Here is a 144,179-nt window from a genome sequence, read left to right on the forward strand (position 1 = left end):
CTAGAAGAGGTAGAGATGAGGTAGAGAAAGAGAAAAAGCATGTTGCACCTTGGACAGCCCGCACGATTCTGAATAGAAAACGTGGAAACTTTTATAGAAAAGCGTTGAAAGTGAAAGTAAAAGCCAAATCGTCTTGGCTGGAAAATTTTCACTTGGTTGCCGACTGGGAAAAAATTTTCAGAGCTCAGAAAAAAATTCTGAGATGAAAAAAAAATTTGTTAATTTTTATCATGTCTTCTAGACATGATAAAAATTAACCCTACCCCCCTTTTGTCTGGGAATGTTGTCTCACTGTTTCTAAAAATAGACCATGACTCATTCTAGGAATTCTATGTTTTAGAAAGGATGAGTCATGGTCTTTGGGTTTCTCTTCCAAAGTAAACAAAGTGAAGACATCAATTTAATAGAAAAAAAGGAAGAGTTTTTTTTTCCTAGTTCAGAACTTTTTCTGAGCTCTGGAAATTTTTTTCCCATTCGACAGCCAAGAAATATTTCCAGCCAATACGATTTCATTTTTACTTTCACTTTCAGTTCATTTCTTACATCTATAAAAACATTCCACATTTCTGTTCAGATCAGTGTGGGTTGTTGACGATGCAACATCTCTACCTCATCCCACAACCAGGAAGAAAAGTTGTTTCATGAGGAATTCTTTTGGCTTTCGAAAACCACGATGGCGTGATGATTGTAATATATTTCTGTTCTAATCCGTGGGGGTTGTGGAAAATACATTCTCGGTACGCAAGCCCACACCCAGGAAGAACAGAAAATGTTTTAAAAGGAATACTTTGGCCTGACTTTTGAAAAAAACAATGATCACAGGGCTGTTGGGATGAGATGACAACCCATGATGATGTGCGATGGGGCTAATCTTTTTTTCTTAAACGGATCTTCTTCTAAACATCCAAGGTATGATTGTTTCCCTAGATGAAAGAAAACAATGCCTGTTTTCTTTTTTACAAGAAAAGTATCCTCAATAATGTTTTTGAAAACATTAAAGCGATCCACAGGATGAAATCCATCTTCCTCCCTCGCGATTGACTAAAAGAATTCCTCTTCTTGAGAAAGAACATCCTGGGTCTAGAGGAGGTAGAGAGAGAGAGAGAAAAAGCATGTTGCACCTTGGACAGCCCGCACGGTTCTTAACAGAAAACGTCGAATACTTATATAGAAAAGAGTTGAAAGTGAAAGTAAATCGCGTTGGCTGGAAACATTTCTGTTGGCTGCCGACACGGAAAAAATTCTCAGAGCTCAGAAAAAAATTCTGAGTCGTGGAGAAAAAAAAAGAAAAAAAATATATATATTATATAATATATATTATAAATACTTTTTGTTAATTTTTATCATGTCTTCTAGACATGATAAAAATTAACTCTACCCCCTTTGGTCTGGGAATGGTGTCTCACCCTTTCTAAAAATAGACCATGTATACTAATATACTACAAACTGACATTAACGCCTGTTTTCAGTATGTAGCTATACAAATTGGAAGGTTAAAAAAATAAAAAAAGACATCTTTTTGCTGGGAAGGCAGTGAATTTGTATAGGAATATACTACAAACTGACTTTAATGCCAGTTTTCAGTATATAGCTATACAAATTGGAAGGTAAAATAAAATAAAAAAGACATCTTTTTGCTGGGAAATTAAGTGAATTTGTATAGGAATATACTACAAAGTGACTGTTTTCAGTATATAGCTATAGAAATTGGAAGGTAAAAAAATAAAAAAGATATCTTTTTGGGGGAAAAGGAGTGAATTTGTATAGGAATATACTACAAGAACATCAAGAAAAGAAAATCATGGGTCCAAGAATTGAAACTGAAAGTCCAAAAACGAAATGTTAACGACTGGGAAAAATTTTCAAAGCTCAGAAAAAATTTTGAATTGAAAAAAAAAATCCTTCCTTTTTCTTTCTTAATTTGATGTCTTCATTCTTTTGACCTTGTAGAAAGTAAAAAAGTGAAGACATCAAATTAAGAAAGAAAAAGGAAGGATTTTTTTTTTTTTTCGATGTGAAAATTTTTCTAGAGCTCTGAGAATTTTTCCCAGTCGGTTTCTAGAAGCAACTCGTTAATGTATTTAAACCACTCGCGTTTCAGCTTCAGATCAGTCTGTGCTGTGCACTCAATGTGGATATACGCTTCTCACTCTCCTGGGAAGAGCTTCTGTGAAGGTACGTGAACATTTTTTTCTTACTCTTTTGTATTTCATAGACTAGAAATAATTATTGAGTCATCCATTTTATAGAAATGTATTCTTATTTCCTTTCAATACTTTGACGTAGGGTAATATTTTTCACCCCTGCTACTGTTTTTGCTTTTCAAGGCTAGAAATGCCTAAACTCAATAGCCGTTTTTAGACAAAAAACATGCTATTATTTCGTATACTGATATATTTTGTGAAATTTTAACAAATGACTTTCAACAAGGCAAGATCATGTGATCCACAATTGACTCCATCAGTCAGGATCAACGGATCACGATTGTTCCATCGTGTACTGATATATTTTGTGAAACTTTAACAAATCCTTTTCAACAAGGCAAGATCATGTGATCCACAGCTGGCTAGACCCGTCAGCGTAATCGGATCATGATTGTTCCATCATATACTGATATATTTTGTGAAACTTTAACAAATTCCTTTCAAGAAGCCAAGATCTCGTGATCCACAGCTGGCTAGACCCGTCAGTATAATCGGATCACGATTGTTCCATCATATACTGATATATTTTGTGAAACTTTAACAAATTCCTTTCAAGAAGCCAAGATCTCGTGATCCACAGCTGACTCCATTAGTCAGGAAAATCGGATCACGATTTTATCAATCGTATACTGATATATTTTGTGAAACTTTAACAAATCCTTTTCAACAAGGCAAGATCTCGTGATCCACAGCTGGCTAGAGCAGTCAGTAGAATCGGATCACGACTGTTCCCTCGTATACTGATATATTTTGTGAAATTTTAACAAATGACTTTCAAGAAGGCAATATCTCATGATCCACAGCTGACTCAATCAGTCAGTATTAACGGATCACGATTGTTCCATTGTATACTGATATATTTTGTAAAACTTCTTTAACAAATGACTTTCAAGAAGGCAAGATCTCGTGATCCACAGCTGACTAGACTTGTCAGGATTAACAGATCACGATAGTTCCATTGTATACTGATATATTTTGTGGAACTTTAACAAATCGTTTTCAACAAGGCAAGATCTTGTGATCCACAGCTGACTCCATCAGACAGAATAACGGATCATGATGGATCCATCGTATACTGATATATATTTTGTGAAACGTTAACGAATGACTTTCAAGAAGGCAAAATCATGTTATTCAATAGAAATCGTATACTGGTATATTCTGATAAAACAACAGAATGATCCAATTTTGAATACGATCCCAATATGATTTTATAAAATCCATTTCATATTTTGTAAAACGTGAACGAATGACTTTCAAGCTGGCTGCATGGGTGTTTTTTTCGTGGTTTTTCCGCATGTGTAACGTGAATACGAGCCAGTTTCCCTTCCAAAGTCCTCCACGAAGGCATTTCTCAAGGCCTTTCTCCAACTTCCACGGTGTCATTTGAAATCCATTGAACCAACCCATCAAGACCAGTATGAAACGAAACACACACAAAAATCTGTGGCCACTTTTCCGAATAACGAAACGTGGGGAGTCCACAGCCCAGACTGAACCGAAGCGAAACAAGAAATGCTTCCAAAGAAAGTTCAGTCTGAAAAAAATAGAAGGGTGTCTCATCGATCGAGTCGGCTGTTGAAAAAAAATGTCTGACAGCTGAAAACAATCTCCACACACCTTCACAAAACCTCTTTCCAGGAGGAAGAAGCGTGTATTCAGCTCCAGTGCACAGCACAGACTGATTTAAAGCCGAAACTCGAGTGGTTTAAATAGGTGAGAACCCTCTATAGAAATAATTTGAATATATCTGGTTTTGTGAATCAAGCCGACTGGGAAAAAATTCTAAGAGCTCAGAAAAAAATTCTGAGTTGTGAAAAAAAAAACTTTTGGTAATTTTTATCATGTCTTCTAGACATGATAAAAACTAACTCCCTTCCCTTTTTGTCTGGGAATGTTGTCTCACTCTTTCTAAAAATAGACCATGATTCATTCTTGTGGAATTCTGTTGGGCTTTTACTTTCGATTGGCTTTTGACTTTGTTTCAATTCCCCAGTTATCTATAAAAGCATTCCGCGTTTCACTTCAGATCCGTGTGGGCTGTGGAAGAGGCAACACGTCTCTCTCTTTACCCAATCCCATGATATTCTTTAAGAATTTCTTAGCCATTTGTCAAAGAAGGGGGATTCCAATTGAAGAATTTATGAATTAGGAACATTTCACCCATGGCAAATCTAAAATCTTGGAAGTGGATACTGGAAAGCCCCGCTCTGATTATCACTCGAGATTCGAGATCTAGCATGGGACCGCTCTGATTCTGAGATCTAGCATGGGACATTTTTTAGATCAATAAGCTAAACTATTTTTCTAGTCTCATATTCTCTCGTGACTAGGGTTCCAGATTTGGGTAGAGAGACATGTTGCCTCATCAACAGCCCGCACTGTTCTGAACAGAAACGTGGAATGCTTTTATAGAAAAGTGAAGAGTTGAAAGTGAAAATCGAAAAACGAAATGGGATCGGCTGGGAAAAATTTCTCAGGTTGGAGGCGCGCAACTCTACAGTCTAATAAAAACAAAACACGAGTAGCGATCCAACACGGGTTCACCAATTTTTCCTAAAGTCGAACACCGGGTCTCCATTGTGCTGAGTGGGCGACCCATTTTTCAACCGTAGACCAACACGGATGCTGTAAACTTTCTCCCATAAATCGTTACAACTATGAAATGAAACGTCAAAACACTAGACGCTTTCCAGATTAAGGACAATTTGTTCAGCGTCTACAGTCAACGGACTCAGTAGAAACGAAACGGGAATGACTTTCATAGATCACAGAGAGTTTATTCTTAAAAATAGGGTTAAGTCTCGTCGATCGAGTCAGTTGGAAAAAAAATGTCTAAGAGCTGTGAGAAAAGGTTGACCTACCTTCACAGAACCTCTTTCTAGGAGGGAAAAGTATGTCAAGTCGAATCTCGAGTGATTTCAATACACAAGTATGAATTTGTTGTAGTAACTCTTTAAATAAGTCTCATTTGACTCATCGAATCGAGGGGAGAAAAATTCTCAGAGCTCAGGATAAATTTCTATGTTAAAGAGAGAGACGTGTTACCTTTTCAACAGCACACACTGTTCTGAACAAAAACGTGGGAAAACTTTCATAGAAAACAGAAGAATTGAAAGTGAAAGTGAAAAAACAAAATCGGATCGGCTGGGAAAATTTCTGAGCCGAGAAAAAATTCTGAGTCAGAAAAAAAAATAAAATAAAAATAAAAATAAAAATAATAATAATAATAATAATAATAATAATAATAATAATAATAATAATAACCCTTCCTGTTTTTTAATTTGATGTCTTCACTTTTTGACTTTCTACAAGGTCAAAACAGTGAAGACATCAAATTAATAAAGAAAAAGGAAGAGTTTTTTTTTTTTTTTTTTTTTTTTTAATCTGAGAATTTTTCCTGAGCTCTGAAACTTTTTTCCCAGCCGATCCCATTTCGTTTTTTGACTTTCACTTTCAACTCTTCTCTTTTCTATAAAAGAATTCCACGTTTCTGTTCAGAACAGTGTGGGCTGTTGAAAAGGTAACATGTCTCCCTCTCTCTCTACCCAAATCTGGAACCCATGATGATCTTAAGAAGAATTCTTTAAGAATCTCTTACGATTCCTGAACTTTAGACAAGTTGGATGTTTCTTTTCGTATTTCGAAGCTATGGATGGATCAAAGAAGGCGATTCCAATGGAATGACTTGCGTATTTGGAACATGTTACCTGTTGAAAACATTTGGGGGGGGAAGTATATCCTTTGAGGCTATACTAAAACGCCCCGAGTACCGACATCCTCCTAGGATAAGAATGTTTTTTCGAAATCACTTCCCGCTTTCGTCTACACAGAAATGCTTTTCACGAAAGGTGGGTCCTCATTTAAATTCCCTTTTTAAATATTTTTTCAAAGTATTGTTTTTAAACCCTTTCGAGTTTTTCAGGGCGGGTCGTCCAAAGTTTTCTGTTGGGTGTGTTCGAATTAAGCATTTTATGATTTTGTGTTTGTCATGAATCTTTAACCCATTAACGGTTTGGCCCGGATTTTCTCGTTCTTTTATGCAGGTCTCTTAACGGTTCGTTACGGATTATTGTTAATTTAAATGTACCCTCGAAAACAGACAGTCCCGTGTTTTTGTATTATCGAAAAAACACGCTAAAAAGGACTAGCCCGTATTTTTGTATGCCTTCCAACCCCCAATGCCTAAGGGGACAAGGGTCCACGCAATTCTGACGACAATGGGTAATGGCTGTCATTAGCGTGGGGAGAAATCTTCTTGATGGTTTGGGATAAAGGCCTTACACTGACTCTAAAGAAACAAATTTATTACCAGTTACAAAGTGGATGCATATATAAAGGGATTTAAGAATTTCCGTTTTAGAGCAGTTATTGAATAAAAAATAGAATTTTTTACAAAATGAACGTTTACCTATAAGAGCATTAATGAATTAAAACGAGAAAAATAAAAGTAATAAATGCAAACATAAAAATCTGAAAATGCAAATCTTTCAGATTTTACATTAGGCCCAAAGGGCGTTTCTTTAACGGTTTTTGGGTTACCTTTGTTTTTAAATATCATGTTCTTCGCACTTAAACCATAAAACTTCAGTTAAACAGCAATACCGCAAAATAAATTTTAAATGAGCATATCTTTAGAATTTCCGATACACAGTCTCGCCCGTTGAAGACAATTTTTTATATTATTATTTTCATACAGTGTTGCCTTTGCTCGCTTTAAAATCGTTGAGTTTCTTAATTAAAAATTCATTGAAGTTTTACGAAATATGAAACATATAATAAAACAAATTCCAAATCTCGGCTTCGAGATGCCCATATTCGGGTGGAAATGTACGTTATTCAAAATTGGATGGGTCTAGGTACCGTTGTTTTATCACAATGCGAGAAACATACATATATTTATGCAGATTATTCATTATTTAATTTCAAGGCAGATAGCCTCGAGTGCTTTGCCGTAATCTAAGATACCAAAACCATTATTTAATTTCTTTAAATATAACACAGGGCTGTAATATGTAGTAGCAACAGTTTAAAAAGTGAACTGACATAGTTTTCAACGGAAAATGCAAAAATGGAGTTAATAGACATTCTCGGCTAACGCCCTATGTTTTAAAAATAATGTATCGTGTAATTTAATGGGAATACGAGATTAAATAATTCTCTTTAAGAAATTTATCTACAAATTTATATCACGAATAACAAAAACATGAGGCTGTCTTGATGAATTTATAAATATTATGCATCTGACAATGCGATTCAATTATTTGATTTCGTAATTTAAGAACCTATGATTCTTCTTATAAAACTGTACAGGAATTTAGCAAAGAAGCTATTAAGTAATCTCTTATTACCATTAATCTATGCGATAAATTATAATTATTATTATTACTATTGGTTCAGTCTTTTACTTCCAAGTATCCTTTTACCTCAAATAATCGAAAAGATATATAAATTTAAAACAAAATTCGCCCCAAAATCAGAAATTAGGTTAAGAATTTCATGCAAATTTTATTTCAAAAACTATTTTACGCTCTGTAAAATGATGCAGACTTAAAAATTTTGAGATTTTTAGTTTATTCTTAAATGGAAATATGCGCAAAAAATTTCTTCGACATTAAATTTTAAAAACTCTAAATCAAATTATTATCATCCGTAAACGGTGTGTGTACAAAATTTGAATTCAATAGCTTATCGATAAGTAGTTCAAAAATCGACGACGAGCTTTTGATTAAACACCGTGAACGAACTGAATACAATTTTTGGAACAGCTCTACTTTTAAGCACTTTGGAAAGATCGGTAAGTTGTTGATATAGCATTACCGTTATTTTTATAACATTCTTGGCATTATGAAACGTCTAAGTGACATTCATAAGCGATTCCCGACAGTTCTGTTCATTTGTCAAAGTGGCTGCTTTTGAAAATATTGTGAAGCTCACTCGATGTGCTCCACTATCTATGATACTCATTAAAGATATTTAATTATGTTTTACTTCCATACAGAAATACTGGTAAAATTAAGAGGTCAAATATTTAATTATTTGAGCTATATAACTACTTATACTGTCTCAAGAAATTTTGAGTAATTTTGTAAAAATAATCTTTTCTTTAAAATTCCTTTTCCCCCCTACCCCCTATGCTTCATAACTTTATTACTATTCTGATGAATGGAAGGTTTGTAGAGAGATTACATTTTTTTTAACAGCAAGAGACATGAAAAATGAGCAATGCCTTACCCGGGACGCGAACCACGGACGTCTCGAATGCGCGCCGGGCGTACTGAAACCACGAAGGCATGCTAAAAGGGCGGGAGAAAATACCGTATATACTCCCCCTTTTAAAGGGCGACTGGGGATCAGGGGACCGAATCGCCAAATCCTTGCGGCGGAGAATCATCATCCACCACCTTTTTTGGTTTGGGTGCCACTATAAAAACATTAGGTTATTTCGAAGCAGGACATGTGAAATAGGAGCAATGCCTTCGCCGGGACTCGAACCACCAACCTCTCGAATACACGCCGTGCGTGCTGACCATTACACCACGAAGGTCTGCTAAGAAGGCGTGAGAAAATACCTTATATGTTATGAAAACCAAAAGTTGAGTAGGTAGTCACAAATCTAACTAATAAATGCTCTACAAACACAACTTTTAATATTTTAGCAGAATTTTTTGGAAACGTATTTATATAGATTGTTGTAGAAATCGACACAGTTTGATGCCAGTTTAGAGGAGGGGTTGTTTATGAGCGTATTAAAAATGCTTTTCCCACTCAAAATGTTAACTACTTTAAAATAATAATTCATAATAGCACTGAATCTGATGTTTACAATTATTTCCCCTGTAATTTCTATAAAAGGGGAAAAAAAAAAGGTGTTTAATGCAGAAAATTTAATGGAATTGGCATCTGCGCAAGAGGACGAAAACTATCAGAGAGGACTTTCTAAGGAAAACTAGATTTCCTTCACATTGAACGCAGAAAACCTTCACCGTACAAGCGTGTTCACCAGGATTTGAACTTATGTAGGATTACCAGTACTCAGCGGTTTTAGCGCTTGGCCACTGGGGCCCGCAGACCGATTAAAAATCTTGTTTAGAAACCTTTTATCTTGATTTAGTGTGACAGGTGTCCTAGTTTGAAGGTTAGGATTACTTGAATACAGCAAAACACACGAGGACTATCTGCTTTTAAGGAAAGAGATGCCTTCGTAGAGGACTTTTTAACGAGAAAAATCTCATATTCATATTATACATAGGAAAAAACATGGGAAAATACCATTCAGCCATCGTATTCGTTCGTCAGGGTGTAAATCTAAGTCGAACTACCAGTATTTACCGGCCACTAATATGGCCGTATTTTAATAGGGGAAATAACTGTTGGATTGTAAGGCATCTAAATTAAGAAATAAAAAAAATTCACTTCTGAGGTAATCTTAAACCCAAATTAAGTTTTTTATTATAATTATGAAAGAGTTCAACTCATTTGTTAATTTTCAGATCGTTAAAATTAGTGTGGCTGTAATGAATCATTATTTAGACATGTTACAGGAAACAAATACATCAAAAGTGTCCTTTAAAATATCAGGAATTATTGAAAAATCTTCTGTAATTTATAAACGAGAAAACGTATTTAACCAGATTTTACATGTATGAAAAAATAATGAATTTTGATCTCCCCTAGTAGAGACATTTGTAATTATATTTCTAATTCCAAATTCAAAGGGAAAAATCTAGGTGCCTGAAGCCAGAGAACACTATCGATTCTTCTTAGCTTCTATTTTCAGCGACGAAATATATCAACTGCATGGAATTTTTATGATTTTTCTCAACATGTAAACTAAATGCTTGTAAGTGTTTCTTAGAAAGCTCGTCGGAAGTAGAATATCTCTATCTTGGTAGATAGATATCGTGTGCTTTAGTAAATTTAGCAAATCTAAACACAGAGCCGACAGTACTATGTTTGAGGCCTTTATCTAACATAGTCGAATAGTGTATCGAATAGTCGAACAGTGAAATCACTCTACATCGCCCTCTTTTACTTACTTTTATACTTTTATCTCAATATTATATATTGCATCCACAAAAATTTCTCTAAATTAATGTTATTTGGATTCGAAAACCATTTTATGCTTAAATACATCTTTCCAGATGTTTGTCTTTTACTCACTGAGAGTCAATGCTTCTTGAAGATGTCAATTCATGAATGAAAAATTATTTCTTGCTTTTCCGGTTTCCCCTAAACGTTCCCACAAAAGCCGAACATTTGGGCAAAAACAGCCCTCCTATGATGTTAATTCCTTAGTAAAAGAGAAAGCACTGAACGGGGTAAAGTAGTAGAAATCGTGACTTTCCTTTTCACTCAAAATTCAAGCATTCCCAAAATCTACTATAAAAGATATACTCCCTAAGGTATAAAATTTTTGTGTAATGAAATTATAAAATGAAATATATATATATATATATGCATTCTAATATATACATATGCTAAAATATGAATGCATATATATATCATTGATTATATATATATATATCATTGATGACATATATATATATCAATTAAACCATTAGACACACTCACACACATACCTATACAGATATAGAATCACATAGTATTAGTAGGTGAAAGAGGAAAATAAATCCTACTGGTGAAAGATTGCTGAAGAAATTCAAAGCATAATGAAAGTTTCTTTTATCTTGGAATCAAAGAACTTTTTTATCGCTTTAGTTTTTGGGAGAATATTAGATTAAAATGTAATAAATAAATAAGTATATGGAAGAAAAATAAATCTTTAAAGGAAGAAAAAGGAAAAATAGAACCAAACAATCAAATCATTTTCAGCATTAAAACCAATTTTAAATGCGACAGTATATTTTTCTGCCGACACGAAAACTTAAGAAAATAAACAGAAATCTGCATTGTTTCACCTATCAATATACGACAAATGGAAAAACGACACAAGAAAAAGTAAATTTGAAAAATTTGCGAAAGCGGAATAATTTCGAATGCTGCACAAACAGAAAGATACCATGCAGATACATTGGATTTTTTTCGAAGCAAGAAATGCGAAAATTCAGCAGTGCCCTCATTGTGCTTCTAATAAGGAGGTCTTCCAAATTCTAGCTGGAAGGACTTCCATTTATAACAAGATAGTGAGAATGACGTAATTCCTTTATTATTTGTTTCATTTCAAGGGCGAGAGAGAAGAAGCACGAGGCACTGTCGGAATAATTCATGTGTTAACGAATTATCGTCTGACATGTTTTCGTTGGGGTGCCATTGAAGAGACATAGCGTTTTTACGAGAAAAAAAAATACGAAACATCCGTTATCCTATCAGCGGAATACGCACCACAGGCATTCCGACTGATAGTCCGATCTACTATCACTTACACCTCGAGTTCAAATTCTAGCTGGAAGAAGCTCCATTGAGCAATTTCCAGCTCAAAGAAGAATGAGATAATTTCTCATAATCAATACGGATATATAACTGATGATTCTAAAATTTTATTATCGTTAAGACTGGAAAAAATACACGATTTAATTCATTTTCATACATTTTAAAAGAAGTTAAATTTTTCAGAGAGTTACTATAAAATATTTATTAGAATGTCAAATTTAAGCATTTCAATTATTTATATAATAAAGGATAAATTTTATATTTATATAACAAAGAAAAATCGTTGATAATATCACTCTGATTTTAGAGGAGATATTTCAAGAAGTAAATAAGTGAAACCTGGAGGAAGAAAAACTATTTCAAGTTATATGTTTATCTTAAAAGTAACGAGAGAAAATCTATGTTAAAAGAAAAGGCACGCATATCGAAATTGTTTCCTGTACTGCTGACAAATTGTTATATGGCATGCATACTATAATGTTCATGAATAATTGATTGCTACTAGATTAATACAGGCATAGCATATTTTTAGGGACTGATTTGCTGCAATTTCCAATTTGATTTTTACATACTTTTATATTTAGGACACTAATTGCATCACACTGAAGATTACTCAATGCAATAATTCCATTGCAGTTTTATAGAAAATTATAAAATTTTCAGTTTCAATAAACAAATATATAATATTTCAATGACCCAGCAGGTAACATAATTTATTATCTTTCAAGTTTTTTTCGAAAACACCTCGGCATATATAGAATCAGCCGCAGACTGTACTAACTTTAACAAGCAGTATCTGAGTGTTCACATCTCTGTTTATAACTGCAATAAGAACAAGTATAAGTTTACCAATGGCTATGTGGATAAAAGAGATGATCATAAGTATTTTGACCTGGTTTTGGTTTCTGGTCAATACGTTGGCTGTAAGGAAGATTTCGTGATTTTTTCTATGTGAACTAGTTTTCTTTATAAATTCCTCTAAGTCTTTCGTTAAGTACATACAAAGTTGCTACATTAAACATTAGTAAGTGTTTACATAGGTAAACATTTTAAAAGCGACTAGCGTAAAGAAAGATTATTTAAATTATGTTTTTAAAATGCAAATTCAGAACACTGAAAACCAAACAGTAAACATTATAAGACTAATTTAATAATCTTTGGTTTGGTTTACTTGAAATCTTTACTTAAAAAAACGTTGAAATTTACAATGTTTACAACAAACTATTTTTCTGCCATATTCATCGATTGCGTTAATCAAAATCTAAAATTATTTAACGTAAAATGTAATTATCCGAAAATTATGTAAAATGAGAATTTTTTCCCACTATATCTGTAGCTTACAATGGCTAGAAAAAAAGATAGCTCTAGATAATGAGTATTTCTACAATAAAAAACTCTATTGACTAATGCTTCCAAGTCGTTTTCTTTTCCCAGGAGGCAGAGGTAGAAAGGATTCTTCCCGATTATTATTACTTTTAGCAAAGACGTTTACAATTATCTATTCAATCCTTGCTAATCAGACGAATTTGGGAAGAAAGGGAAAGTTGTAGATAAATTTTGCTTCTTCCAGTGCCAGTTACAAATCGTGCAGTTGTTCAATAACATTTGAACTATATCATTAACGTTGCATATTACTAAAATGTACTTGTTCTTTAAAGTCCTTGATCTGTTCTAAAAATAATACCGCAGAAGTTTCAGAAGTGAAGTACAATTTAAAGCTACTTAACATTTGTATGCATATGAAAAAGTAAAACTGTTTAAAATGCATATAGTTTAACACTTCCTGTTTTATTTGGAATAATATTTCAAAAATAAAACTCGTGTTGGTTACTACCCAAGCAATACTTAACGGGATAAAGAGCCATACTTTGATAATGCATTCAGTTTTCGTCGTTTTAATAAAATCCATTATGATACTTATCCTGGTAATTATAAACTGCATTTACGGATACAGAAGTATCATTAATACACTAATATCACAGAATATACGCTTTTTATGCTCTGACAAGTTTTGTCAAGATACCAATTTTTAGTTCATATACAAGTCGTAAATTCCCTAGCCAGATTCCTTTTTTATATAAATAGATGCATAGAGGACAAAATGGAACAGTTAATTATATTTTTTATTCTTTTACAAAATTTAATTCTTTTAGATATAATTTTTAACGGTAAACGATATTCTGCTAAGTTATAATACAAAAATTATTACTAATAATAATTTATATCCTAATATTTATATCCTAATTTAATAATATTTATATCCTCATTTATATCACTCAAAGCAGAATTGGAAAACTCATTCAAATCATATTTAATCAAAACATTTTACGAAGTTTTGGAAAAAGGAATTTTGGGGTTTGTTTGATTTTTAACAGTGAATTCAATCATTAAAACATTTTTACCGTGTTTCATTGTTCATATAACATTAGCAAAATAATTTACTAAATAATTCTTAGATGTAATAGTATTCTTGTTTATCTTTTGTTATATGACTAAAAATAAATAAAAAAGCGGCTGGTATTCAATATTTATTTTTATTTAATTACAAATACTTGGCTATTGGTACTTAAGACATAGTCTTTCCATATTATCACTTTTCTATTCGGTCTTGAAATTATGTTAACGACCTAATAGAATTCGGAAATTCCTATGATTGCATAAAACTGTGGGAGGTGCTAATAAATGACAAATTTTAAATGAAAATAGAAATTTATTTAAATAAATTTATTTAAATTCTATTTGTGCGTGTCTGCTTTATGCATTTAATCTATCAAATGCAGAAAAGTGAGAAAAATCCATCCAACACAGAGAAATAATTCTTCTAGTCTGTGCTAAGATTGTATCAAATTCATTTAAACTTCCGTTTAAATTCGAAATGCGGTCTCTCAAATCAACGAAGGAATACATTTTTGGCTTTAAATTCCACATTAGTAGCAACTGTATAATAGCTAAACGTACCCAAAATATTTGTAGAAAACCGCCAAAATTCTAGAAATCGCTATAAAATCCCGAAAAATATTAGAAAGATTATTGCTTGCCATTTCCATGCTGAAAAGATCAAGCGTTTACGAGGATGAGCTCGACTGTTAACGAACAACTTGTGGAAAAAATTCAACGCTAAAATATAAATACGTAGGCCAAATTTTCCAAATATTCCTGATAAATATTGTACTCTCATCGTAAATATATATGGACTTATAATGTGATGAAAACAGTCGGTAAAAGAATGGATTAAAATTTAATTTCCAAAAATAAATTGCCCTACTAAAACTAAATAAAATAGATTAGTAAATAGTAAAAAATTGTGTAACAAAATAAATAATTATCTTTCTTAAAATACTTCCCAATAAAACATGTCGAATAATTGAAAATTTACAAGCTTGAAAGCTAAAATTCTAAAAAGATTTCGGAAAATTCGGCCGTCACATGTTAAAAGAAACGAGTCTACAGGCTACTAGTACGAAGAAAGAGGAGGGAGACGAAACGAAACGCAAGCCATTCAATACCGGGGAGGCAATTTTATGGCTTATCCATCACACTAAGGGGAAGCAAACATACTGCCTTAGGCTGGGCCATCTTAGAGAGATTTCAGAAAACGAAAGTGATTTTTTTCATGGAGGTAGGAAAGGGAGGAGGGGCTATTCCGCGCTAGAAGTGAAGCACTGCTTTGAAGCTTGGGTCACCAGACGGGGTGTTCTTTGTTTACATTCAGAAGCTCGCTTGACAAGATTCTGATAGCATTTCGACACACGACAGTTCCATATAAATCGAAAAAGAGACACTTTCGCATGAAAGAAACATTCATAGTGTGATGTATTTGCATAGTTTAGTGACATTTACGCAAAAATCACATCTTGGTTATTTTTCGATAACTAACAACAGCGATTTTGATTATGAATTTGTTTTATAAAATTCTAAGCTGTTGCACTACAAAAATATAGATTTTAAGAAAATTGCTAAAACAGATCTGCCAAAATTTATTTTCTAGAAGATTAGAAAAGGTTAAAACTTGATGGCTAAATGTAAATATAAAATTATGTATGTTAAAATATTTGTAATTAGGCACATAGGTCAGATTAAGTTTTTATTAAATAGAGTAACGCATGCAAGGGCTATCTGCCTAAAGAGAGAGATGCCATCGTGGAGGAATTTTGAAGAAAAACTGACCTTTGAGTGGGTATTAAAAATAATACTTATAATTTTCATTCAAATTATATTCATATATATTTTTATGTAAAACTTTCGGGTGTGTGCTAAATTAGTGTAAATTACTTTACACGAAAAATATAGTGAATGCACAGAAATTAAAGATTTGCACATGCCAGAAATGATAAATAGGAAATATGTATGGGTATTTATGCATGTGCTTGTAAAAAGCATGTATCTGCCTTTGAAAAAATACTTAAATATTCATTAAATTATTTATAAATGTATTTGAAATGAAGAATTTATTCACTTATAAACAACTGTGAAAGTACTGTGAAGAAATCTAATGATTAAATGTATCTAATTTATAATGATTATAAATGTTATCTAAATATATAATAACCTTAATATTGAATTGTAAACATAAATTGAAATCCTGTTGACAAATACGTTATAAAACTATTTAAGCAAGAATTGTTCGTATTGGAAAGCAATCTGTTAAAAGGTATTGTAAAGCAAATGCTATGAGATGCGCACTTAAGAACGTAATAAAGAGTTTTGGAATATGTATTGTTGAAATGAAGGGTAAAAAAAAATCTGATAAGTATAATTAAAAGAATTATTCCCTTTACATTTTATAATAACTCAGTTACAAGTTTTAAATAATACTTAAAAAAAAAAAACTTATTTTATTCCCTTTCAGAAATGTTCAGAGAAAATCAAATACTATTTAATACCTATTTAATTATTAGGAATTAGCGAAATACTGATTTAAAGTATTTCGCTAATTCCTAATAATTCTCTAATTTAAAATGAACCGAATAGAGCATTAATTATAAATTGACTTACATTTTTCGATTTAAAAGAAGCCAAAAAATCATGTCATATTTAAGAAAGTATTTTAGGAAGAAGCTCTATAAATAGAAAAGAAATAATGCATAATTTTAATATTAATAATACAATAAACTTTGATCTTAATTTTTGTACCTTAACCGAATAAAATCGAATTACCTTAATATTTTTTCCTAATGTAATTAACGAAAACTTGTGAAAATATTTCATTCAAATTAAACTATTCTGAGAAAACTGTCCTGTGAAAAGTATAGCATTTAATTCCGTTCAGAATGAAATGTTGTTTAAAAATATGTTGTTTTCACATACTTAGGACTCTGAAGTGTTGTAGAAAAAGAAAATATATACATTTATATGTATATTTGCGACGTAATTACAAAATATTTACACTCGAACGCGTCAAATCCCATAGAACTCAATGGTAAATGACCCAATGTTTTGGTCACCACGTAGGGATCGCCGGTGCTTCAGAGCAGGGTACGGAGAAACTTGTTTAGGGCGACTCCATCTTACTTCCTACCTCCATGATTTTTTGGAGGGGTTTGTTGTCTGACAACGCGGCCGTTTTCAAAGCATTTCGTTCCGAGAGGCGGGCTCGTTGATGGGTTAAAAAATATTATTTCCTTGTAGGATAGCTCTACCTGACATGATTCATCTGTTTTTTTCCTATACATTTTAAATAAGACCCCCTTCTTAAACATGAGTTTTCTGTAGAGAATTGAAATACGTTTCCCAAAAGGCAGGATGATTTTTTTTAAAAACAAAAAATGGGCATGTGTGGGATGGTCAGCTTTCTCTCTTACAAGAGAGTCTTCCTCTATTCTTTTTCTCCACGTGATGTTTTATGGATATCTTCTCCAACATCTCGTGGTTACTGAAATGGGTCTCTAGCGAAAGGGTTTGATTTTGTCTCAAGGGATTTTTGTACTGCTGATCCAGTTAATTTTTAAATTAACTACCCCCTTTTGTCTGGAAATGTTGTCTCACTGTTTCTAAAAATAGACCATGACTCCTCCTTTCTAAAGAATAGAATTCCAAGAAAAGAATGGGTTCTGGTCTATTTTTAGAAATGGTGAGACAACATTTCCAGACAAAAGGGGGTAGTTAATTTTTATCATGTCTAGAAGACATGATAAAAATTAACAAAAAGTATTTATAAGATATATATTATATAATATATATATTATATATTTTTTCTTTTTTTTCGGACTCAGAAATTTTTTGTCGGCTCTCAGAAATTTTTCCCAGCCGATACGATTTTGCTTTTTGACTTTCACTTTCAATTCTTCTCTTTTCTATAAAAGTATTCCACGTTTTCGTTCAGAACAGTGTGGGCTGTTCAAAAGGCAACATGTCTCCCTCTCTTTATCCAAATCTGGAACCCATGATGATCTTAAGAAGATTTCTTTAAGAATCTCTTTCGATTTCTGAATCTTAGACAATCTGGATGTTTCTTTTTCGTATTTCGAAGCTATTGATGGGTCAAAGAAGAAGATTTCAATGGAATGACTTCATCGTTCTAGGATAGAATATTTTTCGAAATCTCTTCCTACTTTCGTCTACACAGAAATGCTTTTCACGAAAGTTAGGTCCTCTTTTACATTTCCTTTTTAAATAGTTGTTCAAAGGGACTTTCGTCCTGCTGATTCAGGTTTCCCGCGCTTCATGCTACCCATCCTCACCCATTCCTAAAGGATTTCAGAGAAAATTGAAAGGGAGATCGCGAAAAAGAAATACCCTCCAGTGAACACAACTCCAACGACAGTGGATAGATTTTTTTCTGTCCTTCCAGAGATATCCCCGGTGACCGATAGGTTGTTCAGCCACACGGGTGTCGCGAAAAGGCACACCATGCCTGTTTCCCTCCCTAAAATGTTTCTTCGGAAAAGGGAAAGTTTTTTTTTCCCAACCTTTGGAGATTCCTTTTCCGAATCGATACCCAAACCCATCGGCCAGAAAAATAAATTTTTTAAGAACCTTTCTACTCTTGAAACACAATATAAGATACGCATTCATTGTAATATTTTTAATAAATTATGCATACATGTATTTTACGAGGTTATTTATTGTTTCTTACAATGCTTCGTGAATCTTACGTAAAGTAGCTTGGAAGAACCGTATTATTATTTCTTTCTTCTAACCTCTTACAACTATATTGTTTAAAGTTTCTAAGGAATTTCTAATACATTGTGTATTTAGCTAAAGCCTGTAACAAGATCAGTTTAAAAGATACAAACTTCCGGGTAACAAATTGCGAATACTTAACAAAGCTTTCTCTCTAACATTACAGCAAGAAGAGCAGGAGCTAAGTCAATACAAGAGCCTCAATGATCTGAACACTTATACCGAGCGGCTGCTTGACACTCTACGGAGCATTTGCGATCAGCACCTGCCCACCAGAGCAGCAAAACGTTTGCAAGGAATTTCCTGGTGGACAAAGGAACTGCGACAGCAACGGCAAAAGTGCAGGGCTTTACGACGTCTCCTTCGCACCAACATTAACGAAGCCACCAAGAATGCAATATTAGCAACCTTTAGGGAGGAAAGAGCGCATTATAAAAATAATATCCTTAAAGCCAAAATAACCAGCTGGCGTAGGTTTTGCACAGAAAATAACAACTCATATGGAATTCTACACAAGCTTGCCACCAACAAGGTCTTTAAGCCGGATCAACTCTGTGCCCAAATTGCCAACCAACCCATTACCACCAACATAGCAGAATCCACGGCAGCCACAACCTTAAACACAGTCTTCCCAGCAGATGACCCGGACGATGACACGCCAGAACAAAGGCACACAAGGGGAAACACCACTATCCCAGAGACTTCAGACGACGAACCATTTGAAATGGAAGAGATCAAGCAAATCTTTCGACAGCTTCCAGTCAAAAAGGCACCAGGTCCTGGCGGCCTGGATTATGCAATAATCAAGGTCGCCTTCAACGCTCGACCCACTTACTTTAAAGCTCTGTTTAACAAGCTTCTACGATGTCAAATCTTCCCTACTGCATTCAAAAAAAGACAGGTCGTCCTGTTTTTAAAAAAGCATAAATCCCCGGAAGATTCAAGATCCTTTAGACCCATATGTCTGTTATCTGCATTGGGTAAGATCTACGAAAAACTGCTAGTCAACAGGCTGAAGCACCATCTATACCGACAAAACTTTCTTAGCCCACATCAATATGGATTCAGGACAGGCACATCTACCATCCATGCTCTAGAACACATTCGAAAACATATAAATGACAACAGAATCAACAATCTACATACTGCATTTATCTCTTTAGATCTTCAAAGTGCCTTTGATACTCTCTGGTGGCCTGCAATAAAGCAGGCCTTCAGGGAGGCAAAGTTTCCAAGGAACCTTTTTAATACCTTCACTGACTATCTCCACTCTAGAAGTCTAATTATAGTCAATAATAACGGTGTCGTCACTAAACAGCAGGAAAGAGGATGCCCACAGGGCTCATGTGCCGGGCCTCTACTGTGGATAATCACGTTTAATTCCTTATTACAAATCAAATGGCCTACCCATACCAGAGTGATAGCATATGCAGATGATGCGGCATTGCTAGTCTCTGGCCGCACAAGAGAAGAACTCGAACGAAATGGTACGGAAACCTGTTCCATATTTTCAGATAAATGCAGTAGACTTAAATTGATCATTTCCGCACAGAAGTAAACGGCAGTAGTCATCCCACGACCGAGAACTAATCCAACGCGACGGCCGTGTATAAAATTCATGGGACGAAATCTAAAGATCTCAAAAACCATAAAGTATCTCGGAGTTACATGGGATCAGGGTCTCACATGGCTGCCCCACCTTCAAGACATCAGAGTCAAGACAGCAAATATAGCTAAGAAAGCCAGACAATTCCAGGGAAGCAACTGGAGGCAAAACCCTCACATCCAGAAACTGCTATATCTAACGGTAGCGGAGAGAATTGTTCTTTACGCATCGGCTATATGGGAGCAACCAATGAGCAGTCGCAAGCTCAAACTCCTGACAACAATACAACGGCCATTTGCTCTAAACATAAGTACGGCATATAGGACAACGGCATCAAGTGCAATAACGGTCCTTGCGGGACTAACACCCCTGCACATAAAGGCCAGCATAGAAGCTGCATATGAGCGCCTAATTAGGCTAAAACAAGATGCCAACTTTGCTGGCACCGCCTTCCATACAACACAGTATGAATTACCAGGGAGTGTGCAGTATGTGCACCCGGCACACAAAAGTAAAGGCATCCATGTTGTGACAGCACAACACCCAACGCCTCTCAGAGAAACTCCACATGTGAACTCACGATTCTACACCGACGGATCAAAGCATGACAATGGAGTGGGATGCGCCTTCGTTCACTTCAAAAATGACCGAGTGGAAAGCAAATGGAAAGGCCATCTCGCTACCCACAACAGCATTTTCCAAGCAGAAGCTGTGGCAATAGCAGCTGCAATTCAGTATGCTCAGGATATTAATCTAGCAGCAACCGAAATTCACACAGACAGCATGTCAGTGCTACAGGCAATCATGAATCCCCACCATACCTCACCCACAATTATAGCAATCCAACAGCTCCTGCGTAACAATATGCAAACACACATCAAACTAATCTGGGTGAAAGGAAATGTTGGCATAGAGGGTAACGAGATGGCAGACCAGTTAGCAAACGAGGCGGCACTCAACAACGACGCGCAAGAGGTGACAACTCCAATCCCGACTTCGTATTTAAAGCGAATGCTAAGAGAACTAAGTAAAGAACAGTGGCAACAGGAGTGGGATAACTGTGATACAGGAAGAAGGACACATGGATTCTACCCAATAGTAGATAACGAACGTCTCCAGGCCATTGCACCCTTGACAAACTATATCACGGTGCACGGCCCATTTCCATCCTATTTTCAGAGACATGCAATTTCTATGACAGATATATGCGTCTGCGGGGCAACTGGCTCCCCCGACCACTACATATTTGAATGCAGCCTTACATCCAACTTACACCTACCACTCCCAGCCACAAATATAGAATCATATAAACGATTCATTATTAAGCACCCACCAGCGGTCAAAAAGATCTGCCAAATAATTTGGCAGGTCAACGCCCTAGGGCAAGATATCTGCCAACCAAACTAGCGTCAATTAAGGCGTCTCATAAAGCAACCACAGTCAGCTTTCACTACCAAATCATCAACAGAATTCTGACAGTCTCTTATACTGACAATCAGCTGAATGCAACTTAACAATATGTTTAAATTATGTGCTGCGCTTATAACATAATTGCACTGTAACATAACTGCTGACATAGCTGCTTACTGCTTACAGTACTCACTTACGGCGTATAGAGCAAACTACTGAGTATGAACAGACTGCTACCTGCATTGCATCTTCTGTAGTAGTTACAACGACTGAAATATCTATAGAAGTATTTCCTGGAATAACCACAGTTATTACAACAACTGCAAGTTATATATCAGTGTATAAGGTACTGTGCGAAGAGTAATTGGAACGCCCTGACAAATCGTGTACAGAACTTATCAACAGTGTACAGAGCTCAACACTGACTAATCACAGGCTACTACTTGCATGTCCGTGCTAGTCCATGCTTAACTGAACAGTGTAAAACAAATGTGTATCCGACTTTGCATTGTGTAACCATTCTGTAAACATTGTGTATACAACAAGCATCATGTATCTATTACAATACTAATATGCACTGTGTATTCTACAACATAGTGTTTCTCCTACAGTCATTGCCAGTACTGTATTACACAAACGCGTTATACAAACTATCTGCAATAAATATGCACCTCATTCTGCACTGAATTTGTCAAATTCTGCACAGTATCTACTGTATATAAAGCATATAATTACTATGCAACTATCTACATTGCGTGTGCATTACCTGCAATACCTTACAACCTGTTGTGTATCTGACTTTGCACTGTGCATTTGTTCTGTGAGCAATGTGTATATAAAAAGTACTGTGTACCTACTTTAATCCAATAAACACTGTGCATCTAATATAATATAAAATAAGCTCAGCGCATTCTATAACATAGTGTCTCCACTACAGTTATTGCCTGCAATCATATCTGTATTACTCAAACTATCTGTATTATATCTGCACTGTATCTGACATATGCATAATGTATAATTCATCTATATCTATCAATTGTATCTGCATTACCTGTATAATCTCAAAGCTTCGCCTAGAAATATATAGCTTGGCAACATAGCATGCATGGTGCTGCGTACTGTAATTGTGTGTATACAATAGTATAGTTTTTTTAATCTGTAAGTATAATTGTGTTTATATAATTGTGCACAATTGTGTTATATACCGTAGTATAGTGTTTTATTCTGTGTTTCAATACGTTAGTATAATTGTGTTTGCATAATTGTACACCATAACTGTGTTGTATATAGTAGTATAGTGTCTTATTTCGTTTGTACAATTTTGCGCAGTATAAATTCTAATATCTAATGCTTTACAAGCATAGTGTATCTGTTTTTACATTGTGTATCAATTCTGTAAGCATTATGTATATAAAAAGCACTGCATATCTATTCAAATTAAATAAGTATTGTGTACCTGATATAATGTATACTCCAGAGTAAAGTTTCATCTGTAATTACTATATCATCTAATAACAAAATTTAATATTCTACAGTGTGCCTGCATGCTTTATGTATGTTTATATGCGCATTTTACATGTGATATGTGATCTAAATGTGTTTTTAGTGTAAGTGTATACTATATATTAGCTTAAATATGTTTCATTATAAGTATGTGTTTTACTTGTATAAGTGTGTGCAAACTAGTACCTAATTTCTATTTTTATATAATGTGCTTACATGTTTGATATGTGTTATATATGTGCTTTTATATGTATTTTACAAGTGTTTTGTATGTATCTTTATATGTGCAAGTGTATGTACTTGTATGTGTATGTATATGCTGTAATTAGTGTCTAACAGTTTCTAACAAACCAAGATGTAACAAATCATCCGCCTATCGATCAAAACTAATGTATTCCTAAGACGCCTCTGTATGGCCATGTACAATTACGTAAAATTCTTCAATAAACTCCCGAGGTGGCCTCATGAGGTTCCTGGGAGTTGCTGCCGCTAGATAGGGGAGGGCACGGGACATATGCCTGTTTACCTCTGTTAAACATCAGGCGTCCCCGTCCTCCGTCACCTGTCACCTGTGCTACCGTTGCACCACGAATACACGCAGAAAGGAGGGAAGAAATGCCTTATAATATACAGTCAAAAGTCGTTAATTCGGACACCCATAATCCGGACCTCAAAGCTAAAAACTTTCTGCGCATGCGCCGCGTTGGCACATGCGCACAAGCGTTTTAAGCGTTCGCATAAGACCTTGACTACTGCGCATATGCGTGTGCGCAAGTGCAGAATACGTTTTCGCCTGCGCGTTTAATGTATAACGGACGGTGTAAGCTCTAATTATATATTTCAGTTAATGTTAATGATTAGGCATTGGGGGATGGAAGACATACAAATATACGGGCTAGTCCTTTTTAGCGTGTTTTTTCGATAATACAAAAACACGGGACTGTCCGTTTTCGAGGGTACATTTAAACTAACAATAATCCGTAACGAACCGTTAAGAGACATGCATAAAAGAGCGAGAAAATCCGGGCCAAACCGTTAATGGGTTAAAATATTAAAGTGAAAATTTTTCCAACTCAAAAAAGCGAACTGTTTCTTTTGAGCAATAACGTAAACTGCAGTGAACATTTTTCGCCTTAAAAAAACAAACATATTCAGATATTATCATCAATGTATTCTACTCAGATAAATTTTTCTGCTTTTCATGCCATTACATTTCCAAAGAAATTTGATTCATCGCCAGATAGTTAAATGTTTGTTATTTTTTTTTTCGCATCCGAATGCATTTCGTGTCTCACATATGCTCATTACAACCAAGTTAGAAGTTAAGTGAATACTAACTGAAATACTGCAGATTTCTTTCCGGAAAGTATCTTGATTTTGCATCCTCTAATGTTTTTTTTTCCTGCATTCCAAGTGAATTTTTTGCATAAAGTTTTCAGTTTCGATGGAAGTTATTTGCGGATGACTATGATGTTATCGTGTTTCCATAAACCTTTTGAAAACTTTAAGCATTACCAATAATTAACATTACGGCCACTGCAAATTTCCGATGCTGGAACTTCCAAAGGATCTACAAAACGAAAGTATGTTTCGATGTCCAACAAACAAAAAATGGATAAAGACATGAAGAATGTGACAGAGAGGTTAGTGAAAACGAAAAAATTTCGATTGACAAGTTAGTCGGTATTCTCGGCACAGCAATTAACGGGACTTGAACAGCGGAACTTTGTAACTGAACAAGAAATTATGTATGTTTATAGAATTAAAGAGAAAGTATTATCACATAAAACGAAGCAACTTAAGCAACTTACATTGAAAGAAATGTTTAATAAAGTAAACAAATAAATATTAAGCTTTTTTTTTGTAAAATTTGATACTTTTTAGATCATAATTGTTCTTTATTTCATAAATTACGGTTTCATATTTTTAATTTTATAATTTCTGCATGCCATCTTATGAGATTTAAACTGATGATCTATAAACCTGGAAAAATCGATAATCCGGAATCGCCGAAGTCCCGACGAGTCCGGATTAACGACTTTTGACTGTATAAAAGTTATAATTACACAGTTTTGGCTTTTTAGAACCACACTTTATTGATTTATTTAGTGTCCTCAGGTATTGGAGCAAAATAGCTTCCCATTTAATGGAGTAAAAATAATTCAAGACTTAATACTTCTTCAAAAGATGGTTAATTGTGTTTAATCATTTTGAAATTTGAAGTAATATCTGTAATTCAAGTTTTCATTATTTTGTTAAACGATAAAGATACCTTCGTGAAATATTAAAGCATTTAAGGCAAAATAAATTTTTCTTAATAGTAAGAAAAGTAGGTAGTGTAAGGGATAATATTCATATAATGTGACAGCACGATACTTTGGTAAATTATTTACTAAACTGTCCTAAGATTATACAAAATTATTAATTAAAATAATAACAAAACTACCATCATTAAAGAGTAAATCATATTCATTGATTATTTATGAAAATATTTCTGTATTAAAGAAATTTTTTCGAAATATTTTTCTACTGTATGTGATGATAACCGTTGATGTATTGTAGCTTAAGCAACAAGTTGTAATAGACACTTAATATTGTAGGAAGCTTTGTTCTATCCAGAAATATGATGAATGTGAATTTACTGGCTATGAGCTTGAAATGACGAATCCAATTTACGGAAAACACGAATATTTAATAGAAACACGAATAGCTGCTACAATCTATAAGGTGATTACATATGTGGGAGGAAATAAATGAGGTTATTTACAGATGAAATAGAGAATAACGTCCTTTATATATACACGTCTTTAAATGCCGTCATCGTCGTCATGCTCTTACTAACGTCCTTCTGCGAATGATTGCGCAGTTCACTCTGTCGTAGCACTCGGGATCCAAAGGTCCTTTCTGTACGGCCTTGGGGCTACATCTACTGGATGACGCATTCCCATAACTGCTCTTTCCATCCTGATAGGATGAGGCATCGCATTCTCGTAGGACCACCATCCACATCCAAGGAGCTGAAAAATAAAATTAAAAAAAAAAAAAAAAAGATTTTAGTTAGTTTTGAGGAAAAAGTCATCTTAAATGGTTTATTTCAGCCATCTTCCCTCATCATCCTAACATCTTCAGAAATAACGGCTTTAGCTCCTCTTCAATGCTCTTTCAGTGTTCATTCATCTTGAACAGTCTATCTGAATACATGTATTTCACAAGCACGTCTTCTTTGATGTTGTCTGGAACAATTCGTCTGGATTTATCTTCGTATACACGTCTTTTTAAACATCATCTGGATAAGTCTTCTGAATGCGTCTTCTTAGATACCATCTTCTTTAAGCCGTCTTTCTTCATACAATTCATTCTTAGACATTTTTATTCTTTTTAAAATAGTTCACGTCTTTAAAACAATAGTCCATTAGTCAAATCGGGAGAAATTTGTCAATTTGGGAAAAAAGTCTAAATCAGGAATCATCAAAATCGGTATTTCATTATCAAAGCCTTTTGGTTTTCTTCCTGGATCTTCTGAATTTGCTTTTCCCCCTCTTTTTATCACCTTCTTTAGTTTCTTTTGCTCCGTCTTTGCTTTCTGTATCAGCGTCGTTGTCATCAGGTTTTCTCATCGACTTCTGCTCTTCAATCTTCTCCTGTTCTTCGATGGTCTCAATAGTTTCTTCGTCTCCAGTAGCATCTTTTGATTCTCTGTTGTAAGGTATTTTACTGAAATTGTTCTAGTGGAATTCGCATTTGATTCGTCACCTTTAGCAACTGATTCTTCTTCGGGAAAATGCTTCTCTTCAGAATCTCCTTCTGCAGTGGCATTTCTCCTCATTGGCTTCGAATCTGAGTGTATTGTGTCTTCTTGAGCTTCTTCTTCCACTAATTCATGGTTCACAGCGTCACTTTCATTCACCACTCTGTAAAGCAAGTCATTTTGTAAACAATAATCTCCACATGGCCTAGACTTCAAAACTTCTTTTATAATTTTTATGTTTTCATCAGTTTCTTGAGCTCGAATCATCTTAAATGTTATACCATCTTGAATTACCATACATACAGGATTTCGACTAAGAGTATCCACATGTCTCATACGGGTGCCAGATCTGTGTTCGATTGTGTAATCATAATCTTGTAACATTAATGCCCATCTAGATATTTTAGTACGAATGTCTTTCTTGCTCACACTTTGTTTGAATGCATTACAATCTGTCACGATTTGAAACGGTATGCCTAATATGTACACCCTGAATTTTTTAAGAGCTTCTACGATTGATTTAACCTCTAATTCGTAGCTCGAATATTTACGTTCAATGTCTGTCGTCTTCTTACTCATATAATAAACCAGATGCATCTGATTATCAATTAAGGATTTCTGTAACAGAACCGCACCATAACCGTCAGTGTGTATTTCGGTTTCTGCTTTCGGATTATAAATACACAAAACAGGTTCAGATGTCAAGATGTGTTTCAATTCGCTAAAAGTATAAAGTTCTTTATTTTCGAATTTAAATTTAGAATCTTTCTTCAGTAAATCACTAAGCGGTTTTGCAATTAATGAATAATTAGGTATAAATTTTCTGAAGTAAAACCAGTAGTAACCAGTTAACCGACATCAGTTAGCCGACAAGACATTTAGCCGACAGGGACACTTAGCCGATAAGGATACTTAGCCGACAGGACATTTAGCCGACAGGGATACTTAGCCAACAGGACATTTAGCCGACAGGACATTTAACCGACATGGACACTTAGCCGACACGGACACTTAACCGACAGGACATTTAGCTGACACGGACACTTAACCGACAGGTCATTTAGCCGACGTGGACAGTTAGCCGACAAGACACTTAGCCGACAAGACACAATGTTATATTAATGTTTTCTAATAATATATCAGTTTTCGCAATATCTATTAAAAATGTATAAATTTTCATTTCATTTTTTATTAATTTTATTTATTTATTTATTTATTTCTCTTTCATTCCTTCTGTTTCTCGTTTTTGGCTTAGCTGTACGGATATTTTTTAAAGATCATATTAAAATGTAATTAACTGACCGCCGTACTTAGCTAAAAAAATTCTTTTTTCCTTTCGAACTTTAATTCATATTCTCTGACGAGAAATTTCAGCTCTTTTCCAATTTGGCCAATATACACCAAACAGAATGATACATATCAAACAATGCTAAATTAACACAATAATTAATAGCACATATGAGATCTTTAAGAATCGAAAAAAAAATTAATTTTACTGATAGGTGAAAAAAATGACTTAAATATTGAACTTATGGAGTAGTCGAGAAATTTTGTAATTGATAGTTTAAGTAATTTTTGGGTACGTGTCAGTTAAACGTCACTGTCGGCTTAGTAACCTGTTGACTAAATGTCTTGGCAGTTAAGTGTCCTGACGGCTAACTCTCTGTGTCGGCCAAATGGCCTGTCGGCTAACTGTCCGTCTCGGCTAAATGTCCTGCCGGCTAAGTGTCCTTGACGGCTAAATGTCTTGTCGACTAACTGTCCATGTCGGCTAAATGACCTGTCGGCTAAATGTCCGTGTCGGCTAAATGTCCTGTCGGCTAAGTGTCCGTGTCGGCTAAAAGTCCTGTTGGCTAACCTAATGTCAGTACAATAAAACTTTAAGATGAGAAGTAGCGAGCTGAACACATATACACACACATATTAAGCTTTTTCATGTAGAAAAGCTGAGGGGGGGAACATTTCAAAAGAATTTTAAAGCTTTAAAATTGTACGTGATGATAGTTTTTGTTTAAGAAATTTTGTGTTATGCATAGGATTTCCATCAGTTATATGTTGCGAATAATTATTTAAATACAACCCTAAAATTTTATTAAAAGGAAGAAAACTTTGCAGTATGGCATGCAACACTATACCGTCCTGTATTACTATTAGCAAATAGCGATACTTTTTTTAATAAAATACACTTTTTGTTATTAATAAGCTATGTTACAGATGGTGAATGTATAGCAAAAGTATAGAGGGTCACGAGCGCCACCTACTGATATATTTCGCAAAACCTATTGAAAACTGGGAACCGCAGTTTCGTCCAGTCTTGAGTTGCAGTTAGCCTTGCTTCTGTTAACAGAAATTACAGACACAAATGAGAACATATACATATATCCTTCGGATGGACACTCCTGCCATCCGCACCTGAAAATACTCTCAGCCTAAACTCATTAGAATAGTGCAACCAGACCCTCCCCCCCCCAAAAAAAAGAGAGGGGCTAACTTTCTACTTTTTTTTTAAAGTTTTGTACATAATAGATAAAAGAAATGTAAATGGCAACCATCGTACTTAGCCATATTTGGCGTCGTTTATCAACAAATCAATTGTTTATCAGCTGCGTTCCTTGTCGGCTAAATCTCTTGTCGACTAACTGTCCGTGTCGGCTAAATGACCTGTCGGCTAAATGTCCGTGTCGGCTAAAAGTCCTGTCGGCTAAGTGTCCCGTCGGCTAAGTATCACGGACCCGTATGGGGAAAACCGGTTAGGGCGTCTCCCTTCATATTTCCTACCTCCATGAGAGAGAGGGGAGCTAGCTTTCTACTTTGTTTTTTTAAGTTTTGTACATAATTGATAAAAAATGTAAATGGCAACCATCTTACTTAGCCAAATTTGGTTTCGTTTAAATCAGTTGTTTATCAGCTGCGTTCAGTGTTCCTGGGCGTAAGTTGGGTCTTCGAAAGCGTCGTATTTTGTGAATCTATTTGATTCCAATTTTTATACTTTTTACAGAAATATTGTCTGATAAAAAATTCAATAAAACTCAAAATCATATTGACATGATTATCTGTTCCAATATCTTTTGCTTTATATTCATTAAATGTACCCAGTTTTGTACTCGTTTGATTTATAAATTTTTTTAACATAATGGTAATTATTGATATCTTTAAATTCATCTTCTTCATAACTGTGAGTAATTTATTCAGTAAAAATTCGCTGAGTTACTCGAATCTTTCCTTTTCTTGGCGAAACATTTAGCTGTGTTTCTTTACTCACTGTATCCTCGCGATTGTGTACTTGTTTAGCTGACTTGTATGTAAAAATTAATGTATTGTATGTTAAAATATAGTTGATATTTCATTGGTTTTTACCTTTTTTCTATCATTTGTATCTCGTTTCGATTTCTTTTTTTGTGTTTATGAAATACCCGATCATAATTTTTAATTTTTTAACACCCTCTAATTTCTATTGATGTAATAAGTTAACTAACGAGTGAAAATTTATACTAAATATTATATCTTCTTCCAACCTCTTAATAGACACTTCAGCAACCCCTTAATTTTGCACTACTCTCTTCATTGTCTCAGCTTGCTCATGAAAAAGTTAAATGAGTTATTTTTATTGCTGTTTTATGATCTGTCATCTCATTCTGAAATTTTCTTCCGTGGCATTTGATTTGTATTTTCATTCACGGAAATAGCAGCTTTCTTTTGATTGTTTTAAAAAGCCAGCTGGGATGTCCTTTAGAACAGGATTTAAATTTTTTAAATTATGTTCCTAGGGCAGACTTGCTAGTTCTCGTGATTTTACATCATTTGATAATTGAGCTGTGTAAGGAAATATACAATTGTATGCTATATAATAGTGGTGGCGAAACTTTTTGGAGCCGCGTGCCCCAAACCTCGTTAATTAAATCCCCATCGAAGAGCGGTTTACCACGATTTGCCAAGCACAGTGAAATTGGAAAGCTGGCCGTTGTTAGAGGGATTTTTTTTAGAAAAATAATTGCAAAAACCAACTTTCTGGTAATTATAATTCCTCAATTTGCCTTCAATAAACACGTTCTCACATAGCAGAAAAACATCCTCGGGATATCCCGAGGATGTTGCTCGCGGGATATGCGCACATCTTCAGGACATCCCGCAAACCTCCTAAACACCTACTCCCGAGTGCTTAATGTCACATCCCAGTACATCCAAACTAAGTCCCATCGACAGCACACGGGATGTTATTAGGATATGAACTCCTACTTACTACATTCTTAGGACATCCCACCTACCTCCTAAACACATTCCATTATATCCTAAAAACATCCTATCTATGTCCCATCGACAGCGTATGGGATGTTATTAGGATTTAAAATCCTACTTACTACAGCCTCAGGACATCCCGTAATATCCCAGTTTCCTCCTAAACTCTTCCTCCTGAGTGCTTAATGTCACATCCCAGTATATCCTTAGGACATCCTATCTAGGTTCCACCGACAGCGTATGGGATGTTATCAGGATTTGAAATTTTTACTAGTTACAATATCACTTTAACCTCTTAAATACATACTCTCAACTGCTTAATACCCAGTACATTTTCTGTAGCTGTCAGGGCTTAGTTTCTAAAGTCCGAAGCGCCTACGGAAGGCCGTCAGGAAAACGGAAAAAAATAAAATAAAAAATAAATAAAGAACTAAAATAAATATTACATAAGCCGAAATTATTAATTAGTAATTAAAATAATACAAATTAATTAGTAATTAAAATAATAAAAAATTACTTATTAAAAACTCAATAATTAAAATAATAAAACATAGTGATTAAAATAATAAATAATTAAAGTAAAAATGTAAAGACAAATAAAAATGAAAATAATTCTTAAATTTAGGATGAATAGTTAAATTATAAAGTAAAATACCAGTCCTTGTCTTATTGGCTTGGTACCTTTTCGTCCTTTCTCATTTCATCCCAGGTCGAAAAAGTGGCATTTCGTTCGCTGCCTTCCCCCACGAATTCCCTCTTTCCCGTTTCATCCGCTGTTTGAAAAATAGGTGTTTACTTTACGATAAGGCGAAAGTTTGTTTACTTCAATTAAAATGGTTTAGAAGAGATGACTGTTTCTACTGGCTCTCGAAGCGGCTTTCGGGTCGCGTCGGTGCGACGGAAAGATGACCAAACTTGATCATTTAGAGGAAGTAAAAGTCGTAAGAAGGTTCACGTAGGTGAACCTGCGGAAGGATCATTACCGATGGTCAGATTAGTCTGGCAAAAAACATTGGTTAAACTCGGGGAGGAGGGTTCGCCTTAATTCCCTATGCGCATTGGTTAACACGGGGAGTTGGTAGAAAATGTTACTTTCAAGCTATGTGGTGCTGTGGCGCCGGTTATGCGTGGCGCTCACAGGGGGGAAGGAATTGAGTACGTCCTCAACTAAGAACGTGCAACATCCTGTTCGTGACGTCATCACGCATCATCACCTCGAATTATCTTGTTAGTGCTACGTCAGCCATATGTTTCATCCCGTTTGTGTTGTAATCCGGTTTCACGTCCGCACTTATCCATTGACGTAGAACTCCCCGCTGCTATGATGTCATACTAAATCCGCAACCTGATTGCAGATACACGTTAGAATTTCTAGAACATTCTATTTAGTTCAGCAACGTCCGCTAGAGGGCAATAGTATTATCCACGGCACTTCCTGGCCAAGGTATTAACCATTATTTTTAATTGATTATACTATTTGACTTAATGTAGTAGTATTTAGTGAAAAACATTCATGTATTTGCACGAGTTTTAAAAATAACCCCACGGCTAGGACTTAAACCTTACATCTATGGCATAGCAAACGCGGACGATAACACAAAGCCATGCTTTAACTTGATCAGACCTTTGTACATACTCGATAATGAATGAATTCATAACTTTAAATTTATTTTGTTTCTATTTTTAGGTTAAGATACTTTAAATTTCTCTTTTCTTTATCTTACAAACATAATTTACGTAATTTTCTTTTCTTCTCGTCCTTAAATTAAATTCACTGATTTTCACACCATATTTTTTATATACAATCATAAGATTCTTTTCTTTCCACATTTTTAAGTTTTACATTCTTTTCCCCTACGTTTAACTTGCAAAAGTAATAGATTTTACAAAAGTAATACGTTTTCAAAATTTAAATTTTTTCTCTCTTCATTTTACAAAAGTTTTTTTCCCCCTTCAGTTTAATCTTTCCTTTCCGTGTTTTACATTTTTCACTTTATTTGTTTTACTAAAGTTGTACGGATTTTCAAACGATTTTTTCTTTCTTTTTTTACGAAATCAGTCTTTTTTCCTATATATTTTACTTCAAGAAGTAATTTTTAATTTTTCTTTTAGATAAAAGTATTTTTTAATTCTTTGAAGAATTTTCTTCTTTCATTTCTTTTTTCTTTTTTTTTTTTTTTATTCTTCTCTTAAGGTTTTTCTTTTAATGCTTAAAATACTTGATGTTTCTTAATGTTGATGTTACACCTCCATTTATCGCAGCGAAAAGTTACATATATATTTATTTCTCTGTCTATGAAATTTAAGCTGGAACTTACACGCATATAATTTCTCTCTAGAGGCTTTCATGCATAATATTTTCTATAAATTTAAAACAATAAGTACGATGTTCCTTCCATATAGCTTACTTAGCATATTATATTTCTTATTATTTTTTACGCTACTAATACTTAAGATATACAAAACGTTCTCTTCTAATGTATTATACTAACTTTTTGAAACATTATACAAAACGTCGCGGATTCTCTTTTACACATCTCATTTTTGTTCAAAGGTTTCACGAAATGTGTCAAACAAATGTAAATTTTTTACTTTCTATTTTCCATTTAGACATTTTGCCTTACATTTAACCTTTACCATGTTTTTAAAACATATCCCTGTTAATATTTCCGATTCTTTTTTTTTCCTAAAAATAAATACAGATTTATATGGATTTTTTAAAGATCTACTGACTTTGAATTAAACTTTCTAATTCAGAAATAATAAATTTTCACAACATAAAATTGAACTAATATATGGACATCTCTAGCCAGTTTAGTTCAAATACATACGAAACAATATGAAATTTCTTATTATTGTCTACCCCTGTCTAATACGCACCAACAGCATTTCATTTCCTATTATTTTACACTACAGACATTAACATGAATATATTCAGAACACTCCTTTTTATTGAGCATGAGGTTTCAGATATATTACTAACACAGATTGACTCTTTGAAATATTTTACAAAAATATCTTGGATTTTCTTGTACACATTGTATTTAATTCACCGAAATTTTGATTTCTATCATGTGAAAACTTCACCCGGATTCTTAATGTGATCCCACCATTTACCGCAGACCTTCATAAACACTGCGATATTTGAATTTAACACAGACATAATTTTTTAACTACAGAGAAGAATAACCACATTGTAATATAATATTTTAAATTAACTATAGAGCCATATTTGTGTAAGACATCTAAAAAGAAAAGATGTCTGGACATGGAATTAATATTCAGTCACGGAAGGGAAACTTTGCCATCTTTTTCCCAACTTAGAATATAAAAATTTCTCAGCTAGGAATAATTTTTTTTCCAAATAGTATGATCATTATTTTTACAAGTCTCAAAGCTTTTTAATGTATTCCTTCTAAATTAAGATATTCATTTAAAATTGATAAACACTGAACTCTTACAGCTTTTTGAGAATGATTTTTAAGTTGTGATACATAGCAAATAAACTCCTACATAACAGAGAATATTGACATGAATTTTCAAATAATAATACAACTAAACTTCAATATAATCAATTTAACTGAAGATACGCATTTCAAACTGACATTACTTTACTTAGAGTTCTTACAGCTCTTTGAGTACATCTGATATTTAATTTTTCACAGCTATGAGAAACATTTTTGCATAAATACCATACAAAACATATAACATTGACATGAACTCCATATCATGGTCCAACATTGGTAACTTAAATGAACCTTTAATACATTTTAGTATGAATTAATTTTAAAAAGAAAAAATCAAATGCAAGTATTCAAACAGAAATGCTTCACAAATTTACATATTAAGAAAACATTCAAGAGAATACCTATATATCTAGAGATATTATTTACACTAGTTGGTAATGTAATTTATTAGAACAGCCTCAGATGTATAGGAGAGGTATGCAATATCCATGAAAAACCTTCCTACCAAGCCATAGAGCAATAGTGAAATACAGCATATAAGAAGGGAAAACAATGTATGAGTATGGAAAACAGTAACAAGGAATGAATACTTTTTCTGAAAATGTCCCGAATGGGATAAGTCAAGGGTAAGAACCTTAACCAGTTTCAGGAATAGAGCCTGAGAAATAAAAGTATTATTAATCTTATTTTTGTCTATAATGCATTTATTTATACTAAAATATTCTGTTTGAAGACTATATTCTACACTTAGAAGGAATTTGATAAATCAGAATGATTTCGTTTTCTGAAGATTCGAGTTCAGAAATATTACAACTCAAAAGAAAAAAGGTTAGGGAGAGAATGAAGTATACCGTAAACAATAAAAAATGTTTTTCCTCCTAAAAAAATTAAAGTGAAACTTTTTCCATCCCCCCCCAAAATCTTAATGATTTTTTTTTTTTTTTTTTTTTTTTTTTTTTTTGACTTTTCAAAATCAAAGTGAAGATTTTTCTCCGTAAAAAAATTAAAGTGAAATTTTTTCGACCTAAAAAAATCTAAATGAATTTATTTCGACTTTTCAAAATCAAAGTGTAAATTTTTCCCTTTACATTTTGAATTTAACATGGGTTTTCCCATAGACAAAATAAAAGTGGAGATTTTTCTCCCTAAACAAATTAAAGTGAATTTTTTTCGACATTTTTAAAATCAAACTGTAACTTTTGGAACAGCTTTAGTATTGGTCCTTTTGGCGATTTTTTGATTTGGCGACAAACTTCGCTCGCCAATGTATACCCAGCTTTGAAGATCGGAAAAAAATGGCGGTTTGTCAACAAAACCCGATCGAGACTAAATAATAATCCTAAAAAATAAGCTCTTAATCAGAATAAACAGTCTTTCTCTAATTTTCAACATATCTAGTACTGCTATGATAAATTCTTGAAACACTACCGTAAATGAATTTATGGCAGTGATTATGTTATGAGTAATGAAATTTACAAAAGGTTACTATTTTAAATTACAAAATATAATATTAATGTATTAAACATTAATATTTTAAGTAGTTAGTTCAGATTTGCTTTAGTATTGGTCCTTTTGGCGATTTTTTTATTTGGCGACAAACTTCGGTCGCCAAGGTAGACCCGGTTTTGAAGATCGGAAAAAAATGGCGGATTGTCAACAAAACCCGATCTAGACTAAATAACAATCCTAAAAAAATAAGCTCTTAATCAGAATAAACAGTCTTTCTCTAATTTTCAATATTTCTAGTACTGCTATGATAAATTCTTGAAACACTACTGTAAATGAATTTATGACAATTATTATGTTATGAGCAATGAAATTTACAAAATGTTAATATTTTTAATTACAAAATAGAATGTATTAAACATTAATATTTTAACCTTGCATTATAATTGCATTATAATTTTAACCTTGCATTATAATTGCTGATAGTTAATATTTTAAGTAGTTAGTTCATATTTATGTTTTATTATATTAGTACTTAGCTAATATTTTAAATTTACAAAAGGTTAATTTTTATGTTTATGAATAATGAAATTTACAAAAGGTTAATAAATGCATTTCAAACTAGTATATGTTACTTTAGTTTCTTAGATTCTGTTATTAAAAGAAAATAAAAAAATATTTGAAAGTGAAGGAAATCAAATTCAATTATAATGGGCAAGTTTTGTACCAGTGTTAGAAATATTTTTTATGATTAAATATTGTAAATGGTAAAAATATTAAGAAATGTGTATTTTTTAATCCCTCAATTTATTACAAGTAATTTATGATTATAATTTAAAAGCTAAAATTAAATTATCATAATGAGTAAATTTTGTACCAATGGTAATAATACAACAATCATCGTAAATGATGATTTCTGTAAAAAATTCGAACAGTCATTGGAATCCACTAGTGGTGGAGTGATAGCCACTGAACAGTGGTAGTTCAGGCTGGCTATATGGGAGTTTTAGTAGTTTTCCGTAGATGTAATGTGAATCTGAGCCAGTTTCTCTTAAAAAGTACTTTATGAAGGCATCCTTCTTCTGCTAGCCAGCATATGTATTTATTTTCTATTCATAATTCTCTCTTATTTTCTTATTTCTTAATTCTAAATCTTACTTCTGAAGAGAAGTGTTGCATCTATAGGTCAAAAAATATGGTCAATATGTTTGCAAAATCCTGTCAGTTTTGGAAAGCATTTAAATAAACTAAATAATTTGTATGTGATGCAAACAAAAATGCATTACACAATTTCATGTACTGAATAATTAATCAGGGAACAAAGTATATTGTAACGTTCCTTTATTTTGTAACCAGAGTTATTTTATTCCTGGGATCTTTACTGTCAATTTCCTCCATCCGTTTTCTCACCAGAATCCAAATGAAGCTTTTATTTTGTAAAACAAACCGTGTTTTGCCTTTTGAGGCCACATTAATAGGTTGCTAGATAAGAAAAGATTTGTAGTCTTCAGCCTTGCATTATAATTGCTGATAGTTGAATTCCATGCCAGTTAAGTTTTTAACCAACTTTGCATTAAATTGATTTGTGCAGCCTTTGGACTACAAATTTATTTGAATTTAAATTTTACATTTGAACTTAATTGTTATCATAAGTTATCTTGCCACAAGTGGTTGACCGAGTCGTAAGTACAAAGTGTGCCTTCTGTTCTGTACATCTAAACTTTATAATAGAATAAAAGTATATCTTAACTTAATAAAAATATATCTAAACTTTATGATAATAACATTTAAAGACATTGAAATCAGTATCTAAGTGCTTGCCATGTAGTCAAATTTTTATATATAAATTGTACTCTTACTTTTATTATAGAGTTTTTATTACAAAAAATTCAGATTTCTGTTAGATAAAATGTTTAAGTAATGTAGAAAATTTGCATAAAATTTAAAATAAAAAGTCGACTGTTATGTCAACATACTATTAATAAAAGTAATAATACTTAGTGAAGGTTATTCATATACAGCTGTTAGGTTGTAAGATTTACAAAATTTGAGAACTCTAAATTATAAGCAATATATTCTATAATCTAAGCAACATTATATTTTTTATAGTCAGACAAATTATGAAAATGTTATAAAAGCAATAATGAAACCTGATTTGAACCTATGAATTCATGCAATTACACATCCCTATAGTTCTAATATGAGGTATACAAGTATTTTTAGACCATGGTAATTTTGATCTCCTTAGCAAAGGAAACACCAAGAGTTTACCTCATGCTACTGAAAATGTGTTTTTTTTTTCCTTGGGGAGGGGGGTGGCGTTTATAATAATATGCAGAGTTGACATATGAAAAATGTCGACTCATGTGATGTAATATTAAAAGCACCAGTTTTAACTATCAAAAATTTGGCTTTTTAAAAAATATTTTAAATGTTGTGCTTTCCTAACACAAAAGTAACTTTAAGAAAAACACACAATTTATCCCTCCTGCCATCAAAGCTCTGATACCTATCAAATTCGTTAAAGTTACGTGGACAGAAATGGCGGCATGTTTGAAGCTCAGTATTTAGGGTTACCAAGGTTATCATAATTTTTCATTTATCGCTCCAAAATGTCGCCAAACAAATTTCTCGCCAAAAAGGACTAATACTAAAGCTGTGCCTAACTTTTTTTCATAGCATTTTGAAATCAACATGGGTTTTCAAATAGACAAAATAAAAGTGGAGGTTTTTCTTCCTAAAAAATTTAAAGTGAAACGTTTTGGACCTAAAAAATCTAAGCGAATATTTTTTTTTCAGGTTTTTAAACTAAAAGTGTAATTTTCTAACTACATTTTGAAATTAACATGGGTTTTCCCATAGACAAAATAACAGTGGAGATTTTTCGTTTTAAAATATTAAAGTGAAAATTTTTCCAACTCAAAAAAAGCGAACTGATTCTTTTGAGCAATAACGGAAACTGCAGTGAACATTTTTCGCCTTAAAACAACAAACATATTCAGATATTATCATCAATGTATTCTACTCAGATAAATTTTTCTGCTTTTCATGCCATTACATTTCCAAAGAAATTTGATTCATCGCCAGATAGTTAAATGTTTGTTATTTTTTTTTCGCATGCGAATGCATTTCGTGTCTCACATATGCTCATTACAACCAAGTTAGAAGTTAAGTGAATACTTTCTGAAATACTGTACATTTCTTTCCGGAAAGTATCTTCATTTTGCATCCTCTAATGTTTTTTTTCCCTGCATTCCAAGTAAATTTTGTGCATAAAGTTTTCAGTTTCGATGGAAATTATTTGACAAGCGCCTGGCCCCAGCCACCACCCCTGTTCTTATTGGTTGCCGTTTATGACGTCAGGCTGAAAAGATTCCATTATCTGTTTCGTTTGAGTTATGTCAAGGGGAACTTGTAACTACTTTGGATTTGATTCTTTCCTGTGTTAATGTGAATTTGTGCAATGTAACAGAATATTTGCAATTAAAACGAACCTAACAGTATAAGGAAATATATCGGCACTTTTTATATAAATTGTTTAATCATGTTAATGGAATAGATAAAACTTTATAATGCGTAAATAGTGTTTGGCTAAGCAATCTGTATTCAATGCAATTCATAGCGCTATACTGATATTTAAGAAATGTATTTTATAATTTCATATAAAAGGAGACCATTAACAAGATTTGCTTCGTCAGCAATGTCAAGAAATAGCACTTAACTCTTACTGTGTAAATAATGTCTGCCGCAGTTTTCATGAATTAGCGGTTTATTTTACAGAAAAGTGTTTTTAAAAGTGATATAAATGTAAAATTTATTTCTTTCTTTATAAAAATGAACTGTTTGATAATTAAATAACCTTCCTTTCATTTATTGCTTGTTATACAGAGATTGTTTGATATCAAAATTGTTCGTTAGTCAGATTAATTTTTTACTTTCTAATCCTAGGCATTAATTTCTCCTCATTTATGGTTAAAAATAAGATAAAGTGATAAGATACTTTTAAATCGAAAAATACTTATAATATCGTTTATTTGACTTTATCAATTGGAGTTGTCATTATGTTTTTTTATGTATTATTGTTTTGTTTCTTAACTTTTATATCTTATAAAAAATGTTTATTGTCAAATGACTTCGATATTCGTCTAATGACCAAAATACTGCTAAACGGTTATCGACTGCACATCGAATTGCACCTTTTTTCTAATATTATGTATATTAACAATATATTTCTGAAGCTGCTTATTATTTTTGCAATTTTTTCGCAAATATGGCAAATTATTCCATTGCTTCGCCTGTTTCAGCGCTAAAATGATCTCGAGCTCAAGCTTTTGGCGCACAAAAATGCTGCAGAGAATGAGATACATTCCGCAAGAGAAGAAGAGGAAGAATAACCTTGCTGTTTACGTTAGCTATACATAAGTCATGTGATCTCTGAGGTCATCTGCATTGTTTGTTTACATTAGCTACGCATAAGTCACATGATCTCTGATGTCATCGGAATGTATCTCATTCTTTTCGTCACTGTATGACATCAGAAGTCGTGTCCAATAAGAGCTTGGGGTGGTGGCTGGGGCCAGGCGCTTCTAGTTATTTGCGGATGACTATGATGTTATCGTGTTTCCATAAACCTTTTGAAAACTTTGAGCATTACCAATTTTTAACGTTACGGCCACTGCAAATCATTGAATTTTCAAATATTTTCTTGTTTATCTTTTACATTGCCTTGTAAAGATTTGGGAATAAATTTTTATTAAATAGTTAATTGTTTGATTTAATAAAGTTTTCCACGTTTGGATGATTTAACTTCAATAACACTACCACGCTGAATCAGAAAATTAAGAAAAGAAATGGAACTTTTTATCTTAGTATACTATGGGAATAGGGACTGTTAACCCAGCTCACATAGAATATTTTCTCGAAGTTACCAAGAATCACTGACTTGCACTATCACAGATTTTTCTCATGAAGTCTATTTCTTTCTTAAAAGAAGTTTATATACTAATTTCATTACAAAGGTGTCTAAGAAAATATCTGACATTCATGAGAAACATCAGCATCTTGATTTAAATTACTAGGAAACTAAAAATCATTGTTTTGTAAAAATGTTTCTCTTTGACTCAAAAGTTTCTTTTTTAGCATATTCTAAATGAACAACTAACCGTACATAAGTAACATATTGTATTGATGAACCAGTGTTATACTTATTGTATTACATATAAGTGACTATGAGAAGAAAGTCATGTTTTCCCCTGAATGCTCATTTTTCAAGTAGAATTTTACTAACACACACATGTGTTTATTTCATTTTTTGATAAAATCTCAAAGGCTGAATTGAGTGTTTCATTACCAAATTTGTACTTTCCGACTTCATTCTACTGAAACGGAAACATTCATAAGTTATTGCGAAGATAAATTTGTACATGTTGTACTTTTTGATTAATTTTCATACCACTTGATTATCTTTGGAAATTTGTTTTTTAGTCCAGTGCTAATATATTGCTAATTTTCGTTTTTTCAGTGCCTTTCGTATGTGACAAAAACTCAGTTTACAACCCTTTCTTACTTAACACCTTGCATTACATTGCTGAACCGGAGCCATGCTTTCATTTTTATTACATAACATGCGAATATTATAAAAAAAGGCACATTTTTCTTTCTTTTAGCACAATTTGAACGAGCATTTTACTATTACAGAGACTTCTTTAGTAAAAACTCAATGTTAAACTGAATGTTTCATTACTAATTTTGAAGATTCTGAATATATCCTACTTAAACGTTCACAACTGATTAGCAAAATAGTTTATACATGTACTCCGTTGTATTCTTGGTTAATTTTAAATTGTTTTTCATCTATAACACTTGATTTCTAATGAAGTATCGAAATGATTATTAACTATCTGCTTTTTGCAAAGAATTTTATAGACACATGTGTTCAATACAGAAAAATTTTCTAACTTATCAATATTATTACCAAAATAGAATGCGAAATTTCCCTAAAAATGTATACATTTATTTCTTTAAAAACACGTACAGAATACCCACATTTAATAATTTAATGAGTATTTTCCTATATCAGAACGAATGTTTTTAAATAATGTCATGTTCCATAAAATTTATGAATTTGTGATGTCGTTGCCTTTTTACAAACGCTTTGATAGAATGTGCTCTCTGTACTCTTTTAAACACTTGGAAACTGTTTTCTCTTTGCTATTGGAAACTATTTTATCTTTGCTGTTGATATATGTCAATGAATACTCGATACATTTTTGGTTTATCTTCAGCTTATTGTTAAATTGTTTTTTGAAATTTTTCCTTTAAATTTTCCTAAGTTACCAAAAGGTACCCTACTAATTGACCATAACACCAGAATACTCTTACCACAGAAAAATACTAGTAACAATAAAGTTGAAAATTTTGCGTTGTGTTTATTCCGGATTAACCCTTAAAATCCATTTGAGTAAAGACTGGTAAAAATCATGAACACACAAAATAATTTAACCATTGAATGATCTAGAAAAACTTATTTATTTAACTATTAAAGCAAATGACTGATATATCCATTAGTTAAAAAAAATTAAATATATTCAACAGAAGTTGTACTATTGTTTTCACACATCCAACATTTCTGAGTAATTACTTTTTCCTTTTATGTATAACATCCTTGTAGTTATTATTAAATTTAATATTGCAACAACAGGTAAAACATACCAAAAGAAAAATTATACTATAAATTTAAGAACAATACCCTCCCCGGGGAGCAAAATAATAAAATTTTAAAAAAAATTTAACAAGTTACACTACCCACTTCACACCTAATTGCTCAATACAAAAATAATATTTCATAATATTGCACTCCATACCATCATTTAAACACTATTAAAGCAAATTTTTAACCTCTCTCTATATATTTTTTTGACTAATTAAATATGGTTTTACCGGATAAAGATATGTAGTGACACCTTTACGCTTATACAACAGGTTAGTACTGAGAGGAGCAAGAATGCTCTAATACAGGCACTATTACTAATCAACCTCACCAATGAGAAACACAAACAAAATTCAATTAGATAATTCCTGAAGAACTTCTTTCTCAAAACTATTAAGTTAAGTTACCATAATTTTAATAAGGCTATAATTCTTATTTAAATTTAATGCCTTTATTTAATCGATATACCAAGAAAAAAATATGATTTCTATAGGGTTAGGATAAAATTATCACTTACAACAATTTAGGTTCAACAAATTAAACTAATTCAAGCTCTCTCTCTCTCTCTTTTTTTTTTTTTTTTTTTTACTGCAGAAATCTATAATACTTGACTAACCAAGCATAAACAAAAAGGGGAAAGGAGAACTTACATTGAAGCTCATGAGGACTGCTGCTGTTGAAAGGAGAGAAAAAAAATGTTCGTCGAATGCATGGAGTCGTTGAATTTCTTGTAAATATTGCAGTTCCGGAAGGGGAGAATACGAGGAGATTTATGAAGAACGAAGAGGATCAAATGGCCAATTCAGTTGATCAGTCCCTTATTGGAGAGACGAGGAGAGTAATGATGAACAAATTCTTCAGACAACTTCGGACATCCTCAGAGGGAAACGACGAGTCAACATCTAGGAGGTCTCAGGAACATTGGTGGCGAAACGGCCAAATCAGTTGATCAGTCCCTTATTAGAGAGACGAGGGGAATTATGAACAAATTCTTCAGACAACTTCGGACATCCTCAGAGGGAAAACGACGAATCAACATCTAGGAGATCTCAGGAACATTTGTGGTGGAAAAAAAAAATTCTCAATTCAGAATATAGCGGTAATCATTTTTTCGTAGATCATGTAAGGATTTAAAATTTTCTTTTTTTTTGACATGAAGGAAAATAAATTGAAGAAGGAAACTTTTGAATTATTGAAGAGACAAAAGGACCAACCTAAGCCCCGCGCTCAAGGCGCTTAGCCAAGGGGAAGTAGGTTGCAACGGGAGTTCCATCCATTTCTCGGCGGAATCGGCAGCCGCCTCGGACCGCATCAGAAGGCAATTCAAGAACGCAAAAAAAAGTGTCAAAAGTGTGTACGTCCCCCAAAACAACTCGTTAAAAGGGAGGACGCCGGATCGCCAAGTTGGCACAACCCACTCTTCGCCGAAAGTTAAAATAGTTGCAACAACATACCCTCATGTTATCAAACTCGCCAATCCACTACTTTGAAATCTCAACGGAAATTCTATGACGCCAAAATAAACACCACCTGTGACAGGGGAAAATTAGGAATTTCAACAACCCTGCAAGCGGTCCCAACGAAAGAATGCTGAAACTCGCAAAAAGTGACTTTTCAACCGGAAAGAGGGCATTTCATCCCCCTTTAACGAAATCACAAGCAAACGAAAAAAATCTACTAATTAAAGCTCATAACTGAAATGCAATTAAAGTTAGAAAAACGAAAGTTATGTCAAATTAAAGAGCTAATTTTTCTGAAACTAATGATATTAAATACTAAGAAATCAAATTAATTTTTGACATGAAAAACTGAGTTTATTACGTGAAAAAAATTCAACTAAATCCATTGTTTGCGTGTACAAGATTGAAGACGCAGTTCGCGTAACCTCGGAAAGCCAAAATATATTACACTAGAATTAATAAGCCAAGAAAGAACATAACCAAACTTGTGTACCTCAAATTTTGAATAATTACAAATTAAAATTTTGACTTTTATGAACCACTTAATTAAATTAAATTCGCTACACAACATCCACCACTTAATTAAATTAAATTCGCTACACAACATCCACCACTTAATTAAATTAAATTCGCTACACAACATTATGAGTTATATAAATACTAAAAAATATATTTGTAGATCATTTATGTTGACACTTGTGATAGATTTCCTGGATGTTTTTTTATAAAATGTATTTATTGTATTCACGGAAATGAAACTGATGTTTTCTTAAAATTTTATTATTCAGAGTGTTACTCTGTAGGGTTTATATTTATTTTAACTAACATTTATTTTAAGTTTAAACTATCTTTCCTGCCAAGCCTTACTTTCCCCTGGAACTGCCAATGCCAGAGTATGTAAATTTTAGTAGAACGCGCAAGGATTCAAATTATCAGCGGAAGTATTCTGATTTAAATAGAAAGGAAACGAGTTCGGTGTGTGATATTCTTACTTCACGAGCGCGGAGGTAGTTAGCGAGAAATTGAAGAACCCCGCGTGTCGACCTATATGCTTGCCGGGAAGTAGTGTTAATCGTTCAAGTGAGCTTCACGTTTGCTGAATTAGCAGCGGTATTGTAAAACGCGGTGAGTTAGTTATTTATAGAGAGCCTCGTAGTTAGAGTCTTGTCTTTAGTTTCTTTTCAGGTTATTATTTTTATTTGACCGCCGAGTTGGCGCAGTCTGTGAGCGTCAAGAGCACGCAATTGTAATTTATTACGTTGAATAAAAAGGGACTTAAACCCTTCACAAGACTCTGTCTTTTATCCAGTTTTCACAGTCACCTCTTGGTTGCGTACAATTTGAAGGCGCGCAACGCTACATTGGCGCCCGAACACTTATCGAACTGAAATGGCCGAAAATTGGATGGAAACCGCTGGACAACACCAAGAAATGACATGCCAGTTGGAAGGATTTGGATACCTGGTCCAGACTTTGAGAGCATCAATCAAGCCAAACGTCCATTTCGACGGAAAAAATTCGGTGGCGGTATTTCTAGTAGGTCTAGAAAACCACTTTCAGCTCTACCCTGTTCCTGAAAGACAAAAAGTTGCCATCGCCACATCAGCACTAAGAGGACAGGCCGCGCTATGGTGGAAAATATAGGCAAATTTTTATTAGGGGAATTTGGAAGCCAGACATATACATTTGAAAATTTCAAAAAATCGTTAGTAAAGGCCTTCCCCATAGTGAAAGATCGCGCCCGGCTGGAAGCCGAACTATATAGTTTCTATCAACGGGATATAGCAGAATTGACGGACTTTATTCTACGAAAAATTAAGCTAACGGTTATGCTGTATGGGAAGAAACCCGATGCGGAGATTATTGAAATAATATTACCAAGATTGTTACCCGCTGTTCAAGACTACTTTGAAATTAGAAACCCAAGCACATTGCAGGAACTCTTCGAATTGGCGGTGAAGTTTCAAAATCGCAGAATAGCGGAAAAAGCTAGAGGGGCAACGTATTCTCAAAGTACCCAAAGGAAATCTTCAAATGAGGAAACCAGAAATGGAAATCGCTCTTATGGGTGAAAGAGCTATCAAGCTAACTCATCGAAACTCGAAGGTCAAGGCCCAAAAAGAAAATTTGAAAATAAACATCCGCGTACCCAGAAGGCACAGATTGAAAAGAAAGCTTTAAACGAGTAGAAGGGCCTGTGAAAGGGAGGGTCCAGACCCCGGAAGTTTTAAAAAAACCCTCAAATAGATATTTAAATACGGTCATCGTAAAAAACTCACAGCTACCAATTATACACGTCCTGGTTGGCGATGTACCAGTAGAAGCCCTCATCGATACAGGAGCAGAAGGAAATTTTATGAGTGAAAATTTCTTCAAAAAGAATTTTTATAGGGTACGATTATTTAAAACCAAAAATACGGAAATTATAGCGGCGCAAGGAAAAACATGTCACTGCATCGGGAAATTATCATTAAACTTACAGGTAAAAGAGGAAAGTCTCAAAGTATTAATTTTTGTAGTGAAAAATCTGCAAAATTCTCTTATTTTAGGTATGGAGTTTTTAAGGGCCGCGAGGGCCAAATTAAATTTTCAAGATAGTTCCGTGGTGTTGGAGATGGACCAGAGGGTGGTGGAACCTGTGGAGACACCGCAAGTGGACCTTAGCCATCTGAATGACCATGAAAGGAAAGCAATACAGCAAGTGGTGAGTAATTTTTCTCATTTGTTTTCAGAAAAACCAGGAAACTGCCAAATAGTCACGCACAAGATTCAATTAAATGCCGAAAAACCTTGTAGGACTAAACCTTATCGGTATGACAAACAAAAAGACGTAATCATCGAAGAACATATTCAGGAGATGTTAAAGAATAAAATAATAACGCCCATAAATAGTGAGTACGCGAGTCCAGTCGTACTATGTAGGAAAAAGAACGAGTTTCCTCCTTCGGATAAAAGGGCTTGGAGGTTTGCTATTGATTACAGAAAACTAAATAGTATTACCAAATTTACAGTTTACCCTTTGCCAGTTATAGACGAGATCATTAGACAGATCATATCGACAAGATATATGTCTACTTTGGACTTAACGTCTGGCTACTATCAAATAGCTATGAGACCCGAAGATATACATAAAACCGCGTTTATAACAAAATCGGGCACTTATGCATTTTTACGCATGCCCTTTGGGTTGTGTGGGGCCCCATCAACGTTCCAGAGAGCTATGGACATTGTTCTAAAGCCTGTCCTAGGAAAATCAACCTTAATTTATCTAGATGATATAATTATAACGAGTAGTACGTTGGAACAACACATTAATGATCTAGAACAAGTTTTTAAATTGTTAAAAGAGGCCGGTCTTACAATTAACGCCTCAAAATGCAAGTTCGCAACTAAAGAACTTAAATATCTCGGTTATAAAATTTCGCAAAAGGGTATAGAAACGCAAGATTCAAAAATAAAAGCTATTAAGAATTTCCCACCGCCCAACACCGCCAAGAAACTTTCTTCTTTCCTTGGGTTATGTTCTTACTATCGATCTTTCATAAAAGATTTCGCTAATATTGTTGAACCCCTCTTAGTAATCAAAAGAAAAAGGGGTAAATTTACGTGGACAGCGGAAGCTAACACAGCATTTGGAAGATTAAAAGAAGCGCTCATTAATGCCCCTGTTTTAAAATTCCCGGAGGGGGACGAAAACCTGGAAATTGCAGCAGATGCGTCAGACTATGCGGTGGGTGCGGTTCTTATGCAAAATAACCATCCTCTGGCATTTTTTAGTAAAACATTGAATCAGACACAAAGGCATTATACAGCTACGGAAAGAGAAACATTAGCCGTATTAATGGCTGTACACAAATTTCCAGTTTATTTCGGCAAATCGCCAGTAACAGTCTTTTCGGACCATGCGGCTGTTCGTAGACTTTACTCGGGGAAAAACCTAACGCCCAGGTTAATAAGATGGGCTTTAAGGGGTCTCACGACCTTTAAATCTTCAAAAATATCGATTTTTTGAAAAACATATATATTTTAGATTGAACATTTCTGCGCAGTTTAAAAAAAACCGTGTTAAAATATTCCGTGTAGTTTAGGAGATATCATTAAAAACGTAAAGGTCACTGACACGAGAATCCTTCATCGCGTATGTAAATAAACATTTAAAGGGACACGTCATTTGCTCACAGCTGTCATAGCCGTTATATAACTGAGTGTTGCTACATTCTAGCCTACAAGTCTTATTTTTATTTCGTCAGCAATCAGTAGCAATGATTCTACTCAACTTAATACTTATTCTGAATGTTTACATGGTGTTTCCGTAAGCTATTACTACGTTGTTTGATTCTGCAAAGTTGTATTGACGTTTGCAGCATTTATTTGGTGTATATTGAATTTTTGATGCGTTAGTCTTTTTGCTGCAATAATAAGTATATTTATATATTATATTTGTGATGGCAAATAATAAAAGAGCTTCTGGGAAGCGAGCTAAAAAACGTCGCTTCCACGGCAACCGCTACACGAATATCAGATCTGAACTTTCTGATAAAAGCTTGGTTTCATCAGGTGATGACCATAATACTCAAATTGAACATGTAGAAAGTGCATCCGAGAAAAAGCTTAACAATGCATTATTTAATGAAAGTGATACTGACATTATGAATCGTTTTCGTGGCTATATAATTATGGATAAAGACATATTGTTTACATTTTTGAAAGAGAATGTAATGTGCAAATTGTGCTGTAATTCTGTCAATATTTCTGAGAGAAAACCCTTTGGATTATTTTCAACAATTACTGTGAAATGTGAAAAGTGTAGTTTTAAAACAGAATTCAATAATTCAAAGTTGATTGGTGAACACAAAAATGTTCCTGAATTAAACAGACGAATTGTTTATGCTATGCGATGCATTGGTCAAGGTCTGGAACCTCTGGAAACATTTTGTGGTGTAATGGATCTGGGTAAACCTGTGACACAGAATGCTTATGACAAAATCTGCAAACATATAAATGCAGCTTCAAAAACTGTCGCCATTCAAAGTATGAAAATTGCTGCAGAAGAAGAGGCATGCAAAACTGCATCAAATTCTGTCACCGTAAGTGGTGATGGAACATGAAAAACGAGAGGACATACTTCACATATTGGAGTATGTTCTGTAATAGGTGCTGAAACAGGGAAGGTTTTAGATGTTGAAGTTCTCTCGTCCACTTGTAAAGGATGTGATCTATGGAAAGCAAAAAAAATCTGGGAAAGCTTTCGAAGAGTGGCAAATGAAACATTTGCCAAATTGTCAGAAAAATCATATCGGTTCTTCAGGAAAAATGGAAGTCGATGGTATGATAAAAATTTTTCACAGATCAGAAGCTGAAAGAGGTCTCAAATATATTAATTATATTGGTGATGGTGATTCTAGAACATTCCCTGCTATACGTGACAGCAAACCATATGATGATGAAACTGTTTCAAAACTTGAATGTGTTGGTCACGTACAAAAAAGAATGGGAACTCGACTGAGAAAGCTAAAACAAGACTATAGATGTAAAAAGCTGGAGAACGGTAAACCTTTATCAGGCAAAGGACGACTGACAGACACCATGATAAATAGGCTGACTCAGTATTATGGAAATGCAATTCGCTCAAATGCTTTGTCAGTTGATGAAATGCGTAAGGGTATTTGGGCAGTTTATTTTCATACAAGATCAACTGATGCTGAACCGTTACATACATTTTGTCCTGCTGGTGCAGACTCATGGTGTAAATATCAACAAGCAGTTTCAAATGGCTCAGTGGGTAAATTTCATCATAAAGTGACTTTGCCATCTTCAGTCATGGATGTTATAAAACCTGTTTTTAAAGCTTTATCAAGTCCAGATCTTTTGAAACGATGCCTTGGTAGCTTTACTCAGAATCCGAATGAATCTTTTAATTCCCTCATATGGCAGATGTGTCCGAAAACTTCTGGATCTGGGAAACGAATTGCAGAAATTGCTGTATATGAAGCAGCAATTTTATTTAACATGGGCAAAAAGGGTAGGCTATCTGTCATGAGGCAAATGGGTATCCATCCAGGTATAAATGCAATAAAATCTCAACTTCGCAGTGATATGAAACGTGTAAATACTGCTAAGAAGAGAGCAATGCAAAACACTATAGAAGCACGAAAAGCAAGGAAAAGATCCAAAACAAGTTTAGAACATCAGCAAATTGATCAAGAAGGAATAATGTATGAACCTGGAGGTTTTTAATTTGTGTATATAAATATTATGAATAGTAATAGTATTTTGTGATAAGTTATGTGTGTCGACAAAAATTTAAACATCTTGTTCAAGAAACTGATTATTAATATATTTTTATTCTCAGAAATATTTATAGGTTTATAACACAGTTTGCACATTGCATTCTCTTTCATGTATATGAAAAATATATCTTTATCTGCAATAATGTATCCTTGATAACGGTTGACTGTGTCATCACTTCCATTAAACAATGCATTGTTAATTGTTTTTCAGATGCAGTTTCCTTATTATAAATATATATTCTGTCATTAATTTTATTCAAAACACAAACAAAAAGCATAAAATACAAATTAGGTACCAAATAGTATGAGTTAAGACTCATTAAGTCACAATGTTACTCATTTTTATAGCGATGCAAACTTTACAGGTCTTTATCTCAAAACGTATTTTTTTAATGCGTCGCGCATGATATTTCAAAAACTTTTTAATATATCTTTCTGAAATTTGTACCATAGTATTATCATGTTACACTAAATTAATTAAACTAAAATTTTGGTATTTTAATGAAATGTTTCAATTTTATAAGGTATGTAAAAATCAAAATATAGCAAAAAAATTATATTTAATATATACATCATAAAAAAATTAAAAATGCATGAATTGTGTAATATTTTTAGTTCAGTTATATTCTCAAACATTCTTCTGCATAAAAAAAGAAAAATTAAACATTTTGGTACAAAACATTTCTTGTACATGTGCGCGCAGTGTGCGTACAGATTAATTAGATGTGAAAAATGTCTTATAATTTAACATTTGTTTTTACAATTTTTATTATAATTTTCAAATTTCAAGTACATCTAATTAAAGAATAGACATTAAATTAATAATGAACAAAATATTGAGTATTTTTGATAAGAATTAAAAAAGTTGCGCAAGATTGAAAAAAGGTAAAAAAAATCATCTTTCGACTCATTCAAGGGTCGTGTGACCCCTTAAAACTCCAAGAATATAATATCACAATAAAATATAAACCGGGTAAGGAAAACAATGTAGCTGACGCACTTTCTCGTATAAAACTAGACGATGAAGGAAATGAACTTAAATGCGCTGTGTTGACTTCAAAAATTTTAGATTCTAGAGATACGATTATTACTGAACTGAAAGCTGATCCTGAATTTGGAAATATCTATGCTTATTTGAAAGACCCCGAAAGCTTCGAGCACACAGATATCGATGCGATTAGAAATAGAGCAAAAAACTATGAAATAATAGATAATTTATTATTCTATACGAAAACAACAAACGAAAATCTTGAGTATAAACCAGTCATCCCAGCCTCGCTTCGATTAAGCATTTTGAAGGAATTACACGAAGCAAAAACAGCGGGCCATTTAGGGGTCAGAAAGACTTTAAAAAGGGTACGCGAGGCGGTATATTTCCCGCAATTACACAAAATAGTAACGGCGTATGTCAGGTCCTGCAATCAATGTCAGTTAATAAATGATATTAATTACAGCCCGGCCGGGTACTTAAATAGCATTCGCGCTACATTTCCGAATGAAATTTTAGGCATAGATCTTCTTGGTCCCTTCCCCCAGAGCGAGTTAAATAAAAATCGTTTTCTTTTAGTAATAGTAGATCATTTTTCAAAATGGACAGAAATTTTTCCACTTAAACGCGCGTCAGCCAAAACAGTCGCAGATGCATTCTTACACAGATACATTTTAAAATACGGTGCACCGATAAAAGTCATTAGCGATAACGGAAAACAATTCATTAGTCAAATATTTGAAAACATATGCAATGGACTTGGCATACGCCATATCAAAATGGTTCCGTATAGACCACAGGCTAACATAGCAGAAAGAGTTAATAAAAACATAGTAAAAATAATTCGCAGTTACGTGAGCACACATCACAAGCGCTGGGATGGCTACATAAATGAATTAGCTTATGCTTTAAGAACGGCAAATCATGATACTACGGGAAAAACTCCAGCAGAATTATTCTTAGGCCGAAAATTAATTACGCCTTTAGATAAATTATTCTTTGTGCAACAAAGAGAGCAGGAGTTTAAACAAAAAGATGTGCAAAAGCTGATTGATCAGGCGCTTAAAAGCTCGGATACGGCAAGAAATAGACAGAAAATATATTATGATAGAAAACGCCGTGAAGCAGATTTTAAAGTTGGGGATGAAGTATTGAAACGGAATTTTTTTTTATCAAGTGCCCCAGACAATTTTACGGCAAAGCTAGCTCCAAAGTTTGAAGGCCCCTATGTAATTCAGGAAATCAAAGGAGTAGTATTATATCTTAAGAACGAGAGAGGGGAAATCTGTAAAGCAAGTCCCGACCAGGTGAAAAAATACTATAATCCAAATGATTTTGAAATCCTGAAAGGTTTCTTGCAGGACTCAAGTCTAAACGAAGTAGAAGGTCCAGAGACAACAACAACTATTCCACCACCCAAGAAACAGAGAACTCAAGAGAGACCTAGCCCTTCTACAACCCGGACGTCGGTAGCAAAAAGAAAAAATAACTTTCAAACTCCAGCGTTTAAGAAAAACAAAAATACAGATGAACCGGTAAAGAAACCGTGGTAAAGAGGAAAACACCACCTACAAAGGATCGCAGGAGAAATTATACATCAAGGAGAACGCGCACACGGCCACAGAGTCAGGTGCCAGCAAGGCCGCCGTTCCGGAAACTGAAACGGCAACAGGAGGCACAAAAATACGACGAACAGAAGAAATTCAAGAAGGACTCCAGACCGGAGGACGTCAAGACCAGCCGTCCCAGGGAAAAACGGAAATGCCAACCACCAGACGATTACTCCGCCAAGAGGCCAGCATGTAGCGGACGCAAAAGAAAAAGTAATGTGGAGGACACTCGGAGGTCAATAACGAGAAGATTGACATCCATGAAACCTCTAACTTGGGACCAATATTGCCAAAAAAGAATGACGGAGTTTCAAGCATCGAAAACTCAAAGATAAGTTAAAACCTTCTATAAAATTTTTTTTCTCTTTTTGTTCCGAAATGTTATGTATAAGTACGAAGTTCTATGTTTTGACGAAAGTCAATATGTCTCGGTTGAGACTTAGTTTTGTTTTACTTTATTTAGCTAAGGCAAAAGTATTATTTTCTTTAAGTGTAAAAGCTAAAAACAAGCATTTTCTGTTGGTCGAAAGACTAATTCTGTTATGTTAAAGCCAAAATTTGGCCGAAGATAAAAATAACTTCGTATTCTTGTATTAATAAGAATTTTAGTTTCAGTGCCGCCAGCTTGGCGAAGGATGAGTAAAGTAAAAATTTATTTTCTCTTATTCATTTTATGGTAAATTGTAAAAATCATATGTATTAAAATTTTGTAAATGTACGTAAATACTTGAATGTTATGTAAAAGTAGAATTTAGTCTAGAAGCATAAAATTGTAGATGCTAAAAGTGAATGCTTAAAAGCAGTGAAGTCAAAATTTAAGTATTAAATTGTAGATAAAGTCATGCTTTAGAGCGAAAGCTTGCATGTTTAAAGATGAATGAGGGGGAAGTTAGAATGAATGTGTTTTGTAGGGTTCTCCACATACATTTGAATTTTTAAGAATATTAAAGTAGCTCATTGAGTTGTAGAATGTCGAGTAAGGTGTGTCTATTTGGTCGTTGAATTCTAACAAATCATGGTGGTTAGGGGAAGTGTTGTAAGACTAAAACACGAATATTTCCGTTTGACACCACACACGGTGGAGAGCCAGGGTAAAGTTAAATTAATGCTTGAAAAATTGAATGAATGTGAAGTAAGCAATAACTAAGAAAAACGAATCGTTTAAAAACAAAAATTTATTGTGTCAAGAAAGTGTAAATTATAATGTATTTAGAAAGATACTGATACTTATTCCTTCCAGATGCTGGAAGGAAAGACCAAGATTGATTGATGAAGTCCAGGAAAAGTTGCTGTAAGAAGAGAAAGTTATAACTATCAACAGAAATTTTAGTATACAATTTGTTACATAAGATTTTTTTTTTCTGTAAACGAGGTTCTCGCCAGTTAGTTCAGAATTAGAGAAACTTACAACAGGTCGTTTGTAGGACCTGCTTCCAAGTTTTCCAAATTCTGGCAGCGGCAAATGTAGGGTTTATATTTATTTTAACTAACATTTATTTTAAGTTTAAACTATCTTTCCTGTCAAGCCTTACTTTCCCCTGGAACTGCCAATGCCAGAGTATGTAAATTTTAGTAGAACGCGCAAGGATTCAAATTATCAGCGGAAGTATTCTGATTTAAATAGAAAGGAAACGAGTTCGGTGTGTGATATTCTTACTTCACGAGCGCGGAGGTAGCGAGAAATTGAAGAACCCCGCGTGTCGGCCTATGTGCTTGCCGGGAAGTAGTGTTAATCGTTTAAGTGAGCTTCATGTTTGCTGAATTAGCAGCGGTATTGTAAAACGCGGTGAGTTAGTTATTTTTAGAGAGCCTCGTAGTTAGAGTCTTGTCTTTAGTTTCTTTTCAGGTTATTATTTTTATTTGACCGCCGAGTTGGCGCAGTCTGTGAGCGTCAAGAGCACGCAATTGTAATTTATTACGTTGAATAAAAAGGGACTTAAACCCTTCACAAGACTCTGTCTTTTATCCAGTTTTCACAGTCACCTCTTGGTTGCGTGCAAGTTGGAGGCGCGCAACGCTACAACTCAATTATGACAGAATGCCGGATTTGTTCCCAGTATTCAACATTCATATGAACTTCAGTATCCTAAATTTCTCACGTAACTTTAATTTTTCCTATTAATAATAAGAAGACGAATGGAATAAATGCAGGTTATGCAGACATAAGGTAAAAATCTGGAAATAAAAGAAATTCTTCCGATCTAGGCAATTCAGTAGAATGTGCAAATATTCATCCTATTCGAAGGTTATTTTTGGAATTACACAGCATAAAATGTAAATTTACTGAAAAGAGATGTAATGAAGATAAGTACTAAGCAAAATTCTGGACGGTAATTATACAAAAATAGTTTAGATTTCCATAAAAGTGGTTCCAGTGAAGAAAATATGCCAGCAATCTCCTGAAACTCTAAGTGGGCCTTTGATCTTCGCTCTTACGTAGAATCTAGAATTCTACTCAACTTTTGTAAGAACAAAGATCAGGTGCTCACTTAAAGTTTTAGGAGACTGCTGGCGTGTTTCCTTCGCTCGAACCGCTTTTATGGAAATCTAAACTAGTTTTGTATAATTACCGTCCAGATTTTTGCTTAGTACTTATCTTCATTACAACTCTTTTCAGTAAATTTACATTTTTATGCTGTGTAATTCCAAAAATAGCCTTCGAATAGGATGAATATTTGCACATTCTACTGAATTGCCTAGATCGTATTTATATAACTCATAAGCTGAAGATGAACCAAAAAAGTATCGAGTATTCATTGACATATATCAACAGCAAAGATACAATAGTTTCCAATAGCAAAGAGAAAACAGTTTCCAAGTGTTTAAAAGAGTACAGAGAGCACATTCTATCAAAGCGTTTGTAAAAAGGCAACGACATCACAAATTCATAAATTTTATGGAACATGACATTATTTAAAAACATTCGTTCTGATATAGGAAAATACTCATTAAATTATTAAATGTGGGTATTCTGTACGTGTTTTTAAAGAAATAAATGTATACATTTTTAGGGAAATTTTGCATTCTATTTTGGTAATAATATTGATAAGTTAGAAAATTTTTCTGTATTGAACACATGTGTCTATAAAATTCTTTGCAAAAAGCAGATAGTTAATAATCATTTCGATACTTCATTAGAAATCAAGTGTTATAGATGAAAAACAATTTAAAATTAACCAAGAATACAACGGAGTACATGTATAAACTATTTTGCTAATCAGTTGTGAACGTTTAAGTAGGATATATTCAGAATCTTCAAAATTAGTAATGAAACATTCAGTTTAACATTGAGTTTTTACTAAAGAAGTCTCTGTAATAGTAAAATGCTCGTTCAAATTGTGCTAAAAGAAAGAAAAATGTGCCTTTTTTTATAATATTCGCATGTTATGTAATAAAAATGAAAGCATGGCTCCGGTTCAGCAATGTAATGCAAGGTGTTAAGTAAGAAAGGGTTGTAAGCTGAGTTTTTGTCACATACGAAAGGCACTGAAAAAACGAAAATTAGCAATATATTAGCACTGGACTAGGAAACAAATTTCCAAAGATAATCAAGTGGTATGAAAATTAATCAAAAAGTACAACATGTACAAATTTATCTTCGCAATAACTTATGAATGTTTCCGTTTCAGTAGAATGAAGTCGGAAAGTACAAATTTGGTAATGAAACACTCAATTCAGCCTTTGAGATTTTATCAAAAAATGAAATAAACACATGTGTGTGTTAGTAAAATTCTACTTGAAAAATGAGCATTCAGGGGAAAACATGACTTTCTTCTCATAGTCACTTATATGTAATACAATAAGTATAACACTGGTTCATCAATACAATATGTTACTTATGTACGGTTAGTTGTTCATTTAGAATATGCTAAAGAAGAAACTTTTGAGTCAAAGAGAAACATTTTTACAAAACAATGATTTTTAGTTTCCTAGTAATTTAAATCAAGATGCTGATGTTTCTCATGAATGTCAGATATTTTCTTAGACACCTTTGTAATGAAATTAGTATATAAACTTCTTTTAAGAAAGAAATAGACTTCATGAGAAAAATCTGTGATAGTGCAAGTCAGTGATTCTTGGTAACTTCGAGAAAATATTCTATGTGAGCTGGGTTAACAGTCCCTATTCCCATAGTATACTAAGATAAAAAGTTCCATTTCTTTTCTTAATTTTCTGATTCAGCGTGGTAGTGTTATTGAAGTTAAATCATCCAAACGTGGAAAACGTTATTAAATCAAACAATTAACGTATTTAATAAAAATTTATTCCCAAATCTTTACAAGGCAATGTAAAAGATAAACAAGAAAATATTTGAAAATTCAATGATTTGCAGTGGCCGTAACGTTAAAAATTGGTAATGCTCAAAGTTTTCAAAAGGTTTATGGAAACACGATAACATCATAGTCATCCGCAAATAACTAGAAGCGCCTGGCCCCAGCCACCACCCCAAGCTCTTATTGGACACGACTTCTGATGTCCTACAGTGACGAAAAGAATGAGATACATTCCGATGACATCAGAGATCATGTGACTTATGCGTAGCTAATGTAAACAAACAATGCAGATGACCTCAGAGATCACATGACTTATGTATAGCTAACGTAAACAGCAAGGTTATTCTTCCTCTTCTTCTCTTGCGGAATGTATCTCATTCTCTGCAGCATTTTTGTGCGCCAAAAGCTTGAGCTCGAGATCATTTTAGCGCTGAAACAGGCGAAGCAATGGAATAATTTGCCATATTTGCGAAAAAATTGCAAAAATAATAAGCAGCTTCAGAAATATATTGTTAATATACATAATATTAGAAAAAAGGTGCAATTCGATGTGCAGTCGATAACCGTTTAGCAGTATTTTGGTCATTAGACGAATATCGAAGTCATTTGACAATAAACATTTTTTATAAGATATAAAAGTTAAGAAACAAAACAATAATACATAAAAAAACATAATGACAACTCCAATTGATAAAGTCAAATAAACGATATTATAAGTATTTTTCGATTTAAAAGTATCTTATCACTTTATCTTATTTTTAACCATAAATGAGGAGAAATTAATGCCTAGGATTAGAAAGTAAAAAATTAATCTGACTAACGAACAATTTTGATATCAAACAATCTCTGTATAACAAGCAATAAATGAAAGGAAGGTTATTTAATTATCAAACAGTTCATTTTTATAAAGAAAGAAATAAATTTTACATTTATATCACTTTTAAAAACACTTTTCTGTAAAATAAACCGCTAATTCATGAAAACTGCGGCAGACATTATTTACACAGTAAGAGTTAAGTGCTATTTCTTGACATTGCTGACGAAGCAAATCTTGTTAATGGTCTCCTTTTATATGAAATTATAAAATACATTTCTTAAATATCAGTATAGCGCTATGAATTGCATTGAATACAGATTGCTTAGCCAAACACTATTTACGCATTATAAAGTTTTATCTATTCCATTAACATGATTAAACAATTTATATAAAAAGTGCCGATATATTTCCTTATACTGTTAGGTTCGTTTTAATTGCAAATATTCTGTTACATTGCACAAATTCACATTAACACAGGAAAGAATCAAATCCAAAGTAGTTACAAGTTCCCCTTGACATAACTCAAACGAAACAGATAATGGAATCTTTTCAGCCTGACGTCATAAACGGCAACCAATAAGAACAGGGGTGGTGGCTGGGGCCAGGCGCTTGTCAAATAATTTCCATCGAAACTGAAAACTTTATGCACAAAATTTACTTGGAATGCAGGGAAAAAAAACATTAGAGGATGCAAAATGAAGATACTTTCCGGAAAGAAATGTACAGTATTTCAGAAAGTATTCACTTAACTTCTAACTTGGTTGTAATGAGCATATGTGAGACACGAAATGCATTCGCATGCGAAAAAAAAATAACAAACATTTAACTATCTGGCGATGAATCAAATTTCTTTGGAAATGTAATGGCATGAAAAGCAGAAAAATTTATCTGAGTAGAATACATTGATGATAATATCTGAATATGTTTGTTGTTTTAAGGCGAAAAATGTTCACTGCAGTTTCCGTTATTGCTCAAAAGAATCAGTTCGCTTTTTTTGAGTTGGAAAAATTTTCACTTTAATATTTTAAAACGAAAAATCTCCACTGTTATTTTGTCTATGGGAAAACCCATGTTAATTTCAAAATGTAGTTAGAAAATTACACTTTTAGTTTAAAAACCTGAAAAAAAAATATTCGCTTAGATTTTTTAGGTCCAAAACGTTTCACTTTAAATTTTTTAGGAAGAAAAACCTCCACTTTTATTTTGTCTATTTGAAAACCCATGTTGATTTCAAAATGCTATGAAAAAAAGTTAGGCACAGCTTTAGTATTAGTCCTTTTTGGCGAGAAATTTGTTTGGCGACATTTTGGAGCGATAAATGAAAAATTATGATAACCTTGGTAACCCTAAATACTGAGCTTCAAACATGCCGCCATTTCTGTCCACGTAACTTTAACGAATTTGATAGGTATCAGAGCTTTGATGGCAGGAGGGATAAATTGTGTGTTTTTCTTAAAGTTACTTTTGTGTTAGGAAAGCACAACATTTAAAATATTTTTTAAAAAGCCAAATTTTTGATAGTTAAAACTGGTGCTTTTAATATTACATCACATGAGTCGACATTTTTCATATGTCAACTCTGCATATTATTATAAACGCCACCCCCCTCCCCAAGGAAAAAAAAAACACATTTTCAGTAGCATGAGGTAAACTCTTGGTGTTTCCTTTGCTAAGGAGATCAAAATTACCATGGTCTAAAAATACTTGTATACCTCATATTAGAACTATAGGGATGTGTAATTGCATGAATTCATAGGTTCAAATCAGGTTTCATTATTGCTTTTATAACATTTTCATAATTTGTCTGACTATAAAAAATATAATGTTGCTTAGATTATAGAATATATTGCTTATAATTTAGAGTTCTCAAATTTTGTAAATCTTACAACCTAACAGCTGTATATGAATAACCTTCACTAAGTATTATTACTTTTATTAATAGTATGTTGACATAACAGTCGACTTTTTATTTTAAATTTTATGCAAATTTTCTACATTACTTAAACATTTTATCTAACAGAAATCTGAATTTTTTGTAATAAAAACTCTATAATAAAAGTAAGAGTACAATTTATATATAAAAATTTGACTACATGGCAAGCACTTAGATACTGATTTCAATGTCTTTAAATGTTATTATCATAAAGTTTAGATATATTTTTATTAAGTTAAGATATACTTTTATTCTATTATAAAGTTTAGATGTACAGAACAGAAGGCACACTTTGTACTTACGACTCGGTCAACCACTTGTGGCAAGATAACTTATGATAACAATTAAGTTCAAATGTAAAATTTAAATTCAAATAAATTTGTAGCCCAAAGGCTGCACAAATCAATTTAATGCAAAGTTGGTTAAAAACTTAACTGGCATGGAATTCAACTATCAGCAATTATAATGCAAGGCTGAAGACTACAAATCTTTTCTTATCTAGCAACCTATTAATGTGGCCTCAAAAGGCAAAACACGGTTTGTTTTACAAAATAAAAACTTCATTTGGATTCTGGTGAGAAAACGGATGGAGGAAATTGACAGTAAAGATCCCAGGAATAAAATAACTCTGGTTACAAAATAAAGGAACGTTACAATATACTTTGTTCCCTGATTAATTATTCAGTACATGAAATTGTGTAATGCATTTTTGTTTGCATCACATACAAATTATTTAGTTTATTTAAATGCTTTCCAAAACTGACAGGATTTTGCAAACATATTGACCATATTTTTTGACCTATAGATGCAACACTTCTTCTCTTCAGAAGTAAGATTTAGAATTAAGAAATAAGAAAATAAGAGAGAATTATGAATAGAAAATAAATACATATGCTGGCTAGCAGAAGAAGGATGCCTTCATAAAGTACTTTTTAAGAGAAACTGGCTCAGATTCACATTACATCTACGGAAAACTACTAAAACTCCCATATAGCCAGCCTGAACTACCACTGTTCAGTGGCTATCACTCCACCACTAGTGGATTCCAATGACTGTTCGAATTTTTTACAGAAATCATCATTTACGATGATTGTTGTATTATTACCATTGGTACAAAATTTACTCATTATGATAATTTAATTTTAGCTTTTAAATTATAATCATAAATTACTTGTAATAAATTGAGGGATTAAAAAATACACATTTCTTAATATTTTTACCATTTACAATATTTAATCATAAAAAATATTTCTAACACTGGTACAAAACTTGCCCATTATAATTGAATTTGATTTCCTTCACTTTCAAATATTTTTTTATTTTCTTTTAATAACAGAATCTAAGAAACTAAAGTAACATATACTAGTTTGAAATGCATTTATTAACCTTTTGTAAATTTCATTATTCATAAACATAAAAATTAACCTTTTGTAAATTTAAAATATTAGCTAAGTACTAATATAATAAAACATAAATATGAACTAACTACTTAAAATATTAACTATCAGCAATTATAATGCAAGGTTAAAATTATAATGCAACTATAATGCAAGGTTAAAATATTAATGTTTAATACATTCTATTTTGTAATTAAAAATATTAACATTTTGTAAATTTCATTGCTCATAACATAATAATTGTCATAAATTCATTTACAGTAGTGTTTCAAGAATTTATCATAGCAGTACTAGAAGTATTGAAAATTAGAGAAAGACTGTTTATTCTGATTAAGAGCTTATTTTTTAGGATTGTTATTTAGTCTAGATCGGGTTTTGTTGACAATCCGCCATTTTTTTCCGATCTTCAAAACCGGGTCTACCTTGGCGACCGAAGTTTGTCGCCAAATAAAAAAATCGCCAAAAGGACCAATACTAAAGCAAATCTGAACTAACTACTTAAAATATTAATGTTTAATACATTAATATTATATTTTGTAATTTAAAATAGTAACCTTTTGTAAATTTCATTACTCATAACATAATCACTGCCATAAATTCATTTACGGTAGTGTTTCAAGAATTTATCATAGCAGTACTAGATATGTTGAAAATTAGAGAAAGACTGTTTATTCTGATTAAGAGCTTATTTTTTAGGATTATTATTTAGTCTCGATCGGGTTTTGTTGACAAACCGCCATTTTTTTCCGATCTTCAAAGCTGGGTATACATTGGCGAGCGAAGTTTGTCGCCAAATCAAAAAATCGCCAAAAGGACCAATACTAAAGCTGTTCCAAAAGTTACAGTTTGATTTTAAAAATGTCGAAAAAAATTCACTTTAATTTGTTTAGGGAGAAAAATCTCCACTTTTATTTTGTCTATGGGAAAACCCATGTTAAATTCAAAATGTAAAGGGAAAAATTTACACTTTGATTTTGAAAAGTCGAAAAAAAATTCATTTAGATTTTTTTAGGTCAGAAAAATCTCCACTTTTATTTTGTCTATGGGAAAACCCATGTTAAATTCAAAATGTAAGAGGAAAAATTTACACTTTGATTTTGAAAAGTCGAAATAAATTCATTTAGATTTTTTTAGGTCGAAAAAATTTCACTTTAATTTTTTTACGGAGAAAAATCTTCACTTTGATTTTGAAAAGTCAAAAAAAAAAAAAAAAAAAATCATTAAGATTTTGGGGGGGGGGATGGAAAAAGTTTCACTTTAATTTTTTTAGGAGGAAAAACATTTTTTATTGTTTACGGTATACTTCATTCTCTCCCTAACCTTTTTTCTTTTGAGTTGTAATATTTCTGAACTCGAATCTTCAGAAAACGAAATCATTCTGATTTATCAAATTCCTTCTAAGTGTAGAATATAGTCTTCAAACAGAATATTTTAGTATAAATAAATGCATTATAGACAAAAATAAGATTAAAAATACTTTTATTTCTCAGGCTCTATTCCTGAAACTGGTTAAGGTTCTTACCCTTGACTTATCCCATTCGGGACATTTTCAGAAAAAGTATTCATTCCTTGTTACTGTTTTCCATACTCATACATTGTTTTCCCTTCTTATATGCTGTATTTCACTATTGCTCTATGGCTTGGTAGGAAGGTTTTTCATGGATATTGCATACCTCTCCTATACATCTGAGGCTGTTCTAATAAATTACATTACCAACTAGTGTAAATAATATCTCTAGATATATAGGTATTCTCTTGAATGTTTTCTTAATATGTAAATTTGTGAAGCATTTCTGTTTGAATACTTGCATTTGATTTTTTCTTTTTAAAATTAATTCATACTAAAATGTATTAAAGGTTCATTTAAGTTACCAATGTTGGACCATGATATGGAGTTCATGTCAATGTTATATGTTTTGTATGGTATTTATGCAAAAATGTTTCTCATAGCTGTGAAAAATTAAATATCAGATGTACTCAAAGAGCTGTAAGAACTCTAAGTAAAGTAATGTCAGTTTGAAATGCGTATCTTCAGTTAAATTGATTATATTGAAGTTTAGTTGTATTATTATTTGAAAATTCATGTCAATATTCTCTGTTATGTAGGAGTTTATTTGCTATGTATCACAACTTAAAAATCATTCTCAAAAAGCTGTAAGAGTTCAGTGTTTATCAATTTTAAATGAATATCTTAATTTAGAAGGAATACATTAAAAAGCTTTGAGACTTGTAAAAATAATGATCATACTATTTGGAAAAAAAATTATTCCTAGCTGAGAAATTTTTATATTCTAAGTTGGGAAAAAGATGGCAAAGTTTCCCTTCCGTGACTGAATATTAATTCCATGTCCAGACATCTTTTCTTTTTAGATGTCTTACACAAATATGGCTCTATAGTTAATTTAAAATATTATATTACAATGTGGTTATTCTTCTCTGTAGTTAAAAAATTATGTCTGTGTTAAATTCAAATATCGCAGTGTTTATGAAGGTCTGCGGTAAATGGTGGGATCACATTAAGAATCCGGGTGAAGTTTTCACATGATAGAAATCAAAATTTCGGTGAATTAAATACAATGTGTACAAGAAAATCCAAGATATTTTTGTAAAATATTTCAAAGAGTCAATCTGTGTTAGTAATATATCTGAAACCTCATGCTCAATAAAAAGGAGTGTTCTGAATATATTCATGTTAATGTCTGTAGTGTAAAATAATAGGAAATGAAATGCTGTTGGTGCGTATTAGACAGGGGTAGACAATAATAAGAAATTTCATATTGTTTCGTATGTATTTGAACTAAACTGGCTAGAGATGTCCATATATTAGTTCAATTTTATGTTGTGAAAATTTATTATTTCTGAATTAGAAAGTTTAATTCAAAGTCAGTAGATCTTTAAAAAATCCATATAAATCTGTATTTATTTTTAGGAAAAAAAAGAATCAGAAATATTAACAGGGATATGTTTTAAAAACATGGTAAAGGTTAAATGTAAGGCAAAATGTCTAAATGGAAAATAGAAAGTAAAAAATTTACATTTGTTTGACACATTTCGTGAAACCTTTGAACAAAAATGAGATGTGTAAAAGAGAATCCGCGACGTTTTGTATAATGTTTCAAAAAGTTAGTATAATACATTAGAAGAGAACGTTTTGTATATCTTAAGTATTAGTAGCGTAAAAAATAATAAGAAATATAATATGCTAAGTAAGCTATATGGAAGGAACATCGTACTTATTGTTTTAAATTTATAGAAAATATTATGCATGAAAGCCTCTAGAGAGAAATTATATGCGTGTAAGTTCCAGCTTAAATTTCATAGACAGAGAAATAAATATATATGTAACTTTTCGCTGCGATAAATGGAGGTGTAACATCAACATTAAGAAACATCAAGTATTTTAAGCATTAAAAGAAAAACCTTAAGAGAAGAATAAAAAAAAAAAAAAAGAAAAAAGAAATGAAAGAAGAAAATTCTTCAAAGAATTAAAAAATACTTTTATCTAAAAGAAAAATTAAAAATTACTTCTTGAAGTAAAATATATAGGAAAAAAGACTGATTTCGTAAAAAAAGAAAGAAAAAATCGTTTGAAAATCCGTACAACTTTAGTAAAACAAATAAAGTGAAAAATGTAAAACACGGAAAGGAAAGATTAAACTGAAGGGGGAAAAAAACTTTTGTAAAATGAAGAGAGAAAAAATTTAAATTTTGAAAACGTATTACTTTTGTAAAATCTATTACTTTTGCAAGTTAAACGTAGGGGAAAAGAATGTAAAACTTAAAAATGTGGAAAGAAAAGAATCTTATGATTGTATATAAAAAATATGGTGTGAAAATCAGTGAATTTAATTTAAGGACGAGAAGAAAAGAAAATTACGTAAATTATGTTTGTAAGATAAAGAAAAGAGAAATTTAAAGTATCTTAACCTAAAAATAGAAACAAAATAAATTTAAAGTTATGAATTCATTCATTATCGAGTATGTACAAAGGTCTGATCAAGTTAAAGCATGGCTTTGTGTTATCGTCCGCGTTTGCTATGCCATAGATGTAAGGTTTAAGTCCTAGCCGTGGGGTTATTTTTAAAACTCGTGCAAATACATGAATGTTTTTCACTAAATACTACTACATTAAGTCAAATAGTATAATCAATTAAAAATAATGGTTAATACCTTGGCCAGGAAGTGCCGTGGATAATACTATTGCCCTCTAGCGGACGTTGCTGAACTAAATAGAATGTTCTAGAAATTCTAACGTGTATCTGCAATCAGGTTGCGGATTTAGTATGACATCATAGCAGCGGGGAGTTCTACGTCAATGGATAAGTGCGGACGTGAAACCGGATTACAACACAAACGGGATGAAACATATGGCTGACGTAGCACTAACAAGATAATTCGAGGTGATGATGCGTGATGACGTCACGAACAGGATGTTGCACGTTCTTAGTTGAGGACGTACTCAATTCCTTCCCCCCTGTGAGCGCCACGCATAACCGGCGCCACAGCACCACATAGCTTGAAAGTAACATTTTCTACCAACTCCCCGTGTTAACCAATGCGCATAGGGAATTAAGGCGAACCCTCCTCCCCGAGTTTAACCAATGTTTTTTGCCAGACTAATCTGACCATCGGTAATGATCCTTCCGCAGGTTCACCTACGTGAACCTTCTTACGACTTTTACTTCCTCTAAATGATCAAGTTTGGTCATCTTTCCGTCGCACCGACGCGACCCGAAAGCCGCTTCGAGAGCCAGTAGAAACAGTCATCTCTTCTAAACCATTTTAATTGAAGTAAACAAACTTTCGCCTTATCGTAAAGTAAACACCTATTTTTCAAACAGCGGATGAAACGGGAAAGAGGGAATTCGTGGGGGAAGGCAGCGAACGAAATGCCACTTTTTCGACCTGGGATGAAATGAGAAAGGACGAAAAGGTACCAAGCCAATAAGACAAGGACTGGTATTTTACTTTATAATTTAACTATTCATCCTAAATTTAAGAATTATTTTCATTTTTATTTGTCTTTACATTTTTACTTTAATTATTTATTATTTTAATCACTATGTTTTATTATTTTAATTATTGAGTTTTTAATAAGTAATTTTTTATTATTTTAATTACTAATTAATTTGTATTATTTTAATTACTAATTAATAATTTCGGCTTATGTAATATTTATTTTAGTTCTTTATTTATTTTTTATTTTATTTTTTTCCGTTTTCCTGACGGCCTTCCGTAGGCGCTTCGGACTTTAGAAACTAAGCCCTGACAGCTACAGAAAATGTACTGGGTATTAAGCAGTTGAGAGTATGTATTTAAGAGGTTAAAGTGATATTGTAACTAGTAAAAATTTCAAATCCTGATAACATCCCATACGCTGTCGGTGGAACCTAGATAGGATGTCCTAAGGATATACTGGGATGTGACATTAAGCACTCGGGAGGAAGAGTTTAGGAGGAAACTGGGATATTACGGGATGTCCTGAGGCTGTAGTAAGTAGGATTTTAAATCCTAATAACATCCCATACGCTGTCGATGGGACATAGATAGGATGTTTTTAGGATATAATGGAATGTGTTTAGGAGGTAGGTGGGATGTCCTAAGAATGTAGTAAGTAGGAGTTCGTATCCTAATAACATCCCGTGTGCTGTCGATGGGACTTAGTTTGGATGTACTGGGATGTGACATTAAGCACTCGGGAGTAGGTGTTTAGGAGGTTTGCGGGATGTCCTGAAGATGTGCGCATATCCCGCGAGCAACATCCTCGGGATATCCCGAGGATGTTTTTCTGCTATGTGAGAACGTGTTTATTGAAGGCAAATTGAGGAATTATAATTACCAGAAAGTTGGTTTTTGCAATTATTTTTCTAAAAAAAATCCCTCTAACAACGGCCAGCTTTCCAATTTCACTGTGCTTGGCAAATCGTGGTAAACCGCTCTTCGATGGGGATTTAATTAACGAGGTTTGGGGCACGCGGCTCCAAAAAGTTTCGCCACCACTATTATATAGCATACAATTGTATATTTCCTTACACAGCTCAATTATCAAATGATGTAAAATCACGAGAACTAGCAAGTCTGCCCTAGGAACATAATTTAAAAAATTTAAATCCTGTTCTAAAGGACATCCCAGCTGGCTTTTTAAAACAATCAAAAGAAAGCTGCTATTTCCGTGAATGAAAATACAAATCAAATGCCACGGAAGAAAATTTCAGAATGAGATGACAGATCATAAAACAGCAATAAAAATAACTCATTTAACTTTTTCATGAGCAAGCTGAGACAATGAAGAGAGTAGTGCAAAATTAAGGGGTTGCTGAAGTGTCTATTAAGAGGTTGGAAGAAGATATAATATTTAGTATAAATTTTCACTCTTTAGTTAACTTATTACATCAATAGAAATTAGAGGGTGTTAAAAAATTAAAAATTATGATCGGGTATTTCATAAACACAAAAAAAGAAATCGAAACGAGATACAAATGATAGAAAAAAGGTAAAAACCAATGAAATATCAACTATATTTTAACATACAATACATTAATTTTTACATACAAGTCAGCTAAACAAGTACACAATCGCGAGGATACAGTGAGTAAAGAAACACAGCTAAATGTTTCGCCAAGAAAAGGAAAGATTCGAGTAACTCAGCGAATTTTTACTGAATAAATTACTCACAGTTATGAAGAAGATGAATTTAAAGATATCAATAATTACCATTATGTTAAAAAAATTTATAAATCAAACGAGTACAAAACTGGGTACATTTAATGAATATAAAGCAAAAGATATTGGAACAGATAATCATGTCAATATGATTTTGAGTTTTATTGAATTTTTTATCAGACAATATTTCTGTAAAAAGTATAAAAATTGGAATCAAATAGATTCACAAAATACGACGCTTTCGAAGACCCAACTTACGCCCAGGAACACTGAACGCAGCTGATAAACAACTGATTTAAACGAAACCAAATTTGGCTAAGTAAGATGGTTGCCATTTACATTTTTTATCAATTATGTACAAAACTTAAAAAAACAAAGTAGAAAGCTAGCTCCCCTCTCTCTCATGGAGGTAGGAAATATGAAGGGAGACGCCCTAACCGGTTTTCCCCATACGGGTCCGTGATACTTAGCCGACGGGACACTTAGCCGACAGGACTTTTAGCCGACACGGACATTTAGCCGACAGGTCATTTAGCCGACACGGACAGTTAGTCGACAAGAGATTTAGCCGACAAGGAACGCAGCTGATAAACAATTGATTTGTTGATAAACGACGCCAAATATGGCTAAGTACGATGGTTGCCATTTACATTTCTTTTATCTATTATGTACAAAACTTTAAAAAAAAAGTAGAAAGTTAGCCCCTCTCTTTTTTTTGGGGGGGGGAGGGTCTGGTTGCACTATTCTAATGAGTTTAGGCTGAGAGTATTTTCAGGTGCGGATGGCAGGAGTGTCCATCCGAAGGATATATGTATATGTTCTCATTTGTGTCTGTAATTTCTGTTAACAGAAGCAAGGCTAACTGCAACTCAAGACTGGACGAAACTGCGGTTCCCAGTTTTCAATAGGTTTTGCGAAATATATCAGTAGGTGGCGCTCGTGACCCTCTATACTTTTGCTATACATTCACCATCTGTAACATAGCTTATTAATAACAAAAAGTGTATTTTATTAAAAAAAGTATCGCTATTTGCTAATAGTAATACAGGACGGTATAGTGTTGCATGCCATACTGCAAAGTTTTCTTCCTTTTAATAAAATTTTAGGGTTGTATTTAAATAATTATTCGCAACATATAACTGATGGAAATCCTATGCATAACACAAAATTTCTTAAACAAAAACTATCATCACGTACAATTTTAAAGCTTTAAAATTCTTTTGAAATGTTCCCCCCCTCAGCTTTTCTACATGAACAAGCTTAATATGTGTGTGTATATGTGTTCAGCTCGCTACTTCTCATCTTAAAGTTTTATTGTACTGACATTAGGTTAGCCAACAGGACTTTTAGCCGACACGGACACTTAGCCGACAGGACATTTAGCCGACACGGACATTTAGCCGACAGGTCATTTAGCCGACATGGACAGTTAGTCGACAAGACATTTAGCCGTCAAGGACACTTAGCCGGCAGGACATTTAGCCGAGACGGACAGTTAGCCGACAGGCCATTTGGCCGACACAGAGAGTTAGCCGTCAGGACACTTAACTGCCAAGACATTTAGTCAACAGGTTACTAAGCCGACAGTGACGTTTAACTGACACGTACCCAAAAATTACTTAAACTATCAATTACAAAATTTCTCGACTACTCCATAAGTTCAATATTTAAGTCATTTTTTTCACCTATCAGTAAAATTAATTTTTTTTTCGATTCTTAAAGATCTCATATGTGCTATTAATTATTGTGTTAATTTAGCATTGTTTGATATGTATCATTCTGTTTGGTGTATATTGGCCAAATTGGAAAAGAGCTGAAATTTCTCGTCAGAGAATATGAATTAAAGTTCGAAAGGAAAAAAGAATTTTTTTAGCTAAGTACGGCGGTCAGTTAATTACATTTTAATATGATCTTTAAAAAATATCCGTACAGCTAAGCCAAAAACGAGAAACAGAAGGAATGAAAGAGAAATAAATAAATAAATAAATAAAATTAATAAAAAATGAAATGAAAATTTATACATTTTTAATAGATATTGCGAAAACTGATATATTATTAGAAAACATTAATATAACATTGTGTCTTGTCGGCTAAGTGTCTTGTCGGCTAACTGTCCACGTCGGCTAAATGACCTGTCGGTTAAGTGTCCGTGTCAGCTAAATGTCCTGTCGGTTAAGTGTCCGTGTCGGCTAAGTGTCCATGTCGGTTAAATGTCCTGTCGGCTAAATGTCCTGTTGGCTAAGTATCCCTGTCGGCTAAATGTCCTGTCGGCTAAGTATCCTTATCGGCTAAGTGTCCCTGTCGGCTAAATGTCTTGTCGGCTAACTGATGTCGGTTAACTGGTTACTACTGGTTTTACTTCAGAAAATTTATACCTAATTATTCATTAATTGCAAAACCGCTTAGTGATTTACTGAAGAAAGATTCTAAATTTAAATTCGAAAATAAAGAACTTTATACTTTTAGCGAATTGAAACACATCTTGACATCTGAACCTGTTTTGTGTATTTATAATCCGAAAGCAGAAACCGAAATACACACTGACGGTTATGGTGCGGTTCTGTTACAGAAATCCTTAATTGATAATCAGATGCATCTGGTTTATTATATGAGTAAGAAGACGACAGACATTGAACGTAAATATTCGAGCTACGAATTAGAGGTTAAATCAATCGTAGAAGCTCTTAAAAAATTCAGGGTGTACATATTAGGCATACCGTTTCAAATCGTGACAGATTGTAATGCATTCAAACAAAGTGTGAGCAAGAAAGACATTCGTACTAAAATATCTAGATGGGCATTAATGTTACAAGATTATGATTACACAATCGAACACAGATCTGGCACCCGTATGAGACATGTGGATACTCTTAGTCGAAATCCTGTATGTATGGTAATTCAAGATGGTATAACATTTAAGATGATTCGAGCTCAAGAAACTGATGAAAACATAAAAATTATAAAAGAAGTTTTGAAGTCTAGGCCATGTGGAGATTATTGTTTACAAAATGACTTGCTTTACAGAGTGGTGAATGAAAGTGACGCTGTGAACCATGAATTAGTGGAAGAAGAAGCTCAAGAAGACACAATACACTCAGATTCGAAGCCAATGAGGAGAAATGCCACTGCAGAAGGAGATTCTGAAGAGAAGCATTTTCCCGAAGAAGAATCAGTTGCTAAAGGTGACGAATCAAATGCGAATTCCACTAGAACAATTTCAGTAAAATACCTTACAACAGAGAATCAAAAGATGCTACTGGAGACGAAGAAACTATTGAGACCATCGAAGAACAGGAGAAGATTGAAGAGCAGAAGTCGATGAGAAAACCTGATGACAACGACGCTGATACAGAAAGCAAAGACGGAGCAAAAGAAACTAAAGAAGGTGATAAAAAGAGGGGGAAAAGCAAATTCAGAAGATCCAGGAAGAAAACCAAAAGGCTTTGATAATGAAATACCGATTTTGATGATTCCTGATTTAGACTTTTTTCCCAAATTGACAAATTTCTCCCGATTTGACTAATGGACTATTGTTTTAAAGACGTGAACTATTTTAAAAAGAATAAAAATGTCTAAGAATGAATTGTATGAAGAAAGACGGCTTAAAGAAGATGGTATCTAAGAAGACGCATTCAGAAGACTTATCCAGATGATGTTTAAAAAGACGTGTATACGAAGATAAATCCAGACGAATTGTTCCAGACAACATCAAAGAAGACGTGCTTGTGAAATACATGTATTCAGATAGACTGTTCAAGATGAATGAACACTGAAAGAGCATTGAAGAGGAGCTAAAGCCGTTATTTCTGAAGATGTTAGGATGATGAGGGAAGATGGCTGAAATAAACCATTTAAGATGACTTTTTCCTCAAAACTAACTAAAATCTTTTTTTTTTTTTTTTTTAATTTTATTTTTCAGCTCCTTGGATGTGGATGGTGGTCCTACGAGAATGCGATGCCTCATCCTATCAGGATGGAAAGAGCAGTTATGGGAATGCGTCATCCAGTAGATGTAGCCCCAAGGCCGTACAGAAAGGACCTTTGGATCCCGAGTGCTACGACAGAGTGAACTGCGCAATCATTCGCAGAAGGACGTTAGTAAGAGCATGACGACGATGACGGCATTTAAAGACGTGTATATATAAAGGACGTTATTCTCTATTTCATCTGTAAATAACCTCATTTATTTCCTCCCACATATGTAATCACCTTATAGATTGTAGCAGCTATTCGTGTTTCTATTAAATATTCGTGTTTTCCGTAAATTGGATTCGTCATTTCAAGCTCATAGCCAGTAAATTCACATTCATCATATTTCTGGATAGAACAAAGCTTCCTACAATATTAAGTGTCTATTACAACTTGTTGCTTAAGCTACAATACATCAACGGTTATCATCACATACAGTAGAAAAATATTTCGAAAAAATTTCTTTAATACAGAAATATTTTCATAAATAATCAATGAATATGATTTACTCTTTAATGATGGTAGTTTTGTTATTATTTTAATTAATAATTTTGTATAATCTTAGGACAGTTTAGTAAATAATTTACCAAAGTATCGTGCTGTCACATTATATGAATATTATCCCTTACACTACCTACTTTTCTTACTATTAAGAAAAATTTATTTTGCCTTAAATGCTTTAATATTTCACGAAGGTATCTTTATCGTTTAACAAAATAATGAAAACTTGAATTACAGATATTACTTCAAATTTCAAAATGATTAAACACAATTAACCATCTTTTGAAGAAGTATTAAGTCTTGAATTATTTTTACTCCATTAAATGGGAAGCTATTTTGCTCCAATACCTGAGGACACTAAATAAATCAATAAAGTGTGGTTCTAAAAAGCCAAAACTGTGTAATTATAACTTTTATACAGTCAAAAGTCGTTAATCCGGACTCGTCGGGACTTCGGCGATTCCGGATTATCGATTTTTCCAGGTTTATAGATCATCAGTTTAAATCTCATAAGATGGCATGCAGAAATTATAAAATTAAAAATATGAAACCGTAATTTATGAAATAAAGAACAATTATGATCTAAAAAGTATCAAATTTTACAAAAAAAAAGCTTAATATTTATTTGTTTACTTTATTAAACATTTCTTTCAATGTAAGTTGCTTAAGTTGCTTCGTTTTATGTGATAATACTTTCTCTTTAATTCTATAAACATACATAATTTCTTGTTCAGTTACAAAGTTCCGCTGTTCAAGTCCCGTTAATTGCTGTGCCGAGAATACCGACTAACTTGTCAATCGAAATTTTTTCGTTTTCACTAACCTCTCTGTCACATTCTTCATGTCTTTATCCATTTTTTGTTTGTTGGACATCGAAACATACTTTCGTTTTGTAGATCCTTTGGAAGTTCCAGCATCGGAAATTTGCAGTGGCCGTAATGTTAATTATTGGTAATGCTTAAAGTTTTCAAAAGGTTTATGGAAACACGATAACATCATAGTCATCCGCAAATAACTTCCATCGAAACTGAAAACTTTATGCAAAAAATTCACTTGGAATGCAGGAAAAAAAAACATTAGAGGATGCAAAATCAAGATACTTTCCGGAAAGAAATCTGCAGTATTTCAGTTAGTATTCACTTAACTTCTAACTTGGTTGTAATGAGCATATGTGAGACACGAAATGCATTCGGATGCGAAAAAAAAAATAACAAACATTTAACTATCTGGCGATGAATCAAATTTCTTTGGAAATGTAATGGCATGAAAAGCAGAAAAATTTATCTGAGTAGAATACATTGATGATAATATCTGAATATGTTTGTTTTTTTAAGGCGAAAAATGTTCACTGCAGTTTACGTTATTGCTCAAAAGAAACAGTTCGCTTTTTTGAGTTGGAAAAATTTTCACTTTAATATTTTAACCCATTAACGGTTTGGCCCGGATTTTCTCGCTCTTTTATGCATGTCTCTTAACGGTTCGTTACGGATTATTGTTAGTTTAAATGTACCCTCGAAAACGGACAGTCCCGTGTTTTTGTATTATCGAAAAAACACGCTAAAAAGGACTAGCCCGTATATTTGTATGTCTTCCATCCCCCAATGCCTAAGGGGACAAGGGTCCATGCCATTCTGACGACAATGGGTAATGGCTGTCATTAGCGTGGGGAGAAATCTTCTTGATGTTTTGGGATAAAGGCCTTACACTGACTCTAAAGAAACAAATTTATTACCAGTTACAACGTGGATGCATATATAAAGGGATTTAAGAATTTCCGTTTTAGAGCAGTTATTGAATAAAAAATAGAATTTTTTACAAAATGAACGTTTACCTATAAGAGCATTAATGAATTAAAACGAGAAAAATAAAAGTAATAAATGCAAACATAAAAATCTGAAAATGCAAATATTTCAGATTTTACATTAGGCCCAAAGGGCGTTTTTTTAACGGTTTGTGGGTTACCTTTATTTTTAAATATCATGTTCTTCGCACTTAAACCATAAAACTTCAGTTAAACAGCAATACCGCAAAATAAATTTTAAATGAGCATATCTTTAGAATTTCCGATACACAGTCTCGCCCATTGAAGATAATTTTTTATATTATTATTTTCATACAGTGTTGCCTTTGCTCGCTTTAAAATCGTTGAGTTTCTTAATTAAAAAATCATTGAAGTTTTACGAAATATGAAACATATAATAAAACAAATTCCAAATCTCGGCTTCAAGATGCCCATATTCGGGTGGAAATGTACGTTATTCAAAATTGGATGGGTCTAGGTACCGTTGTTTTATCACAATGCGAGAAACATACATATATTTATGCAGATTATTCATTATTTAATTTCAAGGCAGATAGCCTCGAGTGATTTGCCGTAATCTAATAAACCAAAACCATTATTTAATTTCTTTAAATATAATACAGGGCTGTAATATGTGGTAGCAACAGTTTGAAAAGTGAACTGACATAGTTTTCAACGGAAAATGAAAATATGAAGTTAATAGACCTTTTCGGCTAACGCCCTTTGTTTTAAAGATAATGTATCGTGTAATTTAATGGGAATACGAGATTAAATAATTCTCTTTAAGAAATTTATCTACAAATTTATATCACGAATAACAAAAACATGAGGCTGTCTTGATAAATTTATAAATATTATGCATCTGACAATGCGATTCAATTATTTGATTTCGTAATTTAAGAACCTATGATTCTTCTTATAAAACTGTACAGGAATTTAGCAAAGAAGCTATTAAGTAATCTCTTATTACCATTAATCTATGCGATAAATTATTGTTATTATTATTACTATTGGTTCAGTCTTTTACTTCCAAGTATCCTTTTACCTCAAATAATCGAAAAGATATATAAATTTAAAACAAAATTCGCCCCAAAATCAGAAATTAGGTTACAAATTTCATGCAAATTTTATTTCAAAAGCTATTTTACGCTCTGTAAAATGATGCAAACTTAAAAATTTTGAGATTTTTAGTTTATTCTTAAATGGAAATATGCGCAAAAAATTTCTTCGACATTAAATTTTAAAAACTCTAAATCGAATTATTATCATCCGTAAACGGTGTGTGTACAAAATTTGAATTCAATAGCTTATCGATAAGTAGTTCAAAAACCGACGACGAGCTTTTGATTAAACACCGTGAATGAACTGAATACAATTTTTGGAACAGCTCTATTTTTAAGCACTTTGGAAAGATCGGTAAGTTGTTGATATAGCATAACCGTTATTTTTATAACATTCTTGGCATTATGAAACGTGTAAGTGACATTCATAAGCGATTCCCGACAGTTCTGTTCATTTGTCAAAGTGGCTGCTTTTGAAAATATTGTGAAGCTCACTCGATGTGCTCCACTATCTATGATACTCATTAAAGATATTTAATTATGTTTTATTTCTATACAGAAATACTGGTAAAATTAAGAGGTCAAATATTTAATTATTTGAGTTATATAACTACTTTATACTGTCTCAAGAAATTTTGAGTCATTCTGTAAAAATAATCTTTTCTTTAAAATTCCTTTTCCCCCCTACCCCTATGCTTCATATCTTTATTACTATTCTGATGAATGGAAGGTTTGTAGAGACATTACATTTTTTTTAACAGCAAGAGACATGAAAAATGAGCAATGCCTTACCCGGGACGCGAACCACGGACTTCTCGAATGCGCGCCGAGCGTACTGAGACCACGAAGGCATGCTAAAAGGGCGGAGAAAATACCGTATATACTCCCCCTTTTAAAGGGCGACTGGGGATTAGGGGACCGAATCGCCCAATCCTTGCGGCAGAGAATCATCATCCACCACCTTTTTTGGTTTGGGTGCCACTATAGAAACATTAGGTTATTTCGAAGCAGGACATGTGAAATAGGAGCAATGCCTTCGCCGGGACTCGAACCACCAACCTCTCGAATACACGCCGTGCGTGCTGACCATTACACCACGAAGGTATGCTAAGAAGGCGTGAGAAAATACCTTATAGGTTAGGAAAACCAAAAGTTGAGTAGGTAGTCACAAATCTAACTAATAAATGCTCTACAAATACAACTTTTAATATTTTAGCAGAATTTTTTGGAAACGTATTTATATAGATTGTTGTAGAAATCGACACAGTTTGATGCCAATTTAGAGGAGGGGTTGTTTATGAGCGTATTAAAAATGCTTTTCCCACTCAAAATGTTAACTACTTTAAAATAATAATTCATAATAGCACTGAATCTGATGTTTACAATTATTTCCCCTGTAATTTCTATAAAAGGGAAAAAAAAAAGGTGTTTAATGCAGAAAATTTAATGGAATTGGCATCTGCGCAAGAGGACGAAAACTATCAGAGAGGACTTTCTAAGGAAAACTAGATTTCCTTCACATTGAACGTAGAAAACCTTCACCGTACAAGCGTGTTCACCAGGATTTGAACTTATGTAGGATTACCAGTACTCAGCGGTTTTAGCGCTTGGCCACTGGGGCCCGCAGACCGATTAAAAATCTTGTTTAGAAACCTTTTATCTTGATTTAGTGTGACAGGTGTCCTAGTTTGAAGGTTAGGATTACTTGAATACAGCAAAACACACGAGGACTATCTGCTTTTAAGGAAAGAGATGCCTTCGTAGAGGACTTTTTAACGAGAAAAATCTCATATTCATATTATACATAGGAAAAAACATGGGAAAATACCATTCAGCCATCGTATTCGTTCGTCAGGGTGTAAATCTAAGTCGAACTACCAGTATTTACCGGCCACTAATATGGCCGTATTTTAATAGGGGAAATAACTGTTGGATTGTAAGGCATCTAAATTAAGAAATAAAAAAAATTCACTTCTGAGGTAATCTTAAACCCAAATTAAGTTTTTTATTATAATTATGAAAGAGTTCAACTCATTTGTTAATTTTCAGATCGTTAAAATTAGTGTGGCTGTAATGAATCATTATTTAGACATGTTACAGGAAACAAATACATCAAAAGTGTCCTTTAAAATATCAGGAATTATTGAAAAATCTTCTGTAATTTATAAACGAGAAAACGTATTTAACCAGATTTTACATGTATGAAAAAATAATGAATTTTGATCTCCCCTAGTAGAGACATTTGTAATTATATTTCTAATTCCAAATTCAAAGGGAAAAATCTAGGTGCCTGAAGCCAGAGAACACTATCGATTCTTCTTAGCTTCTATTTTCAGCGACGAAATATATCAACTGCATGGAATTTTTATGATTTTTCTCAACATGTAAACTAAATGCTTGTAAGTGTTTCTTAGAAAGCTCGTCGGAAGTAGAATATCTCTATCTTGGTAGATAGATATCGTGTGCTTTAGTAAATTTAGCAAATCTAAACACAGAGCCGACAGTACTATGTTTGAGGCCTTTATCTAACATAGTCGAATAGTGTATCGAATAGTCGAACAGTGAAATCACTCTACATCGCCCTCTTTTACTTACTTTTATACTTTTATCTCAATATTATATATTGCATCCACAAAAATTTCTCTAAATTAATGTTATTTGGATTCGAAAACCATTTTATGCTTAAATACATCTTTCCAGATGTTTGTCTTTTACTCACTGAGAGTCAATGCTTCTTGAAGATGTCAATTCATGAATGAAAAATTATTTCTTGCTTTTCCGGTTTCCCCTAAACGTTCCCACAAAAGCCGAACATTTGGGCAAAAACAGCCCTCCTATGATGTTAATTCCTTAGTAAAAGAGAAAGCACTGAACGGGGTAAAGTAGTAGAAATCGTGACTTTCCTTTTCACTCAAAATTCAAGCATTCCCAAAATCTACTATAAAAGATATACTCCCTAAGGTATAAAATTTTTGTGTAATGAAATTATAAAATGAAATATATATATATATATATATATATATATGCATTCTAATATATACATATGCTAAAATATGAATGCATATATATATCATTGATTATATATATATATATATCATTGATGACATATATATATCAATTAAACCATTAGACACACTCACACACATACATATACAGTATTGCTGAAGACACATATTGCTGAAGAAATTCAAAGCATAATGAAAGTTTCTTTTATCTTGGAATCAAAGAACTTTTTTATCGCTTTGGTTTTTGAGAGACTATTAGATTAAAATGTAATAAATAAATAAGTATATGGAAGAAAAATAAATCTTTAAAGGAAGAAAAAGAACCAAACAATCAAATCATTTTCAGCATTAAAACCAATTTTAAATGCGACAGTATATTTTTCTGCCGACACGAAAACTTAAGAAAATAGACAGAAATCTGCATTGTTTCACCTGTCAATATACGACAAATGGAAAAACGATACAAGAAAAAGTAAATTTGAAAAATTTGCGAAAGCGGAATAATTTCGAATGCTGCACAAACAGAAAGATACCATGCAGATACATTGGATTTTTTTCGAAGCAAGAAATGCGAAAATTCAGCAGTGCCCTCATTGTGCTTCTAATAAGGAGGTCTTCCAAATTCTAGTTGGAAGGACTTCCATTTATAACAAGATAGTGAGAATGACGTAATTCCTTTATTATTTGTTTCATTTAAAGGGCGAGAGAGAAGAAGCACGAGGCACTGTCGGAATAATTCATGTGTTAACGAATTATCGTCTGACATGTTTTCGTTGGGGTGCCTTTGAAGAGACATAGCGTTTTCACGAGGGAAAAAAAAAAAAAAAACACGAAACATCCGTTATCCTATCAGCGGAATACGCACCACAGGCATTCCGACTGAGAGTCCGATCTACTATCACTTACACCCCGAGTTCAAATTCTAGCTGGAAGAAGCTCCATTGAGCAATTTCCAGCTCAAAGAAGAATGAGATAATTTCTCATAATCAATTCGGATATATAACTGATGATTCTAAAATTTTATTATCATTAAGACTGGAAAAAATACACGATTTAATTCATTTTCATACATTTTAAAAGTTAAATTTTTCAGAGAGTTACTATAAAATATTTATTAGAATGTCAAATTTAAGCATTTCAATTATTTATATAATAAAGGATAAATTTTATATTTATATAATAAAGAAAAATCGTTGATAATATCACTCTGATTTTAGTGGAGATATTTTAAGAAGTAAATAAGTGAAAGCTGGAGGAAGAAAAACTATTTCAAGTTATATGTTTATCTTAAAAGTAACGAGAGAAAAACTATGTTAAAAGAAAAGGCACGCATATCGAAATTGTTTCCTGTACTGCTGAGAAATTGTTATATGGCATGCATACTATAATGTTCATGAATAATTGATTGCTACTAGATTAATACAGGCATAGCATATTTCTAGGGGCTGATATGCTGCAATTTCCAATTTGATTTTTACATACTTTTATATTTAGGACCCTAATTAGATCACACTGAAGATTACTCAATGCAATAATTCCATTGCTGTTATAGAAAATTATAAAATTTTCAGTTTCAATAAACAAATATATAATATTTCGATGACTCAGCAGGTAACATAATTTATTATCTTTCAAGTTTTTTTCGAAAACACCTCGGCAGATATAGAATCAGCCGCAGACTGTACTAACTTTAACAAGCGCAGTATCTGAGTGTTAACATTTCTGTTTATAACTGCAATAAGAACAAGTATAAGTTTGAAACGTTTACCAATGGCTATGTGGATAAAAGAGATGATCATAAGTATTTTGACCTGGTTTTGGTTTCTGGTCAATACGTTGGCTGTAAGGAAGATTTCGTGATTTTTTCCATGTGAACTAGTTTTCTTTATAAATTCCTCTAAGTCTTTCGTTAAGTACATACAAAGTTGCTACATTAAACATTAGTAAGTGTTTACATAGGTAAACATTTTAAAAGCGACTAGCGTAGAGAAAGATTATTTAAATTATGTTTTTAAAATGCAAATTCAGAACACTGAAATCCAAACAGTAAACATTATAAGACTAATTTAATAATCTTTGGTTTGGTTTACTTGAAATCTTTACTTAAAAAAACGTTGAAATTTACAATGTTTACAACAAACTATTATTCCGCCATATTCATCGATTGCGTTAATCAAAATCTAAAATTATTTAACGTAAAATGTAATTATCCGAAAATTATGTAAAATGAGAATTTTTTCCCACTATATCTGTAGCTTACAATGGCTAGAAAAAAAAAGATAGCTCTAGATAATGAGTATTTCTACAATGAAAAAACTCTATTGACTAGAAATAGTATTTGGAGACCTTAGTGTCAGTTAGCCTGCGGAGGTCATGTTCCCTTCCAAGTCGTTTTCTTTTCCCAGTAGGCAGAGGTAAAAAGGATTCTTCCCGATTATTATTACTTTTAGCAAAGACGTTTACAATTATCTATTCAATCCTTGCTAATCAGACGAATTTGAGAAGAAAGGGAAAGTTGTAGATAAATTTTGCTACTTCCAGTGCCAGTTACAAATCGTACAGTTGTTCAATAACATTTGAACTATATCATTAACGTTGCATATTACTAAAATGTACTTGTTCTTTAAAGTCCTTGATCTGTTCTAAAAATAATACCGCAGAAGTTTCAGAAGTGAAGTACAATTTAAAGCTACTTAACATTTGTATGCATATAAAAAAGTAAAACTGTTTAAAATGCATATAGTTTAACGCTTCCTGTTTTATTTGGAATAATGTTTCAAAAATAAAACTCGTGTTGGTTACGACCCAAGCAATACTTAACGGGATAAAGAGCCGTACTTTGATAATGCATTCAGTTTTCGTCGTTTTAATAAAACCCATTATGATACTTATGCTGGTAATTATAAACTGCATTTACGGATACAGAAGTATGATTAATACACTAATATCACAGAATATACGCTTTTTATGCTCTGACAAGTTTTGTCAAGATACCAATTTTTAGTTCATATACAAGTCGTAAATTCCCTAGCCAGATTCCTTTTTTATATAAATAGATGCATAGAGGACAAAATGGAACAGTTAATTATATTTTTTATTCTTTTACAAAATTTAATTCTTTTAGATATAATTTTTAACGGTAAACGATATTCTGCTAAGTTATAATACAAAAATTATTACTAATAATAATTTATATCCTAATATTTATATCTTAATTTAATAATATTTATATCCTCATTTATATCACTCAAATCAGAATTGGAAAACTCATTCAAATCATATTTAATCAAAACATTTTACGAAGTTTTGGAAAAAGGAATTTTGGGGTTTGTTTGATTTTTAACAGTGAATTCAATCATTAAAACATTTTTACCGTATTTCATCATTCATATAACATTAGCAAAATAATTTACTAAATAATTCTTAGATGTAATAGTATTCTTGTTTATCTTTTGTAATATGACTAAAAATAAATAAAAAAGTGGCTGGTATTCAATATTTATTTTTATTTAAATACAAATACTTGGCTATTGGTACTTAAGACATAGTCTTTCCATATTATCACTTTTCTATTCGGCCTTGAAATTATGTTAACGACCTAATAGAATTCGGAAAATCCTATGATTGCATAAAACTGCGGGAGGTGCTAATAATGACAAATTTTAAATGAAAATAGAAATTTATTTAAATAAATTTATTTAAATTCTATTTGTGCGTGTCTGCTTTATGCATTTAATCTATCAAATGCAGAAAAGTGAGAAAAATCCATCCAACACAGAGAAATAATGCTTCTAGTCTGTGCTAAGATTGTATCAAATTCATTTAAACTTCCTTTTAAATTCGAAATGCGATCTCTCAAATCAACGAAGGAATACATTTTTGGCTTTAAATTCCACATTAGTAGCAACTGTATAATAGCTAAATGTACCCAAAATATTTGTAGAAAACCACCAAAATTCTAGAAATTGCTATAAAATCCCGAAAAATATTAGGAAGATTATTGTTTGCCATTTCCATGCTGAAAAGATCAAGCGTTTACGAGGATGAGCTCGACTGTTAACGAACAACTTGTGGAAAAAATTCAACGCTAAAATATAAATACGTATGCCAAATTTTCCAAAAATTCCTGATAAATATTGTACTCTCATCGTAAATATATATGGACTTATAATGTGATGAAAACAGTCGGTAAAAGAATGGATTAAAATTTAATTTCCAAAAATAAATTAGCCTACTAAAACTAAATAAAACAGATTAGTAAATAGTAAAAAATTGTGTAACAAAATAAATAATGATCTTTCTTAAAATACTGCCCAATGAAACATGTCGAATAATTGAAAATTTACAAGCTTGGAAGCTAAAATTCTAAAAAGATTTCGGTAAATTCAACCGTCACATGTTAAAAGAAACAAGTCTACAGGCTACTAGTACAAAGAAAGAGGAGGGAGACGAAACGAAACGGAAGCCATTCAATACCGGGGAGGCAATTTTATGGTTTATCCATCACACTAAGGGGAAGCAAACATACTGCCTTAGGCAGGGCCATCTTAGAGAGATTTCAGAAAACGAAAGCGATTTTTTTGGAGGGGTTTGTTGTCTGACAACGCGGCCGTTTTCAAAGCATTTCGTTCCGAGAGGCGGGCTCGTTGATGGGTTAAATACTTAATAATTGCTTTAAATCATGTGGTTCCTTTTTTTGTTTTTGTTTTTTGGTTACCATCTCGTAGGGAAGCTATCCTTATCAGTAGTGTAGTCTGTTAAGCGCTTCCCATTGGGGCCCCTTTGAAGAATTTCTCGAGAGACAAAAAACACGATCTTGGGCCTCAATGAATGTATAGATTTGTAGTTTTTGATCCGTTAATCTATATTTCCTATCTTTTTAAATTAAAAGCATATATTAATACAGTGTGCCTCAAATTGATAAAATAGTACACATATAATAAATTATGACCATTAACTTAATAAATAAATAAAATGCTTATTTTTTTTAAATTAATTAATATTAAAATAAAAAAAACTCTGTAATTTATTTACTTATTTATTTTTGCTGATGTATTCTCGCCTTGTTTTAGATTTATGTTTTTATCTGATGGTGTTTTCTGAGTATATGAATACGTTGGAAACCGCAATTGATGATGTTACTTAAGTTAATATATAATTTTGCATGATATTATATGCATCTTGATCTTATGTGTCTTCTGTTACTGTGTCTCAAGGTAAAGGCTAACATATTGTTTCCCATGTTAAAAAATAAAAGTTTAATTTAAAAATTTTAAAATTTTAGTTTTCCTGTTATAGCACAAGTTAGCTTCTAAACTAGACTGTTATGTGACTGGACCCCCAATATTTATATTTTATTATTAATTTTCCCCGATTTTCACATCTATTCAGCTTTACAAAACACACTCATTACACACACCTGGAAGACTCTAATGTAAATCATAACAACTTCCTTTGACTACACTCATGGACACAATCGTTTTTTTTTTTTTTTTTTCTACAAAATTCTCTTACTTCCTGTCTTTCTCTTTCTATAGGCCCCTTTTTTTTAAATTATAAATATATATATATATATTTTTTCCCTCTCCATTATTTTTGGGCCATTTATTTTTTTACTTTATTTTGTCCCATCATTTCTTCCTGGCCTTTCGAACTCGTATAAAATATACGAAGTTCCTTTTTACTCTCCTCTTAAATACGAAATTGCCCCCCTTTCTATATACCTTTCCTTCGCACCTATGCTTGATTTTTCGCCCATCGGTGCAGAAAGACTTAGCGGGTGCAACAAAAGACATCTGTCTACTTTGTCTGTCTGTAAGTACCAGATCGGTACTTCGAGTTAACCGATGTACCCGTTACTCGGTAGCGAATACATGCGGTTTGCTTACTCTTTGAACTGCTGTGGTAGCGTGTGATTGATGATACAGTTCTCATTTTTATTGGAGGGGCGCTGCGATCACCGAGGCAAGCGGCTGCTTGTTCGCAGCGCTCCGTAAAAAAGTGAAAAATATTCCTTTCCCCTTGGTGATTATCAATTAAATTTCTTTGAAATATTGTTTTTTATACAAAACCTATATCTTTAGAAAAGAATTTTCGCCCCGATGTTGACAAGAATAAAACAGTGGACAAAGTGAGGCCTGGACTACGAAAGCCTGGAATTTTAAGATAAGTACTTTTTTTCATCTAAACTAAATCAAATTTCTATAAATAAGTGCCTTTAAATCAATAAATTTTAATTTTTCATCAGTTTTTAGCATTAAAAAATACTTGAAATTGCTCATTGCTTGTGGCTTCCTTTGTGAATGAATTCCAAAGAGACGCCAACGTTATCAGTTCACGTCTGTCAGCGCCTACAAAGGCCCCGATGAATCTCGTGAGAGGGAAAATTTGGGGACTCGGGACATCGCGCTACTTCCCTCTCGGATTTTCTGGTTTCTCTTTTTTTTTTTTTTTTTCTTTTTTTTTTTTTTTTTTTTACATTGCTTTAATATATTTTCGCCTTTAAAAAATATTATACCTCACCGATACTGTTCTTTGCTAACTGTTAAATGTAAGGGATGGATTATTCTTCACTGCCTTAAATAAATTCTTAGGACTATGACCTTATATAAATTACAATATGTCTCATTGTGTTATACTAGCATTAATTAACTAGTAATAAATTATGATAGTAAAATAATTAATCTTGTAATAAATTATAATTAAATTAATAAATACGTTTAATTTGTGTTTTATAATGCATATACTCTGTAATTTACACACACACACACATATATTATTATTATTATTACTATTTGTTTTTGTGTGTGTGAGCGGTTGTGGTCTTGTATTGTATATGGTTCTATGTTGTTTGTCTGCTGCTGTTTTTTGAAAAATGTATGAAAATGTTGGGAACGAAAATAGCATAAGTGACTTTAGTTAAATTAATATATACTTTTGTTTGATGACTTTTGATGATATCTCAGGATGCAAGCATACATATTACTTTATATTCCATGCTCAATACCTTGATACGAAGCATTTTATCACCATCAATATATATATATATATATATTTCAAAGTAACACATCTATTCACCATAATCAAACACACTCACTACACACACACACACCTGTGAGACACTATTTATTGTAAATGAAGACAGATTATTCTCCCTTTAACTACACTCATGGATTCAATCGTATATTAGGATATTTTCTACTTCTTTTCCTTTTCTTTCTATAGCCCCCCCCCCTTTTTTTTTTCTCTCTCTATAATATTTGGGCCATTTATTTTAAATTTTATTTTGTCCCATCTTTTCTTCCTGGCCTTTTGAACTCGTACAGAATGTACGAAGTTCCTTTTTACTCTCCTCAAATACTAAATTGCCCCTCTTTCTATATACCTTTGCTTCGCACCTATGCTTGATTTTTCGCCCATCGGTGCAGAAAGACTTAGCGGGTGCAAAACAAGACATCTGTCTACTTTGTCCGTCTGTCTCTTTTTTATTTTGCTTCGATTATTATATCTTCTGCACAAAATCAAGAAAAACTGCCCATTTCAGGGCCAAGTACTTCTGTTTCCTCAGAAGGTATTTTTGAATCTGAATCGAATCAAAATCAGGAAGGAGTAATCGTGTGCGATAATTCCAATTCTGGTTATGTGTGATGATTCTGATTGTGCTGTGAGTGATATGGTTCATTGTGCAAATGATTTTAGTATAGCTCATTGTGATTTTGTTTGCCATGATTGTTTAAAACTTTCAACTATAGATATAATTTGAAACGCCATGCATATAAATTCATATCTGATTGTGTTGTGAGTGATATGGTTCATTGTGCAAATGATTTTAGTATAGCTGAGAGTGATTTTGATTGCCGTGATTGTTTAAAACTTTCAACCATAGATACAATTTCAAACGCTATGCATATAAATTTCTGTACAATAATACTACATTAATTGAGTCTCTGAAAACTAAGTTCTAATAGTATGGTTGATTGTGCAAATAATTTTAGTGTGGCTGAGAGTAATTTTGTATGTTCTGATTGCTTAAAAACATACCAAAATAAATGCAGTTTGAAACGCTATACCAACACATTACACTTTAATAATACTACATTAATGATTCTTTAAAAAGTAGTCGATCACCAACCTACAAATGTAAGGACTGCCATCTGAAATTTAGTGACCTAAAAAATTGGAAATATCATCAAAATAAAATTCATACTTCTAACAGGTAATTGTGTGTGTCCTGTATGTTATGCTAATTTTGAAAAGCGAGAAATAATATTTCATTTCAATAATGTTCATGATGTTGATTTGAATCATACTAAACTAGAATTTAATTCATTTAATGATTTTTTGGCATGGAAGGCAGAAATTGAAAATAATACGAAGTCAAAATTTCTTATGGAGTAAGCATATTTAATATACATGGTGTAATGCCACTGTTCAGGAAATTTTATATCAGAAAGTAAAGGTTTGCATCACTTAAAAATCCTTGGTAGCAATAAAATAAATACATATTGCGCAGTTGCATTAAAAGTAACAGAACATACAGATGGCAAATGTGTAGTGTCATTTGTCTTCTTATTCTGTTAAACATGAAAATGATTGGGTTTGTGTAGATACGTGGGTACCTGAAATGTAAAATTCTGAATATCCATGCATTTCATTTTATAAAACCAAGGCATCAACATAGCATGAGTGAATATTGTACACAATATTAATTTCTAAAAGGAAATGATTTTGTTTTGATAATGATGACAGAAGCACAAAGAGAGATACAGTAAGACCCCGCTTAACGCGGGGGATACGTTCCATTGAAGTAGAGCGTAATGCGAAACAGCGCTAAGCGAAGCTATCTTAACATGTAAATAATGGGGTTAGGGGAAGACGGATAAAAAATGGTTAGGCATTAAATTTAATAATGTTTTTTTAATAAAAATAAAATCAAACATTTATTTCTTACAAAAATAAAAACAATATAAACGCATATACTTTTAAAAACAAATAAAATTCTCAGTCAGATCTTTCAGTCTATTCTGGGTTTCCAATTTTCTGCCTTTTTGTCAAGAAGGCATTATGATAGATTGGCTTAATGGCATATTGCGTTCAATTTCGTCGTCAATCCATATAGACAGTCGTTTTCCCATTTCCTCTATAATGTTATTTCTAGAACGGGTAATTCTAGTTGCAGAGCTTGACGTAGTTGCAGTTGCCAATGGCAGTATTTTTTCTTTATTCTTAAGAATTGTCCTTATTGTTAAAGTTGCAAAAATCAATGCAGCACTAATTTGAGATTGACGTTCACCAGAATCTAATCTTCTAATCACTTGCTTTTGAGTTTCCAGTGAAATGCTTTTTCTGGTTGCTTTCTTTTCTTGTTTTCTATTATCACCCATGATAAAAACTAAAGATCATAATATTTGTCACTGTATTAATCGTTATAGTATTATACAAATTTAAACTTACAATAATGTCAACAAATGTTTCAAATGATAAAAATGCGTCCACAAAGCAAGAAACACAACTACACTGTTTCGGATATGTTATTTGGAAACCTAGCGCTGCGCACAATTTCGGAGAATCCCCGGGTTGAAATAAAAGAGCGCTAAACTGAAACAGCGCTAAACGAAACAGCGTTAAGCGGGGTCTTACTGTACTGAAAAAATTTAGTTCTGACTTGTATATGTATTGATGGTACACATGGGGTTAATGCATACAGATTTGAACTCATAACTTTACTTACAATAGAAGATTTGCGCGAAGAATTCCTGTGTGCATTTTTAATTTCTAATTGATGTGACCAACCTGTGCTATCAATTTTTTTTTCATGTATTAAAGAAAAAGTTGGACAAATACAACCACAAATATTTATGTTTGATATGGTTGAATCTTTTTTTAATGCTTGGAAGTCTGAAATGGGTTTACTACAGAAACGTCTTTTTTTGTGCATGACATATTGATAGAACCTGGAGAAACAATTTAAAAAAAAAAAAAAAAGTCAATGGTGTTTTCATTAGCCAAAAAGGTTTCGGTTGATCTTTACAATATGGTAACTGGTAGTTTGGCGACATTTTGGAGGCGATAAAGGTTACTACCTGGGACTTTGGTAATAATGTGAGCAGTACTCAGTTCCTATTACGCATTATTTTGTGTGAGGGAAATGAGAGATCATGGGATATGTCATGTGATATTAATGGACGAATTACGGTTCTTTAATCGGAAAAGGGGGGAAATCGGGAAAAAATCTGGAAATTTTGTATTTGGCTTTATTCTGTGTTGTGTGAAACAGTGTTCATGAATTTTTGGATCCCATGGCCGTAACTAAAGTGAATTCGAAATGGGTATTTAGTGGTATTGAAAAGGGTAGTAATAAATGTTTCTTTAAGGTTATGCGAGATAGAAATAAAGATGTTTTATTAAGTTATTTATTTTACCTGGTACCTTGCTGTGAAATATAAGTATGATTTTAAAGATCCTGAAAGAGAAAGAGGAAAAGTTTATCGGACACGTAATCAAGATTCTGAAGAAGATTAGGTAAGTTAGTATTTTTAATTATTTGAGGATATTATTTTTATGCATTGTTCTAAATGTAAGGTGGAAGTAAAGGAATTTGGTATTATTGGGAAAATTGTTATTAGCAATGATTTAGTTTAAAGTAATTAGGATTGTAAGGTAATTTTTATTAATTTAATGTATGTGCTCATTTATAATTTAAGTAGTGTTTTTGAATTTAATTATATTTTAATTAAATGATAGTTATTTTGTGAATTTTATGTTTGTAGGAATTTGGTATACGTTTTAGTTGAAGTAAACGTGCATGGAAATAATTTAAATATCTGACACTAAGTATTTGTAATGGTTGCGGTATGAATTCGTTGGTGACGTTTATAATATAATAGATGATTTAGAGGTAAAAGTTTTTGGATATTTTATTTATTTTATATGTGGAAATGTTCATATTTGGAAAGGGTAAATACTTTTTCGCGATCAGGTAATTTCATATATGTTCTTTTTACCGGGTTTAAAGATTGAGAAAATTGTCATGTATTTTCGTGAAATTTTTCTAATTTATGAGAAAAAAGCAGTATACATGAATATAGTGAAGAGTGTGCGCAATGCCATTTTTGTGCAATTCTGGGATGTTTTTTTAAGTAAAAATAAGTCGACGTGTACATGGTTTAGTGATATTTTAATTAAATGATAGTTATTTTGTGAATTTTATGTTTGTAGGAATTTGGTATACGTTTAAGTTGAAGTAAACGTGCATGGAAATAATTTAAATATTTGATACTAAGTATTTGTAATGCTTGCAGTATGAATTCGTTGGTGACGTGTAATAATGTAATAGATGATTTAGAGGTAAAAGTTTTTGGATATTTTATTTATTTTATATGTGGAAATGTTCATATTTGGAAAGGGTAAATACTTTTTCGCGATCAGGTAATTTCATATATGTTCTTTTTACCGGGTTTAAAGATTGAGAAAATTGTCATGTATTTTCGTGAAATTTTTCTAATTTATGAGAAAAAAGCAGTGTACATGGATATAGTGAAGAGTGTGCGCAATGCCATTTTTGTGCAATTCTGGGATGTTTTTTTAAGTAAAAATAAGTCGACGTGTACATGGTTTAGTGATATTTTAATTAAATGATAGTTATTTTGTGAATTTTATGTTTGTAGGAATTTGGTATACGTTTAAGTTGAAGTAAACGTGCATGGAAATAATTTAAATATTTGATACTAAGTATTTGTAATGCTTGCAGTATGAATTCGTTGGTGACGTGTAATAATGTAATAGATGATTTAGAGGTAAAAGTTTTTGGATATTTTATTTATTTTATATGTGGAAATGTTCATATTTGGAAAGGGTAAATACTTTTTCGCGATCAGGTAATTTCATATATGATCTTTTTACCGGGTTTAAAGATTGAGAAAATTGTCATGTATTTTCGTGAAATTTTTCTAATTTATGAGAAAAAAGCAGTGTACATGGATATAGTGAAGAGTGTGCGCAATGCCATTTTTGTGCAATTCTGGGATGTTTTTTTAAGTAAAAATAAGTCGGCGTGTACATGGTTTATGTGTATGTGTTATTTTGAAAAACGCGTAAGGAGTATGGTATTGTGCACTTTTTCCCAATTTTGCAGTGAATATTTGTCATGATTAAGCAGTTTTGTTAGATAAAATTTCTAGCATAAGTGTAATTCGGCTAGTAGATTGTTGGAAGAAGTGTTCAGTAGATAAAAAGAAAAGAAACATGTCTTTACTTCGTGAAGACAAAATGGCGGCGGGGAAAAAAAAATAGAGGGTTGCTGTAGGAGAGTTAGTTGGTCGCTAAATTTTCGCCAAAAAAACGCCAAGTTACCATATTGTAAAGATCAACCAAGGTTTCTTTTAGGTCTCACCTTTCGTAAAAGCCAAATAAACAAGTATTGAATGCAATTACCTTCACGTATAAGATGCAGGTAACTTTTTTGAGATTAAATTTAGTAAAAAAAGTGCGTCTTATATGCCGTCAAATACGGTAGAACAAGACATTCATACTTTTCATACGCTGACAGAAGCAGCAATAAAATTACTTAAAGAAGATCCGGACATTATTGAATTTGCAAATTACTTTGAAACATATTATTTACAAAATAAATCTAGCTGGCGTACTGTTATAGACTTCACAGTGTTGTTAACACAAACATGCACATTGAACGAATACACCGAACATTAAAATATATTTATCTTCATGGAAAAAAATGTTAAGAGATTGGATAACACTATACATGGTATTATGAGATTTGTAAGAGATAAAATGATTAATCGCTTAATTACAGCAAATAAAGGTAAATTAACAAGTAAGATTTGGAATTTAAGAATCAAACATAAAACAAATGAAACGCTATGTTTATAAGTAGTAGAGAATGAGAATGGGTGGTCTGTTTCATCAACACATAATACAGAAATATGCACTATACATGAAAGTAACAAAACTTGTACATGTCACATACAGTGCACTGATATGCATTCATTGATATATATGCAGCTGTACTGATTCATCAGTTTGGAGAGACATTAGGTATTTTTTTGGAAGCAGGCAAGATGAAAAATATGCAATGCCTTTGCCGGGAATCAAACCACGGACCTCTGGATACACATCACACCATGAAGCCATGCCGAGAAGGTGACAGGATACTTTATATACTCCTCCTTCTAAAGGGTGACTGAGGTTTTTAGGGGACCTAACCGCCAAATCCTGGGTGTGGAGAACAATCATCTAACACCCTTTTAGTTCGGGCGCCACTGTACAGACATTAGAATTTTACACTGGAAGCAAGAGAGAATGAAAAATTAGCAATGCCTTCGCCTGGAATCGAACAGCGGACCTCTGGAATATGCACCCAGTGTGCAGATCACCACAACAAGAAAGCGGGAGAAATACCTTACAAGTTAGGTAAAATATGTGGAAGCACACTAGAAATACTGCTACTTGTTAAATACATTACTGACATCAGCACACTAGAAATACTGCTGCTTATACTACAACTACAATACATAATGAATTATCCACTTATTATAGATGATGAAAATGAATTTTGAATTAAGTAGCCAAAAAAAAAAATCACAGACCCTCTCACTGGGACACAGAAAGAATGAACTAAATCAAACATGTTTAGAATTAGTAGATTCATTAAAATCTGACAAATAATGTGATGTGTCAGACAGGATTCTAAAATCGGCACCACTACAACTAGAAGCTGCTGATGTGTTAAATGCACAAGAAATACAGGTAAAAGTATATTTTAGGGTACCCCTTGGCGATTTTTGGCAGTACATGGATACTGATTTTGTGCAATTCTTTGATTCGTTAATTTTGGCTTGCGAAGCGGCGATTTTTGCGCCAAAAATCACCACCACACAAAGCGAAAATAACAAGACAAACAATTGCACAAACTCGGTATCCATGTACACATCAACTTTCTTTCACTTAAAAAAAATCCCTGAATTGAACAAAAAAGGCATTGTGCAGTCCCTTGACTTTATCCATGTACACGTCGACCTATTTTCACTTAAAAAAATTCCCCGGATTGCACAAAAATGGCATTGCGCACCCTTTTAACTTTATCCATGTACACGTCGACCTATTTTCACTTAAAAAAAAAATCTCAGAATTGCACAAACTTGCATTGCACACTCCCTTTACTTTGTCCATGTACACATCGATATATTTTCACTTAAAAAGTCAAAGGAGTACCAAATTCTACACATCGATATATTTCATCGATTATAATGTACACATCGATATATCACTTAAAAAGTCAAAGGAGTACCAAATTTTACAATATAGGCAAACAAACAAGACATAATCTCAATAAAATACATTTTAAACCAAACAATAAAATAACATAAAAAAGGAAAAACATGTTATACATTTAAGCCCTACCAAAAGCAAATATTCACTTACCATGATTTTCGAATTCGCTTCGTACACCCAGAGCCACGTAAAAATCAAAATATCAATCATACTCAAATGACCAAGTACTCTTTCTGATCGAGCGCTTCACATAGTGACCTTCTGAACCTTTCTTCCTACAAACCCATTCACATCCATCTAAACAGTTTTTACGTTCAACTAGACGCATATCCTTCCTACATACAGGACACTTATAATGGCTACTAAGTAAACCTTCATTTACACACCAGTCAATTAAAGCTCTTTTCCCCTTTTGCTCCAAATCATACAGAAACTTCAAATTTATCTTACTACATTCGGCCATTCTACCATCTAAAGAATCAAACCAACACACACCACAAAAACTCTTACAAAACATCCCATGATTCAAAATTTCCCAGAATCATGCATGCACCCGATTATGTCACAATAGGGTTTCCATAACATTCAACTACTCAGGCTACCATAAATGAAACAACAACTTGGCGATAAATCAAACAACTTCGCCATAATACAAGGGGTACCTTAAAGTCTACTCTACCTGAAATACATTTCCCAACTGCTAATAAATATATTCCACCTAATAAAAATATAATAACCAAACGATTCTCAAATACAAAACAAAAAGGAAACTGACAAAAACTTCTACAATAACTTCAGAATGAAGACAATAATACAATTCTAAAAATTATTTTGGATCACAAAAATTTTACACATAATTCCACTGAAGAAACTTAACACAACTAGTGAATATATTTCAACAATAGTCATTAGTACCTATTCACAAGTCCTTTTGTCCATTTTTATCATCTAAAACATCTTTTAACTGCCTGTAAGTGTTTTATATGTGTCAGATGATACTTTTTTCTTATTTATATAATACTATCTCTCTCTCATTCTTCAGAACTTCTCTTTAATAATAAGATAATTCCAACTCTGATCCTTAAAATGATCAGGAACAGATGTAGAAGGTCAGAACAGGGTTTTGAACCTTTATGTCAGGTTCTGGTGATAGGCTGATGTATTCTGTGATTAATGAGTAAGTCTATTTTTGTCCATCCTCCTTGCATTACTGTCTTCCTCCTTCCCCCCCAAGTCCAACAATACCAAATATTGTTCATACAATCAATCATTCATTGACTTTTATACTGTTCAGTCAATAGATTATTACCAAACATTTTATTGTAGATAAATATATTTTGGTAAAACTGAGTCAATCCCAAATTTGAACAGTAAGCAATATTTTCTACTATTCAAAACTTGCTATTTAATATTTGTCAGGTTTTTTTATTTTCTAATTATTCAACTCCATGTACATTCACATGGTGTGCACTGGCCATTTTATTATGTGTAGAATTGTTTAAAACTAACTGAACATGGTAACAAACTCATTACAGTCTTGTGAATTGCCACATGCTGCTACATTTTTATTTTGGGGTTTTAATTATTAATAACATTAAATAATAGAAACCTTAAGTTTTTTTTATACTAACTAGCTTTACATATCTGGTGTGCACCTTTAATAAGGCTTACTTGTACCTTATGTTAACTTGTATTTTATGCCAATCAGACCCCTCCCCACACATGTTGATGTCAGCATTTATTTGTATTCCTTAAATTTTACAGCAATAATTCATAAGTTTGTCTTATGGATATCTGAGATATGAAGGAATATGTGAAGAACAAGTTCCCCCCCCCCTTCGGGCCCGAATTTTGAAAACGTTTGAAATTGTTTTTTAGGTATTCATATTCCATACATTTTAAAGCAAGAATCTTATGAACGTCTGTTTCTTCCTTATATGAAAAAACATGTTTTGCCCGCCGAATCTTAAAAAATCGCTTCTTAAATAACATCTTCGGTACAAAAGGAATAAGCTCCTAAGTTTTGATATCTGTATCTCTAATAGCTTTGGGCGATGATCTGTAAGTGAATAAATCAGGAATTCTTCCTTTATGTATAGATTTATAATAAAACATCTGAACAAATAAATATATATACCAATTAAAAAGAAAACTAATAAAAGAAATTAATTTACATTCAGTAATGGGCACCAAGTTCGTAACGTTTTAAACGTGTGGCGTTTTAAAAAAATCGGCTTTGACCACGCCGAGCTCCTTGGAGTAAACACGCTGCGCGTGAATCTGCGCAAACGATCGGGGGAGAAATCAGGAGGAAACTAGCATCTGAGGGGCTAGACGCTTGTGCAAGAGATCGAATTTTTTTTTTTTTATTCTCGAAGTGAAGTGTACGATAGTACTTACAACTACCCGTGAGAAGCCTTAATGCGATAGTTTGAACTTCTACTAAAAACTCTGACAGACAGACAGACAAAGTAGACAGATGTCTTGTTTTGCACCCGCTAAGTCTTTCTGCACCGATGGGCGAAAAATCAAGCATAGGTGCGAAGGAAAGGTATATAGAAAGAGGGCAGTTTCGAGATTTAGAGGATAGTAAAAAGGAACTTCGTATTGTTTTATACGAGTTCAAAAGGCCCGAAAGAAAAGTTGGGACAAAATAAATTAAAAAATAAATGGCCCATAGTGAAATCGAGAGGACAGAGATTTATAAAGATATGCATATATATATATATTAAAAAAAAGGGCCAATAGAGGAAAAGGAAGAGAAGAAAAACCTAATTTGCTAATACGTATGAGTATGATGACGCTGGAACTATGTGATGAGTGTAGGTAAGAAAATTTGGTAGATATTATTATTTTAAGATAGTTGTGTCCACAGTCAGTGAATGTTAGCATCGAGGAGGCACTAGCTATTTAACATATTTAAAAATTTACACGATATACAGGGAGAGGGAAGGAAAAAAAATGGTGAAAACATAAGTACATTATGCAGTAATAAAGCATGTCGACTTGTGAAGTTTAACAAGTAGTTTAATTTTCACGTTGTATTCTTTCATATATACTGTACAATAGAATATACGGTAGATTCCATCAGGTTGAACGTAGAGGAAGAAAAACAATTTATAAATAAATAAATATATAGATAAATAAATAAATATATTTTTAAGTATATAAGCAAGTAAATACAGCATATAATCATGGTAAGGAGAACTTAACAACATAGAATAGTTATATCTAGTTGCGCATAGAAATTATAGTATCATATAATAACTTCAGTAGGATTGAGTAATTACACATTTGATAGAAATGCAAAAAAGGGGGAAAAATTAATAAAAAGAGAAGAAAAATTTAGACTAATTTTAATTCATAAATATAAGATGAAAGGGTAATTTTAAAAAAAAAATTGGGGGGGGATAAGGTAAAAAGGAAAGTTCTTACAGTTTTGGAGGAGTGTCTCAAACCAATTTCCTTGTTTTGGTTCTTCTTGTGTCGCTAGGCGTCTCGATTTCGATGTCCTGATCGGCTCCCGAGAACTTGACGATGCCAGAGAACTAAGACTTTCAGTACACTGGAATCTAGATATCAGTCTAGAATGGTTAGTGCATGGATTTTCAGAAATCTTTGGGACAGAGTCTAAATCCAAATGGATAAAAGGAATGGACGGAGAATTTTATTTAGTAGGGAAAGGGGGAGATAGAGTGGCCCCTTTCGGGTTATTAGAGAGAAGAGGAATATATAAGGTAAATAATTATAATAGAGAGGAGAGAGACCGGGAAAACGAAGGATGGAAGGTCAGGGAAATTCAGATAATGTAGCATTAATTTATATATTCGTGCAAACTTGCCCATGTAAGGTGATTGATAAGATTTCTAAGAGTAAGGACAGATATATGTGAAAAGATATATAGGTAAGTGCATCTTGAGGAGGAATATTTAGAGAGCAGGATTTTGGAGATGGAGGTAATATGGAAGTAGAATGAGGGAGCAGAAGAGCCGGAGATGAAAATGTGCATGACCTATTTCAGAATAGGGAGGTAGAGCAGGTGATGAGCTGGCGTGGTGAAGTGAAGATATAAATTAGAATAGGAACAGAGACATAAATTTGGATACTTACTTATTTCGGAGGTTTGTCGGTGCTGGTTGTAGGGTATTGGAGGTGGCTAGGAGAAGAGTTTCTCGGTTGAGGAACATTAGTCGAGTAGTATTTTTGTCTCTTACAGAAGTAACTGCTTTGGACTCTCGGTCTTGTAGTAATGCGTACTAGGGAGAGAAGAGGAAGAAGAAAGTTGAGTATAGTGGACAGATGTTAATGAAGGAGGAAAGCCAGCAGGCATGTAGAGCTCTAGAAGAGGTTGGTGAAGAAGTAGTGGTTGAGGGAGACAGAGGGCTGGAGGTAGAAGGGATAAAGAGGTGATTTGAAGCATATTTATGAAATTGCAGTCTTTGACGAAGTCTCCTAGGAGTTTGAGGATGGTAGAGGAAGTGGAGTAGAGTGCAGCAAGGATAGAGGGGGATTCAGAAAGTGTAAGAAGATGCGTCTGTAGGGAGTTCCTGGGCACGGAGTAGAGAGAGCAATAAAGTAGGAGGTGTTCGAGGGTGTCAGGGACCTTACAGAATAGGCAAAGGGGGGAGTCAATTTTATTAAATTTAAATAGTAATTCGCGGGTGAGGATAGCGCCAGTTCTCAGACGGCGCAGGCAAATGTCAACTTTTTTGGGGGGATGAGAAAGTAGCTTATTGGAGAGAGTGATTGAAGAGAGGGGGCGCCAAGGGTTGGCAGAATGATTTTGTAGATAGGAGGTGAAGTCAGTATTGAGAGAGAGTATAAGAGATTTTTTGGTTTGGAGGGCGGAAGGTGGAAGAGAAATTGGAGTACCTGTGGGAAGTTTAGCGAGACGATCCGCCTCTTCATTTCCAGCAAGGCCAATGGGGGAGGGGATCCATTGAAATTTAACTGATTTATTGAGCGAGATGCAAGTCTTATAAAGGGAGTAAATTTCTGAAAGAAGCGTGTGAAGGGAAGTAGAAGAAGGGAGCTTTTGAAGGGCCAGTAGGCCAGATTTGCTATCGGTGAGAATAAAGCTATGGGGATGATTAGAAGAGAACCAAGAGAGTGCCTCACGTATGGCAAGGAGTTCCAGCTCCATAATGGTACATTTGTCTTGAAGGGTGAAGTTTTGTTGAATGCCCAATTTTGGGATAACATATGCTGCACCATTGTGGGTAGGTGTAAGGGAGCCATCAGTAAAAATGAAAATGGAATTAGGAGGAAGATTAGTAAAAGTGTCCAGGCAGAGAGACTGAATAGCTGATGAAGGAAGGGAGGATTTAGAGGGAAGGGAAGGTATATAGCATCGAGAGGGTGCTGGAGAGAAATACCAGGGGGCTGGGGAGTTGATAGAAGAGGCAGGGGGGGGTTGTAAGAAAGGAAAGATTTGGAATTTTAATTTTGAGGAAATCCATTATATTGCCTGAACGCATAGGTGAAAGTAGCAGAGGAGCTAAGGGATGATTATTTGCTGAGATGCACACTCTGTGAAGAAGATGGAGGAGTTGGTGTTGGGCTTCAAGGAATATGGGTTTTAGTTGGGATTCGATGTACACCTCAGAGGTGGGGGTAAATCGGAGAAGTCCGAGAGCTCTCTTGATAGCCATTTTGTGGGCAATCTCAAGGGGTTTGAGCTTATTTGTGGATAGATTACATAGCACGGGGAGGCTGTAAATAGAGATAGAGCGGACAGTAGAGATATAAAGGAGGAGCTGCGAGTGTGGGTTAGGGCCGATAGAAGTGCCAGTACAGGATTTGAGAATGTTAGATGTAGACTTTGTTTTAGAGGTTAGTTGTTTGATATGTGGAATAAAGGATAGTCTGTTGTCAAGAGTGACTCCTAAGAATTTGTGAGAAGAGGTGAGAGGAATGGGGAGGTCATAGATTAAGAGAGTGGGGGGGCATGGATGTCGTATTTTGGAAAAGAATAGATGGCGGCATTTCTCTGGGGCTAGGGAGAAACCCCATTCTGTGCAATAGTCACAGACTTGGTCTATTGCATATTGTAAGTTAACATCCTTGTCCAAGATGGACCAAATCGCAATATCATCGGCGAAAATGGCGATGCGGATGTTGCTATTGATGAGGGAGGGGAGGTCATTGAGCATAAGATTAAAGAGAAGGGGAGAAAGTACTCCTCCTTGTGGGGTGCCGTGATCCATGGAGAAAGGGCTGGAAAGATGGGAGCCGAGTTTAATACTGGAATCACGGGGAGAAAGAAATAATTGGATATATTCATTAATAATTTTACCAAATCCTAGTTTAAGAAATTTGCAGAGGAGTGCTTTTGGGTTTATAGAGTCGAATGCACTTTTGAGGTCGAAGAAGACAACAGAAGTCTCTTTTTTGTGATGAAAAGCATCTTGGATGTCGAGGGTAAGTAGTAGGACGATGTCGATAGCAGATCTATTTGATCTGAATCCATACAGATGAGGATTATAAATATTGAAGTTTTCGAAGGCCCAAGAGAGTCTATTCTTAACAAGTTTTTCAAAGAGTTTTCCGAGACAGGAGCTGAGACAGATGGGACGATAGGAAGAAGGGGATGAGAGGTCTTTCCCCGGTTTAGGGATTGGGATGATGAGAGATTGTTTCCAGGAGGAGGGGAATTTCGAGTTAGTCCACATGAAATTGAAGGTTGAGAGAAGTAGGCTGAGTTTTTTGTGAGGAAAGAGTTTCAGTATTTTATTGGAAATGCCGTCTGGCCCTTCTGAGGAGTTTGTGCGGAGGGTACGAATTGCGGTACGCAGTTCGCAGGGGAGAAAGGGAGAGTCAAGGGCATGATTGAGAGGAGGTTTATGAAAGAAAATATAGGCCTCAATGAGTTGGAAAGGAAAGGATGGGATAGGATTTATAGGGGGGTTAAATTCTGAAGAGAAGAGGGTGCAGACAGAATTTAGGTCTCGGTTTTCAAGAGCGAGGATGGTATGCCAAGCAGGATTTGGGATAGGTGAGGAGGAGAGAGATTTAATAATTTTCCAAATTTTAGATTTTGGAATCGAAAGAGAGACTTGCATGTTCCCATTTTTTTTTTTTTTTTGCAAGATATTTGGTTTGTCGGTTAATTTTAGCATTTATCCTACGATATGATATAAGATCTTTAGGATCTTTAGTACGATACGCAATCCTTTTGTATCGCGTTCTGATTGCGCATAATTTGTTAAAAGAGGTAAGGTTTTTCTTCCAAACAGGTACTGTAATTTTATGGGAGCTCTCGCGGGTGACGTTCTGAATGTGAGAGAAAAAAGACTCACAGTCAGATAGGGAATAGAAGGAGGTGTGGTGAGATAGTTTAGCAAATTTAGAGACAACCTCAGAGTGGTCAAGAATCTTTCTCTTGACCGTCTGAGGAGAAGAGGAAGAGGGAAAGTGAAGATAGATAGGAACATGGTCGCTGCCGTAGGAGTGGGGGTGTGCATGCCATGCAAGACGGTGTGCGAAGTGTGATGAGATTAGAGAAAGGTCTAGAGTGCTGGTAGTGCCTGATTGGTGAAAGTAAGTGGGAGCAGGATAGTTCATCAGGGTGAATTGGGACTGGAGAAGAAATTTTTCGAGTGAGGCCCCACTAGCGTTTGTGCTAGAGGAACCCCATAAGGGTGAGTGAGCGTTGAAATCACCTTGAATAATAGCAGGGATAGAGGAAAAGGTGCTGAGAGACCAAAGGAAGTTTTCAGAGAGCACATGCTGAGGGGGATTGTAAACTTCAATCAGGAGAAGGGGGTTTTTTTTTGAAGGTGATTTTAACAGCGATCGCTTCCGTGCGGGAGTCATGCAGGAGGTGGTCTAGGGAGACTTCGCATTCAGGGAGATCTCGGTGAACAAGGATGGCGACTCCGCCTGCGCAAGTATCTCTGTCTCTGCGATAGAAGATGAATTTATTTAGTTTTGGAGATTTATTCTTTCCCAGTCTTGTTTCGCTTAGGAAGATAGCATGCGCATTTGTGAAAAGGTTGCTATTTCGCATGGCAGTAAGGCGACCGTTGAGTCCATTGCAGTTAAAGTGAACGAACATTGTGGCAGGGTAGCTTGCTCGGACAGAGTTTTAAGAGATGCTCATCAGGTACTGTAGAAAGGAGGTGGCTTGTTGTAGATTTAGGTTGAGGAGTAATCAAGGATACAATCCGATATCTTCAGTTTTTCATAGATGCACACACTTTATTACATAGGAAAGGTTGTAATCCATAGGTATTTGCCAGATAAGTGCACTAATTTGCAAAAGAAATGCAAAATGGAAAAATGTTTAATTTTCTTATACAGGAAGGAATGATCTAGCGAAGAGTAATGAGGAGGTATTGGAATTCCTGCATAGACCAACGCCCAGTGACTTATCCTTTCTTCAACTAAAAACTCTGTGTAGTTGTAAGCTAGCGAAGTGAAGATTAGAGCGTGAAATCTACGCATGCGCAGTGATTACTTTCTTCCTCGACATCTTTCTCATCTGACATGTAACTTGTGTTATGTCTTAGGAAGAGTATATGTAGAGGAGATATACCTGAAATTTTCGATCGTCGCTGTCTAAATTAATGAATACTCATCTTCTATGTGTATTAGGTAAGTAATGAAATATTTATTTAGTTTAATGTGCAAAAAATGCAATTAAACTAAATACTTCATATGAAATTTTCAATAGTCGGAGCGGATGATTTATAGAGAAAATTACATCGTGTATTTTTTTTTTAAGTATTCATGCTTATTTGAATTTAATATGCTTGCTTGGGTATACTGCATTTAATACATGTAAGGCACTCAGCAAATGAATTATTTCTATCCTTCCTCAGAAAGCAAATAAATTACCTCCCATGTCAGCCATATCTTGCTAATGCAAATTAAGGAGACATAGTACACATTTAGCTTTTTTTTTTATAAAAATTTTAAATGTACATAACATTAACATTTTTTTAAACCTTAAACTACTAATTGAAAAAAAAATATATAATTTTAAAAATTTGCACCTACATTTATAAATATTGAGCTTTTTCTCTATAATTTTGTATGTGTGTAAACCTGTGCATGGAATTTTGGATGCTTCTGTAATTAGATTTAATTTTAAAAAAATTCTGTCATATGCAGAGAAAAACAATAAAATCTGATTTTGTGTTTAAATATTTAAAAACAAATTACAAAGGTTTATTTTAAGTTTCTGTGCAATTTTATCACAAATAAAATGCTAAAACATTTGCCAAAAATGTGAAATAGCTGTTTAGATACCCCCCTAAAAAAAGAAACCGTAGCGTATTTAAAACACACTTAGTCAGCAAAGCATAAAGATGGTGAATAATCAGTTTAAAGCTTTTTGACTGTAAAATTAACCAGTTTAATGGTAAATCCGCCTAAATTTCGTTAACATTTTAATCACACAGATAATGCAAAGTATATATATATATATATATATATATATAATATCTCTCGCATGAAACTTCAGGAAAAAAATTGCTTAGCAATTTGGCAGGTTGCTTAATAATAATTGAAAAAAAAAACTTATTTCTTATGGAATGATAAGTCTAATTCAATGCTCAGGGTAGGGTGAGCTGTACTGACAGATTCAAATTTTCAATATTTCGAAAGCTTTTTCATTCAACCCAATTAAACTTTTTGTTTGATGGACATCGAAACATATTTTCGTTTTGTAGATCCTTTGCGAGCTCCAGCATCGGAAATTCTATTTGACATAATCGAAAGTTCAAGCTTACTTTTATAACATTGCTCTTACAGTCCGCAAAAAATAATAAGCTGGATCCAATTCGAAGATTAAGGAACAACGCAATCATTAACATTAACTGAAATAGGTAATTAGATAATTTTAGCTTATACCATACATTATACATTAAATGCGCACCCGAAAACGTATTCTGCGCCTGCGCACACCAATATGTGCAGTCGTAAAGGTCTTACGCCCATGTGTAAACGCCTATGCGCATGCGCAGAAAGTTTTTAGCTTTGAGGTCCGGATTATGGGTGTCCGAATTAACGACTTTTGACTGTATATGCCTTCCAGCAATTTTGAGAAATCAAAACTACTGGAAATTCCTTACTGGCAGGAAAAATTATATAACATTAAAGAGAGAATTCATTCTAAGAAGGGAACATTTAGGGCCGCTGCGTGGGGGTGGCACAATTGTTCACCGCACAAGGACGCCAGGGTCAGGGGGGCACCAAATGCCCAAATTAAATTTAAATGTTACTTAAATAAAAGTTGTTAATTATACGCTTGCAGTTTTCCATGTTTTTATATTCTAAACAATAAAATGAGATTTTATTTTACTTTAGTTTTCGTTTCTGCGGGTTGTTTTCGTTTGTGTAAAACAAAATTTGATTGTCGATACGAACATTAAAAGCACGTTCCGTGTGGAGTTTCTGCTACCACATGAAACGTGTTAAAAATCTAAGAATTTGTAACATGTAACAACAGGAATTGGTAATGTTTCGTATCGGCGTATATTTATGTGCCGAGAAGCTTTTGTGGCTTCTCGTTGTTTAGTTTGCTTTTTTTGGGGGGGGGAGAATGATAATATACATACATTTTTTTATATGTGGCAACCAAATGTCGCCATTCAAAATTATTAATGTATTCTCAAATTAAATATATTTTCATCACTTTAAGGGCACGTATATATGTTCTTGCTTGACCCTCTCAAGTGGCTGTCATTTCTGAAAAACTTTATTATGATTACTACATGCAAATTTATTCAATCTTTTTATTTTAGATTTAGTTACACTTTGTGAGGTAAACCCGATACCTATTGCAGATTCTAGTTTACCATTTTAGCCCCCAAAAGCACTGTGTTAGAATCGGTATTCTGTAATCCGCCATGTCAAAGTCACACATGCACAGTGGCGGTGCCATCATGTATGTGTGCTCTTGAAAAAACAGGGGGTTTCAAATCGTTTTTTTTTTTGTTTATGATTGCTCCAAAAAATAGGATTATTATTTAGAGGTAAGGCTAAATATATTATTAGTATTATTTTCATAGTAGTAAAGATTCATAAAACGAAACAATTCGTTAAGAACAACTTTCGTGTTTCAAATTAACAAAATAATTCAAAAAGCAACTTTTTATTTATCTCTATAAAACCCAGACAAATCTTACCATTAGTTGGGCAAAATTTGATTTATCTATTTCTGATATACAATTTCCAACGGGAAAAAAATTCTAAAAAAATTACTAATGATTATAGCTCTTTTTCATTAAAAGTTTATAATTATTATGTACCTGAGATGTTTTCAATATTTCAATTGCTTATAAGAAATGCTTTTTATTAATTTGTATTAATATTGGTTTAATTTACTTAAATATTTTGAATCAGCAGAAAGAAGTTGCACACTAAATTCTCAGAAATAAATTTTCCGCAAAAAAAAAAAAAAGTTTCTAAATTTTCAATCAAATTTGTTTCTTTATCTGAATTTTTATTTAGAAGCAAATGGCATAATTGGGCTTTCGACTTTCAAATAGCATATCGAGAGAGAATCATGATGCATTTTGTATATGAAATGAAAATTAATTTTTATTTAGTGCAATAAATATTTTTTTAGAAACATGTTCTAAAAAAAAAAGTCGGGAGCACAAAATAGAAAAAGGAAAATGCAATGAGAGGAAGCTAATCAGAAACTGATGGGATCTGTAAATAAATATCTCAGAAACACAATAGTATTAGATGGACAAGCAATTGAACCAGGATCATCAGTATCAACATCTGGTTTGGTTTGGAATTTCGTATTGAAAATTTATCTCAAAATGTAAATTCATCAGCATATAATCAAGAAGAAGCCACCATTGTACCAATAGAAAACTTAGATGTTGACGTAGAAAATTCGCCTGATAATAATGTAATATCTCAAAACGAAGATGTTGACTTTGAATAAAACAATCCAGCCACCTGGTCGGATACAATTTCTATAAAAAGTAGAAATTATTTAATTGAAAATGGCCCTCCCCGCTTGAAAACCTAAAATGTTTCGAGAGAGAATTCTGGCAGAAAGTTTTCAGAATCATTCTATTATTTAGCCGAATGGAGAAAAAGTATTTAGAAATTATTGAGTATATTCAAATTCCCGAAATGCAGTTTTTTTTTCTTCCGATGTAAACTATTCAGTGAGAAGCATTCATTCACAGCTTATTAAATATGGATGTAATGATTGGGCACATTTAATCTACATTTTGAAAACACGTGGAAGCAGTGCAGCTCACCTTAAACATAGTTCAAAATGCAGTCAACTCAAAATGTCTTTGCGTAATTTATGTGCTATTGATGCAGCTCAATAAAGACTTTATGATGCAGAAAAGGTTTACTGGCAATCGGTTTTGAACGGCTTATTTATTTAATTCAATATTTAGCCCGGCAATGACTTGCATTTAGAGGTTCTTCGAAAAAGTTATATCATAGTGATGATGGAAATTTTTTTTAAGTTGGTTGAAACCATAGCAAAATTTGATCCAATAATCGCTGAGCATCTCTACGAAATTCAAACATCTCAAAAGAAGAACATTGCTCATTATTTAGGGGATCAAATTCAGAATGAAATTATAAGCATTATTTCAGAAGGAATTGAAAAGCATTTATTACATATGATTAAATCATCAAAATATTACTCACTGATTCTGGATACTACACTGGATGTCAGTCATACTAAATAGTTGACTGCTGTAATTCAATTTGTTTATAAGAACGAGGAAACCAATAAAGCCCAAATTGAAAAACATTTTTTAGGATTTTAATATGTTGACGACTTTACTGGACAAGGTCTGTTTGAATTCATAAATGGACATTTAAAATTGTTAGAACTAAATTTATCAGATTTATGAGGCCAATCTTACAATAATGGTGCTAATATGAAAGGAAAATACAAATGATAGCAATAAAAAATTATTGAAAATAATTAAAGTGCACTCTATATCCCCTGCTCTGCCCATTCTTTAAATTTAGTTGTACATGATGCAGCTAAACTTTCTGTCGAAACAGTTAATTTCTTTGGAGTAGTGCAGGAGCTTTAACCCTACTTTTCTTCATCACTTAAATGTTGGTCATTTTTGCTACAGTATGTTGAAAATCTAACTTTAAAGCCACTCTCCAACACCAGATGGGAAAGTAGAATTCAAGCTTTAAGACTGCTGAAAAACGATTTGAAGGAAATTTTGAGACCATTAATAAATATTCAAGAAGATCAAGCAAGAGACATGGAATCAAGAACTCAAGCAAAAAATTTGATTCCAAAGGTTTCCTCGTTTAAATTTATTTGTTCCATTAACATCTGGCATGATATTTTAAATTTAGTAAATGTGGTATGAAAAATGAAATATGTAAAATTCTCAATGTGATTTACAAATCACGACTGACTTATTTCAGAACTAAATAATCGTAGATCAGATGAAGCGTATGAACATGCAATTGCCAATGCAAGTATCGTTGCTGATGATTTGGGGGTGGAAATTGATTTTCCACAAAGTCGAAACCGGTTTAAAAAGCAACTATTTCAATATGAACAAACCAATCAACAAACCAAGACAAAAATTTAAGGTTGAATTTTACAACATAATATTAGACACTGTTATTTCTTTAACTACTGAAAGATTTAGTCAATTAAAAGAACATTACAATACTTCAAGGTAGTAGCACTATATACCTAATTTAAAAAACTGGAGTGACAATGAAATTTTAAAACATTGTAAAGAATTAGAAAAAAAATTAACGGATACTAAAAATGTTAATGAAAAGGACATTGATGGGTTAAAATTGTTCGAAGAAATAAAATCTTTGCGATGTTTTACCAAAGTGGATATGTCACCTATGATATTTTAAATTATATTTATGAAAACAATCTTGCCGATATATTTCCGAATATTGCGGTAGCTTTATGGATTTCTTTAACCCTGGCAGTTTCGGTGGCTACTGGAGAATAAAGTTTTTCAAAACTTAAAATTTTATTAAACTATATGCGATTTACCATGGCGCAGGAGAGATTTTCGGACTTGTCAATTATATCCATAGAGAGCGAAATTTTGAATAAATTAAGTATAAAGGAATTGATATGTGCATTTGTAGCTGCTAAAGCTAGGAGAATCAATATTTGAATATATTTTCTAATTTTTATATTTTACTTAAAAAGTGTTTTATCATTGTTTTTAAAATTTATGAAATAATAAAAAAAAACAATAAGACAAACGTGTTTTAATATTATAATTTTAAAGCTTTTCAATTCGAAAGTCAAATTTTGAACACTATAGAAGAGTACTTCACATATAATTTGCAGTACTCAGCAAACAACTTTTGCAGCAAACAAAATGCATTTTACAAAACACATTTTAAGAATCTAACAACTGCGGCCAAGTTTCCTATAAACTGAGCCAGAAACTGTATAGTCTTAAAATGTGATACAATTTTAAATACAGCTTACATAGAGTTGCGTATAGAGGTTCTATTGAAAACTGTGCGTAGATTATATTAAAATTTGTGCTGTTACTAAAGGCCCCATGTGCAGTATCTTGTATAATACCTGTAAAATAAATATACAGTACAGTACAAAGTCTGAACAAAAGTGTGCAACAGAACTCCATGAAAGGGTGCCAAATTTCAGTTTGAACAAGGGCACCTAATACCCATGCGGCAGCCCTGGGGATATTCCCTACTCGTCATCACCAATTTCGCTCAAATTTATAGGACATGCAGGGCTTTGCTAGAAATAAAAGTACCCGAAGTGGGAACTCCAGGTGGCCAAGCATTCCTCGCACCGTATAAGCCATTTACAGTAGCATGTTTGCCAAGCAGCGGTTGGCGTATCACTAAGAGCTCAAACTAGTAATTCGATGATCGTGAGTTTGACTTCCCGTGTGATTTTTTTCTATTTTTTCTCTCAATTTTTATATTATTCATTTTCCAATTAAGCAAAGAGATGAATAATTTAGCATAGAAGCAAGATAAAATTTAACAGAACAACTTGTTAGTCGCCAAGCTCATGATGCATAGCCAAATATGTATAGTGAACGATAGCTAAATTTGATTATGATAGCCGCGAATTTTAAAGGTTTTCGAATATCGCAAAACAAAGGTGAAATTTTCCAATTATTCAAAGAAATTTTCCAAATTTGTAAAGAAACGTGGAGAAGCGCTAATAAATGAAAATTATATAAAAGAAGGTTTTCATTGTGATGACAATGCTTTTCAATCATCAATCAGTCAATGAATGGTGAAATCTGTAGTATGGTTCTAGATCCAGAAAATACCACTACCAATTGTGAAGAAAGTGACAGAGAAAATTTCGATTGACAAGTTAGTCGGAATTCTCAAAATAGCAGTTACAGGACTTCAACAATGTAGCTAAATAAGAAATTATGTCTGTCTACAGAATTAAAGAGAAAGTATTAGCACAAAAAAACAAAGCAACTTGCATTGAAATAAATGTTTAATAAGGTAAACAAATAAATATTAAGTTTTTTTTTTTTTTTTTTGTAAATTTTGATACCCTTTAGATTATAAATACTTCATTATTTCATGAATCACGATTTCATATTTTTAATTTTATAATTTCTACATGCCATCTTACTAGATTTAAAGTGATGATCTAATATCTGGAATCACCGAAATCCCAATGACTCTGGATTTCGGACTTTGTACTGTACTGTATATTGATTTTACAGGTATTTTGCAAGATCCTGCACATGGGGCCTTTAGTAACAACACAAATTTTAGAATCTATGCACAGTTTTTAGTAGAATCTATGAACAGTTTTCAATAGAATCTCTATATGTAACTCTATGTAAGCTGTTTTTAAAATTGTATCAAATTTTAAGACTATACAGTTTCTGGCTCACTTTATGGAAAACTTGGCCACTGTTGTAAAAGATTCTTAAAATGTGTAACATTGCATTTTTTTATAAAATTTTATAACATATTTTCACAAGGTTTCCTTCGTATGCATTATTTTTGATGGCATAAACAAATCTTTCAAGAAATATTCTTACAATTCACAGATTTAAAATTTTGTAATGATATGCAAAATACTATTTTAGCAGATAGAAAATTAGGCATTTTCTTCCGATGTCCAACTTTTTCATCTGCAGTTTACAGCTCTCAAATGATTTTAGTGAGAGTATGCTGAAGAAAATGGATAAAAGAGGGGAAGAAAATACATAGTGATCTTGAGAATATGAAAAGATCTTCATTTGAATAAAGAATAGTTCAATAATTTGAAAAACAGAAGCAGTATTTTTTTCTTCCTTTTTTTTACTTATATTTAGCATGCTCACATCTGGAAAGAAAAAATCAAATGATTAAATAGCATGCATTGTTAAGAAACTGCTGTTCGACAAAGGACAAGTAATTTCCCTCTTTTTAATATAATTTACCAACTTACTTGTTTATGTGAAAAACAAAGGACTTTTTTTCCTGCACATCTAGTGGAGATCAAACCAAACTATAAAGTATTTAATTCATTTGTCAGATGAATACTACATCATTCTTCATTTACAGATATACATATTCTTTTGCTTTTCAAGCAAGATCTCAGATCAATGCAATATTTGATTAATATAATTATTCTTTCTGTTACTGAATAGAAATTTTTAAATAAGCAACTATAAAATATACCACTAAGAAGTTTTAGCCCATATGAATTAAAAGTTTATTACACTGAAATGTGTCATAAAACATTTAAGATTTATGTGATTCAGTCAGATTTCTTGTGATTTTATACCATGGCAAGAAGTCATACAAAATTTGCCTGATCTGCCCATTACTTTGACAATTAGTCAACAGCTTATCATAAACATAATTTTGAAATTTAAAGTATGGAATTGTGAGCTGTAGTTTGGCTGTGCTTTCTATAGTGGTTAGTAAACGCCAACTTGTAGCCCCGAACCAAGAGTGTAAGTTGGAACATTGGTCTTGAACTCAAACTGCATGCAGGCCGAATTCTCGGTATCGAAATGGTTGACTTATAAGAATTTTTTTAAAACAAAATAAACTTTATTGACAAAATAAAATATTTCAAATAAATTTTATCCCACTAAATACTTATCCAAACATAGATAATATCCAAAGAACAAGAATTCAAATTTATATTAATTTTGTATTTTAATCTGAAATCTAAAGTTTGGTACCTGTGATATATTTCTGCTTGTTACACTTTGTAATTCAAATGTATTTACAGCTAAATATTGTATTTCCAAACTGATATTTATTTTAGTAATTCTTATATGTTTAATTAATCATTAAATAGCTTACTTAAATACCTTTTAATTTAAACTAAAAATAAACAAATTATCAAATTTTTGTTTGAGAAAACTTTCCAAGTGAAACAAAACTTAAGAATAAGTAATGGCAACCTAGGCTTTTTTTTCTAATTTATTAAAACATTTCCTTGACTAGTAAATGAAGATGCTGGATTATCAGAAAAGAATCCTCTGATTACAAAATTTAAGATTTTCTATCATTACAAACAGAAAATTAATATGTCATTCTAAAGGGGAAAATGCTAAATTTTTAGTTTGTGGCATTGTTTTTTCCAAATAAGTGGCAGCGCTGTTGTTAAAAAAAGGTGTGGAAATGGCATCTATGCAGAAGGCTTTTTGTATGCTCTCCTTTTCAAGTAGTCAGTAATAACTGTTTAGCATGAATTTAGGAGACAGTACCATACACCGCTCACTCACACCATTAGATTGCAGCTAATTATGATGGTAGCTGTGTAGTTGGTACAGTGCAGTCAAGTACACAGCTACTCTCTTAGGTCATCTGATTTAATCCTATGTGACTCCTTCTTTTGGGAATATGTCAAAGATCTTGTGTTCATACCACCTTTGCTCGAATTTAAACAGTATCTTTGTGATGCTTTACAAACAGTTAATCGCGAAACATTATAATGTCTTTGATGAGAAATGGCATATCGCATTGATATTATATGGGTGACAAAAGGAAGTCACATCCAACACCTGAAAAAAAATGTGGAATATTTTTTTTTTTTTTTTTTTTCTTTACAATGACATATTATTTACGATTTTCTGTTTGTAATTATTTAAAATATTAAATTTGGTAATTGGATGATCTTTCCTCATAATCATACATGTATTTGCATATAAATGATTATAAACTTCTTTATTTCTTCTGGGCATTTGACGAAGTTTCGATTCTGATAAAGTTTGGAGCCTTCGAAAGAAATTACTAGACATTATCTTCATCCTGGATAGTAGATGCTCGATAAATAGGGCCTTTTTTCTTATTAATTTTTAACTGTTATAAAGAGCTGTTCATATATGAATATATTCCAAAAGAAAGCAATTATTCTTAGAGCAAAAATTCATAACTGACTGTAGTTATTTTTGACAAGTATGAATAAAAATTGATTAAATATGCAACCTCATATCTTTGAATAAGAATTATATCACATTTTAAATTTATTAGCTCCATTTATAAATTTTTTGATGCGTTTTTCATGTTCGTTTTTAATAATAAGGAAAATAATGTAAACTCAGACTTCAGATAACTAAAATCTTGAAATCTTTGCAATGTATTTGTTTTAATTGCAGGTACTTGCGTATTATCCCATTAACCATCAAACTGTCACCAAGCAACTCAATTTAATGCCAGTTGTGAATAAGCATGACATAACAACACACTCTTAACTTCTGTGTATTTGTTTCATGTCACTCAACTGATTCTTGATAAACCACTTTTTGGTTTTCATAAACAAAAAAAAAATTAACTGTTACTGCTGTATTTTTTCCTTGCATTTTCTTAAAAAAGGGGTTGATTAGAATTTTCGGCCTGCAGATCTTCTACAGATCAGCAAGCAGTGGATTATTTTCAAAGTTTCCAGATTCTACCATTTCAAAAAAAAAAAAAAAAAAAAAAAAAAGTATATCAATGGAGATGATGCAGTCAGTTGAATATAGACAACAAATCTGTAACAGGCTGAAACAGTTACTTGGAGAAAGTTTGTACTAACAATGTTCTAAAACTGAAGAGTTAGCCAAATAGGTGAAATTATTGAAAGCTTTTTAAGAAGCACTAAAAGGAAGTTGTTCGAATACTAACTGTATATAAAATAAAGTGACGTTGGTGTAATCAAAATTTCGTAGGAACTTTGGCGAGATATCTGCCAGCTTTCGGGTTCGGCAGATAATACATAAGTACCCAAATACATAATTCAAATAAATATCCTCCAGATTGTGTAAAATTGCTTTAGAGTGGGTAGTTTGAGATCACTATGTTGGACTCCTGCATTATTTGGATGTGTCCTTTCACCTTCTTACAGTTAAAGGGCTGTGAACTGCCATCAGTCAAGTGTCTGGCCATTGGAGGAAAGAAATAAACCTTAAATTCCACATATTTTTTAGATATCTATTGCAGATAAGTGTTATATCTTAGTAAAGAATGAAAACAACAGTTATCTGTTAATAAACTCATAAAATATGTTTAAAACTGTAATAGCTATTACCTGCATTCAGAGCACTAATTCTAAGGATAAAATTAAAACGATGGGAACTTATTTATAAGAAAATAAAACTGCATTACAATGAAAAACCTTTTTTAATTTTATTAGATTATGAAAGTATATGAAAATCCACTTGAAAACATTTCATCTCTGCTCCAGAGAAATTCCTATTAAAAATATGAATAAATTATTAATATAATGTATTAAATAAGCTTAAATAATATTATATTTTAAATATTAATATTCAATATTTATTAAATAAGCTTTGAACCATAATAAGACATAAGCATTACATTCATAAAAAATTTTGAATTGTGTACTTTTATAAATATCATTTGCAAAGTCAGAGGCATCATGATGCCTAATCTCACTAGACAAGCCTGATGGAGAAGTAAAGGTGATCTTTATTATATATATCCAAGCACTGAAGCAGCTGCAATAGCAGAGGGAAGTGGCATTTGTAAAGTGGCAGATTAGGTCATTTAAACGAGTCTGATTTGAAAAGACTCGTTTAAATGTTTGAAAAGACTTAAATCAGGTAACATGGTTAGAAAATTAAATTTTAATGATGTAGAATCTCAAAAAGACTGCAAAGTCTGTATCCAAGGTAAACAAACTGTTCAACCTTTTCAAAAAGAATCAAAATTTCAAAGTGATAAATTAGTGAATAAGATTCACTTGGATTTGTGTGGACCTATGAGAGTCCCATCCGTGCTGGTTCACATTATTTTGTAACCTTCATAGACAACAAATTGTATTATGTTGAAGTTAGTTTTCTTAAAACTAAAGACGAATTAAAAAATGCATTCATAAAATATAAAGCTGTGGTTGAAAACCGTCTAGGTAAGGAAATAAAAATCCTTCACTCTGATAATGGTTTTGAATATGGCAGAAAAGAATTTAATACATAACTTCAAGAATGCAAGATTAAACGACAATTCTTGGCACCAATGACTCCCCAACATAATTCGAGAGTTGAACGCATGAATTTGACTGAATTGCCCAGATCTTTATTACTACATTACAAAGTCCATAATCCGGACGTCGATTATCCGGAATGATCTATAATTCGGACCTCAAAGCCACAAACTTATGCATGCATGAGCGTAAAGCAAGTAAAGTGTTTACCCATGTGCGCTTCCGATAGTGAAGAAAGTAACAGAAAAAGTTTTTGAAAATGAAACAATTTTGATTGACAAGTTAGTCGGTATTCTCAACACAGCAATTGCAGGACTTGAAGAGTGGAACTTTGTAACTGAACAAGAAATTATGTCTGTTTATAGAATTAAAGAGAAAGTATTAGCACAAAAAACGAAGCAACTTGAATAATTTACATTGAAAGAAATGTTTATTAAAGTAGACAAATAAATATTAAGCTTTTTTTTTTTGTAAATTTTGATACCCCTTAGATCATAATTGCTCTTTATTTCATAAATTAGGTTTCATATTTTTAATTTTATAATTTCTGCATGCCATCTCACCGGATTTAAATTGATGATCTATAATCCAGAAAAACCCCTAATCGCCAATGTCCCGACGAGTCCGCATTACGGACTTTGTACTGAATAAAGTAATCTTCCCGAATGCTTTTGGGCTGAAACCTTGAAGTGTGCTATTTATATACAGTGGTGGCCAAAATTGTGGACACTTTTGGAAATTTTTATGTTTTTGAACTTTGTATGCTTATAGAAAACATTACGTTTCACAAAATGCAAACTTGTATATATCATTTTAAAGAGAACTTATTACTGAATTCAATACAAAACACAAAATTCAATTATTGCAATACAAAAAAAGTTAAACCATAATAGTTATCGATATACATTAGATAGTGATGATCGCAGTGAGTTATCAGTACTTAGTAGGGTACCCTTTATTTTTGATTACAGCTTCACATCGATGTTTCGTTGAGCTGACAAGAGTTTTAAGCTCTTCTTTCATTGTTACATGATGCCAGGAAACAATTATAGCCTCAAATAGTTCTCTTTTATTTGATGGGCGTCTCATTCGGACAAGAGTTTTCAAACGGTGCCTTAAATTTTCGATAGGATTCAGGTCAGGACTGTTTCCTGGCCATGACAACAATTTAATGCTCTTTGTATGAAACCACACTTTCTATATTTTGGCCGTGTGGCAAGGAGCAGAATCCCGCTGAAAAATAAACGAAGCATTGTTGGGAAAGAGATCACTGATGGAAGGTAGAAATTTTGGTTCTAGAATAGTGTCAATGTATTTTCTGGCATTCAGTGTCCCATTGATGACATGGAAGGCAACCAATACCATCTGCTGACATGCATGACCAAATCATAACACTAACTGGGTTCTTCACAGTTGCTTGAATGCAGTCAGGATGTAGCTCTTGTCCTATTCTACGTCTTACATATTTTCGCCCATCACTACCGAATAACGATATCTTAGTTTCATCACTCCATATAACTTGTGACCACTGATCATCTGTCCAATTAATGTGTTCCTTTGCCCACTGCAGTCTTTTTTCGTTGCTGAAAATTAAGATAAGGCTTTTTTCGTGGAATTCTACCTCTCAGTCCAACATCTGTTAATCTTCTCCTGATTGTTCTTGAACTGACAGAAACACCAGCATCATTCAGATATCTTTTGATGGCCGCCGATGACATTTTTCTATCTTGGAGACATAGTCTTTTTATTCTTCTGTCATCAATAGATGTGGTGCCCCTTTTTCGGCCTTTTCCTTCTTTGTTTTTTATTGAATTTGTCTCCTGATATCGTAAACAAAACTTTCGGACTCCAGATGTAGTCACTGAACCACCAATCTGTCTTGCAATTCCAGCATAGGAAAGACCACTTTCTTGTAACACAATGATATTACATCGCTTTCTAGGTGTCCAATCTACTCTTTTATTTGATGTCATTACTTCTTGACTAAATATTAAAAATTTTTACAATAATTCCTACTTGTAAATGCAGTGTATAAGAAACAGGTCCTCCTTCTACAGAACAAAGCAAAATAATGAATTGTTTCAAGTGTAAACATGTCAGCTTCTACTGACAGTTACTAACATTTGATTGGTTCTCAGAACAAGAACAGTGATTGGCCAGGAAAGTTAGACATTACAAACCACTTCATAACTGTGTTTTTTATTTATATTAAAGTACATATAACTTTTTTTGTATTGCAAATAATTGAATTTTGTGTTTTGTATTGAATTCAGTAATAAATTCTCTTTAAAATGATATATACAAGTTTGCATTTTGCGAAAGGTAACATTTTCTATAAGCATACAAAGTACAAAAACATAAAAATTTCCAAAAGTGTCCACAATTTTGGCCACCACTTTATATACATAATGGTTGGGAATCGAAGTCGGGGAGTAAATAAGAAACCATACGAGTTATTTTTTGGCGTCAAGCCAACTGTCTCACTTCAAAGTATTTGGGCAGAAATGTTTTGTACTTAATGAAAGGTTAAAGGGAAATTTGATCCTTGATCAGAACATATTTTTGTAGGATACTCGAATGAATTGAAAGCCATACAGGCTGTAGAATAAAAATTCCAAAAAAATTGATGATAGATGTTAGATTTATTGATGAATTTGAAAACCGTGCTATGTTAAAGATTTAGAAATTTTATTTTTTTAAAAATATACCTGATAAAAAGAAGGAAGAACCTTTCGAGAGTAAAACAAATATCGGCTGGTGAAATAACAGAGGACCCCTCAAATATGGCAGAAGCATCTGCTCAGTCATCTCATAAAAATGATTGATTCTGAAGCAATACCTGAAATGCAGATCAAAAGATGGCCAGGTTGGCTGAATAAAATTAAGACTGGAAGACTAAAAAAGAAGTAGTATCGCAATATGAACATAAAAGAGGAAGAAGCACAAATTGCTGAAGGAGGTACAAAATCCGAAATTAGAAGAATCATTAAATGGAAGATATGCTAAAGAATAATGCATTAGGCTATGCAAAATGCATATGAAGCGCTTATTAAAAATGCTGCATGGAAATTAGAGAAATGACCACAAAACAAAAAGATAATAGGATGTCATTGGGCTCTAAGAATGGAATATAATGCATATGGAACAGTACAAAACAGAAAAGCTTTATTAGTTTCCAGAGGATTTGCACAGGAACCTGGAATTGATTTTAATGAAACCTATGGACCTTATTCTATGTCAACTAGATTTTGTTATGGCTTATGTAAATGGAGATTTGAAAGAAGAAATTTACGTGGAACAAAAGATTTGAACACCAAAATAATCCTGACTATATGTATGCTTTGCAAAAGTCTCTTTATGGTTTAAAACAAAGTGGACGACAATAACATGAATAATTAGATCAAAACAAAACAAAGTGTTTACATGATAAAAACATCTCAGTGTGAGTTTATTCTAATTTTATATGTAGATGACTTAATAATAACAATATATTATTATGACTTAATACTAACACATTTATATGCTGAACTTAAAGATTAACTTTCTAAAGAATTGCAGTTTGCAGTGCTGAACCAGTTTAAGAGATTGTGTAATCAACTACTTCATCATTTTAATATTCTACTGTTATAAGTTACAAAAGCAGAAATAAGACAAAGAAGGCAGTTATTAGGTACTTCAACAAGTAATTACTAGTAACTGTAATGCATAATTGCAAAACAAGACTCTTTATTTTAAAAGAATGGCATTTGAAAACGTGTACATATTTCCAACATAACAAAAACAATTTTTCAGGTATTCTGATAATTAACAGAAGAGTTGATCTATTAAACTTCAAAAACATGTGAGGAATAAAGTAACAACTACCAAAGAATGTAAAAAATTTTAATCTTAAGGAGTAGAAAAATTTGAGTTTTAAGGAGTAAAACAGCAAACTCTAAAGGAAAACATGTTCTTTCAGAGCTTACTGTTTATCCTTAGAATTCAGCCTCTCTTTTTTTTTTATTCATTAAAAACACACACAAGTTTTTTTTTCCTTCGTCATTTAGTTTTTTTTTTTTAATAGTTGTTTCATTTTGCATAAATAGACAAATTTTTATAACATTTATAATGCATAATTTTACAGCTCATGTTCATACATCTTGAACAATATGTTTATTTCAATTATATCGTCTTTAATTATACCGCGAAGTAGTTGCTGTTATGCAAATAGTATATTTACATGCTATTAATACTAGACAAAAAAAAAAAAAAAAAAAAAAAAGAATATTCTGGTAAATAAAGAGTGGAGGATTTATGCATCACTCTAATTGCAAAAATGACTGGCCATCATCGTAGAGCCCTGAAGTCAATGTTTAAAAAATTCTTCACATACTCTTTTAAAATGAGGAACCCCCAAAAGTTCAGGTGAGATGGGCCCTTCACTTCATAAATCCCCACTCTAAATAAACAACTTTTTAAAGTGTACTCCAAGATAAGCTGAACTCAAAACAAGTGAAGTCTCCCATGTCCAGCTCAGTTCATCTTGGGCCACACGGTATCATATTGAATTATAGTGTACTGTTAGATGATTTCTATTACATGATTACCTTTATGTGTTCAACATTAACTCCATGGTTTTTTAGGATTTGGAGGACTTGCTTGATTCTGAAAGAAATATATATATATAAGGCATGATTTTGAGTATGTATCAACAGAATTATTAAATACAATTAAAAATTATAGTGTAGTTCTGAAGCTTATTTGTAAATGTTTAAATGAGCATTAAGCTCTGTGCTACTTAATTAGACATAATAAATACCTTTTAATCTTTATCCATGAAAGATATCCTGCATTTACAATTCTATAAATTAAATAACTGTCATGATATTTTATGTAAAGTTTTGTTAAATCATAAGAATATTCATGCAAAATAAATTTTAATAATACCTTTATAGACATATATTGCAGATATTAATTAAAATAACAAGTTGAAGGACATATGTTCTCCGCCATCGTTTATTTTATGTCGCTTAAATGAACCGTCCGCTGCTGCATGAATGCAAATTCCATTTGCTGCTTCTTCAGCTCCAGTAGTGAATTAGACCTTTAAAACTAGCCCTGCAAATTCATGCAGCTTATGCTGATTCTTGTTGCTTTGGTATCTTTAATATATACTGCAGTTATTCATTCGTTGCAAGCCTATAAATCTGAAGGAAATGTGTTCATGGGATAAAACATTTCAGCCAAAATCAGAAATATGGAATATGTTCTGACTTTTATTTGCAGTAGATATATCTGCTGCATCTGCAGATGCCCAAGCTGTCATTTTAACAGGAACAGAGATTAATACTTGAATTTCTCACCTATGGTGGTAGTATTTTTGGTTATTAACCATTGCCGAAGTCTAACAAATGGTGAGGTGTCTTAAAAATTATTCTTATAAGATTTCATGAGAATGTATATCACTGATAATACATCAATCACAACTACATTTCACTGCAATTTCACTGGCTACCGAAGTTGCAATGATCAGCAAAACAGTACAATTAAGCTAAGTGGCTCGGAGCACAAACCAGTAATTAAGGTAAAACATTTTTCGTTCATCCTATGAATCTCCTATTTTTATTTAATAATTGGTGCTTAATTCTCACACATACATTGTTATTGATACTGGTGATCTATATGCTTTATGCAATGTATAAGATTTTAATTTTGTTACTTTTCTTTAATCATGTCTAGAAAGAAATATGGAATAAGTTTAGTGTTGCCTACCAGATGTAGCTGTTTTCTAGTCATTAAATCTATTTGGTATCATTAATTATATCCTTTCTACAAATATTTGTATATATTGCTTGTAAATTACATGATTTGTAAACTCCAAACTAGAACAGAAACCATGTCAATGTATGAATTAAAATTAAACTAAAGTTCCATATTAGGTTGATATACATTTTGAATAAATCTCTGAAGTGAGTTTAATCAAATACTATGCCAGTTTAAAATTGCATTTTTATTTAAATTTGTAGAATTGTTTTCTGAACCTGGTTCTCTTTCATTTCTTGGTGGATTGATTTAATTAAAGCTAGGGCAGAAAGAAATATTTCTGCGAGATGCTGTGCAGTATTCATGTAATACATGGGGCAAAACATGAAAATTCCTAAGCAGCTAGCTACCTTTCACCAAGTTTCAAACCCATATCGACTGTCAGCGTTTGGTAGTTTTATGCGCTAAATTATTGTTGACCCTGTGATTTACTGTATTCAATAAAAATACATCTCATCAATGGTTGTTTATAGAGATAATTTACTCTGCTGTATGCAGTTTTTAATACTTTTCTAATTATGTCGATAAATAATCTCATTTTTTGTGGTGGATTTTCCAATTGTATAGATTCATTAATGTTATTTAAAAAAAAGAAAAGCTCAGAAATGAACGTAAACTGTAAAAGTTATTGGCATTTATTCTGGCATTTCTTAGATCCACTAGTGGCCAACTAAATGGACAAGAGCATTCGAACTGAATTCAGAGTGATAAAGGAACTTGCTTTGTGGGATATTAGCTAATATATCTGTATGCACATTATGTAAATATGAAACAATTACTGTCAAAACGCCGTCCATAGCGATATCCCTTCATTAGCCAGGTAGCCCTCATGTACTTAGGCATCTAATTAAACAAGCTATCAGCATTTCTTTTTTGAATGTGAAGCGGTGTAAGCAGAAAACTGTCTAAATATTAATAATAAATTATGTTTGAATAAAATGAAAAAATAAATTAACTTCACAATTTGCTTATTGCTGCAAGATTTCATCATTACCACTGGATTTTATTTTGGATGTAGAAGAGTAAAAATAAAATTGAGTTAAAAATGTAATCAAAATGATAAAAATGTATTTTATCACATTCATGGCATGAAATAACATATGTTCCAAAACGCTTTAAGAAATACAATGAAAGTAACTTTTATTTACTTATCGGTTATTCAAGCTCGAATTTTCTAGGCTGTAATTTCTGAGAAGAATTTATTAGGCCACTAGCATCTTTAGCGACATTTTGTGAACAGTACTAAACTCTTCAAAGATATCTGTAGCAAATTTTGTAGACTATACGTACTAGTCATTATTTAAATGCTCAGAACCTGAAGAAAAATAAGGAGATAAATTGATTTCAGGATCAGAAGGAAAATTACAAATAACTGTTGCAGCAATATCCCTTTAATACAAAAAGGGAAGGAGACCACAAATAAACAGGTAAAGATTACCGAAATGCCACTGGATGATTGGATATTATTTTGTGAAATTATTGGGCCAAGAAAATATGAGCCAAGGTAATGGATCGGCAACTTTTTAAATGACTAATTTTATTAAGACGATGAGCCATGCGTTTTTGTAATACTGAGTATAAAGAGAAGCAGTTGTGGAGCATTGATTGGTAGCACTTGTACCCTCATGCTTCTGACCTTTATTTGTAGCGAATAAGAATTTTTGTTTCACTGTAAGCAATAACAATCTCCTTGAGGTGCTTGTGCTGTTTTAATGTTATACCAAATTTAAATTAACGCAAATATAATTTTATGAATATCGTTCCATTGATACTGCTGGTCCAATTTAACATGCTTCTACTTTAGTATTTAGCATGTCATGAACACAGCCAAGCTGATATTTCAGCAATCTGCCCTCATGAAATTTATTTGTATATGTTTAATTCAAAGTTTATGTAACATATGAAAATTCTTAAGCAACTTTAAAATAATCTTCATTCGGTAGGTGTTTTTTTTTTTTTTTTTTGTTACCTTAATGAAAATTGTTTTGTAACCAGATAAATGGATTCTAGCAGATTTATTGTGAAGTTTCTGTTCATGTTAATTTGTGGAAAGGTACTTTTCGATTATCCACAACCCCGTTTCAACACTAAAATAGAATTGTCATATTTTTGGTATATTTTTCAGGTATACACACGGCAGCAACCAACCTATGGATGTGTATACCATACAATTGTTTCAATACACATAAATTTACACACTTTATATTTAAGGAACATTACTAAATAATGTCTACTGACTAAAAATACCCAGCCATTGAGATTTTTTTTCAGTAAAAATTCTTGTTTCCTGTAAAATGTTTTCTTTGTTCTGCTATTTTTTATGAACAGAACAAAATCTGTGTTTTGTTAAGGTAGTCAAACAAATATTTTCCACTCATTCACAAAATTACCAATGAGAAGATGACTCTCTGTGAGGTGTGTGGATAATCAGAAAGTAGCTGCAGGAAATTAATCCTAAAACTTTGAAACAAAGGTATATCTCATCAGTTTCAAAGTAATCTAAGAAAAGGAGATTAGTATACTTACTGGAATTTGCAAATCTTCCACATACTATGCAGCTGAAGTGATAGAACTAGGAAAAGATAAAACAATAACCTGAAATTATCATTGTACTTTATATAACTTATAAATATTCTAAATATTGATTGACATTTTTCGAGCATCATAAAAAAACATGTATGACTTAGGATTTGAATACTTGCTAATTGATGGAATATTTCTTCATCACTAACGAGAAGAAACTGAGTTAAAGAGGTAAACCTTAGAATTACTTTTCTACAAAAATAAAAGAAACTCATAAATCTCACATTCTTTGACTCTGTTTTCCACCATTACTGTTTTTTTTTTTTTTTACCAAGAATGTATTTCTTACTCGATAAATGTAACTATAATTCATCTATTCATATGAAATAATATGCGAATAGATCTGTTTCTGTACTGTATTCCTGATTTATGAGAAGGTTTATTTATTTGAATAATTTTATGCTTTTATTAGCAACCAAATCCCAATAGACTTCCACTCTTTGCTTTTTGAATGAAGTTGCATGTAAAATACTTGCAATATATTTCACCTGAGTATTTTTTCGTATTCATTAACCCTCTGAGCGGCCCGGGTTTTTTGATCTGTCATGAAGACCTGTATTTAAAAAGCCTTTATTAGCTAAATAGGTATATTTACCTATTTTACACTCTATTTTCATAAACTTGCATTCATCAAGATGGCATTTATATTAATGAAAGTAAGAAAGCAAAATATCTTAAATTATAAGCTAACAAGTGACAAAAAATCTCATGACCAGATAAAGCCAATCGTGGCACTTGGAGTGTTAAAATGTCATTTTTTATAAATAGTTGAAGTCCCTTAGGTTCATTTGGTCAAAATTTTATTACTCTAATTATGTGCCAGATTAGTCCTACTGCAGTTCAGTACACTTTAACATCAGAAAAAGCGCAAGTATCATTTTTAGCGATTTTCTTCAACATCGACGTATTTCAGTAAAGTGGGTAAATTGTATTTTATTTGTCATTAGATAATTTTTTATGTGATTTTTATTAGTAACTGCATTAGTATTTAACAGAATGGTTTTGTATTACAAGTAATATAATTCTAAAAACAGAGCGCATATTTAAATGATTAACTGATATTGTATCAATTGAAGGTAAAATTTCTAACACCTCTCTGTGCATAACTTGACAAGTTTTCAGATTCTAACTGTATTTTCTTGTTTCCCAAGAAATCAGCTATGTTAATTAATAGTCAGAAAATAATTCAAACATTATCTTTGTTTAACTGTCTGCAGTCTTTTCCCTCTTTTTATTTAGAGAAAGATTCAATCTTCATGATTTGAAGTGTTGAAAGGGACAGTATACTCTTTTTAATGAAAAGGCACTTTATGAAGATTACAAGCAGTTACTACAAGATTTGAACTGCTGAAATTAATCTCATTGTCATATCTTACTTTAAAAAGAATCTGATTCTTCAGATTATGGCAAAGCACAAGCCTTGTCTTCTTGAAGGAAGTAGTGCTTTCGTGGAAGACTTCTTAAGAGAAATGGCCATGTAGCCAGCCCATTCTCTAGTCTGATGCTAGGTCAAACTACCACTGTTCATCAAGTTTACGCTTGGCTTCTATTGCCTTGTTTTATTAAAATGAAGCAAGTAACTGAGAAAATGCTTCCCTCCAACAATTTTTTGGTATAAAAAGATATAAAATTAAATACTCCCAATGATATCAAAAATTAAATCCTCTGAGCAACTTCAAATATGGGTGCCCAGTCTTTTAAACTTGCCCCAGCAATCTTGTCATGGTTTATATGTATATATAAGTGCGTGTCTAGATACACTGACAAGTCAAAACATTATGACCATCCCATTTTTCAATGAACCCGTATGGATGACGTGGAGAGCATGTGATTAAATGGGAATGGTATTTAACTGCTGCTGGAGAAGGTAAGAAATCATTCTTGCGCTTACTTTAATGAGTGCTGATCTAAGCAAATTTGATAGAAGGCAGGTTGTAATGGCCGAAGAGTCACAATGAGTATCTCCGAAACTTAACGACTGGTAGGTTGTTCATGATCTGCCATAGTTAGTATTTATGCATAGTGAATAAATGATGGTAAAACCAGCAGTAGATGCCAAGGTGTTGGATGTCTATGCATCATCAAAGGAAAAGAGTACAGGCCATTTGAAATTTGAATTGTCCCTCTGGATCTAGTAACCTACGGCAACTCTTTATTTACTTGAACTCTGAGTGATAATTAGAGAAGCCTCATCTGCTGATGAAATCCCCAATAAATAAAGATTCTGAGCTATTCAAAATAATTCACCACTCTTGAGTTTGAATGCTGGCATGTTGACTTATACCATTTGTACCAGGAAACAGTTCCGATATTCTACCAAAAGACAAAAGTAATCTTTTTCTGTCATGAGTTACTACTAAAACTATGTCTCTCTATTTAAGATCACAAGCTCGAGATGTCTTCCTTAATAAAGCTGCAAGATATTCTTGGTGAAATGTTTCAAAAAGCATCACATATTCTGGATATAATGTTGTCTGCATTTTTAAAACTTTGTGCTACTGTCATGCCTGAAATTAGGAATTGAATGTGTACATTTCCTCATAGTTCAGACTAGATTTCCCAATGACTTTTCTTAACATTCTTAATATTAATCGGATGCTCCCACCATGGAGTGCCAGGGGGTATAAAATTCCAAATAATGGCCTCATCATTCATCTGTTGAGACACATATTTGAAATCAGTTAAGGAAAAAGCGTTACTTGTACCAGCATAAGCGGTTCCATTGTAAAAATTACTGAGGGTCTTCCATGTCTTAAAGTGATAAAAAACCTGTAAAAGTGCTTTTGTTGACAGTGAAGTTGAAAAGTTCTAGGTGAACGCAATGGTACACTCCACAGAAAAGGACAAATCCCTACTCTCATTTTGTCTTTAAGAAGTAAAGGACCTGCAAAGTCAGTTTCAGTAATTTGGATAGCAGCATCTTTCATTCGATCTCCTGCCAGTGATGGTGCTGGAGGATTCACATTTTTGCCAGAATAGGGTTTACAAACAATGCAAGTCCATATAACAAGTAAAACAGATTTTCTCCCAGATAAAATCCAATATTATTTCTCTTATGTTCTTCCATTGTTAAAACTCTGACAATGGGTGGTTGCTTGGTGAAATTGCTGGAGTTCTAAATTAGGATGTATGATCTCTTTGAAATATTGCAGATTTAGATTGTATCTTCTACAAAAAGGCTTAGAGACTAACTTTTTATCTTTTATTCCTCTAAAAGAACTGCTTTGAATAAAATGGATAATTACTTTTTCTGCATTATTTAGTTCAATGGCAGTACGCTCAACTTTCTCTTCTCATGTTTTTGTAGTTATTCACAAATTGATAAATCCTATTCTAACAGTTTTTCTATAACTTGAAAGACGATTATTTAAAAATCATAGACACTGACATTAATCATAGAGGAAACTATCTACCTCTTCTTTTCTTTGGCAATTTTTTTAGTGCTTGTAAAAGTATTCCTTGGCCACTTTTTTGGTAGTAAATAAAACCACTGAGGTCCCTCCCACCATTTTGATTTCTCTAAATATCAAACAGAGCAATCTGTGCTGCACAAATTAGCTGGATCTAATATTCCTGAAACATGCCTCCAAAATTCTTTAACTGTTAACTGTCTGATTTGTTGTACTTTGTTATGAAATATATATATATATATATATATATATATATATATCTTCATTGCACTGTATCCTGAATCGCTCCAGAAATAAATTTTATGTGTGAAGTCTCTCAAGGTATTTGCACAAAATGTGCTGAAATTGTAGCTCCAAGTAGTTCTAACCATGTTATTGCAGTTATTCGCTTTACGTAGAGAGCTGCTGTCACTTTAGCTTGTAACAAGTAAGCATGAAGAGAATTTTTAGTTTCAACACAAACAAAAGTTATAGTCATATATGCAGTTTTATTTGTGTCACAGGAGAAATGTAAAGATAGAGGCTGTATTTATATATTTATGTGTATCTATCTCGGTATTTTCAACTTCTGTAAATGGTTTAAGCTATTTAACCACTTACAGGATTCAGACTCAGTTTCTGCATCAACTGCTTGATCCCAAAATAGTTTCCCTCTTCACTTTTTCTTTAAGACTAAAGAAAGTAAATCTCTAACATACACTTCTATCAAATCTTCTTTACCGTAACGTGCTTTTAATTTCTCTAATGCTTTGTTATAACTTGTCAGAGCTCAGCAGATAATCCTCTCTCCTTAAATGTTGTAAATATGCAAATTTGCCATGATTCTATGAACTTGGATCACTATCAGTCTTCTTAAATTGTCCCCAAAACCCTTAGCAGTTTTTAATATTACCATCAAACGATGGCAGATTTAGTTTAGGATAGCAAAGAATTGTGTCTTTCAAAACATTGTTTAAGGGAATAGCAAAATTACAATCTACAATAACTAAAAGGGCTGAAACCTTAGATTCTAATATTCTTTATTTATAAATAAAACTTTCAACCTGATCAAACTCCTTATATATTCACATTTCATTTTTTTTTAATTAAACACTTCATTTCTAATTAGCTGCGCACATTGTAGCATTTATTTCACTTTCTCTTCCAACAATTTGAATTTCTTAAGCTTTTGATCCTTGGATTAGATCCAAAGATCTTTGGACTTTCAACTTTTTTATAATCATTTAATTCTTTAGTAAATAATCTTCTAAATTGAGTACACTTAATTTTCATCACATCCATCATAAACAAAACAAAAATTAATTTATTCACAAGTAATACTGTTGTGGATGTGAGATATTCCAAAAAGAACTCTTTTGTTGAATCAGCTCAGACATCAAAATAACAAAACTCCAAAGAAAAGCCCTAATACAGTTTCAAAAATGACATGTTTATTCTTACTCATTAGAATTCTAAGCATAATCACAGTCTCTCGATACATTGCTGCTACCACAAAAAAATGTTCACAAGAAAAATAGTTATTATTCCATATTGGAGATATGAGCTAGCTTAGTACATTAATATTTATCATACATTCTTATTTTTATTGATTACTTATGTAGATAATATTTTTAATTAGGAAATTGAAGGTGGTTTATATCGAAACGTTTTATCTCTGAGAAATTTTGCAAATTTTCTATTTAAAAATACCATATAACTTTATAATGTTATTTTTAAAAATTATAGTGAGTGTAGCCCAAACTGTAAAAACAGCAGGGAGCTATAAACACAGTTCAGAAACCTCCCATTGAAACTAATTCTAAGAGGATGGGTTTCTAGGTAAAATTGCTTATTGAATTTATCATTCGAAGGTGTGATGGCTCACCAGCGGCCAAGTGGTAAAGTCACTGAAACCTGGTAGTTCAACCTGGGTTCACTTTCAGGCAAACGGGCTACCTGCACAGGTGTTTTTGTGGTTTTCCCCATGTATAACATAGATACAAGGCAGTTGACCTGAGAAAATCCCCCACAAAGGCATCTCGTCCCTTACTCAGATAGCCTTTGTGTGATTTGATGTAATCAAACCAACTAATCATAGGTGTGCTAGCAGTTTTGAACAGAGAAAGAAAATCACCAAACTTGAGATAAAAATTATCATTAAGGGAAGTAAGGCCTCTTTTGCCTTAACAAAAAAAGTTTTTTTAATTTTTCTTTTTAAAAAATAAGAGTTACTGTTTCTTATTCCAAATATATATATATCATGTTTAGGTTTTAAGTACTACACACTTGTAATTAATATAAAAGATTCAAATTAAGATAGGCAACTTTTTTTTTTTTTTTTTTTTTTTTGAAAAGAGAGTTTTAAGAAGTAGCTTTTAATTGATACTATCAGTATATTTTCTAATTATTATTCTCGATTTATGTCAGCAGTATTGTGCAAAATTTCTATTCAGAATTACAAAGTTAGCAACAAAAATAACTTTTCAGATTATAAAGTTTGAAGAATCATTTACTTCAGCAGATCCATGACTGAATCATAGCTTTTAAAAGTAGGTTTGTTGGTGTAGAATCGTTGACATTTGGAAAGGAGGATATGGTTATATGTTTTGAGGAACTTATATTTTGAAACTCAAGTGCTGAAAATGGCAAAGGTTAATGCAGATGTGGCAATTTGAAAGATTGATAAGATTTGTTCTTTACAGTTGTAATAATGATTTATGGAATCACTTAGAAAACAACAATCCTTAGAAGAAAAAAATAAAAGAAAGCATGAAGCTACACTGCCGTCATTACAACATAATTATAGTGCAAAAACTTTAAAAAATTAGAATAAAATATATTGAAACAATGTTTGTTTTTCTCAAAATGATTATATTTTTCTAAAATTCTATTCATAAAACAAACCTTGCATTTTATTTCTTATTGTATTGGGTGAAATTGTTGTAATTTATCGCCAAAAAGAAACAAATTATTGAAACCCTGGTTTTTGGCCCTTCCCCCCTTTTTTTTTAAGAATTCAAATTTTTTTCTTAAAATTTCTTCCACACTTTTTTTGTTCTACATGGTAAAATAAAAATAAGTTCACTTAAATTTATGGCTATATCTGTAACTATTAATGCAAATTTGAATTGATTGCATATGTAAGAAAAACTTTTATGTATACCTGAGTGCAATCACTATCTAAAATCTGTGACTTCAAGAACCAATCACGATTTTTTCAAAAAATATAATATTAAGGATAAAAATAAAAAATGAACATTAGCATAGTAAAAATAATGTACATAGTCTATAAATAAAATACAGGATGTGCATAACTTAATCACTAGATAACAAAGTTAAATAGAAATCTAATTTTACTAAGTAATCAGAAATAATTTATGTCAATATAATCTTTAGTTCAAGATATATCTTTTTTTTTTATTATTATTATTTTTGTGAATGGCTACATATAACTGTTTGGTTGCAGACAAAATGATGTCATACAGTGAAAAAGCTATGTGCATTCTCTGGTTAGGGGAAACAAAATTTCAAAACAGATCAGAGGCTATTTGGGCATGAATTTAATAAACATTCACCAATGGAATGATCACTTAAAAGATGGTTAAAACAGTTTCGAGAAACTGTACATGTTTCGCATACTAAGCAAATTTATCAGAGTTTGCTTAAAAATCATTCTAATGAAAATTTAAAAATATTTTATCAACAGTGACTGCTGCATTGTTATTATGCACCAAACTCTGTCACTTTATAATCAGCTCATTAATCTATAAAAACTGTCTTGTCAGCTTCTAAATAATCATAATATATATAAATATTTGAATAGGATTTTTTGCAATAATAATAAAAGTAAAGAAACATACCTTATGGTTTATATGCACCGCTTCATCGAGAATAGGAAGTTCACATCTTTCGCAGACCTAAGGGGGTAAAATGATGTAAAATTTGAAGTCAAATATACGCTAACATAAATAAACTAAAAAATCATTATAAATATTTGCCATTAACTTCTATTAATCCATTGTATGTATGTGTATATATAATATATATACTAAAAGCAAAATTTAGAAGCACTACTGTTGTAACGTTGTTAGGCGTAGAACGTAGATCCATACTGAAGAGGAAACTTGGCAGCCGAGTAAGATAAAATTTCATTTTTATTTAAATTCGGATTTGTAGCGACAATTACTTGGCATTCTAATTGTGCCTGTTTACAGAACAATTACATTTTTTAATACTATTGCTATTGAAAGAAAGCACAGCAAAATAGCTTCCAAGCAGCACAGTTCAAGCTAACTGTGTGCGTTCACCCAATATGGCCAGTCTGTTAAGAGAGAGGTTTTGGTTTATGTTAGAAAGGTTTCAGTTTTCAGAGTTTATGTTCCAAAATAACTACTTCATCATTGGCCAGGCTCTGGCATAGATTTCATCTAGAAATGATGCAGTTCAGAAATGTTATTGAAATTTTTAGAATAAAGAGAGGAAGTACTAAAATAAAAAATGAGGAATTTAAAGCCTATTGTTAAATTGAGTTATAAAGCTAATTTACATATTTTCGATAAGTAAAATATATAATTAAGTTAAAAACGGGCAATCTTGCGAATTTATAAATGGAAAACAAAGATAAAAAATTATTGTATAAAAATAAAAATAAAGTTGCAAATTTAGTGGATTTATTAGGACAAAAATCAATAGTCTTTGGATGAGATTGGCATTTGAATGAAAATTTAAATATAAATAAAATAAAAATAGAAAAAAAAAAAACACAAAACTGATACAAATGTTTTGTCACTGTCAGATTCATAACTTCTTCAGGACATGGAAAAAATTTGATACTGATGCTACTATATCTAGCATACTAGATTCATTTCTCTTCATCTCAAGTCAGCAGAGGTAACTAAATTTATTATTTTAAAATTATTTGTACTGCTGAAAATTTAAGGACATCACTGCTACAGATCTATTTTGCTAAATCTAATGTAAATACAGAAGTAAAATCTAAATTCAGATTGAAGTTCAACATACCTAAAAATTTTCCAATAGTAGTAAATACACAAAAATGATAAGAGGCCCAAAACAAAATTCTATGCAACAAAACTATGCATACTTGTTAAAAGTGAGTACAAATAAATAAAGGAAATAACCATCTTGAATTAAAGATTTATCATTGCTTATTAATGACATGTCTGCATACAAAAATCATTAATCCTGAAAAGGCCAAGGTTAAAAAATGACTTGCTCTTAAATATGCTACTTCAGAAATGGTGGTTGAAAAAAATATAGATGTCGTTGTAGAAGTAATATAAAGCAAGGTATACTGTTAGCGACTTACAATCTCACAAAGTAATATTGGCAAAAAAAGTTGCTAAAACTTAAAGGAAAACTCTTTAATTTAAATATTGGGAAAAAATTGGGGGGAATTGAAATAAAAATATAACAGTGTAACAATTGTTCACACTGTTTTGGCTGCAATACCAAATTTTAAAAGAGAAAAAAATGGCCTCATTATTCAAAGTTAGAGCTAGAAAAGAAGAACATTAAATTATATATTTAAGTAAAGTAATACATATTTTTTACATACTAAAAATATTTTCTCAGTCATCTACCTCGTTTCTTCTCACAGTTTAAAAGTGAGCTTCTTAACATAAAAAAATATTTATAGTTCGTAGCTGATGCCAGCTTTTTGAAGCTGTGTCTTAATATAATTAGGAGCTTTATTGTCTATGAAAGTAATAAAATTATGCAATTGCTTGACTTTTGAGCATATATTTTTTATACAAACTAATTGATTATAAGTATTATTACCTAGAACCATTTTAGAGATGTTGGTGTTGCAGTTTTTAGTTTTTGAATTGCAATTGTGTGAAAGTTGAAATCCCTTTTCTTGTCAAAAAGTCATACCTCCTGGTAATTAAAAATGCTAAGATTCAAATAATTAGCAGTCAGCTGATATGAGTTGGTTTTGTTAAGCTTAAGACAAGATGGGTAAATGCTGCTAGATTTGATGAGATTAAAACTGTTGAGTGTAATGATATCATCAATATATCTGAAAGTAAAAGAACATTTTTGTAGATCGTCAAAAAGTGAATGTAGAAATCTGTGCCTTTTAGTAAATAAGTGAAAGCTTACATACTTGAATAAAATAATTAGTTCCTAAATGGATTATATTAATTTGTAAAGAAGTAGCATCTCGAAACTTAAATGTAGTTGTGAAAAACTAAGCAGTAGAGATATTCCTTACAGCTAAACGCATTCAATATTTTAAGCATCTCTGGAAATAATGCTTTGTAATTCTAGCAGAATGCTGTAAATTTCATTAAGTGCCATTGATGTATAAAGATTCTCAAAGTTGTAGCAATTGATGTTAAATATATTGACTTCTTCAATAGTTTTAAGCACAGGAAGGTTGTTATAAATGATCAGGTTGAAATGGAGTTCATTGATTGCACTTTCAAAAAGGATTTCAAATTTGTATGAGTTTCAGAGAATAGGTGCAATCAAATCCTTTCTTGTGGTTCTGGTCCCATTAGCAATAAATCTGAACTTGACTGAGCTCTTGTGAAACTCAAACACAGGTTAAAAAGTTTACTGAACTCAGAATTTAGGGATAATCTAAGTTTGTTGGGAAAAGCTTATTAACGATTGCTTTTTCATCATATTTCGCAACACAATAGGCAATTGGTTGCTTACATTCAAATTCCATAAGAGAGCTGTAGAAATTTTTACAGATGCTGCTGAAATTATTACTGGTTTTGTCTGTTTCGGTAATAATGAATTTAGCCTTCAGAGCAGAAGTTTTCTTTTTGATCTTTAGCCAAAAAATAAACATGGTAACCTTTTAGGCAGTAATTACACATCTCAGCTAATTCCAAAGTTCTGAGTGTGTTGACGAGAAGAAACTTAACACATCTATTTGCATATGCAAAAAAAAAAAAAAAAAAGAAGGTAACAGTACTCATAGGTTAGAAGATTACTTTTAATTGTTTTAAATCTTTAAATTGAGAATAATTGATTTGTTAATCAGATAAGCCGAGGACCAGTGCGTAAACTAGTGCAGCTGCACTGGGCAGCAGAATTTGTTGAAGGCAACATTTTTACAATTTAGAGAAGGGACCGGGATGCAGAATTTAGGGGCAGAAAAATATTTTGAATTTATGGAAGTGCTTGGGATTTTAGCTCTGCAGAGACTGCACTGGACCTCAAAATGTCTAGCGCTGGCTGTGGAAAAGCCTTATGTATATGTGAAAATTTATTTATTTATTACTCAGTTAAGCCTCAGTAATGTGTGGGAAATGCATGTAGTGTGATAAATAACCTACATAATTCAAGCTTATCTTCGTCAGTGTGCAGTAGAAACAAGATAAAATTTAGTGGAACATGTCTTAAATTGCTAGTCCCATGAAATAATGCCAGTAGTATATAGCAGCTGCTAGCTAAGCTTTATGAAAATGAAGGTAAATTCTTTAAATTGCAATGACTATGCCCCAATCATTAGTTAGCAGGCAGTGAAGTCTGTAATATGGTTTTAAATCCAGAAAATATCACTGCCAGTCTTGAAGGCCTCAGGGGACTCACTTTTGTGAGTACGGGTGTGGCAATCCCGAGGTACCCTAGCCCTTCAGGGGATCATCTTCTTGATGAGACGGGTGTCACGATCCTGGAGCCCCAGTGATCTATCCTCTTTTCCATCTCCTCTCCCCTTAACTGGAACTTTTTCCCTTCCCTTCTCCCTTGTGGTTTCTCTCTATGGAGTTTGGGGCTCGTCACGAGAAACTGGAACAACCCTTGTGTCCAATTTTCAAATGGCGAGAAAACTGCCCACGTGTTTGCCGTGCGTGGAGACCCGTGTCGCTGGAAAGGAGGGTCCTGGTAGTTGAGGGGCGAGGTACTGTCCCCAACACACTGCTTTGGCCTCTGCTTCAGCTAAACGGGAGGCACCTTAGTCGTCCTCACGGGTGTCAATCGGCTGGTCAATAGTCCTTGTGTCAGTGGCTTGGGGTCAAGCTCTCGGGAGTACCTGCTTTCGGGAAAGCCGACTGTGGGGCTTCAGTTTGCGTATAGGTCCGGCTAGCCCTAACACAGGAATCTGTGTTTCCTTGTTGGGCTCCGTGGTGGGCGGGGCCGTCGGACCCGAATCATTTTTTCTTTCACTATGGCTAACTCACATATATACTTAATAAGAGATTTCGAGGTCACTCCAGTCACTCAATCTAGTTCTGAAATGCCTACTGCTAAACCAGTCACTCAATCTAGTTCTGAAACGACTACTGCTAAACCAGTCACTCAACCTAGTTCTGAAAAGTCTACTGCAAAAAAATTACGAACAGATACAAATGAAAAAAATCATAATAATAGTCCCCGTTTCCTAGTCATCTCTAGTCCTTCTGGCGAAATGCATAAGATGTCTCCTTTTGTAATAAACAAATACATCCAGTCTTGTATTGGTGAGCCGAGAAATATAAAGCGTCTCCGCTCCGGAGACTTGCTTATTGATACAATTTCAGCCACCCAGTCTGCTTCTTTACTTCAAATAACTAAACTTGGGCAAGCGAATGTCACTGTAACAGCACATAAGACACTGAATTATTGTCGTGGCGTAATATCGGAATTCGACCTTCTGTACGTTCCTGAAGAAGAGATCGCTTCCGAGCTATCCGACCAAAATGTCTGCGGTGCTAGGCGGATCAAGATGCGTAAGGAAGGTAAGTTGATCGATACGAAACACGTGATCCTTACCTTCAACACGCCTGATCTGCCTAAGAATATTAAGGCCGGATATTTAAATTGTCCTGTAAGACCTTATATTCCCAACCCAATGCGATGCTTCAAATGCCAGCGTTTCGGCCATTCTAAGACGTTTTGTCGTGGCAGCCTCACATGCGCCCGATGCTCACAGATTGGCCACGATTCTGAAAATTGTACCGCTGCGCCTTCGTGTATAAATTGCAAGGGTCAGCACCCAGCATTTTCACGCCTCTGCCCAAAATGGAAATCCGAAAAAGAAGTACAGACTCTTAAAGTTACCAGGAACATCTCGTATGCTGAAGCCAGAAAACTAGTTCAAAGCACACAGCTCCAATCAAACAAATCTTATGCCAGTGCAGTTAAAACAACACGTAGCATTGCCACCCAAACATCAATAGGCACGCACACTAAACAAAATAAAACCCAACCAACCACATCCACCAAGAAAACGGAAAATGCAACTCATTTAATACAAAAAAAAAAAAAAAGAAACAGTCATTCAAAGTAAACCTAAAACTGAAAGTCACAAAATAATTAATAAAAATAGAAGTCCTAGCAATAGCTCTGTTGACGATATGATTTCTGAATCTGCGGATTCAGACGGTATGGAAGTAGAAGAGGGTCTAGAAGTTCCCAGGCATCTACTTCCACGAAAAACCAAACAAGAGCACAGAAAGAACAAAAACCAGTCATAATGGCCACCCTCGTCTCGTGGAACTGTCGCGGTTTCCACCGAAATTTGCTGGACATCAAATCTATAATAAATGTGTATCATCCTGTGTGCTTAGCAATATAGGAAACAAATTTGAAACCCGAACACCATGGAAAACTTCGGAGGTTTTCTTTCGTCAGGAAGGATAACCTTGCAGGTGAACGTGCCAGTGGAGGTGTAGGTCTCCTCTCCTCACTGGATTATCCCTCGAATGTACTTCCTTTGACGACATCCCTCCAAGTTGTCGCTACTCAAATAAATCTTGATATGGTTGTTTCATTTGTTTCTTTGTATTTGCCTCCAAATGAGCACATTTATCAGCAAGATTTAAATAATCTAATAGAGCAGCTGCCTGAGCCTTTTATCATAATAGGAGATTTTAACGGCCATAGTCCACTCTGGGGAAGTAAAGATACAAATTGCCGAGGAAGACAAATTGAGCAGATGATCGAAGATCACAGCTTTTGTCTCCTAAATAATGGGCAAGATACGTACTTCCATGAGCCTTCAAGGACATTCCACGCTCTCGATCTTGCCATCTGTTCACCATCTCTGTTGCCATTTTGCACTTTCAGTGTCGGAAATGACCTGTACAACAGCGATCATTATCCTATTTTTGTGTCTCTTGCACGAAGAGGAGCAAACCCCGTGTCGAGAGTCCCTCGTTTTATCCTGGACAGGACAGACTGGGAACTCTTCTCTTCCATTGCAGAGTTGACAGAGGAAATGGTAGAAGGTGTGCATATCGATGACGCTGTTGAAGCTGTTACTAATATTATTATTCAGGCAGCTATGCTTTCGATTCCTAGAACATCAGGAAAAATGCTTAAATATACGAAACCATGGTGGAATCGCAACTGTCATGAAGCACTGAAAAAACAGAAAAAAGCATGGGGTATTTTTCGTAGATATCCTACCCTGCGAAACCTCATAGCCTTTAAAAGAGCCAAAGCAAATGCACGAAAAGTAAGAAGGCAGAGCCAGAGGGATTCCTGGATTTCATATGTGTCATCAATAACATCCTCTACGCCGAGTAAGTGGGTTTGGGAAAGAGTTCGAAAAGCATGCGGAATATATAAAGACCACTCACTTTCCTTTTTGGAAAAAGATGGCCGAGTGATTAGCTCCATAGAAGAAATTGCTAATACTATTGGTGAGACATTTGCTGCCGTTTCTTCCAGCCGAAATTACTCACCTGCATTTCTTTCTATCAAGCAACGCTCTGAGAAAAATCCCATCGCTTTCAACTCTTCCAAATTTGAGCCTTATAATAGAGATTTTACTGTGCTAAAGAGAGCTTTGTTACAGACACATAGGTCGTCTCCGGGTCTCGATGGCGTGAATTACGATATGCTAAAGCATCTGTCCTATAAGTCACTGAATGCCCTTCTCACGCTTTACAATAGAGTGTGGAAGGAGCATACTTTTCCCAGTGCATGGAAGAGAGCTGTTGTAATTCCTATTGCCAAGCCAGGGAAAGATCCAAGGAATCCCTCCAACTATCGGCCAATTGCCCATACGAGTTGCCTATGCAAGCTGTTTGAAAAAATGGTAAACAGCCGCCTAGTCTACTTCTTGGAAAAGAATAATATTATATCGCCTTATCAAAGTGGTTTTCGAAAGGGGAGGACTACCGTAGATAATATGCTCCTCTTAGAGACATCCATTCGAAAAGCTTTTGTAAGAAGAAGTCACCTAGTCTCGGTATTCTTTGATATTGAGAAAGCTTATGATAAGGCATGGAGATACGGTATACTTCGGGATCTTCACGAGAGTGGCTTGCGCGGCAACCTACCAATTTTCATTCAGAATTTCTTGAATACTAGGACTTTTCAAGTAAGGATTGGCTCTGTTTTTTCAGATATTTTTGAACAGGAAGAGGGTGTGCCTCAAGGCTGTGTGCTTAGTGTAACTCTGTTCAGCCTAAAAATAAATTCTGTATTAAAAGAACTTCCTCCCACCATTTCAGGATCTTTGTATGTTGATGATCTACAAATTAGCTGTCGGGGTGCGGATATGAGACATGTAGAGAGGCAGCTCCAGATCGCTTTGAACAGGATCCAGGAATGGGCAAAAAGACAAGGATTTACGTTTTCAAAACAGAAGACTGTGTGCGTGCATTTTTGTAAAAAGCGAGGTCTGCATCCTGAGCCTGAATTATACCTCAATGGGTCTGTAATTCCAGTTGCATCGGAAGTAAAATTTTTAGGGGTGATGTTCGACCGAAAATTGACTTTCCTTCCTCATGTCTTAAACTTGAGAAAAAAGTGTACCAAAGTTTTAAATATTCTAAAAGTCTTGGCGAACACCTCCTGGGGTGCAGAGCATTGCTCCATGCTTCGCATTTACAGAGCTCTAATTCGCTCTATACTGGACTATGGCTCAGTTGTTTACGGATCCGCCCGGTCATCAGTATTGTTAAAACTGGATCCTGTTCATCATCAAGCTCTACGGATCTGTTCAGGAGCTTTCAGGACTTCTCCTGTCCAGAGCCTGTATGTTGACTGTAATGAACCATCACTTCATCTGAGGCATGAACAGTTGTCCCTTCTGCAATATTTTAATATTCTATCCCAACCCGAACATCCCAATAAGCTGTGCTTACTTGATGATGTGTGTAACGCTTTATTTGAAACACGTCCATCTTGTGTTCCTACATTTCTTTTAAGAGTTCGCCCTGTCATTGAGGAACTTTCCCTCTCTGATATGCACCCCCAAGCAGTACAGAATTTTTAAATCACACCTTGGGAAAATGCACAGATTCAGCTTCTTGATGTTTTTAAGTATCATGTGAAGGCAAGCACTAATGAGATTATTTACAGACAACTCTTCGCTGAGCACAGGAACAAATATAGCAGTTATCTTCCAGTTTATACAGATGGGTCCAAGTCAAAAGATCATGTGGGGATGGCATATGTAATTAAAGACCACATGGAGGGCAGACGCTTGCACAATGCTTTCTCTGTCTTAACATCCGAATTAACTGTGATATATTATAGTCTTTTATACATCTCAAGGCTCTGCTACAAAAAGTTTATAATTTATACAGATTCGTATAGTGCTCTTAAATCAATAGAAGCTTTTCCTAATACTCAAAATCCAGTAATAGTGGATATTCTCAAAATACATATAAACTTAATGAATCGTGGATATGAAATCCTGTACTGCTGGGTTCCCGGGCATGTGGGAATAAAAGGGAATGAGCTGGCAGATATCACAGCAAAATGTGCTGTTGAACTGTCCAGTCGTCTCATCCCTTTTGCAGACATCTGTTGTGTTGTGAAACAAAAGATCCGAAAAAAATGGCAGCAACTTTGGGATGTTCAGCTTCAAAATAAATTAAGACATGTAAAACCTAGAATTGAGCACTGGGAATTAACCAAAAATCGTAAGGAGGAAGTTCTTTTGACTCGCCTCAGAATTGGTCACACAAGAGTGACACATAGCTACCTTTTAAAAGCTGAAAATGAGCCTGTTTGTTTTAACTGTAATGTTTGTTTATCTGTTCGTCATATTTTAATTGAGTGTCAATGTTTTAATAGGCTTCGCCAGAAATATTTTAATAGCTGTGACTTGCCTCTCGACCGTTTAATCGGAAGAGAGGTCAATTGTGGTTTGTTTTATTATTTGAAAGAGACTGGCTTTTATTACCAAATTTAATTTGTTTGAAGACTGTGTCTTGAATTTTAATATGTGCTTTTAATTTGTTTTTATATGACTCCATCCTCTGGATTTGATAGATTTGTCTGCTTGTTTATTTATTGAATTTTAAATCATCAATTGTAATCATCCCATCTCGTGTTTGGCGTGCTATAATCATCTTTGGTTTTTGCGCCATAATCTCTCACTCACTCACTCAGAGCCTATCGAGAACAAAAAAAATTCAATTCAACATTTAGTGGGAATTATCAATATGGCAATTACAGGACTTGAACAATGAAACTTTGTAAATGAAAAGAAATTATATCTGTCTGTAGAATTAAAGAGAAAGTTTTAGCCCAAAAAAACAAAGCAAGTTAAATAACTTGCATTGAAAGATATGTTTAATGAAAGAAACAAATAAATATTGAGGCTTTTTTTTTTTAATTTTGATTCCCTTAAGGTCAGAAATGCTTCATTATTTCATAAATCACTATTTTATTTTTTAAATTTTGTAATTTCTACATATTTTACTAGACTTAAACTGATGATCTAATATCTGGAATCTCATAACTCCCAGCGAGTCCAGATCCTTGGACTTTGTACTGTATGTATTATATCTTTCTCTTTGCTTATGTTGTACCTCACAATTGCTAGTTTATAAGAAACAAAAACTTATGAGAAAAATACTTACTACTACAAAGGGTCGTGGTGGGCCTTCTGTAAGTTTTGGTTTTTTAGGAGGGGGAGGGCTGGAGTTGCCCTGAAAAAATAATAAAGTTATTTTCATCTTATTAAAAAATATACATATATAATTTCAAAAGGTCAAGTTCTTTGGTTACAAGTGAGTGGAAGAAGTTTAGGGACAATGGTTTTCAAAATTATGTGACACAGGGAATCCATTAAACTAGAATTTTTACTTGTAAAGTCCTGATCATCCTAAGGAAATTGAGCTTAAAAAAACTCTGAAAAATATATCAGGGCTTTATATGAAAAATAGAGAGAAAAATCATTAATTCATAATAATGTTTTTACAGAAAGATTTGAACATGCGCTTTATAAGTGTAGTTTTTAAATTAATAATATTTATGTGTAACGGTTGGAAAAATAATTATTTGCCTTTTTTTTAATACAAAATAATGTTGCATGCAGCTGATTTGTAGAATGTGTAAAATAATTTATTAAATTTGTAGAGTGTGTAAAGTAATAAATAATTGTAATTGCCTTATGAACAATATTCCAGTACATATTTTTGTCAGGTGTCACCCATATTTATGTCATTCTTTGTCAGAAAACTATTCACATTTTCCAAAATTTATGCATTACTCCCTTTCATGGGTATTGACTAACTTTTAACTAAACTAGTCATGGTATTGACTAGTTTTTTCCTCATTAATTTTAATAATATTCATTTAAAATCCAGTTTTTATTAACACTTCATTTAAAATGACAAAGATGTCTGCTAAACTCGCCTCAAATTCCAATCACATCAGCTATCATATAACTATACATACATTCTTTAAAAAAATTCTGATTTCCACTTTTAACTCAAAAAATGGGCTCAAGATTTTTCTTTGTGAGAACCATTGTACTTTTTATGGTAATAGAAAGATGTTATGGTTGCTGGGTTGTTCATTGTCAAGCAGAGTAAATAATTTTAAATTTAATTCTCTCGATTTTAATTAAATTTTTGCAGTGTCATCTAAAACCATTTTAATGTAACCAGTAACTTTTACCATAAGTGCATAGCAATGAAAAGAGCAGAGAAAATATTAATATGTGTGGACCAATAGCAGCTATTCTGGACTAGTCCATTTGTTGCTAGACACTAGAAACATTAGGCAAATATTTAAGGTAAAAAAGATAAGCAAGTATTTCTTTTTTATTGTTCTCCCAAATGCTTTGTTTACATCAGACTGGATGAGGTCATAAAATAGATGCCATTTAATGTGACTGCAGTTAATGTTACAATATAATTCGAATACTATCCGTCCTGCCTGTTCGTATAAAAAACATTAAAAAACTTCACTTAGTGTGATCAATAGTTCTGTTTATATAATAAAATATCATAGAATACTGAAGACTGAATAAACTGAAGTAAATACCCCAAATAAATATAAAATGTATAAAGTTCGCCAAATGATAGAAACGTTGCAAGTAAAAGTTATCAATCACTTTTGGTATTGATTATAATCAGCTTTGAAATTACACGGGAAAAAAAAGTATCCTTAGTTTCATATTGAATTTCAATAACTTTATCCATTTGTGGGTGGTTACACGCAGCTCTCACTTCTTCAGGAATTCAAAAAAAAAAAAGTTTACAGCATAAAGTTTGGTTTTCTTGCCTAATTTTAATTTTATATTGGTATGTCCTTTTTCCTTGAAAGATGGCATCCAAGTATTAAAATTAGGGTCAAGTAGTTTCTTGAAATATTAATGTGAAGAGTTCTTAAATGAGCTTTTGCATTAAAGACATTTTATAAAAACATTTTTGTCATTTTCTAATTAAAAAGCTGTGAAAGTTTATTTGTCTGTTTATGATCAAATTCATTTGCTATTTTAAAGGGCATTATTTTCTTATTATTTTAATTTTATCAGAATAGTCTTGGACAAACGTGATCACATTAACCCTTAACTGTCAAGTTATTTTAATGATTTGGGTGCATAAATTGTCAAATTTTTTTTTCAAAAAATGAAATGTTTGCCTCACAATCAAAAAATTTTTTTAAAAATGCTCCACACGTTAACCTTTATCCTTTGAAACCTTCAGAAAAGTGCTGCTATCTGTTGAATTGAAGCCGAAATAAACTTCTCACGATATATATTCGGGTATAACAATACGATGCACTCAAAAAAAAAAAAAAAAAATTACCCCGAGTAATATTCAGGCGTCACATTTTGGAATGCCAGTGCTGTGCGCGAGATTATTTTGGGCATGACAGTTAAAAGGTTAAGCGATACTTATACTTCCAATAAGAAAAATTAACTTCTTTATAACATAAGCTTTCATTTAAAATTTCTAAAATAATGAACTAAAAAAATTTCATATAGTTTAATGGGAACACAAAATTAAATAATTCTCTTTACAATTTTATGTCATGAATGATAAATTTATAAAGACAATTTCATACATTTGACAGTGCTGTTTGATTATTCCATTTCATTATATATGTATAGACACCCACGCCTTTATATTCGTGATATAAAATTGTAGATGAAATTTGTAAAGAGAATTATTTAATTTCTTGTTGCAATTAAATTATATGATAAATTATTTTTCTACTTTTAATTATTTTATGAGTTTTAAATAAAAGCTGAATTTATCCATTTTTTCTATATTTTTATCTTTGTAGTTTGAATGATGTTACCAAATTATTCAACTGACAAATTGTTTTCAATAAAATTCTGTTATATCAAATAGTAATAAAATTCCAATAATTTGGCCAAATAATCAGAAATTATATTAAAAATCTCATATGAATATCATTTAAAAATAGTTTCGCTCTATCCAATGGTGCAAGCAGTAAAATTATGCTTAGCTTGTACATTAAACGAAGATATGTTTGAAAAATTTGCTTCACTACGTTGTATTTTCCACAATGAGTGTGCGTGTGAAGAATTTGAGCGTGATAACGTATCAGGGAATAGTTTTTTTCAGGGAAATTTTAAGTTTCATCACATCAAAAATCAGTTTTTATCCCCCTACCAATCTTAGAGAAGTAGCTCCTGAACTTTTATCTTTTCCAATTTTAAAATCCTTCTTCCATTTGTTTTACAAAAAGGTCTCACTTTTTGTAATAATTGCACTACAATGCCTGAATATCTGTTGTTGTTACATATGGCTTTATTGGAAAGGTTAATCCAAACATATAAAACAGCTAAAGTATCACACAAGAACAATGATAAACAATAAAAAATAAAATAAAATAAAAACATGTGATGATGTATAATAAAAAAAAAAAGAACAAACATTTAAAGTAAGAATCAGAATAAATGAGCATGGGAACAAAAGTAAAAACTTAAAAATTTAAACAAGGAAAGGAACATAAGAGATGTAGTCTTTACAAGGAATTCATGAAAGCTCTGACATTCCAGTATATGCCCGAATATCTTTTTGATCTTAATTTCATATTTAAAGAAAAGATGTTAAAATATTTCGTGGCTATTTATTTAATGTTATACAACATAATTCTTTTATCCTTTAAACACAGAAAGTAATAAAAAAATATTAGCTTTGGATTAATTGAATTTTTATCACTAAATATCTGCATCTTGTATCCCTGTACTTTGAGTTACTGTGTGAGCTGTTAATTTGAAGAAATGTGTAGCTGCTGTTTATTGGCTTAGCATTAAGAAAAGTGAGTCAGTAAACGTTATATACATGTACTCAATTTAATTCAGTAGCATGACAATCATTATTAACATGTTATTGCATCATGGGACAATTAAAATAACATTAGAAAGCAAGTATATACTCTATATAAGATTAGTGTTCTTTAACTTCGCAACTAAAAAAAAGTAAGGATATATATATATATATACATTGCTTAGCCATAAAAAATGACATTTTTCCAAAAATAGATAAAATCAAAACGAGACCAACATCCAGCATAGTTTAATATAAATACGTTTATCATTTTTTTATATAAAGAGAGTAAGCGGTTTTAAGTCTCCAGAGAATTTTGTACAGATAAATATAGGCAAAATTGCAATAGAGATATTTAGAATTATGATGAAAGTATTTATGGGATGTAACAGAGAGTCATACTTTACTTTGCTTTCTACTTTATATTGCTACATTGTATGAGCAATGTTGATTTTTACCTCCCACCAATCCATAAACATAGATAATGGATGTAATCTTTTCAGTGTTTTCCTGACCAAAGTCCACTGGTTGAAAGCGCATGTGAAAAAGCCCACCATAAAGATACCTCACTGTGATAATTGCCCACACCGATGAAAGCGCGCACTGAGAAAAAGTCTGCATTGATGAAACCCCACATAATCAAAAGGACACACAGTTTTTATCGCTATAAAATGTATTTATAATTGTAATCATAATAAATGGAGCATTCAGATCTGTATTTTAATGTCTAAACAATATGTCTGTTTCTGTATTTTATCACTACTTTGTTTGGTACTTTTCTGTTTTGCCGGCACAAACGATAAAGTCGCCAATAATGGTACAACTGATGCCAAACGAAATATCTTTGCTGTTAACCCTTTATGCCTCATTTTCAAAATAAGTCGCAACCATTTCTTATCAGATTGATTGTTTCTTTCAATACTGGCATACAATTACATAGAATTTTTACAAGATAGTTTAATTTTATGCCCTAAGACGATTCGCGGTAAGTCAATTACAATGCAATCAAACTGCTCACCCGAAAGCAAAAATATAGAAAAGGCATAATCAAGGGTTAAATTCATCCATTCTAATGAGAATGCACTAGCGAAGTAAAGCAATACGGTTATTTCTGAGTAAGCTATTCGTACGAATTGAAATAATTCTTGCATTTAAACTTGTATTCCGAATTAAAATTTAACTTGAAATTAATGTAGATAATTACTAGGAGAATTAGATTTTTGTAGCGTAGTTTGCGTGAAATGAGATCACTTGGGGGTTACGTGATATGAACCATGAAAGCATAGTAAATTCTTAAATTAACGTCTTTTTACAAATTTATTGTCTTTATTTATTGGCATTTTGCAAAATTTTAAACCGTATTAAATGTTTATGCCTTCAAAAAAAAAATTCTTAGAATTAACATTCGTTAACATTTTTTATGTGTATACTGTATGTTGTCGTCAACAAAGTTTGCTTGGCAAGATTTGTGCCAGGGGAAACTGAATAGTACCCTTTATTTTTATTTTATTGAATAGCGAACAAACTTTCTGCTTTCTGATTAAATGATTAGATGCAATGTTTCGATGATAAATTTGAAAGTGTATATTATTTATGGTATTTATTTAATTTTGGTATGTGCACATGAAAATGAAAAATATTGTGACGTTCCTCACATGCTG

At 32.8% G+C, this 144,179-nt stretch overlaps 1 long non-coding RNA gene across 1 annotated transcript; it reads right to left on the minus strand.

The window, feature by feature from the left end:
* Positions 1–24,187: 24,187 nt before the first annotated feature.
* LOC146996069 (uncharacterized) lies at positions 24,188–98,190 on the minus strand. The gene is made up of 2 exons (XR_015041929.1): positions 97,013–98,190; positions 24,188–26,255 (listed from the first exon to the last, which is right to left on the minus strand). It is a non-coding gene; the product is annotated as an uncharacterized LOC146996069 (long non-coding RNA).
* Between the last annotated feature and the right edge of the window lie 45,989 nt (positions 98,191–144,179).

The sequence above is a fragment of the Stegodyphus dumicola genome, chromosome 7 (genome assembly GCF_044657685.1).
Source record: "Stegodyphus dumicola isolate Sdum_Otavi_A_Nest chromosome 7, ASM4465768v1".
Lineage (NCBI taxonomy): Eukaryota > Metazoa > Arthropoda > Arachnida > Araneae > Eresidae > Stegodyphus > Stegodyphus dumicola.